At 43.2% G+C, this 144,179-nt stretch overlaps 1 protein-coding gene across 1 annotated transcript; it reads right to left on the bottom strand.

The window, feature by feature from the left end:
• Positions 1-75,221: 75,221 nt before the first annotated feature.
• On the bottom strand, positions 75,222-143,867 carry PLPP3 (phospholipid phosphatase 3). Its single transcript, XM_035121564.2, has 6 exons — positions 143,153-143,867; positions 107,557-107,714; positions 95,800-96,083; positions 94,688-94,745; positions 84,669-84,845; positions 75,222-77,212 (listed from the first exon to the last, which is right to left on the bottom strand). Exons 1-6 carry the CDS (start codon positions 143,289-143,291, stop codon positions 77,087-77,089), a joined length of 942 nt encoding a protein of 313 aa, XP_034977455.1. The 5' UTR covers positions 143,292-143,867; the 3' UTR covers positions 75,222-77,086.
• Positions 143,868-144,179: the final 312 nt, after the last annotated feature.

Raw genomic sequence — 144,179 nt, 5'->3', positions numbered from 1 at the left:
TTGCCATATTTCAAAAAGTGAAAATCCGGACACAAAAGTTGTTGAGCTTTCTTTGTTTTGGCCAAAGCAGTTTTTGAGCTTTTTGTTGTTGTTGTTAAGAAACTTTGCCAAAAACTCAACGCTTCCAATATGGGCTGCCATACGCCCGGATTTCGCTGGGCATTTTAACCGAGTTCTGAAAATTCTGCTCACACACTATTTTTGGCAGATGAATCCTGGATATGTCTGGGAAATTCCAGAGGCCCAGACACCCATCTCCCCCTCAGCATAGGAAGGTTGGAGGTAGAGAGGGAAGGAGGCAAGTGCACGGCCTGTGAGCCCTCTGTGGGTCTATTAAATGCCTGAATAATAGGAGGTAAGCTGCAGGTTATCACCACACCAAATTCCACATATTAATTATGTGGCGTGTGAAGAAGTTCCTTTCATCAGTCCTGGGTCTTCCAACAAATAGTTTCAATGCATGATCCTGGAAGAGGGACCGAAAGGCTGTTTTGACTTCTCCATTTCTGCAGTAATGAACCAAAGGAGAATGGTGATCTACTTTGTTCAGAGATCATATTTTAGATTCAGCTCCCCAGTCCTGCAACCAAACATTTTTTTCACATTACAAAACAATTAACATGAATTTCTCTTAATTGTTAAAGCAAGTGCTTTAATCTCTTTCCTCTTTCCAAAATGCCCATTAGTGATGAGGAATCGTCAAGTATTTGGCTATCATTCCCATCGTGAATAAGATTCTGTGTCCAAATATAGCCATGAAGTGGACTAGAAAATATGTTGAGTGCTTTTCAGAAAAGCTGGATCAAGATATAACTGCAGAAATGAACATTAGTGGAGAACAAATAGCAAGGGAGGGATTGCAAGGACTCTGCTGAGTTTTATGGCAAAATAAATATTTTGCTGTAAAAGACCTGAAATTCCAAGAATGTTGTGCTGATATAGTTACCAAGCTTATCTAAATCTTTATTATCTTAATTTCAGTTTCTCTTTGTTGTAGGTGCAAAGGCCTGAGCAGTCATTTTAACTGCTTGCTTCTAAGTTATGGGTGGCAGGTTGAATAATGAAAAAAGTGGATAATAAGCAAACCCTGTAATAAAACAGATGGTCTTTCAGAGTAGCCTGTTATTGGGACTTGTAGGTATGTATATTGGGCCTGATCTGAAGCTTCACGTGCACAAGAAAATTTTCTTTTCTTTTCTTAAATTTTTATTCACTTTTCTTTTTCTATCAATACCTACATCACATATCAATAACATTTATATTACATTATCTCTTCCCTCCCCTCCTGGGCTTCCCCCAACTTCCCCTTCTGGTTTGTTTCTCCCTTATTACATACTGCTGTTTCTTAAAAATCCACTATATCATTGCTTTGTCGTTTTAAATGTTCTTTGTTAATAAAGATGTGAGTGTTTATTTAAATCCTGCCATCAGGTCAATAGTCTTCCTTTGTTTCTGCAAGTATATTATAAATCAGGCATCCCCAAACTTCGGCCCTCCAGATGTTTTGGACTACAATTCCCATCTTCCCTGAGCACTGGTCCTGTTAGCTAAGGATCATGGGAGTTGTAGGCCAAAACATCTGGAGGGCCGCAGTTTGGGGATGCCTGTTGTGTGGCGATACCCCGATGCCTCCCCGAGAAATAAAAACACTAGACACATTGCATAAGGTTAATGGGCATAGAAGGCCACAACTTTATTGATTACGGATGTAGAGGGGTATTGGCCTAGGCATTGGATCTAACCGACTATATCTGACTCCAGCCCGCTCTGCTGGCAGTCTGTGAAAGGTTAACCCCCGTTGGATGAGTCCTGCGATGCACATCAACTAGGAGCTCATCCTGGGGCCACCGCTAGGGGCGTGCCCTCTGGCCCTCACCTACCACGGCTTCGGACTTGGCAACGCCCCCGGACTCCTTAAGGGAGTACCTTTCCGCATTTTGGGGGAGGTGATGGCCGCAACCTCCCCCCCACACCTGTACCTTCACGAGATAATCCAATGCCTACCGCCAAAACCCAAGTTGTGACGAGTAGCTACGAGGTAGGCGAAAACCACAAGGCCTGAGCCAATTTGCCAAGTGGGAAAAACTCCTACCAGGCCCCAATAGGCGACCAACCGTAGTCCATAGCACTGTCACGAAGAAACCCTGCCTACGTGGGGGAGGTGGGTGGGAGAAACGCAGTTGTTGAATCCAGAAGAAGCAAGGCAGAGTCTCTGCCGCGCTCTTGTTCAAATAGGCGAGCCGCGCCCCCCAGAGCGACCTAATTGGCTGTGCTAGGGGTGTGCCGCGGCAGGGAGATGACCAATGGGCTGGGGAGGAATGCTAACCATTCCCCCCCCCACGTGAAGGCCTCGTGGCGCCCACAACATCTCCTCCCCCCCGAGGTGGGGAAGAGACTTTATAAATGGTTCCCATGCTTTTTCAAAGTCACCGTTGTCTTTTTCTTGAAGTCTGTCAGTCAAAAAAGGGAAAACTCCTGCCAGAGTGTCCCACAGTTATTAAGGCGACTTCATTGTATTAACATCTGCTGCTCCATTGTAAGGTTTTGCTCTCCCCACTTCACTTTCAGCAGATACATGTTCCTGCTTTGCCTTGTAATGCATTGTAAAGATTGTGCTTCCCTTTGGCAAGTCAATACCCACTTTGGCTGAGGATTCATTGAAATGCGGCTTGTCCTCATTTTGGTCACCTCAAAAGTAAAATAAGGCACAACAAAAGTTCTGTACCCCACCAATGAGAAATTTGCCTACATCGTCTCTCCCCTTTGCTCATTTTTTAATGCAAGGTGGGGAAGGGACAGTGGATATCGGGGAGGAAGGGTTAGCTAGTGAGTTGCAGGGAATGGTGCCTTGGCATTCTTTTTTAACAATCCACAGGAATACACATGTGCTGCAGTAAAACGCTGCACAGAAACGCTGGTGCAATTATATGTACCATTTCCTCAATATTGCTTTTTTGCAGCGTTTATCACTGCAAATGCACACATTAGTAACAAAGAAGAATGGAAAAGAACTAAATTAAAGGAATGGAAAGTGTCAGTGGATTGTTGCGGCTACTCTCTAGTAAAGATGCTCCAGTCTGCACTGTCTTTAAGAGTTTTATTGTGCATACTATTTACATTGCAGAGATAACAGAAAACGTGACCGCCTAGTCCGATTCAGAACCCGGCAATGGCTGCCGCCTGCTCTTCGGCCAGCATAAAAGCCTGGGCACCCCAAAATGCCGCCCCTTTGACCTACGTGTGGGCGTGTGCCTCAATTCGGGCACCGGAAGGAGAGGTCTCCCCTCTTGCTGGCTGGGGCGGCGCCTGGGCTCTGACATCTCGCTGAGTCCCTCATCCGCTGACCCTCGACCAGAGCAGTGCCAGGGCTCTGACACGTCTCTGAGCCCTTCCTGCACACTCTGTTCTTCATAGCGTTGCCAGGGCTCAGACACCTCAATGAAACCTCTCTCCAAACCACTCCATTCCTCATTCCCTCCTCCTGACTCGCTACTTGTGCTGTCGCTGGGCAAAGTGCTGGTCAGGATGACCGGGGGGGGGGGGAGGCTCCCTGTAGGGAGTCCCCCTGACAGAAAGCAACAGCAAAATGCACATTCTTCAATTATGGGATTAATTTTACCAATTTTCCTAGTTAAATCAGAATTTTAGAGCGGTGGGATGCAGTATCATAGAACATTTCAAGAATGAAACAGTGGAAATGTACTCAACATTATCACACTCATCTCCCTACTTCAGACATTAGATGGGAACCACAATTTAGCTGTGCTTCCTGCCTCACTTCATGTAACATCTGCAGCCACTTTGACTGAGCAGTTTGGTTTCCTATTTCATGAATGCTTCTGGGTTTGTTTGTGTTTTTTAAAAATCCAATATCAGCCCCATTTAGTCTCAGTTTGAACTTTATTCCAAGTTATCAAACCCATGCCTGATTCATACATCCCTGGGTGACCACAATCTCCGATAAAACGTAGCACTTTTGTATCTCCTCACCTCACATCCCCTCAAAGAACACTTTTTAATTGAGTGGATATGCAAATGTAAACTGGCATTCTCTCCTGAATCCCTGGCCTACCTGTCAGCAAGTCAGTATGTCAAGTCCCAAGTTCGACAGTCAGGAAACACGGCCTGGTGTTAATCCGCATGCCCAGTGTCTAAAATCTGGGAAACACAGTCCAGAGTCAAACCCGAAGCACAATCCCATAGAGGTTCTGAAGCGTCGAAGTCCCTCAACATGGGCAGTTGAACAAACACAACACAACACAGCACCTCAGCTCCGCTTCCCTCTTTGCATGCTGATTGCAGCATCTGGGCTTAACGAGGCATATGACCCTCACCTGTCCTGAGCCTACTCCAGCTGAGGAATCACATACAGTACCTCTTCCCAGAGCTAGTGAGCCCCATCTGACAAGTTAGGGAGCTGGGCTATGGGCCCTTTGCCTGCCACATTTTTCTAGAGCGGAGTTTTCCAAACTTGGGTTGCCAGCTGTTTTTGGACTGCAGTTCTCATCATCCCTGACTACTGATCAGGCTAGCTATGGATGATGGGAGTTGTAGTCCAAAACATCTGGAGACCCAAGTTTGGGAAACCCTGTCCTAGACAATCTCTCCTGCTGCTCCTTATGCCTCATAGCCCACTGTGTTTGGGAAGACAGGGGCCCTCTGGCTCTGGTGATGGGTCCTGCTGCTCTGGTTCCTGTGCACTGATCCCCATTCCCTGTCACCCTGCGAGTACTTCCTTCCCCATCCCCAGCTTGCGCTGGTGTGTCGCAGTCTTGGCTACAACCCCTTGCCAGGATCCTCTTCCTCTTCTTCTTCCCCTCCTCCTCCTCCCCATCACCCTCCAGTTTAGGGAAGTTTTTAATCTGTGATATTTTAATGGTATTTGTTGGAAGCCGCCTGGAGTGGTGGGGGCATAGCTGCCAAGTTATCCCTTTTTAAAAGGGATTTTCCCTTATGCTGAATAGGCTTCTTCGCGAGAAAAGGGAAAACTTGGCAGCTATGGGCGGGGGAAACCCAGCCAGATGGGTGGGGTATAAATAATAAGTAATAAATAATAATAAATAAATAACGACACATTCAGAGGATGATGCGATGTTTCAGAGCAAGAGCTTGAAAACCTGGACTCCTTTGGGTTGAAAGGGTGGGATATAAACTGAATAAATAAATAAATAAATAATAAAAGAGCAAGTAAGCAATGTGTGATGAAGATTACCCACCTATATCTGATGGGATGGTGAATTTTACCTGTCTGTCACAATATCTACCTAGATGTACTTCTGAGCGATTATACACACTTACCTTTTGCCCAGCTCTTTCCTAGCAGAGGTCTGTACTTAAAAGTTCTGGATCCGAGCATGTTTTTTTTGTCCCACAGCTTTCCCCACAAAAACACGCTCTATAGAGCTCAATTGGAGAGAGAAAAATCAATTCAGGTAGGTGTGTGTTTTGCAGATTACCATTTTCTCCAACTGAGCTTTAAACAGAGGGTTTTCATGAAGGAAGTTCCAGAGTTAAAAAACCTGACACTCAAACATGGAGCTTTAACATGCAGACTGTGCTTGGAAAGAGTGGGGGGAGAGCTAAGTGAAGCTAAGCCCAGACTTTAAAATCTGGAATCATAATACAGCTATGTTTTCAGAAGTTTCAGTACTCAGGTTTCATGTCAAGTAAGCAAGTTTTATATTAAGAGCAGATTTCCCCCGCCCCCAGAGCCACAAAAAAACCTTTGCTTACTCAAATTGTTAAAAATGAAGAGTGACCCAGAATAATTATCCTATCAAGTGGGTTAAAGTTTCACCCAAGGATTTCACAGAATCATAGAATAGTAGAGTTTGAAGGTACCCTGAGGGTCATTAGTTCAATCCCCTTCAATGCTGATATCTCAACTAAAGCATCCATGACAGATGGCCACCCAACCTCTGCTTTAATATATCTAAGGAAGGAGAGAGTCCACCACCTTCTGAGGGAGTCCCTTCCGCTGTCGAAGAAGCTCTTAATGCCAGAATGTTCTTTTGGATGTTTAGTCAGAATCTCCTTTCTTGTAACTTGAATCCATAGGTCCTACCACCTGTAAGTGCTGCCTTCCTGCCTGTTGGCCAGGTGCGTTGGAATGTGTAAGCAAATCCGAGGATGGGCATCCCTCTGACATCTCACATTTTGGACCAATACTGGAGGAAAGCCACACATGGTTTATTTTAACAGGAATACTATACACTGAATGGATGCGCCCGGAGGGGACTGCTAGCCTAATCTTGAAAGCCAACTATTACTCCCCTGATTTTTTTCCTTCATGAAACTACAGCGAATGCAGCATCCTTGGGACAGCATCTGCACAGCTGTCCTTACAAAGATAAGAAACCCTACTACATTTGCTGTTTCTATCATTGTTGACATTATTGTTTGTATTGCAACTATTTTCTGCTGCTACTCTTACTATTATTGTAATAGTAAGCTGTTTTATTACAGAAAAAATTCAGGAACAGACTGGAAAGAGAAGTTGCTGAATTGGAACTCATTACCAAGCTTAAAACCATGGAGCCACCTGGGATGAACAAAGACATTGGATTCTTATCTCATTATGCATGATCAAGCTTTCTTTAGCACCTCAGCCCTTGCTTTCCCCCCGCAGGACCAATTGCAGTCATCAGCAGTCGTTAACAGCCATCTACAGGTTTACCACTCCCATCAGCCCATCACCCATTCCCACCCACCCTCTGTATATACATAAGGGTCTGACTTCTGTTTCAAGTGTATCTGAAGAAGTGTGCATGCACACGAAAGCTCATACCAAAATAAAAACTTAGTTGGTCTTTAAGGTGCTACTGAAGGAATTTTTTTTATTTTGCTTACTCAGACCAACACGGCTACCTACCTGTAACTATTATTGTCCCCGTCTGCTTCCCTTCCCTTCTTTCTTAATGGCTTCATTTCACCCCTTCCCCTCTTTCTAAACCTCCCCTCAACTATGAACTAAATTCCCTGATGGCATCTAAGACCTTGATGGAGGAGCACCATAATTGGACTTTTTGAGCCCTATTGGTGGCCAAAAGACACATGTTGCAACTAGAAGAAGTCCCTGTCCCACTTGCCTCCTCTACTCCTGCAAAATATGAGAAATCTACTTCCAGTAGATGGCTGAACACTCAGATATATTGGAATTCATACCTGAAATTGTTTGCATGAAGTACACGCCCAGCAGGCTCTGCCAGAGCCTATACCCACTTTCCGCCCTCCCTCCGTCCCCCCATCTAACTCCCTTCCCTCTTTCGTTTTTGTTCATAATGTATTTAACTGTATGATACTGCGCGACTATAGCTATGATCTACTGCTGATCTTTCTCTTTAGTTTTATTTTATTTTATTTTTACACTCCTTGATTCCTAAAAGAAAAAAAATGTATCAGTAAGATTCTCGGGAATGACTTTCGATATTCTTAACGCTTCCTGACATCTCCACATTTCAGCACCATCTCAAAAACAAACCAGGCATAAGGACGGTTCATCTGATAGTCAAGCAGTCTCTCTTTCCAGTAGCACAAGAAAATACAAGCACCTCACAGCTGAAAATCCAAGATAATCACTCATTGGCTGAGGATTTGGAAAAGTCAAGAAAGGCAAATAAACTGTGGCTAAAGATTACTGGAAAAGACATAGGTAGAGAAGAGGTTGGATTATATGTTTTTAGGTGTTTGCTAAGCTTCCCTTGTTATTCTGAGTCAGCATGCTGTGACTGCTACTGAGCAAATACCCCCAGACACAGCTGGGTGCCTTATTTTTACATCCTTGCTACATCCAACAATGATACAACAGTTTATTATTTCTGCGGAAGTGGTACTGAAGCAGAGCCATTTTAAACGCCCAATACTTTTACCACCTGGGGTCGCCAACATAATGCACCAGCGCACCCACAGGGACCTACCAGGATGCCATCCATGCTCTCTAATCCCCAACATGTAGGATGATTAACTCATCCAGTGTGAGTTTATCAATAGTTCTCCCCTGCACTGCCCACCTTGCTTGCTTAGGTGCTCACCATTCTGACTGGTCCCGCAGACTTGGAAGAGACAGAACAGTTCTCTCTGCTGCTAGCATCCAAGTCTCTCTCTCTCACACATACACAGGAGAGAGAGAGAGAGAGAGAGAGAGGTTTTATTTGGATGCTGCCAGCAAGATGCAGGGATTCTGATAGCAAGCAGCTATCTAAGGCTCTGCCTTAGTGCAGGAAAAGAAAGGTAGATATGGGGGTGAATTAAAAATGGAGCAGCCAGGACCTTTCAGCCTGGAAGAACAAGGAAAAAAAATAGAGCAGTCCACTCCTGAAGAGCTGGGAGTTTGTGGGGTGGGGATGGAGCTGGAGCTGGGAGAGAAATAAAAAAGAAACTGCCGGGGGGCGGCGCGGGAAAAATAGCAGATGGGGATTATTAGGCAGAGAAAAGTTGGGTATAGATAAAAACACAGCAGGGGAGAGAGAGAAAGATGGGTGTGAGCTGGCTGGTTCAAGAAAGGAAAAGAGTGTGTTATGAAATGGGCACCCGCAAGGGAATTTTTAAGGGTGCCCATGGGGCCAAAAAAGGTTGGGGACACCTATGTATTTAAGATTTTCTAAAGACAAAAGGGGGCTTAGTTTGTGCCAGAGTACACTATGCTTATTCTAAGTCTATTTCCAGCCAATACCCCTAGAATATGTGAAGCGTTTAATAGTGGAAGCATCCCTGAACATATTCAAAGTGCTTTTTGCATCACCACTGAAGGAGAGGAAATTCCCATACATCTGGAACAAGGGAAGGGTTTTTCATATCAGTGTTTTTTGTGTTGCTGTTGTTGCTTCAGGTGGTTTTTGACCAGATATCTCTTTTTCTAATGGGGGAGACAAGCACTGGGCACTTGACATGGCTGAGGGAGAGATCACTCTTATACCAACTCTTGAGTCAGTCAAACAGGAAAGATCCACCCAGCTTTAGCCCCTAATAGGGCTCAAAGAAAAAAAAATCAACAAAAGCAATGTATTTCACAAGGATGGTGATTTAACTGATCAAGCACTAATGATGATTTAGTGCTATGAAACAGAAAAAGCTCCTTTTACAGTGATAACAGAAGCAGGAAATTGACTCCACCTCTTGGAATAGGATGCATACAAAAATCTGTCAAATGAATGACTGAACGAGTGACTGAATGAAACATTCATGTGGTCAGATCCTGCGATTTCACCCCACACTACCCGAGGGAATGAATAAGTGTGGAAGAATTTAGCTAATTCGAAATGGGTCGAAAACCATGACAACGTTAATTGTGAGCAGAGAAATTAATTCAGCTCCAAAAGCAACCATGTATCTTCTAGATTGTCCTGAATATAATAGTGTCTCATTCTAAGCAAGGGAAAAGGGGTGGAAAGACATTGAAGGGAGGAAACGGGATTTTTAAAATTTCAATAATACCTCATTTTTGAATTACTGGTAATGGAGCCTGCTTACCATCACACAAGAATGCAAAGGCTTCTGCTTTCTACAGGATTATTCATCATTGCATAAGTGGGCACTTAAATACTTACCTGACCACCCACCACATAAGACAGAGTACAGAAAGACAGCCTTTGGGATAGTCAACAGCAATTACTTTTCTTAGGTTGATGGAGTGTAATTCATCACTGAGTCAGCATTCTTAAGGTTCTCAAGATGTTGATACACCTTCTTCTCAAAGAATGATGCACTCACAAAACATTCCACCTCAGTTTCTTCCCAGCATCATTGTTGGCTGTAACACATCAGTGTGTGTGTGTGTGTGTGTGTGTGTGTGTGTGGAATTATTAATCACCCTGCTTTTGTACAAAAGAACACTAAATCAATGCGTCGGAAAATAATTTAAAAGTACAAGCTAAAACAAAACAAATTAGCAAAGAAAACTAACGCCTATTAAAAACCAACAACAGCAGTTTCAAGCAGGTCACACAACAGAAGATTGAGAGATGCGAAACTGCACTCTCTTCTCGTTCTCTGGCTCCAATTTCTCCTGCCGTCCTTAATCAGGGGCCCCTCTGAACCAAGATTTGAAACCAGAATTGGAGGCTGCTTCCACAGTTACACGATCAGTTATATCATCCAAGAATGATTGTCATTTGTTTTTATGGGAGGAAGAAAATAAGGTATGTATGGCATTCTTTCCTTCCCCCTGCTCCTCTAAGTAGGGTGCACAAATTACAAAGGGAAATGAAAGTACCTTGACACACCTCTGTCAAACAAAAAAGGTGATCTTTTCCAGAAGCTCCAGATTAAACAGTGAGTCCTGCAGTTCAGCAAAACCATAGCTGCCAAGTTTTCCCTTTTCTCACGAGGAAGCCTATTCAGCATAAGGGAATTTCCCTTTAAAAAAGGGATAACTTGGCAGCTATGGCAAAACTGTAGTTTTACAACTTATTTATTAAATCAGGTATAACTCTTCAGCAGATGCTTCCCAAAATGGTGCATGTAACAATCACATATTGAAATCTCAATAGGAAAGCAAATAACCACTTCATTGAAAAAAAATCTATGTAAAGAAATTCAAATATTGAATATGAAAGTTTCGATCTGAATTCAAAATTTATATTTCAACATTCAAGCACACAAGACATGTGCATATCTGAGGGTTGACATTGGATTATGAAAGGTCACAATCTACTGAGCAACTTCTTTTCTTGCAGATGATGCCGTGTGAGCCCTTCCCCACATGCTCATTAAAAAACTTATTTTTCAACAGTATTTGCACTGACATCTTTCAGGACATTTTGCCAACAAAAGAGTTGAAGTTTCAACTTCCAAAGGTACTTCCAATATGTGCAAGCAGCAAATCTGTTATAATCAGACTTCGGAGGGGGGAATTATTTTTCAAAAGCAACTTACAAATTTAATTGATCAAGCACTAATGTTCATTGATGTAATATAACATTGCAGATTAGGATTGCTTTTTATTGGTGTACTTAAAAAAAAAGATTCGCAGAGCCTTGAATTCTTCTTAGAGTAAAGGAGTGATTTTGCAGATAAATACTTTGACATTTGCAGTTCTGTCATTCTTAAGTATTTGGCCATGTTCCTTATATAAGCGATGTCTTGTTAGTGGCATCTTTTTAGTCTGCTGCAGAAGTCTGGAGAAAGCATGGGTTACCATGCTGCCCATTTCCTCTGGAGGAAAAGTTTAACATATCACCAGTAGCGGTAGTAATAGTTCTTATTTTTACTGTTGTTAATTTCATGGAAGTGAGAGATAATTTTCACGTTATGTTCTGGGCAAATCATAATTGCCTCTTTGCTGCATTTTCCTAATGGTGGCATGGCATTGGTGTAGCCCCTCTCACATCTTTAAGCAGCAGGCTACACATGTACCAATGCCACTTTGTATAATCTGAGTGAAAACAGACAACCATAACCTGGAAATAGGTGTCAGCAGAACTTCCAATCATCACGATCCCTCCTTTCCACATGGTTTTAATTGCCTCTTAAAGAAAGTAGAAACAGTTATGAATAATCTAATAAGGATCAGCAGGCACCTGTAGAACTCTGGCCTACAGCTGTACAGAATCAAATTCAAGAAGCAAAAACAGAGAGAACTAAAGGAAGGCAACACATATGTGCATTATCCACACATCATTTCAAAGCCACAGCAAAGGGAATGCGCTAATGCCATTTTTGGCATAAAAGGTGCATGCCACTCTGGAAAAGGATCTCACATGAGTGTTTGCTTAAGGAACTTTCAGGATTCGCTTTCAAATGAGATGGTGGACCAGGAGGAGCGGCTTGTTAAAGCATAACATTTAAAAAAAAATACACAGGCCGTTCATCTTAAAAATGGCCAACAGAAAGGCAAAATTATGTAGCACTGCATGGCAAACGTATGGTGTTCAGAGTGTGGTGGAGAAATTCCTAATAGTTGATTTCTAAGCCCTGCTGGCTTGTGCCAATCAGGGCAGAAGTGGTAGGGAGAGTGGCTTGTTCTCTCTTTGTTCCCTTCTTTTGCAAACCATTGTGTTCAGCCAGTTTGGGAGTATATTGGAGGAACCCTGTGGATCCAGTCTCCTCTGATCACCTGATACTACTGCCTCTTCTGCTGTCAGAGCAATGGCAGTGGAAAACTATCACAGCAACAGGGATCCCTGATGAAAGACCTCCTCTTCCGACTGTAGACCTTCCTCTCTGACCACAGAGTGAGTTTTTGGCGCATCTTCCAGCCCCTCAGCCACCCTCCCAGGATTTCCCTTCACAAAATATACCTAAATACATTCTGGTGCAATATAAAACTGATCTTTGCTTCCTGAGTGACTTATAGTTTTGGTAAACGTTGCCTTACCCATGCCCCAGCCACTTCCTTGTGATAAATTGCCACCACGATAACATAACCACGTACAAATGTCACGTGTTGTGGCATCATTGGAGTAAGTTTCCCGGCTGACGCCAACAGCCACCATTGACATGGTTTGCGGGGAGGGAAATGCTGTACATTGTGGCACCACCTCTTGAGGACTTGGAGACATTACAGCCCAGAGGTAGAGAAACTCATCATGTGGAAGCAGGTGGGACATCTGGACCAGACACTTATTCTCAGATAATCTAGAAAAAGGAACCTGTAAAATATAAAAGCCATGTTTTTGTTTATTAATATATTTGTATGCCACTCTTCAACCAATTAGTTCGCAGGCAAATCTACAACAATATAAATAACCATGAAACAAAACAAACCCATAATAAAAACAAGCAAGGAAAGAAAACACCCTAAAGTGTTCAAACTCAGAATTTAAAATATATTTTCCTACCTTCTGGATTTTACCCATTTCACATCGGGCAGCAGGGGTGCCTCATTGGATGATCTCAGTTGATGTTGATGTCAAACAGGCATTCATTTATGTCACTAGATCTCAAGCTTTGTAGGGCTAGACCCTAGACCCTGAACTCAGAGATGTGCCTGCAACCAGCAAAGCTCTTTAAGCACTAATGTGATTCTAACACTTGGTCCCAGTTAGTAGTTTGGAAATAGGCTGAACTAACTGTAGTTTCTAAGCAAAGCCAATTCCTTGCCCCTCCCTCATTCACTTATCTCTATTCACTTTTGGTGTCCTCTCCTCCCAATATCAGCATTCCACAAGTGCCCGGGAAAACAGGTCTACCATTATGCGGCACCAAAATGCCAACAGTGTTGGTGCCAGTTGGACTTGGTATACATGGCTCTCCCTTCTAAACCCTTCCCAACCTCATTCTCAGTCCACACCTTCTGTGACAAATCTATCCTATCACTACAGATTGATCAAAATCTATAAGAGCATTTTCCAACTTTCAAACAAAGTTATTTCAGGCAGTAAATCATTGGATTGAATCCAGAGGACAGACTCCTACAAATTACCTGTATATTGAGCATTCATCCTGATTTGCTTTCACAAAATTTACAGAGGTTGCACTACATTGGGCCTTGCATTGAGTATTATTCCTTCTGATTATGGAGGTTATGCAACAATGAGTGTTTACCCTAAATTTGTCCTGATTTACTCGTGCAGTCTTAAGACAGCTTCCTGTTAATAATAATAATAATAATAATAATAATAATAATAATAATAATAATAATAGTTTATATCATTTATTCACCCCATGTTAATTCCTGTTAATCATTTATTCATCCCAAATGCAACAAGTTTGCTCTGGATCCAACATATTGTCCCGTCCCCCCAATATGTTACATATCCAGTAATAAATTCTTAAGAAAAACATTTAAAAAGACTGCTTAAAACTGCAGAGCTATGTATACTTACTTGGGAAATAAGCCCAGTTGAACTCAGCAGAGTTTATTTCCAAGTCAATATGCGTAGGATTGGGCTGCTAGTACTTTAAGCGCAAATTGCTTAAAGAAGGAATTTGCTTTTGTGTGGTGAAAAGGAGGTTATGTTCTGTAGCCACTGGGTGCAGCTACATTTGTGCAGAGGAATTCGTAACAGGAAATATGCAACACCTTTGGATTTCAAAAGAAGAAAAAGAAGCCATCTACGTTTTCAGTGCCCTTTAGACATGTTTTCCTTCTATGCAGCACCTTCAAAAACAGTTTCTTAACAAATTAGGTGACCCGTCCAATGTGCCCCCATCCCAAACAATATTTAATAAGGAGCAGGAGGCTGAGAAGTAAAAGTTAACAGCTGTTAAAGAAACCAATTTGTTTAGATAGTTCTGAATCACTGGTGTACAGGACATATTACAGGGTACGAACGGAGGGGAAACACTCCTGGTTTTGATTTGAAGTAGCCACATCAAACTGACTTCATTAAACTGGGCTGCAGTACAGTATGTAGGCGGTGGAATGGGGGAGAAATACAGGAGTGTTTTAAAGATGTCAGGGAAACATTTCTACAGCCCCCCCCAAACACACACACACACACACACACACACACACACAGGTTTGAGGCAATAGACAACATCTGGGGGAAGGGGACCAGCTATATAGTGTAACCGATCCTTAAAAGCCAAGTTACAGGGAACCAGGCAGAGGGCCTTCTCGGTAGTGGCACCCACCCTGTGGAATGCCCTCCCACTAGAGGTCAAAGAGAACAATTACCAGACCTTTAGAAGGCATCTTAAGGCAGCCCTGTTTAGGGAAGCTTTTAATGTTTGATGGATTTCTGTATTTTAGAATTTCTGTTTTTTTGGAAGCCGCCCAGAGTGGCTGGGGGAACCCGGCCAGATGGGCGGGGTATAAATAATAAATTATTATTATTATTATAAATTATTATTATTATTAAAAGAAATAATAAAAGTGTGACCATCTCCTATATTGTTTCATACTACAGCTTTGTTTCAAATGTAAAGAACATTTTAATTTTTTTTACCCTCCTACAGTAAGGAACACTGTGCGACAGAAATGCCAGGCCTGAGCTTCCACATTCCTACATCATAGGAAACCATAACAAAACAGGCTTCCCTGAAGACACAGAGGATGGTTACCTGTAAGCTTCCACAGAACATTCTTTAGCAGGGCTTGCTGGTAGCACCCAGCACTCTTGGGCACTGTGGGTAATTAAAATGGAACTCTCAGTCACCTGGGACTGCTTGGAGCACTGCTGCTGGACCCACCAGCAGGTGTGAGAGTCTACCAGAGAGGCTTGAGACCTTCTAAAACCTTGTGCCAATCCTGTTATCCAGGTCTGTTTGTTTGTTTTTTTTAAGTTGTATTTTCCTTCAAAGTATCTATTTACCTCCAGCTGTATCTGCTGCCATTGTTTCTCCCATCTTCAGCACCATTTTCACCCCTGACTGGTGCTGCTTTCCGTTTCCAGGATTTGCCACAAGGGTGATCCCAAGCTAGAGGACATGACTGTGGGATGATGTCTAGGGCAGCAAATGGACACGGTTGTGAGGGCAGAACTTTCTTCATTGGGCTGTCCCACCACGTTCACCCGCCCAATCAGTAAAACAAGATGGGCACCACAATGCCTGCTTAAGCAATCTGTCTGGGGATGCGATGTTTGCATTCCACAGGTGTGAACAAAATACTTCTGAGTACTTCGTACCCACAGATACTGCTTCCCACTTCCCTGACTCCACCAAGGGCCCATGAGATGTCAGGGCAGAAGTAGGGATGAGCTCAGCTCTTCAGCGGAGCTTCCTTTCTTGCACCTGAGGAGAGCACCGGGATGATAAATCTTCATGTCCCTGGTGGGGAATTGACACTATTCACCTCAGCTAGTGGAATTTGGCACACACGTGGACACTTTCCTGCTAGGAACACTGGTACTTGCCACCTTTAGTGAAAAAGGATGTTTTATCAGAGTTGAAGGACACATTTCCGCCAGGCAAAGGCACTTGAGGTGGGTACAAAGCAGGATTGGTTAAACATGTGGGAACAGGGGAGAGCCCAAGGGGCCAGATAGAGGGGTCTGGAGGTCAGCATTTGGCAACCAGTTCTGAGGTTCCACATTCCTGCGTAGCATTTCCTTGTCATGGGAAACCATAAGAAAGGGTTCCCTGAACTCACACAGAGCCTAGTTCTTGAAGGGTGGTTGTATTTCAAAGGGAAAATCTTCAAAGTGCAGCCGGCTGCCATTTCTATCTCATCTTTTTGAACTTTGACCATCTTATCATTCTCACCGGGTAGACAAAGTTTCTTGAAGCTGAGACAGAGGAGTTCAGATGATACCAACACACACACACACACACACACACACACACACACACACACACACACACATTTACCTGGAAAGAATGCATAGGAAGGATAATGGGGTTGCGTGGCCTATTCTCGCCCCTTGTAATACCCAGTGACCATATCCCTGATGTTTACACAACTGAAGCATGTCAGAAGGAGAAGGAGCTTCATAGGCAAACTGATGATGGAAATATAGTTCTTCCATATGACACCATTAGGGCTCTTTCAAAGTGTCTGTATCTGTGACTTTATTGTTGGAATGTGCAGGCATTATCATCTATTTCAGCCCATCGGGCTGGAGAACTCAGAATCCCATAGGAGTCTGAGTATCCCTTGGCACCACCTGGAGCATGAATATGAGTGACTTGCTCACGAAAGTGTGGGGCTGCTACATTCAGAAATGAAGCCAGAAAATCTACCCACTTGAACTTTCAGTGGCATGCCTGGTGACAATAAAACATCACATCCCTCATTCGAAGCTGCTTCATATGTGTAATGCACTTGCTTACACATGTTTACTTTGAACTGATAACTTCCAGAGGGGTAGCCATGTTAGTCTGTTTCAGCAGAAAACAGCAAATATTTTAGTCTTTTAAGATGCACCAAGTCTCTTTGTTGCTGCTGCTGCTGATGATAAGGAGCAGTTGACAGATGGGGAGGCAAGCAGCTCTTCAAGGCTTCAGAAATGCAGGCTGCCAGCATCAACACCTTCCCCCTTCCAGTCCCCTCTACCCCAAGAGGAACATGGGGCCCAATCCTACTCATGTTTGCTCCCAAATCATTCATACTGAGTGCAGCAGGGCTTACTCCCAGGTAAGGGGACACAGGAGTACAGCCTTAACAGGCAGCAATAAAAAAATTTTTTTTAAAAAAATGATCCTCTCACTGTTATTTAAAACCAAAGCGCTTGAGCAGCCATAACATTTTCCAGATCACATTCCTACCTCCCCTAGTTTCTAAGCTCACAGGAATGAAGGTGGCTTATATATTTTGTTTAATCTGGTGCTTTCAAAATTGTGCTTCGTTAGTAGCTGGTGACCTGCCACATGCACTAACACCAGAATTGTAGGAAGGCGAAGTGATTCCCTCCCCCCAAAGGGGGGGTGGGGAGTGGGCTCCCTAGGACTTCAAACAGCTGATTATAGTAGCATAAGGAAGCATTTTTATGACAGGTTTAAGAGTTGCTAAGTAACTGCCTGGAGTATTTTGAATATAAAAGTTTGTTGGGGGGGGGATGAGATTAACAGATAAAGCTTCTCAGGAGAAAGAAAAAGGTCACGACTATTTATTTTCAATGGAAAAGTTAATAAAGAAAAAACAGCCCCTGCCTTCATATTTTGCCAGGGGACGGGAGTTTATAAACTTATGAAAGACTTATTAAGGAGGCAGTATACCGCTGAATGCCAGATGCTGGTGAAATCTGCTTGTAGGCTTCCCAGAGGCATCTGACTGCTCACTTGTGAAGTCGCATACTGGACCAGATAGGCTTTTCCTCTGATCTGGAAAGGCTCCACTTATGGTCAGCCAGAATGTAGGGGTACCACAAAAGAGCTTCTCATTTTCATCCTGAGACAAAAGGTATTTTGGAATCAATGCCAATGGAACTCAGCGGAACTTATTTCTGAATAAACATTTATGGGAGTAGGTTACACACCAATCATTTGCATCCAGTTGTAGTATACTTTCTATCGCACAGGCTTGAGGATTGTTCTCAGGCAGGCCTAAAAATGCTCTATCAAATCAATTTATATATTTATTCTTAAGAAGAAGAAGAAGAAACCAATCAAATTTGCTTGTAGAAATAAATAAATCGTGCTCTGCCTTATTAAACGACAGTCCTTAACGTACTGGCAGCGGCGCAAACCCTTTCTTCTGGCATTGCAAATCGACTGAGACAGAAAAGGGACTAGCAGAGAACAATCCTATCATTGATGGCTAAATGTCATATGGAAAGAAAAAGGACACTTGAAGCCTTTCTCTCGGCTGACAGGGAGACAGCCAGCCTTAACCCCAAGTACTCTGAATCACTGAGTAGCAATTAACTTTACAATGGCCATGTTAGCAGTATCAAGCGCTGGTACCCTGTGAGTCAATTGTAATGGAAAGAATGTATTTATATCTCTTTAGCAGAAGCCAAGAATATGCGAATCACATCATTGCGGATTCTGCATCAATTTGTTGGATTAGGCTTTTACTCTTTTGCGCTTAGACCACTGTGGCCCTAAACAGACCTTGCAAAGGCTATGTTTGGATTTTGTGCAATTTTCAAATGACACAGATTTGGGCAGATTCACTTATGTTTCAAGGTTTGGGATCAAGAAGCCCAGTAACTTGAACCTTTTTTTCAAAGGGTTACAAGAATGTTCTTGTCAGACGGCAAGTGATAACTGCAACTTTCATTGTTTCCTGGGAACAGTCTGGTTATTTGCAATGCAGGTGGGAAAAAAAGCAAACCATTTAGAAGATACTGCATTGGAGTGGTTAATTAATAAATGAATTTATTATTGTTATTTTTCTGTGCCAAGGATTTTAGAAAGCTATTGATATGTTTTGCATAACAATCAGAACAGCTGGACAGTCTATATCAGGAGTAGCTAACTTGTAGCCCTCCAGATGTTGGACTCCCAACTCCTATCAGCCAATGATGAGAGATGATCAGACCTGGAGTTCAACAACATTTGGAGGGCCACAGGTTAGGGCCATGGGATCTAAAATAATTGAAATCTACAGGTGAAAGAACTACCCAGTGTGTTCTGTATTGGCAGCCACTTAAGACAGATGAAGAGTGTATCATGGGGGAGTAAGGTTTCAAAGCACTTTCCCGGTTATAAGTCGCTGATACACTATTAGCACAATCTGTGCATCCCTACTTGTAAATAAAGCCTATGCAGATCAATCTGACTTCTGAGTAGACATGTATATGATTATACTGTCGATTATGCCCAAGAGTTATCATAAAACTCCCAGTGAATGAGGTCTTCACAAAAGGGTTTAAAAAATAAATAAATAATAATATCCTAATGGAGAAGGTACTTTGTTAAGACAAGTCACCACTATGCTCTCAGTGGCTCCATTTCTTGCCAGCTATCTCCAAAACAAAAACAAGCAGGAAAACACCATTACAGATACCTACAGAGATAAGCTGAAACAACATATTCTCTGAGCAAAAGTGCAAGATGCAGAATGAGAGTTCATGATCTACATGTGCACTTCGCTGTGTTCTATTTATTTATAGATTGGCTCTGATGTGTTCCATCAAAGGCTAGTTCAATGCAGCAGGCAGCTAAAGGATGGGAATAAACTTTGGTGTCCATCGAGTGTCAAATGTTTTCACAGGGGGACTTCAGATGGCCTTTTGCCAGAAGGTACAGACCTCTTATTCTTTGACTTGCATCCTTCAGGGTAGCTCCAGATCCAAGCTACAGATTGGAATGGGATGAATAGAGCTGAAGATACATTTTCTGTGTGTGTATTCAGAGAACGGGGAACCCCTCGGCTGCTGCTTAAAATCTTAAAATGTGTGGATCCCTTTGCCACGTGCAGAGTGGTTAGTTGCAGTCTCTGATAATGCCTCTAATACCAATATGCCTACTTCCAAAAATGGCCACCTGACAGTGGAAAAGGATAGGGAAGATGATATCAACCACATCAGTGAGAGTTACAGATAGGGCCATTTGAGGCAAAAGAAGTGTCACCCTGCTCTGCCACACTACCTGCCCTGCTGCCGCCACTACTGTGCCACACCAACACTGATTTCAAGAAAGATCTCACAATATCTCACCAAAACCTTGTGAGATCTCTCACTCTCCTTGAGAATTCATGAGATTTCAGTGAGCAGAAATCAACACTGATGCTGACACCACTTCTCCACCAGCAGTGTGGCAAATGGGGCCCCCACAGAGGTGCCATTTTGGGTGCTTCCATGCCCTGAGGTGGCTGCTTCACCCCACCTCATGGGTGGATGCTGTTGACCACCATCTCACCACACAATATCAATGCTGTGCAATATTGCAAGTGTGGCATTCGCGTGTGAAGATCCTTGCACCACTAGAATGAGTTAGTTTATCTTCCCCCTACCGCTGCTAGCAAAAGCAGATGCAGATCAAATTGTGCAATATAGCAAATATAGCAGAGTGTGTTCTCCATAATAAACTTAAACAATCTTGTTTGCTCAATTTCCAGAAATTTCACCAAGTTGCGGGATATGCTTCACTGGTGCAGAATTCAGATTGTCAAGCCGAGGAATCCTTTTTATTTTATTTTAAACAGGTTTGTGGATTTACCCAAGGTTTTTGAACTTCTCCTGCACTGTTGAAGAACTTTAGTCCTCCCCTGGAGAATACAGGAAAACGGCCTCTCTCCAATTCCATTAGTCATGAATGTTGGGTGCAACTGTGGGTCCAGATTTAAATATTGTTTCTTGTTATTTTAATATTGTTGGCCAAATCAACGGGATTGGACCCCATCCTCCTCAGAAAGGCCAAGGTTTCCGTCATCCACCCATGTTGTTGTTGTTTAGTGACCCCATGGACCAGAGCATGCCAGGCACTCCTGTCTTCCACTGCCTCCCACAGTTTGGTCAGATTCATGTTGGTAGCTTCGAGAACACTGTCCAACCATATTGTCCTCTGTCGTCCCTCTCTCCTTGTGCCCTCAATCTTTCCCAACATCAGGGTCTTTTCCAGGGAGTCTTCTCTTCTCATGAGGTGGCCAAAGTATTGGAGCCTCAGCTTCAGGATCTGTCCTTACAGTGAGCACTCAGGGCAGGTTTCCTTCAGAATGGATAGGTTCTATCTTCTTGCAGTCCATGGGACTCTCAAGAGTCTCCTCCAGCACCATAATTCAAAAGCATCCATTCTTCGGCAATCAGCCATATGAACTAACAATAGAGTTCCACTCAACATTAAGTGAGCTGACATTTCTCAGAAGATAAAATTCTGAGAAAATTTTCCTGGATAATTTTCCCTCCCCCTCCCCCTAGCCACCCTCAAGAATATTCAGCAATATGCCCCCACTCAGTTTTACTGCCCATGAATAGTGTGGGAAATGGGGGGGGCATTTTCATTTATCCCTAGTTTTAGAATTGCTTTAAAAACAGTTTGAGTTTATGTTAAAATATAAAACGTTATTCTGGAAATTTTGCAACCTGCTTCTGAGAATGAGGACTTTTGTTTTTTCCGAAGTGAATCTTTATAGACCATTTAATAATCTTAACCAGGGGAGTTTATACAGATGCAGTTCAAAGAAGAATTCCTGGGAAAAACAACGTTCTTAATAAAATATTATTCCTTGAAAATCAACAGCCCTCTTGTTTTACTTTTTGCAGTGCAGGGCATGTTGGGATTTTAACGTATTAAGAGTTTTTCCTTATGATGATACATAGCTGCCAGTCAAGTACATAAGGTTATGTGTTGGAGCAATCAGCTTTGACACTTCCATTTATTAGATGAACATTACAGGCCAATCACTGATACTTTATTCATTCATATTTAAATTTCTACATCACCCTTTCTCCAAACAGAAGGCCATGGTGTCATAAAATAACATGATCACCCCAGCACTATTACAAAATGTTCCATAATAAGTAGATAAATAGGTACTGCTCTGGTGGGAAGGTAAATGGCGTTTCCGTGCGCTGCTCTGGTTTGCTAGACAAACGCCAGCTCCCTTGGCCTATAGAGTGAGATGAGCGCCACAACCCCAGAGTCAACCCCGACTGAACCTAACGGTCAGGGGTACCTTTACCTTTAGTATCTCTCTAGTGTTTGTTACATTGTATGTGCAACATTGTATGTGCAACCATAAGCTCTCTTATGGCTCTGCCTCTAGTCTACTGAATCCATTAGGAGGCAAGAGGGTAGGATGACAGACATGCTGATTTGATGCCATGCCATAGTAAGGCCTAACCCTGCCAACTGTGCCACTTATGGCCACCACGCCTTGCCGCTCGTGGTTCAGCACGTACCTTTAATGATTAGTGGTCGTAATTAGAATAATAGAACAACAGCCCCGATGTGGTGCTCTCCAGATGTTTTGAACTAAGATCGACTAGGGCAGTTGAGCAGAGTTGCAGTCCCAACAATCTGGACCCAATCCACATTGGTTAAGGTTGTACAGAACCATAGATTTGGAAGGGGTCTTGCAGGCTATCCAACCCAACTTCCTGCTTGATCCAGAAAATCCAGAGCTAGAGCATCCACAACAGACCTAGATGCCCAGGCTCTGCTCAAAGACCTCAGGTGAGGGACAGCTGCTTCCTCCCCTGCCTCAGTAATTGGTTCTGCTGCCAGACTGATCTTACCACCAACAGGTTTCTCCTAACATTCGACAGAAATCATCCCTCCTGGAACGTCAGCTCATAAAACATACAGTTAGATGAAGGGGTAAACCTCTGCAAGAAGCGACAATCGTAAATAATACGGGATTAGTAAAATGTTTAGTTTATCCATTAAGAAGCTTTTTCTTCCAGAACAACCATAGCTGCCAAGTTTTCCCTTTTCTCGCGAGGAAGCCTATTCAGCATATGGGAAAATCCCTTTAAAAAAGGGATAACTTGGCAGCTATGAGAACAACATCAGCAGCATTTATTGTTAATAACAATGAAAGATTGTTGTTGTTGATATTGGAAAGAAAGTCTACTACTTTCGCATGGAGAAATGGAACATTTTACCAAGCCAGTGTAATTTATAATGTATAGAAAATATTTATATAATGGCTAGTTAGCCTATTCCACAAATGTGGATGGGATCTATAACTCAGTGGCAGAGGACATGGATCGTGTGGAGAAGTTCAATCCCTGACATCTCCAGGTAAGTATGGCTGAAAGTGACTCTTAGCCTGGAGATCTGCTGCCAGACAGTGTAGGCCAACAGTCTGGCTCATGGAAAGCACCTTCCTATGCAAGCTGTGGGTCTGAGAATGGAGGTGTCTTGGAGCAGCAGCAGGGATCCAAATACTGCTCTGGCAATTTCACAACCCCAGTTTCAGGAACACAGTATGTGAAGCATTTGCCTACATTCCTCCCCATGATGTATTAGCTGGATGAATACTAAAAATCTAGGCATTATTAGGGTTAGCCTTCCTTCATCACTTCCCATCTCTGTACCTCTAAAACAGGCATAGGCAAACTCTGGCCCTCCAGATGTTTGGGACTACAATTCCCATCATCCCTGACCGCTGGTCCTGTTAGCTAGGGATGATGGGGATTGTAGTCACAAACATCTGGAAGGCCAGAGTTTGCCTATGCCTGCTCTAAGATCATTAACTGTTGAAACCAGGGAAGGCAATATGATAATGCTGGATCCCCCCCACCCCTCAAAGCAAGTACTACTTAAAACAATGGAAAAAGATGACTATCAATTACAGCCTGATAATCCAGTCCATAACCAATTAGAAATGTCAGTCATGTTGTTAACACTCAGATTGTCATGAACTTAGCAGCAGCTTTATGTATTTTTCTAAATCCAATTTAGACTCAAAATATGTTTTATTAGCTGCAGACAAGAATATTTAAATTCAAAATATTTTTTTAAAAGAGTTTCATCTTTTGAAATGGCAAATGGCCATATTCAAGCCACATGTTGGCTACTTGTTTTTTTTTCTTCTTCTTCTTCCTGTTCACAAAAAGGAGAAAGTTGACACGTCTCAGTACAAACCTTTCTCTGTTTCTTGAGAAAACAACAATAAAACACCCATTGCCTTTTATCCACATCTGGCTGCAGCAAAAACAGTGACCCGTAGAATTCAAAATTTCATACTTCACTGCTGCAGGCTAGCATCCAGAGGTTATTCTTGCCCATGTTTATGAAAGATCGAGCCCTGTCAGGAGGAGAAGTGCTTATTGAGAAAACACATGGAGTTTCTGCTTTCAAAAAATCATGGAATTAGGCAGTGATAAGAGGGTTCCCTCCCCCTTATTCCCTGTGGGGGCTTGTAAGATTTAATGAGGAATAGCTGTTTGGTTAAATGCAAAAACAAAGTAAACAGACTTAGACTGAAATCCTGTGCAGACCTACCAAAAAACTGTTCGAACTCAATGGGACGTACTTCTGAGTAGATGTGTAGATGATTGCAATGCTAGTTTTGAACACCACTAAGGGACAGCAAATGTTTGGTCCGAGAGATATTGGTGGGTGGTAAACTCTCATTATAATGCGAGATGAGCGCGCAACCCCAGAGTTGGTCACGACTGGACCTAATGGTCAGGGGTCCCTTTACCTTTTAAGGGACCCAGGTGGCTCTGTGGGTTAAACCACTGAGCCTAGGGCTTGCTGATCAGAAGGTCAGCGGTTCAAATCCCTGTGGCGGGGTGAGCTCCCGTTGCTCGGTCCCAGCTCCTGCCAACCTAGCAGTTCGAAAGCACGTCAAAATGCAAGTAGATAAATAGGAACCGCTACAGCGGGAAGGTAAACGGCATTTCCATGTGCTGCTCTGGTTCGCCAGAAGTGGCTTTGTCATGCTGGCCACATGACCTGGAAACTATACGCCGGCTCCCTCGGCCAATAATGCGAGATGAGCGCGCAACCCCAGAGTTGGTCACGACTGGACCTAATGGTCAGGGGTCCCTTTACCTTTACCTTTTAAACTCTCATTAATTTGTTAGAACTCAAAGAAATAGAGGTTGCCAACCCTTTGGGGCTCAATGAACAGGACTAACTTGGGTCCATTAATTTCAATAGGTCTCCTCTGAATGAAAAAGAGATACAACCCACTTTTCTTCTTTCCCTCTCCAGGAACAATTGTCAAATCTTCCAGTTTCAGACACACAGATGAATAGACCTGGGTCCTAGCCAAGAAAGACAGCAGTAGAAGGCATTACCAAGTAGGCTGATGCTAGTTCCAATGTCAGAGAGCTAGTGCCCAGGGTACAATTAGTAGCAGTAAGTAAAGTGAAGTCAGAGTGAGTAAAATGCAGAATCCTACAACTCTGGGTATTTTGCTAAATAAGTTAGTTCTTATTTACAGCATCACATAGTTTTGTTTTTGTCTGAAATAAACTAGTCAACCATTGACTACCATAAAAAAACACCCAGAATGCACTTCCCTTTCAGAATAGGCTCCCCCACCCCAATCTTCCCATGTATATGGATTATATGAATGACAGTCCTGGTCACAAAGGATCTATTCTTCCTTCATAATTTGAATATGTTCCTTGGTGAGCCAAACTGAGTGCACGACACAATGTGAGCAAGTGAGCTTCACTAATACTCCCTAGGAAGCTATTCAGACAACCCTACAATCCATTTAAAGCAGAGAGTGAGGCAAATGAAGAAAGGGGGGGAGACGGCTTCCTTTCAGTTTCTTCCTGCATTCCTGCATCACATTTATAATTGGTTCAGTCCACAAATTGCTGAGAAACTTCCTGTTTATGGTGTACATAACAAAAAAACCAACGACAATATGTCAGATTCATGTAATATCTGACCTCGCTTAAATGACTGGTCACATTCATGACAGTACAAAGGGATTTTCCTATGCATTGCATTGAATTCAAACACTGGACTTGAATGGCTTCAAAATGTTTTGTAAGCAATAGTCACTTTTCAGCTTCAGTTTGAAAACTTGGATAAGTTAAAATTCGTATTTTGGCCTTTTTAATATTAAAATTTGACTTTCCTCTTGTATACCCTTTCCCTCTAAGATACGGTGGCATTATGTGTGAGGCACCTCAGACCCAACGAGCAAAGGCAGCTCTTCACAGGCAACACTTATCATTTGCCCCACTTCACATTTCCGGGGAGGAATACATCCTTGAACTTTGATAACACCTTTTGCTTCTTTGGACAAGGGGTGTATGGGTGTGTGAAAACTAGCCTAGTGCGCATAGATAAAACGGGCATTTGTTTGTCCCTCCCCTTTTGCTTCTGGCTTTGTCTATCATGGGCATGTGGCCTTTGGGAGGTTCCCCAGAAGGGAACGTGGCTGAAAAAGTTTTCTTACTCCTGTGACAATGCATAGGCCCAGATCCTGTCTCTTAGCCTATAGTTATGATGTGAGAGAAGTGGGGAGTGAGTGTAAAATAATGAATTCTTCATTATACTGCTTACCCCTGGGGGTGGGGAGTCTAGCTAGCTCTATTGAAATGTTTGGCTTTCCTTGGAATTTCTCAGATGTTTCTTCAGAGATGGGACTTCCTAAGTTAATTTTGGTGGCAACTCTGAGGAATCGGGGCTGCACTGATAGAGGCCTTCCTTCGACCTCCAAGCATTGAAGACAAACAGCAGAAAAGGGCCTACATGAACTTGCCTTAGATCAGGCATCCCCAAACTTTGGCCCTCCAGATGTTTTGGACTAGAATCATAGAATCATAGAATCATAGAGTTGGAAGAGACCACAAGGGCCATCCAGTCCAACCCCCTGCCAAGCAGGAAACACCATCAAAGCATTCCTGACAGATGGCTGTCAAGCCTCTGCTTAAAGACCTCCAAAGAAGGAGACTCCACCACACTCCTTGGCAGCAAATTCCACTGCCGAACAGCTCTTACTGTCAGGAAGTTCTTCCTAATGTTTAGGTGGAATCTTCTTTCTTGTAGTTTGAATCCGTTGCTCCGTGTCCGCTTCTCTGGAGCAGCAGAAAACAACCTTTCTCCCTCCTCTATATGACATCCTTTTATATATTTGAACATGGTTATCATATCACCCCTTAACCTTCTCTTCTCCAGGCTAAACATACCCAGCTCCCTAAGCCGTTCCTCATAAGGCATCGTTTCCAGGCCTTTGACCATTTTGGTTGCCCTCTTCTGGACACGTTCCAGCTTATCAGTATCCTTCTTGAACTGTGGTGCCCAGAACTGGACACAGTACTCCAGGTGAGGTCTGACCAGAGCAGAATACAGTGGTACTATTACTTCCCTTGATCTAGATGCTATACTCCTATTGATGCAGCCCAGAATTGCATTGGCTTTTTTAGCTGCTGCATCACACTGCTGACTCATGTCAAGTTTGTGGTCTACCAAGACTCCTAGATCCTTTTCACATGTACTGCTCTCAAGCCAGGTGTCTCCCATCCTGTATTTGTGCCTTTCATTTTTTTTGCCCAAGTGTAGTACTTTACATTTCTCCTTGTTAAAATTCATCTTGTTTGCTTTGGCCCAGTTGTCTAATCTGTTAAGGTCATTCTGAAGTGTGATCCTGTCCTCTGGGGTGTTAGCCACCCCTCCCAATTTGGTGTCATCTGCAAACTTGCTCAGGATGCCCTCAAGCCCATCATCCAAGTCATTGATAAAGATGTTGAACAAGACTGGGCCCAAGACAGAACCCTGTGGCACCCCACTAGTCACTACTCTCCAGGATGAGGAGGAGCCATTGATGAGCACCCTTTGGGTTCGGTCAGTAAGCTAGTTACAAATCCACTGAATGGTAGCATTGTCTAGCCCACATTTTACCAGCTTCTTTACAAGAATATCATGGGGCACCTTGTCAAAGGCCTTGCTGAAATCAAGATAGGCTACATCCACAGCGTTCCCTTCATCTACCAGGCTTGTAATTCTGTCAAAAAATGAGATCAGATTAGTCTGACATGACTTATTTTTCAGGAACCCATGCTGACTTTTAGTGATCACAGAGTTTCTTTCTAGGTGCTCACAGACTGTTTGCTTAATGATCTGCTCTAGAATCTTTCCTGGTATTGATGTCAGGCTGACTGGGCGGTAATTGTTTGGGTCCTCTCTTTTCCCCTTTTTGAAAATAGGGACAACATTTGCCCTCCTCCAGTCTGCTGGAACTTCGCCTGTTCTCCAGGAATTTTCAAAGATTATTGCCAGTGGTTCTGAAATCACCTCTGCCAGTTCTTTTAATACTCTTGGATGTAGTTCATCTGGCCCTGGAGACTTGAATACATCTAAACTAGCCAAGTATTCTTGTACTACCTCCTTACTTATTCTGGGCTGTGTTTCCCCTGCTGAATCATCTGCTCCATATTCTTCAGGTCGGGCGTTGTTTTCTTTCTTGGAGAAGACTGAGGCAAAGAAGGCATTGAGGAGTTCTGCCCTTTCTCTGTCCCCTGTTTGCATTTCACCATCTTCTCCTCTGAGTGACCCCACCGTTTCCTTGTTTTTCCTTTTGCTACGGACATACCCATAAAAGCCCTTTTTGTTGCTTTTAACCTCTCTAGCGAGCCTGAGTTCATTCTGTGCTTTAGCTTTTCTGACTTTGTCTCTACACGTGCTGGCTATATGTTTGAATTCCTCTCTGGAGATTTCCCCCCTTTTCCATTTTTTGTACATATCCCTTTTAAATCTTAACTCAGTCAAAAGTTCTTTAGATAGCCAGCCTGGCTTCTTTAGGCACCTTCCATGTTTCCGTCTCATTGGTATTGCCTGAAGTTGTGCTTTTAATATCTCCCTTTTAACAAACTCCCAACCATCATGAACTCCCTTCCCTTTTAGTATTACTGTCCATGGGATTTCACCCAGCGTTTCCCTAAGTTTTCTGAAGTTGGCTTTCTTAAAGTCTAGAATTTGGACCTTAGTATGCTTGGTTGCTCCTTTCCGCTGGATAATAAACTCCAGAAGAGCATGGTCACTCCCACCTAATGATCCTGCCACTTCTACCCCACTAACCAAGTCATCACTATTGGTTAGGACCAGATCTAAAATGGCTGATCCTCTTGTTGCTTCTCCCACTTTCTGGACAATGAAGTTGTCTGCAAGGCCAGTGAGGAATCTGTTCGACCTTATGCTCTTGGCTGAGTTTGACATCCAACAAATATCAGGATAGTTGAAATCCCCCATTACTACTATCTCACTTCCTTTGGAATGCTTGGCCATCTGTTCCAGGAAGGCATCATCTGTGTCCTCACTTTGGCTTGGGGATCTATAGTAAACTCCCACAATGAGATCACTGTTGTTTTTCTCTCCCTTACTTTTGACCCAGATACTCTCAATTTGGCTTTGAAGTTTTAAATCCTGGATCTCTTCACAGGTATACATATCCCTAACATATAAAGCTACTCCTCCTCCTTTCCTGTTTGGTCTATTTCTCTTAAATAGATTGTATCCCTCTATTACTACATTCCAGTCATGAGACTCATCCCACCAGGTTTCAGTGATGCCTATTATGTCATATTTAGTTTGCTGTACCAAGAGCTCAAGTTCATCTTGTTTATTTCCCATGCTCTGTGCTCTGTGCACTACAATTCCCATCTTCCCCGACCACTGGTCCTGTTAGCTAGGGATCATGGGAGTTGTAGGCCAAAATATCTGGAGGGCCGCAGTTTGGGGATGCCTGCCTTAGATGGCTACAAGTTTAGATTTCTGACTATAAGGACTATAAGGATACATAACAAAATAATTATGCTAATGTGTTATTTTAATATTTAATTATTGAATGATTATAATTACTCTTTTTAACAGTCAAAAGACTTTTAGAAGGCATGAAAGCAGGCCGGATATCCCAATGGCCTCTGTGCCTTGCAGGCTAACACATCCACATTTGGTATGCATCAGTTTAGCTGTAAGGCCCACATTCTGCCTTTCCCAAAATTGCCTTCCAAAACGTTAGCATCCCCTTCATGGGAATTTCGATAAAACAAAAATTCAGACATTTATCAAAACAGAGTTCATTTTTTCACATGACTTTATTTCCTGGTAAAATTATTAATGAATCCCCTTTTCACCATCAGTTTTGATGATGTTGATGATGATGATTGTTGTCTTGGGGAGACCTATTTGACCAACAATGTTAACTATTAGTGATCTAAATACTCCACCCTAATTTAAAAGGAAGATTTCTCCCCTGAGACCGGGACCTGGGTATTGTCCTTCCACCACCTCCTCCAAAATAAGATTTAGGAGATGCCTTTATGAAAGCCTAAAGGATTCACACCTTCCTTGTTCTCAGCCAGGCAAGCAAGTATAATCAGGTTTCCCTTTCCTCCTCAACTGCAATTAACCAGGCACTTTGCCAACAACCCTGGAGCTCCTGCCTGGTGTGTTCTTTCTTCTGCTTCTGTGGCCTTTGAAGATGCCCTGAAGTTTAATCTTCTGACTCGGCAATTACCTTTTGCCTTCTAAACCTGATCTAGATCTAGTCTATCCATGATCGTGTATATTGCCTTTGGCCCAGCTGTAGTCCATCTCAGAGCCAGGTCCAGGCCAGAAAACCCATGAAGTGAAGCCATTGGGTATTTTGCAACTCTCCCTTCTATTACGACTGCACATACATTCCTTATTTTTGCAAGGTGGTGGGAAAACACTGTTTATATGATCCCCCACCCCCTTTGGGTTCTCCTTCTTCCCATGGTAGGTGGTAGAGAGAACATGAGACACAGCTAACAGCAGGATTTCTGTGAAAGGTGGAAGGGGAAAAGATGCTGATGAGTGAGCACCAAATATAGACAAAACGTTGGTGGGCATTAATAGGTTTCTTCTGGTGGCAGATTTTCAAAGCAAAATTCTGAGTGGAATCAGTTCACAAGGGCAAGCTCTTTTGGGAATCCTCAGTTTACTGCCTACATTCCTCTGAGCCTTCGTTCCCTCTTGATAATATCCTGAGGCATTTGATAAGGAAATGCCTGTCTATTTCCTCTCATAACACACCCAAATGGTTTATATGAACTAATAAATTATCCAAAATTGCTGTATATTTCCCAGAACCTCCTGTTATCTGTAACTGCCTGCCTGAACTTACAAGCATTGCGCTTCAAATTATATCAGACACCTTGCAAGTGTTAGAAATGGGTAGAGCACCATGTAGGTCAAGGATGGAGAACCTGCAGCTGCCAAGATACTGTTGGTCTTCAGGTCCCATCAGCCACAGCCAGCATGGCTGGTAGTCAGGGATTATGGGAGTTGGAGTCCAATAACAACTGGAGGGTGAAAGGTTCCACACCCTTGATTCCACCATTGATAAAATGACAGATTTACAACTTCCCATAACCACCACATCACTGATGTGTCCTTTAAAAGTTAGAAGAGTGCTGTGGGATGAAAATAGGGCCGTATCTTGCAACTAGGGTAATGTTTACAGTTCTGCAACCGGGGCATATCAGATAGGTCTTTTCCAGAAAAAAACTGGCATCCAATAAAACCCAAATGATTGGCCCCACTTGTGATTGAGGTACACTAGCACTGTGGCAAAGCCATAGGCATCCAATTGGCCACTGTGAAAACATGGGCCTTTGCCCTGATCCAACAGGGATTTTCTTGTGTTCTTATATGTGGTCTGAAAATATTGTTTATTTCAAATACAGTGGTACCTTGGTTTAAGGACACAATTGGTTCCAAAAGTCTGTACTTAAACTGAAGCGTACTTAATCTGAAGCGAACCTTCCCATTGAAAGTAATGGAAAGTGGATCAATCCGTTCCAGACAGGTCCGCGGAGTACTTAAACTGAAAGTACTCAAACCGAAGCGTACTTAAACTGAGGTATGACTGTATTTCAGTCCCATTCTTCAGCCCAAAAGGCTTTTGTAAGAGCAATAACATGTAAGACACTCCCTGGCCACAGACAGGTTACATTTTTTTTACCTGCTTTCAACAATGTCCCAAATTCCAGCTTGTTCTTTTTAAGAAGTGCATTGAAAATACATGTGGCCCACCTAACCTTCCCTGTTTGGCTGTGATGCTATTTTACTACGGTGGTCAAGAGAGAAGAAAGAGGCTCCCTTAGGGTCGAAGGTTGTCAGAGCATATGTATTCCCTAGTCTGGCAAGCTCCGCACACGTCTGTGGTTAGAAGTGTGAATAAAAGGATCCAGCCTTCCAGACTGAAAGATTAGTGGGCCTCTGCTTATTTACACAATATTATACAGTCCTTGTTTCATACTTACATTCATATGAAGGCCAACAAATATTTGAAACGGAGGCCAGCTGTTTCGCATAAGCGTCCAGCGTCCTTCCCACTTGGTGCGGATTGAAAGGGATGGAAATGTCTCGTTCCCCACAGAATTGCAACCCACCCAGAAGTTCCAGATTCCTCAACGTCCCAGGGATTTGTTTTTGTTAGCTTTTCTAACATTCCCTTTTTTCGTGGGCTCTGTGTGCTTAGCAAAGAGACTGAAAAATTTCAGGCAAGAGGTATGCAGTGCTCCTGAAAACCTTCGCCAATTGAACTCCTCCTCAAATGCAGGTTCTTTTGCATCTAAATACAGCAGCTCCCCTGCCATATTGGTCAACAGGGGACCAGGGCCAAAGAGTGGGTCCTCTGACAGATCCTCCCTCACTAAAGATATGAGCTGGGTAACACGACTGATTTCCTGGGTTCTTAAAAATTTTCAACTCTCTCTGTTAACAAACGCTAGAGAGCTCTGCTTTAACTGTATGTGGTAGTGTTTCTTCCTTATACCACAGCCAGGAGTTTTACTTGTGTGAAGGATGCCCTGGGTCCAATTATCATCATCATCATCATCATCATCATCATCATCATTTGTATAACTGCCCTTCAACTGAAGATCTCAGGGTGGCACTTATTTCCCCAAGCAGAGGTTCAAAGTATGAGGAGGCAGTTCTGGAACAAAACTAGTCTTTTTATGTAATTATGTAATTACATGCAATAATGGTTTTATACTTGATGGCTACTCATGAGAGGCACAATTCTTAGTTTTCTGCTTACTATGTAGACATGCAGCTTTCCTATAGAAATCAAGGTATTGCTACTTTATAGGTGCATAAAAAGGATTCTTTATTAGAAAAAGAGAACAAGATACATTGTTTTTTCACTTTTAGAAATCAGGTTGGTAATTTCATAGCTACTGTAATTTGCAGAAAGCTGCCTTCCTTCCTTCGGCTAGGTTGTGACTACATCGATGAATACCCTGCTAAATCAATGCATATTGAAAGCATTTAGATGCTAGATTAGTTGGCCTGGCAATGTGAATTAAACGTGTGGTATCTACAAGAATTATATTGGCTTGGCACGATTTTATGAGATCCTTACATTGTTACTTATGGGTCTTAGCCCAATTTTATAGTATACATCTGTAAGCATTGGTGGTTGGTGTATCTGGCTCTTTTATTTCTGCCAAGTTTCTTACCTCCATGCCAGATAAATGAATAGATGTGTCAAAATTCTAAGTATTTCTGACGTTCTTTTCCAAATCTGGTCTGCAGATCAAATTAACTTGAGTCATATCATGTCATGGATAAATGTTAGGTGCACAGTGACAACAATATTTACCTTGTATCTGTTTTCGGAGTGTTTTGCACATGCCTGATATGTTTTGGATCCACTTTGTTTCAGTTCATATATGATCTATTAAATCTGAACCATTGCAGGCATGGTTAGCCTTTCTGAGGGGATGCAGCTTGCCAAATTTCAGAAAATTAGGTGCAGAGGATCTCCTTTAATAATATATATATATATATATATATATACACACACACACACACACACACACACACACACACACACACACCCCGCCCATCTGGCCGGTTTCCCCCAGCCACTCTGGGCAGCTTCCAACAAAATATTAAAATACAGAAATCCATCAAATATTAAAAGCTTCCCTAAACAGGGCTGCCTTAAGATGCCTTCTAAAGGTCTGGTAATTGTTATTCTCTTTGACATTTGGTGGGAGGGCATTCCACAGGGTGGGTGCCCCTACCGAGAAGGCCCTCTGCCTGGTTCCCTGTAACTTGGCTTCTCGTAGTGAGGGAACCGCCAGAAGACCCTCGGTGCTGGACCTCATTGTCCGGGCAGAATGATGGGGTGGAGACGCTCCTTCAGGTATACTGGACGAGGCCATTTAGGTCAGCACCAACACTTTTAATTGTGCTTGGAAACGTACTGGGAGCCAATGTAGGTCTTTCAGGACCGGTGTTATATGGTCTCGGCAGCTGCTCCCAGTCACCAGTCTAGCTGCCACATTCTGGATTAGTTGTAGTTTCCGGGTCACCTTCAAAGGTAGCCCCACGTAGAGCGCATTGCAGTAGTCCAAGCAGGAGATAACTAGAGCATGCACCACTCTGGCGAGACAGTCCGCGGGCAGGTAGGGTCTCAGCCTGCATACCAGATGGAGCTGATAGACAGCTGCCCTGGACACAGAGTTGACCTGTGCCTCCATGGACAGCTGTGAGTCCAAAATGACTCCCAGGCTGCGCACCTGGTCCTTCAGGGGCACATTTACCCCATTCAGGACCAGGGAGTCCTCCACACCTGCCCGCCTCCTGTCCCCCACAAACAGTACTTCTGTCTTGTCAGGATTCAATCTCAATCTGTTAGCCGCCATCCATCCTCCAACCGCCTCCAGGCATTCACACAGGACCTTCACTGCCTTCACTGGTTCTGATTTGAAAGAGAGGTAGAGCTGGGTATCATCCGCATACTGATGAACACCCAGCCCAAACCCCCTGATGATCTCTCCCAGCGGCTGCATGTAGATGTTGAAAAGCATGGGGGAGAGGAGAGAACCCTGAGGCACCCCACAAGTGAGAGCCCAGGGGTATGAACACTCATCTCCCACCACCACTTTCTGAACACAGCCCAGGAGGAAGGAGCGGAACCACTGCATGACAGTGCCCCCAGCTCCCAAGCCCTCTAGAAGCCCTAAGGACTGACTTTACGATTTAGGCATTGCTATTGGGAAAGTAAGATTTTTCTCTCACTCCACCACCCCTCCTAGATGTTCCCTCTGTGAAAAAGAGAGAGAGAGAGAATATGGGGAAATAATTCAGTGTATTTGAAAGCTTGACCTGTCAAACAAATTGAATGATTTCCCTGCCTGTCCACCACTCCCCTCTTTAGCTTTAGACATTCCTCCAGTCAGTTCAGTTTCATTTATCAAGGGGGGAAACCCAACCATTCCAACTAACACCACTGATTCTGCATCCCAGAACAAAATGCAGAGTGGCACCATTTTGAAGGAAAGAGTTTTTGCTTTCCTAAGTTGATGACCACTTTTTAAAATATATATATAACTCCTGTTCTTTGGTCACAAAACAAAACAAAACAGCTGTGCATTTATCTTTATGGGTAATACAAAGCAACAGAGCTACAGTATTCAGAAGTTTGGGCATTTACATAGGAAGAGCCTGCTGGACCAGGTCTATGGCTCATCCAGTCCTGGTTACAAGCAGATACAAAGAACAGAAAGAAGGATTGGGCCTTACAACTTATTTTGGCTTCCATTCTATGCATGCTTACCTGGGAGTAAGTCTTCTTGAACTCGGGGGACTTAATTCTGAATAGCATTGTGCTGCTAAGTAGATGGATGCTTAGAACAAAAAGCTTCCATTCCTCCCCTCCACCAACACAAAAACAGCAACACTACTGCCTGTACTGCGCTGAAAGAGACAATGGCACTTGATTTCTGGCTCCATTCAAGAGAGGGACAAAGGGAACAGAAAAGGTACGAGTCCCCTTCCAATCATCCCCAGCTCCCAGTCACACACTTCTGAGAACCAACAATGTCTAATCTCACTCGTCATCAGTCATTTCCTTCTTTGCAACTGTTTCACATGGTTCATATTGCACTTTGTTTTTATAGAGACAGGCACTACATAGACAGAGCACTACATAAGAAACGCAGCAGAGGTTGTTGGAGAGTGCTCTGACAGATGTCTGTTGATGATAGCATTGTGTTTGCTTTCATATTTGGAGGATAAGTGCTTGGCATGTGGTCCTTTTTTTGGATAAAGGTATCTGGGTGGCAGCTGCATTTTTGTGTTTGCTTATGAAAAGCCAGTGGGCTTGGAGGTAATATACCACACCACGGGGATTTATTTAACTATCGTGGGAAAATATATATGCCATTGGATGGCCTTAAAAGCCCTTGTTTTCCTCACCCCACCTCCCCAGTCATTCACAAGTTCCCAAGAATATGGTTGCTGCAGCACATCACTTGTCACCTTTGCTGGTTATAAGTGGGGAGATCTATCCATCTGTCAGTGGGGGAAGAAGAGCCTCAGTCGGGGTGCACTGGAAGCAACTGTTATCCCTGCCTTTGCCAAAAATGGCAAGTGCCACAATGGGTGGCCCTTTGCAGCATCAGGGAGGAAAAGGACATGTGAAGGTTAGGAGAAAGCTGCAAGGGATTGCTGTCACCTGCTGCAGTTGTCCAAAAGGGTCCTCACTTGCCACCCTGGACTCCTCAAGATATTTGGACTGCAATGCCCATCAGCCACAGGCAGCATATAGCTAAGGAAAGTTGAGGATACCATGTGGGCAAATAATATTTGAAGGAAAAGGTGTCTATCAGTGACTAAGAACGCTTTCTCAGCTGTGGACCACCCTGTGTTCAATGGGGCTTGCTACTAGGGAAGTCCTTACTAAAGATCTCAATGGAACATGAACTCTTGAACTCAATGAATTTGCTTCTGAATAAAATATGCTCAGAATGACCATGTGAGATTCAGAATGGCCAAGCCTTGTAAAGATAGACCTACAAGGAGATGATTGCACCTTTGTGCTGCCATGTGGAATTTCAGGCATGTTCCTTCCTTTTGTTTAAAGTAATTTTATTGAAATATGGATAAGGATATGGATAAGCTCCTGGAAGTTTTGTCATCCATCTGGAGTACAGTCGGCTATAGTCTTTATTGACTTGGTCTCTCTCCCCCCCCCTTTCCTCTAACCTTATAAAAAAGAAGGTGGAATGGTCAACAGCAATAAGTAGCAGTTCTGTTGCTCACTCAACCAATCACTTTAGAAAATGCCTCTTTATTTTGATATCATAGAAATGACCCCTGTAGGATTTTAAAACTAACTAACCAACTAATCTGCCTGGTTTAATTTATGTCACTTGGTTTTCAGACTTGCTAACTGTGTTGATCCTGATGTTCTTATGATTCAGTATATACTTCATACTAGGCACACCAACTCCTAGGGGCTGAGGCAGTTTTGCCCCCCACCCCAAAGTATTTTTGAGGGGGTCAAGCCCACACAATATTCAGGGGGACATTCAGCACCATGCCCTGGCTCCTTGCAGCATTGCACACATGACATCATGACGTTGCATGGTGTCGCGCACAGGCCCCTTCAGTCCCTCACACAGTGTAAGGGTAGGTAGCATTAGCAATGTTTATCATATTTCAAGATGAATTCCTCAAATGAGTGTGCCCTTGTTTCTTTCGTTCACTTATCTGAGGTACCAGTTTACACTGGAAAGAGTGTGTTGCTTCTGGTGGGAAATACCATGAGCAGTCAAATTTGATTTGTAATGTTTTCTTTCACAGAGGACCATAGGGCCTATTTATAAGGCACCACATGAAAGCCTACCAAGGTACCCAGCAGTTGTCAGGCCCAGGGAAGCCACCAGAAGATTTTTCATGTGGCTTTTAAGCAATTATTACCTCCCACAGCATTTCTATTAATTTGTTCTGGGAAATAGTATTTTTCTTTCTTTCCTCATGGCATGGAGTATCTTCAAAACTCAGCAGATTCCTCTCTCTTTCTCTCTCTCCGTCCCCAACTGTTTGAGCCAAAAGCACTCAAGGAGCTCTCCTTGTTTTGATTTTGGCACCACCAAACAGAACATAGTTCAAAGCCTGGTTCAAGGATGAGGGACTTGGTCCAGGATAAAACACTCATTTTAAGCAGAGTTATGTCCTGTGGTGACAAATTGCAGAAGATTTGTTAAATGACGAATGAAGGACAACAATGTAGATTTTATTTTAAATTTCCCTATGCATGTGCAAATGTTGGGGCTGTGCTATATATAATCTCCAGGAGGCAAAGATGGAATACTGTGAGGAGAAATACATCATTCGCAGTTTGTAAAATATGGATATTGCTAAAAAATACGCTCTTTGTGATGCAAAGCCAGGCATAAATTGAAGTAGACCACCTAGAAGAAGAAGAAAATACCCTCAGCTTGTGTTACATTCATTGGCCAAGTCCGGAGCTGCCGCAGGTCGATTATCATGGGTTTCTGCAGAAATAATTCTGGGGGTGCCAGGTCTGTGACTTGTAACTACAGGTTGTTTACTTATGTCTGAACCCCATGCACTATTATATGGTGCTGAAGAATTAAGAAACAACGGTGATTTACTGTATTGTATGGGATTATACTGTACATTTCAGAACTTCTAACAAATCGCTTTGTTTGTCCATTTAACAGTAACAGAGTATGGCGCTAAAAAGACATACAGCTTCAGTTTGTCCACTGAACAAAAATACCTCAGGATTCTGAATCACAATACAACAGGATTCTGAACCAAATTAAAAACTGCTAAGGCTGGAATCTCATCTTTTATGAAGCACCTGCCTTGGCTATGGTGAACGCCAATCATAAGGTCTGAAATGTGTGAGACCTTTTTGTTAATGCCTGTCCATCCATAATATAAAGGAAAATATAGGACAAAGCGTGTCCTCCCTAAAAGAGGGCACGTGTTGCAGTGAGACCTGGAGACTGACCACCCGGTTGTGGGTGGGTTTATTGATCAGCCACAACACCCGATTGGTAGGTCCCTCGTTGCTGGGTGTAATCTGGCCAATGGGGTGCAGTCTAAACGGGCTGAGGGACTTATATAAACCCATGCATGTGACCCAGAGCTTCCTCTTTCAGCTTGTGCATCGGAACACCCACCCACCTCTCCGTATATTTAGGGCATTTTGTGATTGACCTTGCTATGCCGTCGTGTGTTGCCTGTTGTTGGGACAGGGGCACGGCAAGAATTTTCCCCACTTGGCTGATTGGCTGTTGCCATTTAGGTTTCGCCTGCCACGTAGCAAATTGTCACAACTTGTAAGGCTGTGGATAGGCACTGATTTAGATGACAGGGATGGGAGAACAGTCTAACCAACCCTATGTGAAAGGTCTTCTGTTAAAGGAATCCAGGGACTCAACTTGGTTTGGTCAACCCCCGAGAGGGGGTTGTGCCCAGGGCCGTCTCTAGGCCTGGGCTGGGTTGTGCAATGCGCCAGGGTGCCTGGCCACCAGGGGTGCTGCTGCACCCTCCAGACAGCTGATGTCTGAGCCCTATGGCTCTGCCGCCGCCTCTTCTTTGGCCGCGGGAATCCCCTCAGCTGCTGCCCGCCAAGCCACTGTCGCCTGTGGGAGCAGTGGTGGTTGGAGCGGCTCCCGAGGTGCCTCCTCACATCTGGTGCCCGCCGCCCCACCACCACCACTCCCGGGGCACAGGCGGTGGCGTGGCAACTGCCTCCTGCTCCTTGGGCCGCTGGGAGAACAGCGAGAGAGCGCAGGTGGAGGCAGTGGTGGACCGGTCAGCCGGCCGGGGAACATGCGGCGCACTGCGGGACCCAGAATTCACCGCTCACGCTTGTTTCCTCCAGTGCGGTTGGCGGCCACTGGGCCATGCGGCCTCCGGGCCGGGGAGGTGGCGGGAGGTGGGGAGCTGCGGAGAGGGGTTGGTGGCATGACCTGGCAGCGTGACAAGCCTGGGCTGGTGGCGCTGGGGACCCTGAGCCAGGGCGAGAGAGCGCAGCTTGGGGAAAGGGAGGGGCGCCGAAGGGACCTTTGCGCCACGGCGCTAGATTTGCTTAAGACGGCCTTGGTTGTGCCCGTGCCTGAGTCCAAGGGAACATCTGGGGAGTGAACAGAGTCTGTTCCCAGGCTTTCCACCTACCTCAGGTGTTCACCCTTGGCTGACGTGTGATAGAGCTCTGGGTCAGCGCTACCTACAACGGTGTAGGGAGCTAGTTGAACCAGAGCCTATGCAACCACTCACTTTCTGTAATCAATAAAGTTGCAGCCTAAATTCTGCCAAAACCGAAAACTAAAATTTGAGTCTCTGGGTCTTAACATGCAAATGAGATTATGCTTTAAACAGGAACTGGAATCTTTCAGGGTCTTGGCCAAAATGGTCAATGACTTCTACAAATTTCTCTTTGGGATAGGTCTCCACCTTTTTCTCTATGGACATTCAGCAAACACAAACCAGACTATCAATTGTAGAGTATATAGTTGTCCTCGCCCTGCACAAAGTGCTACAGGATAATTCAGGCGCTTCAGGTTTTGCACCAAGTACCCATTGCTGGATTTTATGCTGTTCTTAAATTGCTTAAGTGGTTTCTGCTGCTGTGTTTTATTCTGATTTTCATTGGCTTCTTGCTGATTTTCTTGTGATTTTATTTTGGTTAGTGCTTTTATAGTGAATTGTAATTTGGATTTTATTGTTTACTAGTGGGGAGTGTCCCACTCTTCCTGAGTATTCTTAAAAGGCAAAGACTTTTTTAAAAAAATGCATAGTGCAATTTGTGAGTTTGGACCTGTCACATCAAAAATCCAAAGTCCCTTTTCAATCTGCCATCTTGATTCAGAATGTCACCTAGTGTCTAAATGGTGATTAAGTCTGCTGCTCCACCTCAGGAGTCCTCATGCCAAGTTTTGTGATGATATCTTGAGAGGCAGCCAAACCTATGCCAAAAAACAGGTGAAGTCACACAAAAGTCATGTTTTGGTCCACCATCTTGATTCAAAATGGCAGCTGGCATCTGAACATTGAGGAAGAGCGCTGCCTCCACCCCAGAAACCCTCATGCCAAGTTTGGTAATGATATCTCATCCAAACATATAGAGGACAAACAAATGGATAGACAGACAGACAGACAAACAAACAAACAAACCACTTTACAAAATATATAGTAGATGCCAATAAATAGTATAATAAATAAACAACACTCCTTTCTAAATGCTTTGTTTAAAATAAAACAAAACAAAAAACAAGGTAAAATAAATAAATAAAATAATAAGGTGTACAAAAGAGTTGGATTAGATTGGACTGAAGATTTAAATTCATTAAACTCAGTGATGCAGTGTGCTTCTGCTAATATAGAAGCAGTCACAGGAAGCATCTATTAAATTTTCATCACAAATAAATCCCAGCATCCAGAAAAGAGTCTGGCTGGAGGGGCTGGAGGAGGAAAAGCTGTCATTGGGTCAAGACAGCACAGGTTTTGAATATACGTAACCAATTATCTCTTCCTGTAGACACTTAGGCAACTGAAGGGGCAAACCCAACACACCCCAAATTCCTTTTATATACAGTATTCCTTATGGCTCCAATTGGAGAGTGCTTCAATATTTCTGATCTGAAGGGGGCAGGGCATTCTGCATCAGTCAGCTTCTTTATGCCTCATGCAGACAGACAATACCAACCCCATTAATTTTACAGAAGCTGAGCAGGGCAAAGAGAAGAAAGGGAGCTCGTTCCATCTGGATACACTGTGATGTTCATCTTTGGCACCATGTACAAAGATACCAAGGAAACATAAAATGGTAACCACAACCATTTAGCATCCTGCACTTGCCAAACCACTTCTATATCCTGGTATGAATATTGTCGCCTCAAAGTTAGCAGGGAGGAGAAATAGATTAGAAGGGTTCTTTGCATCCATTTCCCAAATGCAACTTCATAACGTTTTTATTCATGTGGGACGGCGCTGCCATGTGCACCACATGGTCTCGTTGTTTTAGCCACTATCTAACGTGCGCCAGTAATGACTATTTGTGTCATTTCACACCCTTCTTCCTCTTTTTAATAAAAAAGGATGCCATTTAAAAACAACAACAACCATCCAGGAAATTGTCACAGGATTTAAATATTCTTATCTGGTAGCCTTGAATATTAGACTACGCCTGAGGTTTTTCCACCAACACACTCTGCTTCTAATAAACAAACCAAATTAGCAGGAATTCAAGATTATATCACAGCTTAGGGAAATGCACTTGTGGGCTTTTATATATATATATAGAAAAGTCTCAATGTATTTATAACAGATGAGTCAAACTTTCTACAAAATTTGGCTCCATTTCAGAGCCTGACATGATGGGTCACTGAGTTTGTTTCCTGTCTTAACTTCTACCATTCATGACTTATAAAACTGTGGAGGGTTTTACTAGTATAAAGGCCCCAAGGGGGCAGTTAGGTGCTGATTCATCAATGGAGCATTTTAAGGGACCAATCCTGCAAGGAATTAGATGTTGATGGTCTGTGCAACAGGGGAGAACAAGGAGTAACCAAACATGCACAAGCCAACCAAAGTTAAGACACAACATGATTTGGTATCTCACTTGAAATCAATGCAGCCGTGGTGTCAGCTACATCTTCCTGTTTGCTTCTTAAACTAGGAAACCTGAGCTATGTGTTGAGAAATATATGGAAAAATTGTTTTGGCTCTTTGGGTTTGGCAGTACTAGATGTTCTGCCACTGGTACTACTTACAGTCATCAGTGGGCTCCTGCTGACACATCTGATCTATCAGCAATGGGCAGATGTCCTAATGTTTGGTACATAAATCACTTGCAGCGACACCCTGCTGTTAGTGCATGCATCTATTTTAATTCTAGTGCCTGTGCATCTGTGTGTGTCGAATTCACAGCATGGATCCACATTTGGGTTGCCATATTTCAAAAAGTGAAAATCAGGAGACAAAGGTTTAGGAAAATCACAGTTTTTAAAGAAAATCGGTAAAAACGACACTACCAACATGGATTGCCAAATGTCTGGTTTCCCCTGGACATTTTGCCGATTTTTGCCCGGACACTGCAGTACTGTATTCCGGGTATGTCCAGAAAATTCCGGGTGTATGGCAACCCTAACATTCTAGATCAGAATCTGGTGGCACCTTATGGACAAATAAATATATTGTGGCGTAGATTTTCATGGACATGAGTTTTCATCAGATGCATCAGATTTACTTCACAGAGATAGGGATCATTCCGATCATGTGATAGTAGTTCATCAGGTTCATGGCAGCAGTGCAGGCACCTAACAGGAGGGGGTTCTGGGCAGGGATGGAGGTGTCTGGTTTGGTTTGGGTTTTAATGTGAACCTTCCCAATGGTGGCTGCTGCCCTTTGGAACTGGTAGGGATACCAGTCACAGGTGGAGCCAGAGTCAATGGTAGGTGAAGCCAACTGATTCTGGTTTTGTCCCCATCCTCCTCCCTGTTGAGATTCATCCCACAAAATTGTGGAGATGGGAATTTAAGAATGGGAAAATGAGAAATGGAGAGAAATCAAAATGGGCAGATTCTTCTAATTCTTCCTTTTGAGGGCAGATTCAGAGCTTTGCATCCCAGACCTAAGACAGCTCTCCTTCAAGCTGCTTTGGGTTTCACTCAAAGAAGTCATATGCAACACCGTGAGATCTAGTCTTTTGAGACATCAGAAATGGTTCCATCTGAAAGACTTTTAAGCTTGAGACTTGGCCTGCAACAGAAACTTTATGTGCACCTTTGATAAATTGCAAATGATTTCTGAGCTTTGCAGATGTGTCTTATAATTTTATACTATCCTTCAAACAATTTTATGGGTGAATTTTACATGCCATTATGCCGTATTGCCTTCTTAAAGTTGTGCTGGCTGGGTGAATTCGACTGTTTTTATTTCCATCTGCCCTCAAAAGGTGTAAGTCACATTCTGTAAAAAAAAAAAAAAATACCAGTATTTGCCTCAATCTCTTGAGGTATCACAACATTAAAAAGCCTCCCAAGCTCAGAGCTAATATAATTTGCAAGTCAGGTGTAGATAAATCATCCCAAACATCTTATGCTATAATACTTCCTACCATAGCTGCCAAGTTTTCCCTTTTCTCATGAGGAAGCCTATTCAGCATAAGGGAATTACCCTTAAAAAAGGGATAACTTGGCAGCTATGCTTCCTACTCCTTCCCACAAGCAATGGAAAAGTTCGCGGCAGTCTTTGCAAGGTCAATATCCTCTGCAGAGAGATTGCTGGATAGGATTTTGCGTTAAGTGCAGGGAGCAAATGGGCAATGAAAATGGTCAGTGGTAGGGAAAGCAAGCCGTATGAGGAAAAGTTGAAGTAACTAGGTATGTCTAGCCAGGAGGAGAGGAAACTAAGGCCACATTCACACCTTACATTTAAAGCTCTGTGATACCACTTTGAACAGCCATGGCTTCCCTCCAAAGAATCCTGGGAGGTGTAGCTTGTTAAGGGTGCTGAGAGTTGTTAGGAGACCCCACCCAGAGCTTCAGTTCTCAGAGGTGTTTAACAATCCATTCCTTTTCCCAGGGAACTCTGGGAATTGTAGCTGTGGAAGGGCAATAGGGGTCTTCCAAAAACACTCAGCACCCTTAAACTACAGCTCCCAGGTTTCTTTGAGGGAAACCATGACTGTTTAGAGTGGTATGGTGGCATAAGGCTTTATAACTCTAAACCAGCACTCTGAATTGAGTCCAGAAACTAATTGGCAGTGAATGAAGGCGGATCAGGATTGGTGTTATATGATCAAACATCCTACTCCCCGTCAACAAGTTGGCTGGTGGATTCTGCACTGGCTGCAGTTCTGAACTGTCTTCAAAGGCAGCCCCACGTATAAGGCATTGCAGTAATCTAACCTAGAGCTTACCAGAACACCTTCTAGGTTAGATTACAGTTGACTTGCAACTGCCATTATCTCCAGGGCCGTCTCATCGTAGACGCCCGGTGGCGCAGGGCACCATGACGCCGGCCCGCCAGGAGGGCGCCGTGAGCTGCGCCCGCCCGCTGGCCGGCCGGTCCGCCGCGCAGCTGCGCGCGGCGCCCACCTGCCCACTGCGCTGGGAAACGGGGCGGGAGGGCGCCGGAGAGATCGTGCTGTGTCTGCCCGCCCGCCCACCGCACTGGGAAATGGGGCGGAAGGGCGCCGGAGAGATCCGGCGCACCATGGCGACAGGGGCGCTTAAGACGGCGCTGATTATCTCAGAGTACCGGCCATGTTGTTTGGGATTGCTGGAAGTTGTAGTCCAGAAGACTTGCAGAGCCACAGGATAGGCTCCCCTGCTACAGAACATTCAGCTCAGTCTAATACATTAATATAAGTCTACCATTTTGTGAATTCTCCATGAATTGCTTTGGTTACTATACTATATAGGGACCCAGGTGGCGCTATGGGTTAAACCACAGAGTCTAGGGCTTGCTGATCAGAAGGTCAGCGGTTCGAATCCCTGCAACGGGGTGAGCTCCCATTGTTTGGTCCCAGCTCCTGCCCACCTAGCAGTTCGAAAGCACATCAAAGTGCAAGTAGATAAATAGGGACCGCTTCAGCGGGAAGGTAAATGGCGTTTCCGTGCACTGCTCTGGTTCGCCAGAAGCAGCTTTGTTATGCTGGCCACATGACCCGGAAGCTGTCTGCGGACAAACGCCAGCTCCCTCGGCCTATAGAGCGAGATGAGCGCCGCAACCCCAGAGTCGGACACGACTGGACCTGATGGTCAGGGGCGCCTTTACCTTTTTAATAGAACTTTAAATGAATGCGGCCTGAAGGGGGATCCCAACAGGCCTGCAGGGCTAACACATAGAAGAGAATGATTATTATTCCCTCTGCTGCCCCAAAGGGCTTAAATTCAAGGAGGGTGCATCTTGAGTTGAACATTGGGGGGGGGACTCTTGATGCTAAGAGCACTTTGACAATAGAAACAGCTATGATTGAGTGTATGTTTGGGGGGGGTCTCATTGCTGGGCTTTTTGAACAGGGATGCTCTAGCTCAGGCATCCCCAAACTTCGGCCCTCCAGATGTTTTGGACTACAATTCCCATCTTCCCCAACCAATTGGTCCTGTTAGCTTGGGATCATGGGAGTTGTAGGCCAAAACATCTGGAGGGCCGCAGTTTGGGGATGCCTGCTCTAGCTCCTCACTGACTAGACACCCTCCATGATTTTATATGCTGGCAAGGTGAACACTGACCAGTATCCCACACAAATCTGTGTGTTGGTTCTAAAAGAAAACCAGTGCTCACCCCAGATCTAAGAAAGCACAGAACCCATCAGTCTGTCCTCACACAGCCTCGGCTTCCAGCATTTATGCAGCCTTAGGAGCCAACCACACTTTGTTCTCTCCCTTCTGTTCTGGGTGTGACTTTCAGCGAAGCCCTCTGCCTTCGCACTGCACTCTGCAATTTTTACTGTACTGAGGACTGTTTCCTTCCAAACACCCTGTGCTAGAAAGCAGGTCATTGTGCTTGACCTCTATGTGGGGTTCAGTCTTACCCCAAACAAAGGTGCAGCAGAATTCCCCGAAATAAATCCTCTGCTGTGTCTCTCTGCAAGAGTCACTGCTCTAGACTTGTCTCCTTCCAGTCACGCCCATGGTCCTTACATTTCCAGGCTCTAAAGTTTGCCTCCAGTCTTAGTTGAGAAAAAGATGTGTGCTGAACCTAGAAGTTGCATTTTGTAACACAATCTCCTATATTTTTAAACTGGAGGGCGGTATGGTAATTCATGCCCCAGTGCTAGGAGCTAGCCTAGAATGAATGTTGACTCTCCCATTCTAACTCTACCATTTCAAAATGGAAGTGGACACAGATCCAGGCCATTGACAGTCCACTGCCTTACACCATCCAGTTGTCTTCTCAAATAAAGCATTGCTATCCTACTGAGTCAGGAAGAAGCCTTTGGGAGCTTTTGGGCCATCTTGACTTGTTTGCATGAGTTCACAGGACAGGACTCTCCCCCCCCCCCCGCCACCCCCTTGTAAGTTGGGAGAGTGCCAAGTTTTCATTAAACCTCTTATAAACTCAGAGCTCCTGCGAGGCTCCATATGGCAAAGAAGCCATCTGTGATTCGTATAGTCTTGCTCCAACAAAACGACAACAGTGTGAAAAACTCTTTTCTCTGGTTGGCAGTGAACTGTAAAAGTAATGTTAGTAATAGCTTCTGCAGGCTCGGGGATGACATAATTGACATTGGCTTATGGCACGAGCATTAACTGCGAACTCTTGCCAAAAGTTATGGATTGATTAATATCTTCATTTAAAAGCGTAGATTGTAATGGTCAAGGACCTTCTTAGCGTTAGCTTTCGTTTGGAGCAAGGGAATTTCTAGGTTGCTGTAGATGGACAGTGTCTTTTTTTTTAAAAAAAATCATTATAATTGTTCCCCATTTTGCTGATCTCTTGCACTGCAAGAACCCATTTGCTTTATCCATAAACAGGGCTTGTGTTTCTAATTGTTTTGAAACCTTACTGCCAGGCCCAGCTCTCAGTCATATCTGTAGCACTTGACCCAATGTCTGCTGTTTAATCCAGATCTGCAGCAAAAAGTAATAATACTGGGCCTGGAGCCATGTCCACATATGTTTCTTGGATGCCTGATATTTTCATTTAGCTTCAGATGCCCTGAACTTGGAGGAGTGTCTGTTTACAGCATCTAGGGTTTTTCCAGCGGGCTTTGCTTTCACCCTCATCCCATCTTTTCTCCCCTCCAACCAATTCCGCAAATACAGAGCTCAGAAGCAGAGACCTACATTTAATTTTAACAAATGATTAAGGGAGACTGATCTCTTAAAACTATTCATGCTTGGAGGCAGGAGGGAGGGAGAGAGAGAGATCCTTTCCCAATCCCTTGGAATTTGAAAGTTGGAGGTCTTTGTTTTTTAGAATTTCTCGCTGTGCAATTTAAATATCTCAATGGGACCATAGAGCATGGAAAGGCTGCCTGCTTACTGAAGAAAATGTTTAGAAAAACAACACCTAAGAACAGCAAGGCTTCCTTTCCCACCTCTCCTAGTCTACTGTTTTTATAGATAGGCTGAGCTGAACTGCAGAAGCATTTCATAGTTTGTTTAGATAAGTAAGTGGCAAAACAAATTGGACCAGCTCCTAGAGGCTTTACACATGTTTTGGCTTTTTTCTCTCCCCCCTTCCTTTTCTTTTCTTTAAACCCAGATGTCACCTGGAATTTTCCCAAAGAAATGGAAAGAGTAAAAGCAAGTGTGACATTGGAATAAAGGCTGACAGGTTTCCATTTAGGGGCAGTTTGCATGTTGCTCTGGAAAGTGACTCCTCTACTTGGGCTTCTTTCTACAGCACAGTGGATTTGTTTTCCTGACCAGTAGGTATGTCTTGATTCACCGGATCTGATTGACTGCTTGTTTATACTCATTTACAAAATTGTAGTGACTTTAGTTGCCACAACATCACATAGGAACTCAGGAGATTGTAAGTCAGGCATGGCCAAACTTGGCCCTCCATCTCTTTTGGGACTACAACTCCCATCATCCCTAGCTAACAGGACCAGTGGTCAGGGATGATGGGAATTGTAGTCCCAAAACATCTGGAGGGCCAAGTTTGGCCATGCCTGTGGTAAGTCATTCATGAGCGCTGAGAATTCAGTTAACTACCCTTAACTAGAATTCCCAGGATACCCTTGAGAGGAGTTGTGATTTTTTGAAACTGGTTTACGTATATGGCTTTGACCAGGCATCCCTAAACTTCGGCCCTCCAGATGTTTTGGACTACAATTCCCATCTTCCCTGACCACTGGTCCTGTTAGCTAGGGATCATTGTGGAGTTGTAGGCCAAAACATCTGGAGGGCCGCAGTTTGGAGATGCCTGGCTTTGACCCTGATCTCAGTTTATGGTGCACCGTAATGAGTGTGATATGAACTAAAATGTATGGGTTGCTGGGAGACTTTCCTTCCCTTGCTACATGAGGTATGGCTCATTCCCATGAGTCATCCAGAGTGTTCTGCTCATGGATTCTGCGATTTCAGCACACTAAGGATGAATCTGTTGTTGTCAATAGCATGCATAATAATAATAATAATAATAATAATAATAATAAGTTTATTATTTATACCCCGCCCATCTGGCCGGGTTCCCCCAGCCACTCTGGGCAGCTTCCAACAAAACACTAAAATACAGAAATCCATAAAACATTAAAAGCTTCCCTAAACAGGGCTGCCTTGAGATGCCTTCTAAAGGTCTGGTAATTGTTGTTATCTTTGACCTCTAGTGGGAGGGCATTCCACAGGGTGGGTGCCACTACCGAGAAGGCCCTCTGCCTGGCTCCCTGTAACTTGGCTTCTCGTAGCGAGGGAACCGCCATAAGGCCCTCGGAGCTGGACCTCAGTCTTCTGTGCAAACATACTCTTTACATTCATTTGTTCTTCGGTAATTTTCTTCAATGACCCAGTTGAGTTTGGAGAACCAGGCTGTAACTTGAGTTTTCTTTTCTTATGTTTGGGGTATCAGGACTTCCAGGTTAGATAAGTATGGTCATTGGTGGACTTCTTGTAAAGATCAGCAACTATTTATTGTTCTCCACGAATATAAGAACATCAAGCAAAGAGATGTGTGGATTTTCAATGGTGCTACTGAATGTAAACTTGATTGGGGAATGAATAGCATTGATGAAATATTTAAATTTATCGAAGCTGCCTTTCTCATCTGGAGATTCCTTAGGGAAATTCTCTCTTCTTTTTCTTTGCATAGTTGTCATAAACAGCCATTGAGATGTAGTTGTTAAGTATTCCAATAACAAGAAAAAAATGTCCGTTGATATAAGGTTTCCACGTTTTTGGTGGCTGTAGAAGATTTCTGTTGCAGAAGTCTGTATTATCCTTGGAGTCATCATGAAAAAACCCTGTATCTCCTTTCAAGTGTATCAATGCCATTTTTCATTTGTGCTATATTGTATTTTCTTGGTGCTGGGTAGAAGGTGAATCTTTGAATGGTAGCATAATTTTACTATGTGGTATTTTGCCCACAGTAAGTAAAATCTATGACTGTTTTGGAGTTACGCCTGTTATATCAGATGTTCTTCTTAAGAACATCGATTATTTCATGGTAAATCTTTTGAAACTTCTATTTTCAGTTATGTGTATTGCTATCCCTACTTCTTAATATAGAGTTAATAATTGGGGGGAAACGGAAATTTGCCTTCTCTACATGTCTTGAAATCAGCGTCCATTTTCCTGATGATAAGCATGACAGAGAATAACGAGCAGTTCCCTTGGAAAATGAGCTATTTCATTTTAGGGCATTGAAACATTTTGTTATTGGGTACTGGAATAAACAGGAAGTTCACATTGAGTCTCAAATGACTTGTGTGTGGGTTTCTAATAGCACAACCTTTTGGTCAGCTTTTCATGGGCAGTGGCTCCCAGTGATGACACAGATTACATTTCAGCTTGTCCATGTCTTTACTTTTCTCTCTGTCTCTGCAGGATATAACTACAGTTTTGCAGAAGAACAAGAAATGAAGGGAGAAAATTGCCAGGCCAGACACTTATCTGCTTACATTTTCTGCTTTAGCTGCTGTTGGGATCAGAATACAAAGTAACCTAACTCTTATGTCATTACTGTTGTCACATCTTATTACGGCGCTAAAGACGGTGGTAGCTTTTTGGCTTTCTGCTAGGGAAGTTGATGCTTGAGAGCTCCTGACAAAGCCCCAGATTTTAACATACAAAGCACATTGGTCAGTAGACTGACTTCACTAGTGAAAAACACTTAGAATGTTTTGGGTTCCACAGAGATCTTGCTGTTTCAAATTGCAAGGGTATGGCCACTAATGCCAAGATAAATGTGAGCAGTCAAGTTGACTTTCTGTTAGCATGGTAGTCCTGGTCCATAGAATTACAGAATTGTAAAGTTGGAAGGGACCTTGAGGATAATCTAGTTCAACCCACCTAGTTCAATGCAGGAATATGCAGGGATCAAATCTGCAAACCTGGCATTATCAGCACCATGCTCTAATCAACTGATGTATCCAGGCTATGTGAGCATGGTATGAGTGTTTTGAAACATGGTAGGTGTGTCCTATTTCACTGCAATCTGGTTCAGCCCGGAGAGTTTCTAGTGTAAGCTAATGCATGTGCTAGGAGCTCTGGGATGTCTGCTTCACAACATCACAACAAAAGGAACAAAGCGGAGTTGCTTGGCAAGGCCAGGAGTTGGCTGATTACATCCAGGATGGGGTCAGCTAGAATTTTTTTTACGCATTCAGCATTCACAAGAGCAGCTCTTCTCCTCCAGCTGAGCCTGTGAACTTGCCCTGACTCTGACTCCAGTCAGTTCTTAGAACACACAACAATAATTATACACAGTAGGTGAAATTTCAGTCTGTCTCTGGGTTTCTGTAAAAGCAGCAGTGGTAACTTTATGTGCTTACACATTGGTCTTCCTGGAAACTAGGATAGCTAGTTAAAAAAAAAAATGAGGAAAACAGAGATGACTCTTAAGAATGAACACTGAATCCTCTCCAGGTTTTGATTCTGGATTCATGCTTACTAGCTTTGATCCATTGTCTGCATGGAAACATCCAGTCGTGTAGCACAATTCTGATTCTGCGGCAAGCCTTGTCTGCACCAAGCTGCTGTCGCAGGGGTCTGAGCACCATAGCAAATGTACAGATAGCAAATACTGGAGAAAGAACAAATACCAGAGAGAGAAATAAAAGTGGCAGTAGAAGGGAAAACAGAGAAATGGAGAGAGAAAGAAGAAAGCTCGGTGGGAGAGCCTGTCAAAATAGAAGGCTTTCAAAAAAAATTTATTCTTTTCCATTTATGCTTCTAGATGTTCACACATTATATTTTGCCAGATTTTTCTTGGCCTCTCTCAGCTCAGGTGCAACTTTATGTTGGTGGCCATCTCAACCCTTTGATGCTGCTCCACCATAAACAGCCAAGCGCTGCCAGAAGTGGCCAGACACCCCCGTGCCCTTTTCCCCAGGGTGTTACCTAGAGGTGTGGGAGAAGTGAGATTTCTCTAGCCATGGCAAGGGCTCAGGAATGGTGCCACAACTTGAGAGGGGGGTTATTCTCATTCCTTTGCAGATCATTCCAGAGGGGAAGGGAGGGAAGGAAGATGGTGCAGAAAGTGTAGCCACTACTTTTCTATGGAGCAGTTGTTTTGAAATTCCTGGAAGGTTATGTAAATAATTCTTTTTTAAAATAATAATAATAATATGCGTGCTGTAATCCTTGGGAAGGGAATCAACACCAAGATTTGTGCGGTGGGTGTTCCTATTTTGCTCCTAAATTGATACGTTCTCGCTGGAGACATCAAGCGAAAACACCTCTGTCATTTCAAGATTCTTCTTCAGTTTATTGGCATACATCCAACTCATCACTCCCTCTAAGCACTGGTTTAATGCCTCAAATGCCTCCTCTGGTTCAGTTGGAACAGAGAAATAGAGTTGGGTGTCATCTGCACATTTATTAATTTATTTCGTAACATTTAACCACCACATGAGTGTAAAAACAAATCCCTCAAAGCAGTTCACCCCCACACACAATTTCAGTAAAGAAGAACATAACTTCTAAACTTACCTGAAACAGAAAAATAGTACTCAACACCTTTTGACAAATATTGATGACACTTCACTTCAAATCTCCTGATGACAGCTCCCAGAGGTTCATGTAGATGTTAAATACCATTTTTTTTGGGGGGGGTGCAAGATGGAACCCTGCAGGACACTGAAGGACAACTCCCCTGGTGCTGAACACTACCCACCCATGACTCCTTTCTGGAAATGGCCCTGGAGGTAGAAGCAGAAGCCCTAAAGCAAGGTCCCCCCCCAACCTCCACCTCGCTAAGATGCTCCAGAAGGATACTGTGGTCAGCAGTATCAAAAGCTGCCGAGAGACTGAGGAGATTCACTCCTCCCATATCTCTCCTGATAAATGTCATTAGCAAGGAAGTTTCAGTGCAATGAGCAGGCCAGAAGTTAGGCAGGAATGGATTTGTGTAACTCCATCCTCCTCCCTTCCACTGCAATTTATTTGGTTTGTTTGTTCCATGGCATTTGCAAACCACTTGATTCTAATAAAATGGCAAAAGAATTAATGGCATTACCGTTAAAAGCAAGTATTTAAAACACTAAAAAAATTAAAACAAACAATTAGCTGTGTCACTACCTCTGCCACGTACACATCATGTGCCTCCCTATATACACCCTTGTCAGCTCCTGGGTCAAGTTATCAGGAGCAACCCTGCCCACTTTCTTTCCATGAGTATTAGCAACCAAAGAAAAGGACCATCCAGTTATGGACCCCTCCAGGCACCTCTGGGTTTTTTGCTCTCATTTGAAAAATCACCCAACCCGCCAACCATTGCTAGTTTTATAGTGGAGTAGTGAAACGGCATTAGTTTCTGTTTAAGCCTCTAAGGGGTTTGCCTTTTTTATTATTTCACTGAACAAGGCACATTACTCTCGAACCAACTTAATGGTGGAGAATTAATTAACGCGAGGCACGGCTTGATAGCTGTGGTCTCTCCACAGCCGTGATGAGACAGGGGCCAAGTCAACTCCAGCACCACTTTGAGCTATTTCCTTCTGGGAATGTTTCAACGGAGCCAAACGTTTAGGCCTAGAAGCCATTCCCAGTCTACCTCCTATGGCTTGCCTGAGCACAGTGCCAGCCAATTAGTGAAACTAGAGAATTAAATAAACCATCCACCTGCTACAAGGTCATTCTCTTGGCCTTCTTCTTTCCAGAGTCCTGTTCGTTTTAGTACTACCCTGCAGAATCCCCAACAAGCTTCCAAGTCTAGCTCTGGCAGGTGTTTAAACCTGAAAATTCAACATGTCGGCTAGACATGTTCACCAATAAAAGGAGTGGGGGACCATTATGTCTGCTTCTCAGGTACCCAGGAAAATAACTGACTGCGACAAATGCTGCTGGTGGCAAACAGCATGTAGAGACATTTGGAAGGATGAAATCATTCTAAGAAATTAAAGAGCTCTTCATCAACCTGCTTCCAAAAGAGGAATCCTATCTTTCCTATCTACCTTAATTAAAACTACGTTATGTGCATTATAAAATCTTTAGCTTAGAATTCTAGAATTGCAGGGTGCCATGACACTAGCAGGACACCGAGGAAGGGGAAGAGGATCCTGGCCAGGGGTGTAGCCACCACATACCAGGGCAAGCTGAACATGGGGAAGGGGAGGTTGGGGACTTAGGAGGTACTCAGAGGATGGTGAAGGGGCAGCTGACAGTTTATAGGAGCCTGGAGGGAGGGATACATCACCAGAACCAGAAGTGTCCCTTTGTCTGCAGACATAGGAGAGCATCAGGAACAGCAGGAAGTGCTCTCTAAGAGACTGAGGCAAGTAAGTGAACACAGCCCAGCTCACTAGTTGTCTAGGAGGAGATCATGAGGCTCATTAGGTCTGGGAGGAGTTTTGTGGTCATGCAGCTGGATTGGGCCCTCAAGTGGAGAGACACAGCTGCTCAGCTGGAGGAAACCCAGATGTGTCAATCAAGTTTGAAAGGGATAAGAGGGACAAAAGGCAGAGGCTCTGTGTCTGCTCAGCTTTCTCTGTTGATGCATCATGGCTTGGCTGCTTTGGGGACTCAGTTAGGTTGTGGCTTTATGGCTGACCTCAGGTGTTCTTATCTTGGATCTATTGCAAAGGTGAGAACCTGTTTGACTTCAGACTTTGCTTGTTATATTGAACCTGGGTCAGTATTTGACCTTTTAGACTGACTACTCTCTGGTGTTGCCCTTGGGACTGTGTGCACCAGCAGCGGGACTTGCCTCCAGGTACACTGGGGTTCAGGACATAGAGGTGAAATTTGAATACCTGACCCTGCTTAGTTTTGCATGTGCATTAGCAGGTGTCAGAGGTGTCTGCAGCTACTCTTGAGTAAAGACGCTCCACTCCGTCTTGTCTTTCAGAGTTTTATTGTGCATATTATTTACAGTGCAAAAATATCAGCAAACATGACTGCCTAGTCCGAGTCAGAATCCCGCAATGGCTTCTTCCGGGATCTCGCCCAGCATAATAATAATAATAATAATAATAATAATAATAATAATAATAATAATTTATTTATACCCCGTCCATCTGGCTGGGTTTCCCCAGCCACTCTGGGCGGCTTCCAACCAAATATTAAAAACAGTACAGCATCAAACATTAAAAACTTCCCTAAACAGGGTCGCCTTCAGCTGTCTTCTGAAAGTAGAATAGTTACTTATTGCCTTAACATCTGCTGGGAGGGCGTTCCACAGGGCGGGTGCCACTACCGGGAAGGCCCTCTGTCTGGTTCCCTGTAACCTCACTTCTCGCAATGAGGGAACCGCCAGAAGGCCCTCGATGCTGGATCTCAGTGTCCGGGCTGAATGGTGGGGGTGGAGACGCTCCTTCAGGTATACAGGACTGAGGCCGTTTAGGGCTTTAAAGGTCAGCACCAACACTTTGAATTGTGCTCGGAAACATACTGGGAGCCAGTGTAGATCTCTCAGGACCGGTGTTGTGTGGTCCCGGCGGCCACTCCCAGTCACTAGTCTAGCTGCCGCATTCTGGATTAATTACAGTTTCCGGGTCACCTTCAAAGCACCGCCCCCTGGCCCTACGGGTGGGAGCACGCCTCAATTCGGGCATCAGAGAGAACAGTCTCCTTTCTGGCAGCCCTGTGTCCAACACCTCTCCAGACTCCTCCTCCCCTGGCCCTCTCTCATAGCGGTGCTGAGGCTCCGATACCTGACAGAGCCCTCTCTCCTCCCCGCTCACTTCCTCATTCCTTTTTCCTGGCTCGCTGTTCGTGCTGACGCTGGGTGAGGAGCTTGTCGGAATGACAGGGGGGGCTCTCTGTATGGCATCCCCCTGACAGCAGGGTTGTTTGTTTTGTTTGTTTTGATTTATTTATTTGCTTGCTGCACCACTTGGGGATTGCGAGACAGTACAAGTGTTGATGTACACACTATAGTTTTAAAGTACATTTCTCCTCCTCAAAGAATTCTGAGCACCCGTAGGATGCTGGGAACTGTAACTTTGTGAGGGGTAGACCACAGTGGCCAGAATTCTTATAATCTTATAAGATATAATATGTTTGCCATGTCAGATCCCTTAGGCTCTGCCCCTGTTATTAGTATCCCTGGAAAAGACAAGTATGGATCCTTGCTCATGCAGACGTTACATTAGTATGCATAGTGTGGGAGGGGAATTTGTGGCCCTCCAGACACTGCTGCACTCCGTCTCCCATCAGCTCCAACCAGTCAGTTCAACGACATCTGGAGGACCACAAATTCCCCTCCCACCCCTTTCCTTGTACAGTTTGTATGCATGTTGTGGGTGCCAAAAGACCTAGCTAATGCATAGCCTCCCAGATCTAGCTACAGTAGTGCCTCACTAGACGAATTTAATTTGTTCCACGGGTCTTTTCTTATAACAAAAAATTTGTCTAGTGAATCCCATAGGAATGCATTGAATTTTGTTTGAATTTTTTTGCCCATAGGAACGCATTAATTGAATTTCAATGCATTCCTATGGGAAACTGCGATTCGCTAGACGGTTTTTTTTTCGTAAAATGAATTCTTCTAGCGAGGCAACCTCAGCTCGAAAAATCCTTTTGTTAAGCGGAAATTTCGTTAAGCAGGGCATTTGTTAAGCGAGGCACCACTGTATATTTTTTATTATACTTATTATCCATTACATTTTTGTACCCAAATGCCTCAAAGCAACTTACACAGAAAATAAATAAATAATGGGAATATTAAAATAATAATAATAATAATAATAATAATAATAATAATAATAATAAACAAAAACTAAAATACCCATCTGACAACATATTTAAAAGGAACATAGTGGCACTAAACCATAATCCTTCTGCACTGGTGAAAAATTGGGAGAGAACAAACCATCCAGCCATGTAGAAAAATACTATTGGGCAATGGATCCCTTCCCCTAAATCTGGTCAGAAATAGTCATCTGCTTCAGAACGTGAAGTGTTCAGAATATGAATAATGTTCCCAGTGAAGTCTTGGATGGTGCCATCTGAGTTTTGAACAGCTATTTTGTTTTGGGATGTGTGGTTTTTTTCAGAAAGGACAAGGGTTTTTCTTGTATTCAGAGCCAGAAGCTTCAACTTCATGTGCAGAAAACGCACCTGCTTACCATTTTAATGAATTCGAAAATCTTCAGATTCCCATAGAGTTAATTGTTTCAACCAAAGAAAGGCTGTTTTGTCTTCCCGTGGTCAAGAAAATGAAATGCAGGATTTAGGTCAATTTGCTAAATGAAACTATGTGAAAAGCATACCCGAAGCAGAGGTATTTAATTAGAGTTTCATTAATATGCATGGAATTCTCTGGAGGTCTCTTGGAGCTGAATCTACTCTCAGGCAGAGAGACTTTGGTAACAGAGTGGATCATCCCAGTGAGCTGGACAGCTCCGTTGGTGAGGAAGGCCTTGCTTGCAATGCATCCTTTTCAGACATTAACTTCTTTTTATTTATTTATGCACACTTGAAACCATATCTTTTTACAGCAGTTTATTTTCAGCTAAGTCAGAGAAGTAATGCTGCATGTCTGGCAGCTGTTATGGTTATGTTTTAAACAAACAAACAAAGTGATTGGGAAATGAATTTAAGGTTTGGAAAATTGGAAGCGGAAATTGACAGGTTTGTTAATATGCCGCCCATCTGACTGGGTTGCCCTAGCCACTCTGGGAGACACAGCATACGGTCTGTCACATAGTTGGGACCCCCCCCCCCCTTTTCATCACAACTTATAGCCCAAAACGTAGCAATTGCCAAATCAGGTATTTGCTAATTAATGTGTGGAGCACGCAGCAAATCAGCCCTGAGATGCAGCACACCAAAATAAAAGCATGAACATTAACCACAGACCTCTAATAATGTAGGCCACTGCGGTTCAGCTTAAGAGTTGAACAAGCTGCCTTCCCTTGTACTTCGAAATTCTGGAGAGAACCTGAATAACCTTGCTCCGACTCTGAGAATGTAATGTTTTTCTGTGTATAACAAACATGGTGTTGAGCTAAACTGTTTTGTGTTGCACTTTGGGAAAGCTCTGGCCTGCACTGCATCCTCCCTTTTAACAGCTTGTTTCCCCATTAGACCTATTTTCAGGCATTGGCAAAAGACACGGTACTGTAAACGGCAATGCGTATCTGCCTTCTGTTGCAAGGCTGCCAATGTCCTCAGTGCTGTAATTTTTGCGATTACAGCTGACGGAAGGCTAGTGCTGATTGACATATCACTTTTAGAATCATGGGACTGTAGAATTTGAAGGGACCACTGAGGTCATCTACTCCAACCCCCTGTAATGCATCGGTTTTCCCCCCCAATGTGGGGCTCAAACCCACGACCCTGAGATTAAAAGTGCCATTCCCTTCCGACTCTTGAATGGCAGATCTGAACACTTTGAGTGTTTGCAGAAAACCCAAAGCTGATTCATGGGGCACTTCCAGGTGACCTGTTTATTGAGCATCCATCCTAATTTGTTTACAGAGATCTTGGACAACACCGACCCTTTAATAAGCATGCAATTCTGATTTGATAGATGACGTTGCATCAAAACAAGCATTATCCCACACTTTCCACTGCATTTTCTCGTCACTTTCCTTATTGCAAAAGTCTGATCTTTTGGGAAGCGGGTTTGTTGTGCAAGAACTTCAAGTAGGTTGTAATTCTGCAGCCTGAATTTGCCAGTATGCGATTGAATCACACCTGAAAACAGTCTGCAAGTACCTCAGAAGGTTGATGCTGAACAGGCTAACCACATGCCAAGAACAAGACTCTAGTACCTTTCAGTAGTTCTTTAAAGAATGTGGCAATTTTTTTTCTCATTCCTGCCTGATAAGCTGCACCACCTGTGCAAATCCCCTCCTGGGAAAGGGACAAAAACCCTGTATTCTGCTGCCACTGGTATTATGGTCTGGGTGTGAGACACTCCCTCATCCCATACTTGCCTTATATTATTTATAACTTTTATGGCAAACTCCATTTTCCTGAGAAGCACTTCAGCAGAGCTTGTAATGTACAATCCTCCCTTTCTTTGTGTTGGCTGTGGGAGTTCACATCCTCTGCCTCTTCCTCCTCACACGTCTGTTCCCTGAGAAGGCAAGGCATACGAAAATAACATTAAAATGAGAGAACAAAGAATTCTTCAAGTCTTGTTTAAAAAAGAAAAATCAGCATTCGGGGGGAGGGGGGAAGAGCTACAATGCCAAGCCAGTAAATGGAGGAAAGTAAATTTTGCCAAACTTCAGGAAAGAAGAAAGTAAAGGTCTGATCATATACTCACATTCTTGAGAATTTTGCATCTACCAGATCTAGCACAGCCTTTGCTAATCTGGGGGTCTCCAATTGTCTTGGGTTACAATTCCCAATGCATGAGTCACCATAGACTGAGGCTGATGGGAGTTGTAGTCCCAAAGATCTAGAGGGCATCAGGTTGAGGATGGCTGACCTAGCAGTTCAGTGTCTATCATTTCTGTTACTGCTACTAAACTAGTCTACTTCCAGCTTCATCTTGGCTGGCACACACAAGGCAACCTGAAGCCAAACACAGATAAAAACTAAATAAAAAAATTCCTTCCAGCAGCACCTTAAAGACCAACCGAGTTTTTATTTTGGTATGAGCTTTCGTGTGCAAGCACACTTCTTCAGATACACTGAACTAGAAGTCCGCAGGCGCTTATGTAGAGAAAGGGTGGGGAGGGGGTATCACTCAGGAGGGTGGTGGAAATGGGTGATTGACAGACTGATAGCTGTTGACGACTGTAAACGACTGCAAATGGTCTTACATGAAAAAGCAAGGGTTTTGCATGAAAAAGTCGTTTACAGTCGTCAACTGCTATCAGTCTGTCAATCACCCATTTCCACCACCCTCCTGAGTGATACCCCCTCCCCACCCTTTCTCTACATAAGCGTCTGCTGACTTCTATTTCAGTGTATCTAAAGAAGTGTGCATGCACACGAAAGCTCATACCAAAATAAAAACTCAGTTGGTCTTTAAGGTGCTGCTGGAAGGAAAAAAATTTAATTTTGTTTCGACTACGTCAGACCAACATGGCTACCTACCTGTAAACAGATAAAAACTAGCATATTCCCTTCAAAATCTGCTGCTATTTGACATGTTGGTACTGTTTCTCTTTCCTCTTAATCCACTGCCTCTATTCTCAGCTGTCCAGTGGTGAGCTGGTTCATCCCTCTGTTTTGAAATCTTAATCATAAACAGTCAAAGCTGAGACTTTTGGGAGGGATTCACACATGCCATCTTGCCCCCATGATTGGGGGGGGGCAGGGTGGCCCAACATCAGCATGCCCCTTGGTGTGCCACATGACATCAGCATGCCCCGTGACATTCACGTGTGGCCACTGTGGAACTTTGGGGGACAGCCCTTTCATTGGAAATATTGGGGGCCCTGCCCCCTACTTGACACCCTTGGAGGGAACACCAGCTACCATCTAGGTCAGCCTTCCTCAATCTCGACCCTCCAGATGTTTTGGACTACAATTCCCAACTTCCCCAACCACTGGCCCTGTTAGCTAGGGAGCATGGGAGTTGTAGGCCAAAACATCTGGAGGGCCACAGTTTGGGGATGCCTGGTATACATGTGCAAAAGTATAAGCTGCTCTGTCTGAGCCTGCTAATTCCTCTAGCTTTCTTGCATGCTTCACTATGAAATTTCCAGTGCCTGATCTTTCCTTTTTCAAATTACAGAGGTACGTTGTGCTGTCCTAGACAGGAGCTTCCAGTCTTTTTCGATTCAGGGAAGCACACCAAGCTCTAGGTGAATTCACCTGGTTTGAATAATATGGGTTCTGTGCAGAAAACTCCAAGCATGAAGGCTGCTGGAGAGCTGCCCAGTATCTAGCTCCTGATGTTCATGGTGAAGTAGCCTTTCCTTCCTTCAGCTGTTGTCAAAGAGCAGCTCAAGGACCAGAGAGCAGGAGACATCTAGGCAGGATGCATACCACCCCCTGAAAGAATAATGGGAACTGAAGTTTACCCCTCACAAAGCTACAATTCTCAGCACCCTCAACAAACCACAGTTCGCAGAATTTTTTGGGTGGGTGTGATTTAAATTCATGGTGTGTACACCTCCCCCTTTGCTTCTGCTGTCTTATATTGTTACAGATTTGGGGTACCAGAGTTTGTGGGTGAAAAAGCACCCATAATTGGAGTATGTCAATGGAATTACAAAATGCTTGGAGTCTTCACTTGGGAGAGAGATGGCTTTGTAGTGTTAAAAATGCAGGTTAAGCTTGTCTCCCGGACCAGGGCATCACCTGGGGGGAAGTTGCTAAGTGTGACAAAGGTGTTGATGACCCATCAAAGGAAGATGTCTAAGTCTGTGAATCAGCAAAAATGTTGTCCTGTTAAGAAACAATGATCTGGAGCTGGGAGGGCATGTGATCAGATAGAAAGGGGGGGTTGTGTTTGGCAAGGCATTCTGGGAACAAGGAGGAGGAACGTGGCACTGGTGGGAGGAGGCTGCACCAACAGACCAGGGGCCATGACTGGCTGCTGCTCTGGACCCCAGCTTGCTGAAACTATGAGAGGAGCAACGAGGGACACTTTTGGTGTGTAATGTTCTGTGCCCCCTCTACTGAAGGCAAACTGGACTTTTTGTTAAAATGCACTGGCATGTTTCACACAAGACCGGAAAAGCTTCCTAGAAAAAAATCAGAATGGACACTCCCTAGCCAGCTGGTGTCATTCAATCCACAAATTTTGTACAAACAAGTGTTCCATAAATAGGTCTTCTGGGAGTGGACTATTGCAGTTTCATTTGCCCTCCCCAGCCCTCTTCCTACTTTGCTTGGCCCACAGTGACCACAGAGGAATAGCTACCCACCCACCCCCCACTGATATCACTGGCTTCTAGTTCACAGAATTCCCAGTTGCCTCCAACTTCTCCCTTGTAGCTTCCCAAGAGACTCCCACCCAAAGGTCAGGTTGATTCAGAGGTAGAGCAATTGCAAGTTGATTCAGGGGTAGAGAAATAACAGTTCAGCAGCTTGAACTGTGTGTGTCTTTAAGAAAGCCATACACCGTCTGCGAGTTCTCTTGAGTTTTATCAGAAACAAGCTCTCTTTCCTGGCCATAATCAGACCCATCAGGCAAGGGTGGAGCTTTCAGTTCAGAGCCAGCCATGGTATATAAATCACCTTGTGCTAAAACTTAGAAACTCTTGCTAGGCTCCAGGAGTTCTTTTGCTGTTTTTTTTTTTTTGCCAGAGCTTCTTGTCAGAGCAACCTGCTGCCCTTGATCCAATGCTGCTCCTGCCTGTCCAGATGAAAACCACGACACACGCTTTCAGCTTGTGGCAAACTGTACTCGTGCATTATATATAGACTGTGTTTGCTAGGGCAAGCAACCTAGGGAAGCTCATTATTCCAGGTCCCTTTCATCCCTCTATTTTGTCATTAATTCTGGTACAATTATATGCTCACTGCAAATACTAAACCACTTAACGGAAACAAACTGTGCACTGTTCTTCTGTTCTTTGAGAAACAGCAACTAGGAAGAGAATTAAAATTTGCTACATTACCAAACGTCAGAAATATGAGCGCATTCAACTAGAAACTGCTGAAAAACATGGATCCTGTCAACCTAACCGTCCACTGTTTTCCAGGGGAGTTGGAATTCCATGAGGAGTTCAAAAGAGGCCTAGGAATGGTGTAATTATGGAAAGAATTCTACTTCATGCTTTTACCCATATGTGTGTGAGCCAAGTTTTCTATTGTTTTCTACTTCGTTTTGAGAACTGCGCTCCTCCCAAGGCAATTAAAAGTGCAAATCTGTTATTCGTTAATGCGTCCTAAGGGCTGAGAGTTTAAACATGCAGCAAATTGAAAACTTAAAAAGCTGTGGTTCTCATTAACTTTGCCACGTTATACATTCTATATTAAGGCCTTCAAAATTAACACCACCTACAGGCCCCCAAACACAAAAACCCCAAACGCTATCTGGGTACACACAGAGCGTCAGCGATTGTTGTGGAAATAACAGGGCTACGTAACTTTTCCAGAATGTTGGTGTTGAGATATACAGGCTAAGCAATAGTCAAGTAGGCAAGCAGCTGGGCCTGTGATTACTTTTCTGACAGAGTGACACATAGTCTGGGCAGACATCATAACCATTGGATATTAAGTTGCTGGTGGTGCTGGTGGGCAGTCCAAGGGACTTACTGAGAGATAGGAAAAAGAATTAATTGTCCATAGCTACTCAGCCCTTATGTGATGGAGTTATCAGAGTAGCCCTGTATCCTGTCTAGATGCAGCACTTTATGGGACGTAGACCCACCCCTAAAACTAGCTTTTCCCCTCTCCTGAACCACCAGGCACCATGTAGCCTGAACATTACAATTAGAATTTGCTGAGTGAAGATAATTTACTGAACCAGGCTGCTTTCAGATAGTCACTTTTTTGTGGGAAGGATTCAAACGCATACTGGAAATTTAGGTTTGTCCAACTGAAGTGGATTTATGTGTTCTGCAACAAAGCCATTACAAAAATAAATAAAATGAAAACCCTTGACTTTTTGCTGTTAAGAAAGTGATGGGGAAATGTGCTGAGAAGTATGAGGTGAATGAATGGTTAACAGAAAGATGTGTAAACACCCCACAAGCAAAATCCGGATGAATGCTCATTGTTGTATAACTGCCCTGTAAACAAATCGGAATGAATGCTTACTACAACGCACAGAGTAACCACAACGTAAGCTTTGAAGTAAGATGAATGAATCACAGAATTGTAGAGTTGGAAGGGGTTTCCCAAGGGTCATCTATTCCAACTCCCTGAAATGCAGGAATCCTGCCCACAGCCATCCCTGTGTGGGCTTGAACCACCAACCTTCTGGCTAACAGCCAGACCTCACCTGGAATACCGTGTCCAGTTCTGGTTACCAGTAGGTTACTTTGCACTATCCTTGATCTAGTGCCGGCATCAAGCACCTGAGTCCTTGAGACTTCCCCCCTACATTCCAGAGAGTCTGATAATGTCTCCCGGAAGATGTTAAATGCTGCTGGCACCTACTTTGATAAATTCCCATGCGCTATTCCCCTGAAGCTTGTAAACAGCCCTTCTTCCACCACCCTTCTTTCTATCTTATACCTCTCCCAGCATTGCAAAAGGTGTTTGTTTTGACTTGGGGGTGCTAAATCCCCAGGAATACACCTAATGCAGGCCAACAGTTCTTTATTTAATTTCTCCTTCCACTGCGAAAGCCCTGAGAATAACTACCATTTCCTGCTGAAGAAGGAAGCAGTGTTTTCCTCGACTGTTATAAATATTACTTCCTTGCTTATATGTTTCCCAGTAATGGAAACAGGAGAAGAAATCTTCCCAGCCATAAAGTTTGTTGGCTTAAAAAAAAAAGTTAAACCAAACTACGCCCAGCTTCCTTTCGACAAATCTGGAATGTTTATGGGAAATGGGAGACCGAGGTGTAACCACCTCAGTCCATATTGCCACATGTGTGGTCAAGCAATATAAATAGGAGGAGCATAATGTGGCAAGACTTAGTTGCCACAAACATCCACTGAAATCCATGGGATAAAAATTAGTCGCAATTTTGCCTCTTGCCATTGCTGGCACTGGGTTGTGTTATGCTGGATTTGAGTCTGAAGGGTCCATCGCAGCAAATTCATCAGGTCACAGAGAAAATGATGATGCTGTGATGCGTTCATTTGGCTGTCAATTTTTGTTTCTCCCCAATTTTTTGTTTCTCTTTTCCCCCACTCTTAAGTTCATTTCCACGTCAGTTCACTTTTTTAAAAAAAAAAGTCTTCACAAACATTTATCTTCATAGGCACATTTTTCTATGCAATGTGATCTAAAACACACATTCCTGCAAAATATTTCTATCCCATGTAATGTGTGTTATGTGATTTCCGCAAATATATGCATTTTTAATGCACATTGCCTGGCTGGAGAACTACGTGGCAAAATTCAAAGAAGTGCAAATTTCAAAGGATGGCTATGTCCCAATTCATCCTGGGGGGGATGACAAGTGGGGTGCCACAGGGTTCTAGCCTGGGCCTGTTGTTATTCAACATTTTTATAAAAGATTTGGGTGAAGGAATTGAGGAGATGCTCATCAAATTTACAGATAATTTGTATTTTAATATTTTGTTGGAAGCCACCCAGAGTGGCTGGGGAAACCCAGCCAGATGGGCGGGGTATAAATAATAATAATATAATATAATAATAATTAATAATAATTTATTATCAATAATTATAATAACACCAAACTGAGAGGGGCAGCTAATGAATCATAGAATCATAGAGTTGGAAGAGACCACAAGGACCATCCAGCCCAACCCCCTGCCAAGCAGGAAACACCATCAAAGCTTTCCTGACAGATGGCTGTCAAACCTCTGCTTAAATACCTCCAAAGAAGGAGACTCCACCACACTCCTTGGCAGCAAATTCCACTGTTGAACAACTCTTACTGTCAGGAAGTTCTTCCTAATGTTTAGGTGGAATCTTCTTTCTTGTAGTTTGAATCCATTGCTCCGTGTCCGATTCTCTGGAGCAGCAGAAAACAACCTTTCTCCCTCCTCTATATGGCATCCATTAATATATTTGAACATGGCTATCATATCACCCCTTAACCTTCTCTTCTCCAGGCTAAACATACCCAGCTCCCTAAGCCATTCCTCATAAGGCATCATTTCCAGGCCTTTGACTATTTTGGTTGCCCTCTCTGGACACGTTCCAGCTTGTCAGTATCCTTGTTGAACTGTGGTGCCCAGAACTGGACAAAGTACTCCAGGTGAGGTCTGACCAGAGCAGAATACAGTGGTACTATTACATCCCTAGATGCTATACTCCTATTGATGCAGCCCAGAATTGCATTGGCTTTTTTAGCTGCTGCATCACACTGTCGACTCATGTCAAGTTTGCCTTGTTTCAGAAAGTGCAAATTATGTTGGTTTGCCTTTAAATTGGGGACTGGATCAAATTTCTCCTGCATTCCTAGCCATGTGTTTTGCATTACCCACCCACCCACCCCACACAAATATTGTGGCATGCAGGTAACAGTGCATTTTGCAAAGCCTTGTTCTATAGGAAAAGGAGACCATTCCAGGGAGGTATCTCTCCTGAGTTGGTGAGAACCACCCTGTCTTATTAGAATGTATCTTAACTTGTTAAGGGCGCTGGAAACTTGCAGAGACAGCTTTCAAAAGATTCCAGGACAAAAGCCAAAACGTGGTGCTTTCTCCCAAAATGGTTTCTCTTCCAAGCAGGGCAGGCTAAGGTACATAACGTTCAGTGCATTTAAGAATCAAATATATGTTACATCATTTTGGATTACTCCAAGAAAAGTCTCTGTTTACTACATTACCTCATTTGACAGAAGAACCTTTCCCAGCCCTCTGAAATGCAGTTTCCTCATGACATTTGGAAACTGTCCATCTTTGGTATGGTGCTATTTGGTTTTCACTAAAAAAAGAAAAGAAAAGTCTGTCTATTTCCCTTGTAGTATTTTTCTTTCACCCTCCTCCTCCCTCTTTAACACAAGGAATTCTGTGACATTTATCAAGTTCCATGGCACATTTGCATTAAAATCAAAATCAGGCTTGTCTTGAATGAGTATCTTCTGTGATCTTCAAATGCTGAAAAGAAGAGGAGGAGGAGGAGGAGGAGGAGGAGGAGGAGGAGGAGGAGGAGGAGGAGGAGGAGGAGAAGAAGAAGAAGAAGAAGAAGAAGAAGAAGAAGAAGAAGAAGAAGAAGAAGAAGAAGAAGAAAAAGAAGAAGAAGAAGAAGAAGAAGAAGAGATCCCAGATTTGACTCCTAACCCCATGGCTCAGGGCCTGTTCTATGTGCTTCAGTGATCCAGGGAAAGCAACATGTAGTTTCTTCCTGAAATCCAATTACAGCACACCCAGTTAGATCCGGCAGTACTGATGGAAAGCAAAGAGGAGGGGAGGCTGCTTCCTGCTAGGATAGAGATGCAACTCAAACCAATTTATAAGTGGAATCCTAAACCTAGTTGCAAGGAAGTAAGACCCAAATGAACTCAATAAATGAATGAACTTAATAAAAAAAACCATCAGCAGAAGCACTGCTCAGGGACTTCCACTTGCAAAACAGGGCTTTATCCACTCTCCATGTCCCATGTGCACCCCCCAACAATTGGATCTGGGGGCTCAGGAGAACCCCCAGTGCAATGCATGGGGTAGGAGAGGGGGAATTGTCCCACACGGCCGTCATCACACAACATTGAATCCGTTAGTTCTGAGTAAACATGCTTTGGATCGAACTGGAAGTATAGCTCCATTCACTCATTCAGGAACTGGGAGAATCAACTCATGGGGGAACATGTGCTAGCTCCCCCACCCCATAGGCTTTGTAAGCTGAAGGGTGGCTGCGCAGAGCAAGCAATGTAGAACCCTGTGAAATTAGTCTGGTAGTTTGCTGAAGTGGATATTGTGGTCCTATTGATCCTATTTATAATGGCACCATCTTTTATTGTAGCATTGCCTTGAGAAAGTATTTGATTTTGAAAGGCAACAGAGAGATTGATTAAATAATCTCCCTCTCTCCCTCTCTCTCTCTCTGTGTGTGTGTGTCTGTATGTGTGTGTGTGTGTGTGTGTGTGTGTGAGAGAGAGAGAGAGAGAGAGAGAGAGAGAGAGAGAGAGAGAGAGAGAGAGAGAGAGAGAGAGAGAACACACTGTTCCTTAATTTCTATAGGATGACATAAAATTAAGCAACACTGACAAAAACAAAAATGGTTTTGGAGTAAAATGCACACTGGTGGGTGCTATTATTAAAAGCAACCACTGTGCTCCATTAGCTTTCAGTGTTAGCAGCCTGAGTCTTGGAGCTGATGAAGAAAGATCTAGAAACACAATGTTCAGTTTCATAACACCCTTAATTAAACTTATTCTTGCTTTCTCTTCTGGGTACATATGTTTTTGCTTACTAATTATAATGATATACTGTCAAAATAACATAAATATTTAGACTGCCTTGGTGCACTAGAAACCTATATGCTGCTTCATGGTAATATGAGCTCAACCAGTCTGAGGCTTTCCAGGTTGTTCATTGCATCAATTTAATGCTTTCTTAACTTCCAGACGCACAACATTTTTATCAGGTCTTCCATTACAACCACTGTGTGGTCACTGTGAGATTGACAACATGAGACAAATGTGGATTTGACTGCAAAATCCACCCAACAGCAGTTGGGATTAGCAGTTGAGATCCCAATATTGAAAATCACTCCCCACCTTTTTACAAGTCCTGAATCTTCTTTATGCTTCTGTTAATTTTTGCTTAATCTGATACCTCTATACAGGAAGAAACACAGGACACAACAAAACACAAACTACAAATCTCATGTTATAAACTTATCTCCAACGCCGATCTGAGAACTATCCACAAAATGTTTTTAACTGTGCTGTGTGACTACTCTTGTTCACCCATACTTCTATTGTTTCTTGTTAAAAGAATAAATTGAATTGATCTTGATCTCTGATAAAATATGAAGCGGTTTGAAGCGAAAATGTACAGCTTATTGATATGTTTGTGTGTCACTGAAAAGACGCCTTCAGCATATATTTCTATAGATTTCTTTTTTCAAGAACTGAAGTTCTTTACTATTGTTCCAAAGGTCCTAGCATCAGGAACAACCAATTTCACCATGCCTCCTTTCATTTTCAGCAAGTGGACACAGGAAAGAACCCCAGAGATATTGAAAAACGTGCTTCCGGGCACATCAGTCCATTTGACCTCGCATGGCTTGCTATGACTGGAAGTAGCTTTCTGGGGCCATGGGCAGAGGTGCTTCCCAGAACCTGCTCACCTGATCCTTAATACTGATAAACTAGTGATTGAACTTCTGACCTTCTGCAGGCATAACGTGTGCTCTGTCACCGAGCTGTTTCTGCTCTTTAGTGAAACTTGTGATTATGCGGTTGCGCAAGCATAGGGTCAGGAACTGCCTGGGCAACATTGCCGTGCATGAGGCAGAGGCTGCCCTTCCCTGTTGACCTATGCACCCTGTACTTCACTGCCATGGCAGATCTGCATCCACCCTTCATATGGCAGTATCTTCTCCAGGGCTGCACATATAGACTGCTAGCTTGCAGAAGGGCCATAGCCCAGTGGCAGAGTGCATGTTTTAAATGCAAAGGATCCAAGTTCCAGGAGTGACTCGCAGGGCTGTGCAGGTGGACCTGCATTGCGCTCCTGACTTTCCACTGTTGTACCTCACTGTTGCTGAGACGGGGAGGGGGAGACAGCAGGGAGCTCAGCATGGTGTGGGTGCAATGCTGGGAGTGTCAGATTGTTTGCACCTCAAGACCCCACATCAAGCTGAGCACCCCACTGAATTGCCTCTCTCGGTAACCAGCAGCAACACATAGCATTGGAAAGTCAAGAGAACAACACAGCCCCACCCACACAGCTCTGTCAGATGCCACTGTCAAGTTCAATCCCTACACAGTAATACTTGGTTTAAGTACGCCTCGGTTTGAGTATTTTCAGTTTAAGTACTCCGCGAACCCATCTGGAACAGATTAATCCACTTTCCATTACTTTCAATGGGAAAGTTCACTTCAGGTTAAGTACACTTCAGTTTAAGTACTCCATGGACCATCTGGAACGGATTAATCCACTTTCCATTACTTTCAGTGGGAAAGTTAGCTTCAGGTTAAGTACGCTTCAGGTTAAGTACAGACTTCTGGAACCAATTGTGTTTGTAAACTGAGGTACCACTGTATCTCCACATATGGCTGGGAAAGACTTTTGTCTACGGCGCTTCAAATGACTTCAACTTTCATCCAACCCTGCCAGCTTGGCCAATGGTCAGGGATGGTGGAAGGTTGTCCCGCAACTAATTGTAGTTTCCTATACCTGCCTGTCCTACCTGCACACAGGTAGGCAAATCCATCCTGCTAATTAGGAATAATGGCAAAATAGTCACTTTGAGGCAGCTGCATGGTCCTATTGGCACTAGGCCCCGAAAGCAGAAACAAGGATCATAGAGGTGAATCTTGGGGAAATAAGATTTTTAACATCTCTTTTTGTCCTGGTTGAAATGCCAGGTGTTTTAAGACCTTGAAATAAAAAGACCCTGTTTGCAAGAGGAAGGGAACCTTTGAATCTAACTATATATATTTTAAGTTTCATTGTTGTGTAACAACAAATCTACATTCATAAGCTTAAGATGGAGATAGCTGGCAACAGAAGGATTGTAAATCTTCTCTGATTGTTCTGTATTTCTATGGCAGGGAAGACCAGTTGAGGATGAATTAACAGAAGCATTTCCCATGATCTGAAAATTAACAAGGCTGGTTTAGCTAGGCTCAAACATTCTTTTCTGTTACTATTTTTTCTTCCAGATGCTACAGTCCAAGGAAATTATTTATGAGAGGGAAAGGATTTGGGGAACAGCTAAGAAAGTGAGTTGTAATTGAGAAGCTTGAAGAAATGGAATGCGCTTCATTAACAAATTAAAAATGACAGCTACCTGTAGTTAGCCATTGTTTTTCTGTTGGCTCCCATTGTGTGTTTGATTAGAGGCTGTTTGTTTTGTCTCAGTTATAGTTTTACCAAAACGATGGTGCAAATAATAACTAAGGGGATGTTCCAAACCAAAGATCTGCCAGGATGAGCATGTTAGGATGTGATGAATCTCTGGCACCACCCCTCTCCCTCATCCCCGCTCAGCTGGATCCTAGCTCCATTCTTCTCCATCACACAACCTGGAAACCCAGCAGAACTTAATGCTGGCCAAAAAGGGTGGTGTAAGTTAAACTCTGTTTTAAAGGTTTGTTCCCCCTCTGACAAGCTCGGGCTGGCTTAGCTGGCAGTAGTCTCACTCCTAAATGGGGTTAGGATCTGGCATATTTAATACTACCTTAACTTAAAGCGCTGGCTTCCCATGGTTAGGATTGCCCCATTGTGATAATGGGGTATTTGGATTAAGCGTCCTCCTATTCCTAAAAGGCCATGAGATTCAATCCATCTTCAGCACTCCCACCTTCAAGAGGTCTATGATTACCTGTTAAAAGTGTATAATTACAAAAGAATCTCTTTACCTTGCTTTGTTCCTAAACCTGTTACTGAGAATTAATAGCAGTGCTCTTATTAACCTTTAACGTATTTCCTTTGTGCTTAGCAATCTACCAAAATAGTATCCTTCTTTTGTTTCTGTTTACTTCCTTTAGAATTCTGGTATGGAACTCCTAGGCAATTTTAGGTCCGTTGCCTACGTTGAACAGTCAAAAGATATTAAAAGTCTTCTAGCATTTCCTCTTCCCCCATGGAGTTATATCTACTATCTAGGACGTGACGGGCTCACTCAGCAGTAAACAATTTGTTAAGCTTCTTCACAGTAACGACATTGTCTGTCATTAGTCTCCATCTCTGTTTCCAAGTAGACCTGCTGACTCCTTGTCAGTTCCTTCATAGGTATTTAAAGACCATCTTAATGTTCATCTTGATTTCCTTTGCTATTTGTGGTCTGTAACTATGGTCGTCATTCTCACTGCCAACTGCCTTCTACTTTATTTAACTGCACAGTTCATTTTCAAGGTTGCAGCTGAAGAGGGTAATCAGGAAGGACCCATTCTGTGGGAAGAGTATAGACAGACGTATCTTCAAAGGCAATCATTCTGAAGATGGTGACAAACTAAAATCTGTCCCCTGGTTTCAATAACTTTGCTTCACCTTGGGCCCAACCTCAAAATATTGCAAAATCTTATGGAACGGATATGTTTTTATACCGTAAGCCCCTATCTATTGCATAGCCATCACCATTTTTGTACTGTGTAAATAACTTTCTGCTTTTGTGTGTTCTAAACCTGTTGCCAATCAGGTTCGATTTTAGAAGAGGCAACATCATTTTCACATTTCTTACACTATCCATCATATTATTAGCTTCTGTATGCGCCTCTCTCCTTTGTAATTCTTTCCTCAAGTAGTCCTACCTCTTAAATATATCCTCCTCACAGGAAAGATGTTCGAGTGCTTTACATCTTAGCCTCCCTTTTATATATCTGCAGCTCAGCAATGTCTTTTCAGCAAGGTGGGGATAAGAGCCACATTTGGTATTCCACAAGTGATATACAGTGGTACCTCAGGTTACAGACACTTCAGGTTACAGACTCCGCTAACCCAGATATAGTACCTTGGATTAAGAATTTTGCTTCAGGATGAGAACAGAAATCGTGCTCCGGTGGCGCGGTGGCAGCAGGAGGCCCCATTAGCTAAAGTGGTACCTCAGGTTAAGAACAGTTTCAGGTTAAGAACAGACCTCTGGAACGAATTAAGTTCTTAACCAGAGGTACTACTGTACCAATAGTTAATAGAATGGTGTTTTGATACCTGCTGCTTTACTTTCAGTTCCTTTCTTTACCTTCATGTTTTCTAAATTGAATTTTCCCCTTTTCCCAACACTAAACAAGTTTTCAGTGAGTGTTCATTGTGAACCCTAGATCTGTTGCAGCCAGTTTAGTGTCTCTGTGGGAGAGATAATTCATTTGTGATTCCACCTCTTGCTATGCTTGTTTTTTATTGAATGGAACATTAAAGCTAGCACCTCCCTTCTGCAATTTGAAGCAATACAGGCCCTAGTGACAGTCCAAAAGTAATTGGAAGAAAATATCTAGCTCAATCCTGTAGCTTTTCTTATGATAGCATTGCAATCTCTGAGCAATGGCACATTTTGAAACATATTTAAAAAATGTATTTTGGGGGTACATTGGTACCCATAACTATTTCCCCCGAGTATTTCTTATTGTGTGTGATTTCCCACACTCATCCAGTTTGTATACACGGGGAAGTGTTGGGGGAGAAAATGGGTGTTCTTTAATTTCCAGGGTAACACTACTGCATGTCAACCTCACATTTTGACTGTTTTCATTAATGACTATAAGAAATCAAAACGATTAAATGTTTTAGCCTTAATAGAACTGTTTGTTTTTGCAATCTTACTTGTTTCAGATCTCAATCAGACCAAATAGTCATTTCACTTTACTGTTATAATATTGCTTCGGCACAAATCTGGTGCAAGTATTAATACAAAATCAAGTTTCCTGTAGGGCAGTTGTTGGAAACGATCTTGAAACCAAAACCAAAATAATGTCAGTTTTCACTTCTTTAGGTTCAATGTAACATATACATATCTGGCAGGCTGATGGGAGAGACCACCCCTTGCGCGTATCTGTGTGCCAGGAAACCGGAAACCATGAGTTTGAATCTTGATTTTTATATAGAAGTTTTCTTGGATGCTTCCTAGCTTTTGACTCTTGCATTCTTAATGCCTGTTTGTGGTTGAGAAACTGGATTTGCAGATATTTGCAACAGTACCCAGATGAGTAACAGAACAACAAACAAGGCGCCAACTTCTAGTGTTATTTGGAGAACCTGTAATGGATGGGGCAGCGGGGGGGGGGGGGGGGGTCAGCCTTCCTTTCTTCTTTTGCTTAAGCATTCCAGGGTTGATTAGTGCCCTTTCCTTTAATGAAATCACCTACCCTTATTCTCTGGTTTGGAGCTAACAACAGCAATTACATTAGTGCCTTATAGCCTCAGTGTTGAACAATGATCATGAAATGTATACAATGACATATTATTCTGCTCCAGCGTGCACAGACTACAATGATCCACCTCCTCGCTGAGGATTTCCTAATGATTTCTACTCCATATGCAACAGGAACATAGCATGTTAATTTTCTTTTGCTAGTTTAAAATATTGTATTGCTAAACATTGGACTAAAAACAGGAGGACTAACCAGCTAACCAAGTTTTAATCAGTATCAACCAATGTATATAATGATGGACCTAGAAGGTGCTGGAGAGGCAAGGGACACTCCAATTGCAGGCATGCTTGGGGGAAGCTGACTATCTGGCCCCATTTCAATCCAGCTTTGGGCTCAAGTTCAGCATCAAAACTACCTCACTCACCCTGGTTGACCTTTGTTAGGAGAGCAACAGAGGAAGGGCAGCCTTATTGTTTCTCCTTAACCTCTCAACGTTGGATGCCTTTGACCACTGTGTCCTCCCAGAGTGTCTTTGAGGGTTGTGAATTGGGTTTTACCATGGTTCCACTCCCACCTCCAAGGCCAATTTCAAGAGTAGCAATGGGACACTACTGTTCAGCATCATGTGAGCTTACTTGTGGGGTGCCCCGGGGCAATCTTGTCCTCTGTGGTTTTTAATGTTTAAATGAAACATGTCACCATGGATTTGGTGTGCAGTGTTATCAGTATAGTGATGACACCCAACCCTCTCTCTCCATTCCATCTCAAGTCTGGGAAGCAGGAAGAAGTCCAGTTCAGGATGACATTGCACACCTTTGGAAGAAACAGGTGTGTAGCTTAGGGGGTACTCCTTGATCCATCTATATTGGAATCAATCCATCAATTGAGCCCCAGGTGGCCTCTGTGACCAGCTTTGGTTAGTTCATCAATTATGCCCTTTGCTAAGGTAAAGGTAAAGGGACCTCTGACCATTAGGCCCAGTCGTGACTGACTCTGGGGTTGCGGCACTCATCTCGCGTTATTGGCCGAGGGAGCCGGGGACAGCTTCCAGGTCATGTGGCCAGCATGACAAAGCCACTTCTGGCGAACCAGATCAGCACACGGAAACGCCGTTTACCTTCTCGCTTGGAGCGGTACCTATTTATCTACTTTCACTTTGACGTGCTAGCAATCCATGTTCTGATAATGTTCAGATTGGACTACATGAGAGCTACCTTTGAAGACAATCTGGAAGCTGCAATTAGTGCAGAATGAAGCCATGAGGCTGCTTGTGGGTACCTCTGCCAGACACATACTATGCGCTCTTGAAAGTTCTCGAATTTGCTACTGAACCCAATTTAAGATGTTAACACTGGCATACGAAGAAGAGGAGTTTGGATTTGATATCCCGCTTTATCACTACCCTAAGGAGTCTCAAAGCAGCTAACATTCTCCTTTCCCTTCCTCACCCACAACAGACACCCTGTGAGGCGAGTGGGGCTGAGAGACTTCAGAGAAGTGTGACTAGCCCAAGGTCACCCAGCAGCTGCATGTGGAGGAGCGGAGACGCGAACCCGGTTCCCCAGATTACCAGTCTACCGCTCTTAACCACTACACCACACTGGCTCAGTGACTTGGGCCTCCAGTGTTTGAAGAAGCAGCCCCTTCCACATTGACCTGTCTGGGAGCTGATCATTAGGGGAGCTCCTATTGTGCTAGACACACACACCTCATTCCGTGGTTTGAGGACAGTGGTGCATGCGGCCTTCTCTGTGGTTGGGGAGGTGCATCTAGCACAATTGACGTATGCTTTTCAATGATTGCTCAAGACGCGCCTCCTTGAGTGCATGTTCCTGTTATTCTGCTATTTTGTCATTGTGACTTTGATTTTAATGTCATTTGAATTGTGATAGTTTTGTAACCCACCCTGCAACCATGGGGACAGTATAAAAGTTGAGCTCTTCTCTTATGGAGTCTCCTGCACAAACCTTGCATGGTGCTGTCTAGTATACCACTAAAGAATTGGCTCACCTTCCTCCATGCTGTTGAGGCCAATGCTCAAAACAGGGCATCGTTTGGGCTATACGTTAACAGCTCTGCAAAATATTCAACAGGTACTACTGAACTGTATTCTCCATAACCTTTCATCGCCATTGGTATGTAGATATGCACAGAACACTAAACCCTTTTTGTGTAAAAATTTCCAAGGAAATATCAGTCTTGCTATAATCTTCCATTTCATTTAGGCTCCAAGGAATAGTCAAAATGGAGAATATGGGTGCACAGCATTATTAACTTGTGCCTGAAACATTTATTTATAAAGCACATTTATACAGCATTTTTTTGTGTTTTTTTTCTTTTGCAAATACAAACTTTAATTTTGTACTCTACAAAAAGTCTCGCATATTCCTCTTTTTACAAAAAAAAGAAACATTACAAAAATACAGACAATTTAATATGGTTTTTATACAATTGTCTTTAGTTGTTACTTTCATTAAAATATTACTACCACAGACCTACAATATTTTAGTCGACTATAAAAAATTAAGTCAATGCTTTTTTTGTTTTAAGCAGCAACATGTAAATAACACAGGTCAAAACACAGTTTATGATCATAGTGGATATATCTAAAATTGTTTCAGAAATAATATTTTACATAGTTAATTTTTAATGTTTTATACATTATTTATATAATATTTATATATATATTTATATATATTTATATTCATAAAAAAAATCATAGCTTGCTAGAATTGAAATGATAGGACGGCGTTTGCATGACAAAGATGTGCAAAGGTCAGTCTGCCCTGGTTAGAATCAGCAGTTCAGTCCTTTTAAGGTATTTAAGAACTGTCTTTTGGAATTGCACCTGAGAGCCTAGAAGCAGGTCTCTTCTGGTTTGCTTTCTTCGCGTGCCCTTGGTGTTGCTGAGAGCAGCATTTAGCCTAGTCTGTAATGAATAGTTGAAAATGATCCCTTTTCAAGCCACGGGAATTACAAAAGGGATTTGACCGAACATCAGGCTAAGGCGGTCCCGCCCAGCAGTCCGCCCATTAGCTGGAGGAGTTATGTTCTGAGTCTCAACCCCAGAGCCAATAGTGCTAATGTAGATGAACAAGGCTGACCACAAACAAGGTATCCATATGTGAATCCAAAATGAAGTGACCATTCAGAAAATACTTTTGTTATTTGAGTCAATGGTAAAAGGGGATTTATTTTTTTTAATTAAAAAAAACTAGGCCACCAAGCATAATACTATGCAGGCTGGACAATTCATACAGTACTGTTGACATTAGATACTAGAGGCATGGGCCCCATGTTTCTTGTGTTGTCCCTTATTTGGCACATCCAACCTGCTTTCCAAAGTATTAGTGATGATAATAATTGTGACCATGGAGAATGTCATATAGAAAGTGAGGGATAGGTGAAAACAAATATGGAATGACTCTTTACAACCAGGGATACTGGTGAAGCAGGCTGGGTTGCATTTAGAAAGTGGATTCTACACCTAACTGGATATAGAAAAGTACTGTCTTGCAGCATTTGTGTAGTGGAAATAGGCACTTTTCGAACATTTTACTGGGTATACATCTCCGAAACCAAAAGTAAGTTCCGAATTGGAATGGAGATAAAGAAAACCAATAAAATAAGAGGTTACACTTAGAAAGTGATCACAAATCATGAATCAGTGCTTATTTTTCATAGATAGTGCTATAATCTAGTTGGCAAGGATTTTTCTCTCCCGTCTCTCACTTAATAGGAATTGAAAACTGTCATAGCAAATAAAAGAAGCAGAAGCAGAGATGGCCAGTTTCCTAGAAATCATTTAGTGTTCATTAAGCTATGAACAATTCAGCATTCACTACAACATGAACACTCAGCCAATTGCACATTTAGAATTCCTGCATCGTGTTTTGACTTATTTCGTAATTGTTGCCTTTGACTTACTTGAACAACACCCATTTTATGCAAATGTTGTGAGTGTAAAAAAGGCCACAGAGTCAGACCTTATTGGTCAGGCAAGAGTCTCTCCCTACATTCTACTGTCTGATGAGATTGAGAGCAGCAGGTAGTTGCTGTCAGCAGTCATTTTGCAAAAACAAAACAAAAACAATATATATATATATTTGTCAAATGTCTACACCATGTTGTGATGATTGTTCCGATCAAGGATATCCACAGGTGAAAGTAACTCCTTCCGGATTGGAGGTGGGGGCAGAGAAATCTTTGTTTTCTCCTTGAAGAGGTCTGAGACATAGAACACCTGTAAATAAAACGAATATAAGCATTCAATATAAATATTCAGATTTTTATACCTGCTCCGGTTTATGTAGAGGAAATCTGAATCCTCCATTAATAAACATAACAGTTCTGAAGTTACACTATCCTGCTACAATGAGAACCAGACTGAAGATCTTCTAGACTGGTCCATCAAAAAGCAAACAGTTACTTCACAGGAGCCAAGCACTGCTAGTTACCTAGCAGGGACAAAGGCCCAAAGCACAACTTTGCATAAATGTCTAGTGCCCCTGGTGAGGATCTCACTGGTATCAAATTCGCAGCATGCCCTGGCATTGCAAAGAAAAAATAAATTATGCTTTCAAAAAGGGGGAAAGGGACAAGAGATCTATCTGGAATCTGGAAGAAAATACCTAGAACTTGGGACGCCTGGGATGCCTCTCTTAAGAGTGCCCCAACAGGAAAGCGAATCCCAATTAAATGTAATTGGACAGCGTGATTGAGCATCACTTTCTCACCTACTTTTTACTTATATGGAAAATGCCTTTCCCTGCCTCTCCTTTTCCACTGGATCTCACCCAACACCCATTGGTTTCTTTCACTATTTTAATTCAAATACATTCACTGTTTGGAAGGGAGATGTACTGAGGGGATGGGAATCTTCTTAATACAGAAGTCTTAAAAAACATTATTTACAGTTAAACAACAACAACAACAACAACCCGGCACACAATCAATAAGCTGTCAACATGCATACCAAGAGTTCACACAGCTTCACTTCCTCTGGTGATTTAAATGGACTAAAATTAAACTTCCCTTTGGAGTCAATTCTCCGTAATTCTTAGTCAGTCAGGGTAGCTTGATATTTCCTTGCCTTCCCACCCACCCGCATCCCCTTCCCTACGCCCTTTCCTCACAGCTAGAAAATTAAAGCTTAGTCAGGATGACTGTTCTGTCATTTTAAAGAAATAGTGTCAAGGAAGAGATATTCCCAACTACCTTTCCCTGAAATAATCAATGACGTATCCGCTCTTACGGATGTGAAAAGTCTCCCACTTGACAATTCAGAGAGGCAGCCACACAATAGGAAAGCCCTGGGAGGAAACTTTGACATCCTCCCTCAGCCAAAGTCGTATCAAGTCCAGCATGACTGATGTACTTTCTCCCTTGCAAAATTTAACTCTGAAGCCAGAAAGGAAAAGGGCCAGACAGAACACAGGCTCTGCCGACAGGAGAGTAAGGCTCATTTCTGCTATTCAGTGCTAGAGCCTTGGTACAAAGAAATCCCAGCTATTAAACACTTATAATATTTGTATACAACAGCAAACACACAAGCTGCTACAAACTTGTTCACTGGCTGGATTACAATTGGTTTACTACCAAATTTCTAATTTATTGCGCATTGTGGTCAGGGCCAGCTCTAGGTAGATCCCCGGTGGCGCGGTGCGCCAGGGCGCCAGGCCAGTAGGCAGGTCGCCGCGCGGCGAAGCCGCACGGAAACCATGCTGCGCCGTGCGAGGGCGGGGCGCCGGAGCGATCTCCGCCCCTCAGCACCAGGGCGCGCGACCTGCTCAAGACTGCCCTGATTGTGGTGACTGGGCCCAGTGTCAAGAAGTGACAGCAATGGGCTGGGTCAGGATACAGTGAGTCGTGGGCTCGCTCATCCCCACCCCCAAAATATCCTGTTTTCTGCAGGCTACTGCCAGTGTAAATCCATTGGTAATACTTTGAGTGTGTGGAACATACTGGACGAATGATGCCAGTGTCATTTGGTAGGCAGACTGGAGATTCGGATTGCCGTCTAAATACTGTATATGTTGACTGGAGTCAATGGAAAGCCCAAGGCAATTCATTACCAACTAACAACTACCTCTCCCTTTTGCCCACCAGGAATCTCAACTCCTCTTCTGTCTCCAACTGGAGTTTTGAGGACAAAGTTCCCCACAGCAGTAAATGAGGGTGGTGGCTCACCAAAAAAGGGGGAAAGATCCCATGCTTCATAGCAGGACTCCTGTACCTCCTCCATTTCCATCTAGCAGTATTCACATGGTCCTTTGTGGTTGCCAATGTGATGCCCTCTAGATGTTGCCCAGCAACTCCCATCAGCCCAGCCAGTTTGGTCAATGGGTAGCGATGATGAGAGTTGCAGTTCATCTTGGAGGTACCACATTGACTATCCATGTACTAGATAAGACTGTTAAATTGGTACTTTCTTTTGATATGAGTAGCTAAGGAACCCCCAAATTCTGCCATCCGCCCCAAAAGAAAACAATTTTCTGGGCTGTCAGTCAATAACTACTATTTTGTGATTTCCCCTCTTAATTTTAATACAGAAATATCTGTGATAACATGTTTAGGATATCTGAAAATAGCCTTTTTGGTCTTGGTTAAATAGTAGACTAGTAGACACCAGGGTTAAATAGTAGACACCAGGGTTAAATAGTAGACTAATTTTTTTTTAAAAAAAATTGACTTTATATAGTGGTTTCACATATAGTTTCATGTAATGTCATCTCTCCTGCAATTTATGAGACTCCTGTCATTAAGGGTTCTAGGAAAATCAAAGTGTTTGGCAGGTCCAAGTTGTTTCAGGTTGCAAACAGAGCCACAGGGTTGGAACTAAGCTCAGTGGCCCTCAGTGGCACTTGCTTCTTAATAAACCTGCATACAATGGTGCTGTCGCTGCAGCAGTGCCTCAATGACCCTGCCTGTTCAACTCCCATAGGCAACCCAAATCAATCAAATGGTTATTAGATCTGCAGTTACATGTTAATACCATTATACTATCTTCCTTGGAACAAGAACTTTGTCCAAATGAGGAGGTAAAATACTAACTATTTGTTGAGGTTTGACAACACAGGAACTTCTATCTCAGGGAGTGTTTTCTTCAAATTGTACTAGTTTGTGGGAACTTGCAAAAACAAGGTACAGAAAGGATAATGAGTTAAATAAAACAGCTGATCCATGAAATATGCCCATCTATTGACAAATGTAATTCCGCGAAAATCCATCACTCTGCTCTGCAGTTGAAGTAACCAATGTGTGAGAGGCTCTTATTCTACTGGCGAATGTGTCCAGCAAGAGCATTATTGTTTATATGTTATGACCAAAAGCACTGCTTTTATACTGCTTTGAAGCTCTAGCAGGGTTAGAGAAGTTGTGCTCCCAATTCAACTTCCCGAGACTTCCATTAGTTAGGCTGCTAGGCTTCTCAGAGTGAGAAATCACAAAGTATTTGATTGTTTAAAGAGACTGCTTGTTTTACTGGATGCAAATGTTTGCATTCAGGCTTCCAATTGTCTTGCTATGTTCCCAGATCGGTTAGTTTGACATCTAAATATTAGCATTGAAGCAAACAGTTATTTCTTTGAGGAAACAGAACTCCACTCAGGGGGAAAAAAATAGATGGTTGGCTGCAACCAAAGAAAAATAAATAGTGTACCAACCTCTTTCCCTAGCTTATTTAAATTTCATGTTCTCTTTGAAGGCAACACTAGGGTTCCTGAACCAAAACTACAGTTCCTTTTCCTAATTGTCAGCATATTAAGTCTCCTGTTTCAAATGAAGCTATATTAGAGATGGATAGGCATTCTAGACTTTCTTTTGGTTCTGGAGAAAAAGGTGCATTTCTTACCCATTATAACACTAGCCCTTCATAACGAGAGGAAAAGGAGCTGTGAACTCCTGGCAGCAAATGTTACGTCTGACTGTCCTACTGAAATCAATGAGATTTAAATTAGTCAAAACCACTTCCAACTACTTGCTTTTGTTGGACGGTGTGCAGTACTTGTGGTTCATGCTCATATTCTATCACTACTTGTGATGGAGAATTGTATTTTTGGGGGGGGAATAGGCATACTTGGTGTTCTCTGTGGGGCTTCTAGATTTTGGAAATATTTAAATCTTCATTTAATTTTAGCACAACTGCTAAATGTCTGTACCCATTCATCTATAGTATGGCAGAAGCAAGGTTTGGAAGGCAATTTTGATGCCATGCCTCTCATGTACCCACTTCCTAAGACTGGATTCAATCACGATGATATCCACATTCTATACCGAGAGCTCCATGACAAATCAATTTGTGGCAGGAGTGAGTAGCGGTTGCACGGTGGAAGTGGCAGATGGGGGATTAGGTTCAATCTGGCCTGTATTTTCTAACTGGATAAATTATGGATGGAGCGTCATCTTGGCTTTCTTAGCCTTTGCTCCGTAGTTCATGGCGTGTGTGGCTTTAAATCAGATATTTGGGTAGTAGCCTTAATTCCCATTTAAACTGTATTTCACTTTTAGCAAGGTTTGAGGTTATAAAAACACTTTGAAAAATCATGAAACATGATCTCCTAAGGTTAGAACAGTGTGTTAAACCTTCCTAATGCTTCAGCTGCTTAACACAAAAAAAGAGGTAAATGCACAGAGTGTTTTTGCTTGGATTTATGCCACTTCCTGTGGAAGGTGCTCTCCGCCCATAAAGAAAACTCAACAGCAGACAACAGGGAATGTGCTATATGATGTTGTAAGCTGGTAGCTTAGCATTTCAGCTGATCGATGCCCTTCTTAAATTCATTATCTTAGAAGAGACTTTACTTGGATCCAGAACATTTTAGCAAACAACTTAACATGAGATTAGGTGAATAGGAGAAGGAAATGGCCCCTAAGATTTGCATCTTCCCACAATTTGCCATAACACAATTATAGCCACCACAAAAGTGGTTCATAAAAGACATTTTGATTTCAGCCATTCTGATTGCATCTAAACTCCAAACAAAACAAGATCTTGTATGGTCTTGGATGAAGCAAATACTGCAAACCCCTTAGAGGCTAGCCTCAGCTACCGGCACCTATTGCCAATAATCAGAAGAACTTAACCGCAAGAACGTGTCCGGGTCAAAGGACGGGACATAAATTTTAAATAAATTCATAAAAGGATATAAAGTACAGTGAAAAAGGTGACGCTAGGGCCTTTCTAAATCTAAGACTCATAAGCAACACTCAGGTTGCTTATGAACATTTAGGGCATCCCTTAGGAGCAGGAAATTATGGGAAGACGTAGGGAAGCAGTAGCCACCCCTCTCTTAGTTTCCTTTTCTATTGCCATGTCTGTTCCCCACCCCCATGGCTGGACAAGGGCCGGACTAAAAGTGACCAATACCCTCTGCACATCCTGATGGACTGAAGCATACAAAAGGGCAGCAGCCACCGGAGGGAGAGGGATAAAAAGGAAGGGGCGTACATGTGTGTGGTGTTTCTCAGGCAGCTGCTTCCTCCGTGGCCTTTATCTCGTCACAGGAAAGTCAGCCTATAGCAGCCGAACTCTCACCCCTCCTCTGGCCTAGTAAAACATGCCATCTGTTTACAGGTCAGGAAAACAGGGCGAGATTTGTAACTTGTCATTGGACAGGAAATGGTGAAAAGTGTCCTGTTCACGCATCGAGACCCTTATTGTCTGTCAGAACCGTTTTTGCGGCGATGCATTGAATTCATCTGCATCCTACTGCACCCCAGCATTGCATTGCATTGCATTCTTCTTCTTCTTCTTCTTCTTCTTCTTCTTCTTCTTCTTCTTCTTCTTCTTCTTCTTCTTCTTCTTCTTCTTCTTCTTCTTCTTCTTCTTCTTCTTCTTCTTCTCTTTCCTCTTCCACCCTTTAGCAAAGTTTTTAGAGCAACTAACAGGAGAGCTTAGTCAAAGCCTTCCATATAGCTACCTCTAACACCGGGCGATAATGTCTAGAGCAAAGCCACATGACCCAAATTGAAGCCTGAGCTGAAAAGAAACTGTTTCCTTGTGCGAAAAAGTTGCCCAAAGTATTTTCTGAATATATCCAATACCTCCTTCCAGGGTGATCTTTTGTTTGTTTAACCGCCGACAGAAATAAATAAGAACAAAAATGCCATGGAAGCTTTGAAGAATGTCGTTGCTCTGTCTCTTCAACTTAGTGGCGACTATCACTTCTGCTACTAAGTAAAATGTAAGCAGGAGATGTTCACCCACTGAAATTGCAATTGAGGTTCAATGTGTATGTGGGAGATGCAGGACTGGGGATGGAGCGCTTGCTGGAAAACAAATTGATGGCCTGGGGGCATGAAGGCCGCTTATGCATTCTCTCTCTCCCCCCCCCCCCAATTCTCTGGCAGTTTTATTATTATTTTTCTTTCCAGCTAGGTTGTGAAATTGGAAGAGAGGAGGGCAGGGCATTTGTAGGGGAGAACTGGTGGTTTTGGGAAGAAGTAAGCACCTGCCCTCCCATATAAAGGGTAAAGGGACCCCTGACCATTAGGTCCAGTCGTGACCGACTCTGGGGTTGCGCGCTCATCTCGCATTATTGGCCGAGGGAGCCGGCGTATAGCTTCCAGGTCATGTGGCCAGCATGACAAAGCCGCTTCTGGCAAACCAGAGCAGCACATGGAAACGCCGTTTACCTTCCCGCTGTAGCGGTTCCTATTTATCTACTTGCATTTTGACGTGCTTTCGAACTGCTAGGTTGGCAGGAGCTGGGACCAAGCAACGGGAGCTCACCCCGTCGCAGGGATTCGAACCGCTGACCTTCTGATCAGCAAGCCTTAGGCTCAGTGGTTTAACCACAGCGCCACCTGGGTCCCTAGAAGTAAGCACCTGCCCTCCCATATATGTGCTCCCAATTCATGTTATTGCATAGTCAAACTGCATCTTATGTGGGAACTCAGTGCTTGGAAATCTCCAGGTTTATTTACTTCACAAAATGCAGCTGGCCCTGATTCAGAGCACTGCATGGTGCTGATTGTGGAGTTGTGACCCTTTATCCCTATGCTGTGAAGCTCTGGTACCGTTCTCCTGAAAGTTGCAATGTCTCAAAAAGAGACGTTAATCTGGGCATGTTTTCTAGAGCTAAAAACATTTCTGCTTAGCTTTTCAATCTGTACTTGGGTACTGAGAGACTACATTGTTCACAGAATGCAAACAGTGGTTTGGAATCAGTGGAGAAGAAAGAAAATACGTATCTATTCAGCTGCCTTTTCAGATGTTTCGAAACTCGGGATGGGTGGGGGCTGCTGTAATGGTTTATACATTCACCTGTGTGAACCACCCTGCTAATGTGTCCAGTCTAGTATGCATTAAAGGAGAACTCTTTTCGTGCACTAAACATCACCAATCTAATACTTAGAGGGAAATTGTTTCACATGAACTCCACATGTTACATGTGAAAGATACTGTTTGCTGTGCATTTATATTTTAGGTTTCTAACACTGCATTCCACATTTATTTTCCTTATTTAAGTCTCCATCCCTTTCTCCCTTCTTTAAGTCTATCCTTCCTTGGTTTTAGTGCCAGCAACACTCTCCCCAGTGAGGTCCACCTAGCACTGATACTACCTTTCTGCTGCCAGGGTAAAGCTTTTCTCTGCTCTTAGGATGGGCTTTAACACTCAAATAGTGCATCACTGCCTTAGGATAAGATACATGTGGTTGTTTAGTGAAACAATTCTATGGTATGGCATGTCACTTACTATGCAGTAAGCCACCAGGGCCCCTTGTGCGAAACCAGCCAAGACGTCTGTTGGATGATGTTTGTGGTCAGAAACACGAGAAAGCCCTGTGTAAAAGGCCATCATAATCAGTGTGAACTGCAACAGGGGACGCAGCAGGCGGGCTCCTCTCCAAGTGAACCTGGCTTGCAGGTACAGCTACAAAGGGGGAAAAAAGGAAGGAGAAAGACATTAGGATGCTGTCCTCGCAGCAGACTGCAGTGGAATAGAATTGGTGCCAGGTTTACAATACGGCAAACAGAAAACAAACCTATCTTCAGGGCAGAGCAAAATAGCAGCCAAAAAAAGAAGTGTTGTGTAGCAGGGAGGACCTCTGCTGTCACTACCAACACTCCGAAACAGGTGTCAGCAGTAGGCAAAAGGTGGTAGATGAATTTCAACAGCCACCTTGTCAACCAAATTTGGGCCCCAAGTTCCAACCTTCATCTCAGTCTTCGTAACTTCTTTTGTCTGTCATGGCATCCAACTTTATTGAGTGACCCACAGTCCTATGATTACAATTACTGGAGAATGGTGTGCTTTCTTTTTCAACTTTTAACACACTATTTATAATTGTATAAACCTTTCTTATGATGTCTTTCCTTGATCATTTTTCCCACCTCCAGATTTTCCCAGAAGAAAAGTCTCCCCCCCCCCACTTTATAATTTTGGCTTCCCCACTTCTGAACATTTCCCAGATCTTGCAACCCCCTTTTTATGATGAGGTAACTGGAACACTGCTGAATATTATTGCAAGTGCAGCTGCAGCATGGTTCATAGCATTAAGATTCAGACCATCTTATGGTCTTTTCCCTAATTTGCTTTTGAATCCTAGCAGTGTTTGTGACCACTTTGTGACTTGAACTTTAAAATGCCTTGGACCTAAAATTCAGAGTTCGAAATGATACTTTTGCTTCAGCAAGGGAAAATGAACAAACAAATCAACAGCCAACCAAGGACTTGACCTGAAATAAAGTAGATGAAATGATGTCAAACGGGTATTGTCTCCTGCCTCACCCCTCCCCACTTATCCTGGTCTGGTTTCCTCTTGAAAGTTGTGGGCACAACCTATTCCTCGAGTTCCTGTGGGAAACTTGGGAAGCCAGAGAGAGAGAGAGGAAGAGGCAGCAGGAAAGGCAGAACCGTCTGCCCACAAATCAAAGGAGCTGGAGGCTAACCCAATCGGAAATGCAGGGTGAGGGTGAGGGGAGTCTGAACACGGCCAAGTCCTCCCACTATGGCTGCCTTCCCATAACACAAGGCAGGGAAATGAACGTGACAAGGTCACAGCAATGTCTGTTTGTATAATTGATGCAGTAAAAGTTTACAGTTGGAGGAAAAGCGAGGCACTGTAGTCTGATCACTGCTTACAAATCAAGACATGAATTAGGATAGACTCATTCTTAAGCCAATAAACCATGGTTTCTCAGTCCAAACTGGGACATTTTTATATAGTTGCTTTGTTGAACCTGCCATTGGCATAGTGTTCAACTGTCACTAGACAAGACACTGCGGAATAGAAGTTAAGGGAGGAAGACAACTACCCCCACATTATGGACTCTGAATTAACTCAACTGTGATAACACCAACCTTTGTTTCTGCATTTGTGGATGTAATTCTTAAAAATTAAAATTTACCCATCTATGCTTTCATGAATGCCTGGTAGCTTGTTTCTATGGGTACCCACATTGGACTATTACTAGCACAAGCACTGGTACAAGCCACTCTGTATATTTTCAGAAGAAAACAGTGCGTGCCAGTAGTCTGAGAGAAGAAAGGTCGGGTCTAAACTTAAGAGAGCTCCTGAAAGCAAGAACTGCAAGCAAGGCAGAGCTTCAATAGATACAGCTGTTTCCAACATGGCATTTCAGTTCTGAAAGAGGCTGTAGCTATTGGAATCATAGATATGTTTTATCTAAGCCTGAATGTCTAAGAGCCCATTCAGTCATTAAACAGTGTAGAATTATCCTTCAACATAATGTCAATTATTTCCCTTTTGACGAAACTTTAAATCACCATATTTGCTGAACAAAATTTAGTTGAAGCATGTGGAAGGTGAACTAGCCCGGTTTTGTGTTCCTTTTTCATAAAACCCACCCAGTGCTGTCATCTTCTGCCCTCTTTACATCCGAAAGGTTTTCATTATAAAGTGAAACCAAGCTAAAGAAAACAAACACTTAATGTAAAAAAGCAAAAAACAAAAACCAACAACCCAACTGAACTGAAGTTGTTTTTACAGCGGACAGAAAGAGAATTACAAGTGGTTTTTACTAAAGTCTCTATATGCTGCTAACTCAGTCATGGGAGGTTTACGGAGGCGCCAGTGTGGTGTTTATCTAGTAACATGAAATGAACAACTGCCACTTGCAGACCAATAAGCTGCAGTAGGAAAAGTAGCGGCCAATAGCGCTGAGGAGATAAGTGTGACAAAACCAAAGAGGGAGGGAAGAAGGCAAATGACCTCGTGGCCATATGTAGCCGGGGTTGCTGGAAAACTTCTCACATATAAGAAATCTGGCAGCGGCAACATCACCACAGAGTAGACCGCACTCAGGGCAATGTGCAGCAGTTCTGCGGCCAGGGGACTTCCAGTGATGTTAGTGGGAATGTCTGTGGTTAGTCAGGGATCCCAAGCAAATAAAAATGAGGGGCTTGTGTTCCCTCAACAAGTGAGGAGGAGAAAAAGATTAATAGTCGCTTACATTTTTTACTTTTCAGAAGGTTTGAACAAATAATAATAATAATAATAATAATAATAATAATATCACATACAACATATGTTTGTTGTAAGAAATTTCATTCCATTTTCAGACAGTGGCTCAAAACAGTTAAATCCACCATTTTCAACATTTATAATATCATGTGTGAATGAATTCATGTCTCATCAGTGCTGTTTTTCTAGAAAGAGGTGCTGGAAGTCACCATGAACGACTCCCTTGTTCTCTTATAATGGCAATGGCACCCACCCGAGAGGTGCCGGAACTGAGTTCCGGCAAGTTCCAGCTGGGGAAAAAAAGCTCTGCGTGTCATGAAGTTTACCTGAGTAAACTCATGCTACCAGTACCAGCTGTGTGAAGGCATCTTTGTTACTTCATAGTTCTGCTCCGGGGTGATTTTGCGTAGTTTGACAACACTTTGGGAAGTTGGAGAGGCTACTGGACAATCTGTTTGGGGTGGGAGAAGATGTGGTCAACCACACACACTCCCCTCATAAGCCCTTGACAGGTAAGCTCTGTTTGACACAACTGTAACCGTGACCCTTCTTCAGACTCTAAAGTGTTAGCTCTAAAGCTGTCAGGGTTGCCTAACCTACATCAAAAATTGCTGTGGGGATGAGTAAGAACACACTGTAGAGTACATTGCTGATTGAGAAATGCTTACATAAATGATTAACAGTTTCTGAAGTACAGTAGGAAATTTTCAAATGAAGGAGTACCTGCTTCTGGCCTCATTTGAGCAGATGGGTTAGAGACACACAAAAGAGAGTAAAGGGGGAAAATGTTTCCCTTTTGTTGAGTCTGGGGCTTTGAAATCAGTCACTGATATTTATCTAATGACTAACAGATTGGCCATGATCCCACTGAAATAGAGTCAGAAGTTTGCTATTTGGTGCTCTTGCAGACCATCTGGCTGTTCATCTGGCTGTTAGAGTAAGTAAAGCACAACCCCGGGAACTAAAACAAGTAGCATTTAAGGTGGCCACCTCAGGAGTTTATTTCCTAACCCCGCATGGCCCAACGACATAAATGTCAGTGAAGTTATATAAGACATTAATCCAGCAGCTGTTTTCAAATTTGGCTGGCACAATGCAACACCCTGTGGGCAACATTACCTGGCTTATTCTAACAACCCCTGGAGTCGGGACACATTTATTTAGAAAGCTAAATACTACCTAGATCAGGCTTCCTCAACCTCAGTGCTCCAGATGTTTTTGGCCTACAACTCCCATGATCCCTAGCTAGCAGGACCAGAGGTCAGGGATGATGGAAACTGTAGTCTCAAAACATCTGGAGGGTCGAGGTTGAGGAAGGCTGACCTAGATGGTGGCTGATGTTCTTCCACATAAAGAGGAGAAAGTAAATGTGTGGGTATTGGGGGACTGGCCTTAGTAGTGTCTGGACTGGGCAGAGAGAGCAGCAGCAGGAAACTAATGCAATTGCTTAATGGAATATCATTAAGTCAACAATGAGCTTTGGCCCAGCACGTCTGAACACTGCTGTGAAGAAGCTTCACTACGCCATTGTGGGTTTTCCTTTCTCAGAATTCCCTAATTCAAAGACTCTGTCATCATTACAGTGAAGTAAGCAAGGCACCTATGCTCTGAATTCACAGGATGCCAGAAAGAAAGTGACAGTTCATTTTGTCATCTCTGCTCTCTTCCTTGTCAAGCCGTAAGCAGTCTCTTAGGCTCTTCAGATTACATATGATTCTCCACAAACTCTCCTTAAAAAAAACCTGATTGCTGCAACCCACCTATCTGCCCACCTGGGAACGCAGCATACAGATGGGGGGGGGGGAGACACTTTCTATGTTGCTGTTCCCAATTATCTTCACCTGAAGACCCATGTGGTTTTCATATAAAGTGTCCTAGCTTCATAGCAATACAGTTTAGGTCAGCCAGAAATCTTGTCTTGTGCTTTACTTCATTAATATCTTACTGTTTTTCTTTCTCTGAATCTTTCCACCCCCATTTTCTTAATAAAAACATTACTAAACTGCGATCCTGGAGTTTGCCATCTCCCTTAAGGGCAGCTCTATGAAAGCTTTGGACTACAGCAAAGTGAAAAATTACTTCAGTTCTCCTCTCTCAAAGCATGGTGATTGGAGATAAAACGTTCCTTCTGATCAGAAGCTCTTTAGTGATAGTCATAAAAGAGATCCCCCTCTCACCTCTCAATCTATCATTTTCCAAATATGAGACACTTGGGGGGGGGGAAATATTGCATTTTTAATGCCCAGGTTTCCAAAACATTCCAAAAATCCTTGGAGGTCCCCACTTTGGTTTGGGGAACTTTGGTGGGATGGCTACTTGAAGGCAATTGATATTAAAGCCCTGAAGCAGGTTGATGTTTGGCAATGGACCTGGCAAGGCTGCAGCTGGTGGATGGTTGACTTTCAAAGCAGCCCACTTTAAGTTTGGAATTCAGGATTCATCTGAATCCAATGCACACCCCTAGTACACAATGCAGATTCCTGTTGTAAATCAACTAAAACCATAACACACAACTTTTCTTACCTCCTGTGAACTAACCATGCATTAAGGAACAGAGACCAACCCACGGCTCTCCAAATAATATACGAGACTTAAAGTAGATGCGCAATGCATATGCTTCAAATGTTACAATTTTAACTGGAACAAAACAGGAGTCTATAATAGAGTCATTCAACAAACAAACCAACCAACCCCCAAATGTATCAAGCAGTATGAAGAGCACAATGCTGAACTTTTAGAATCCAAAAAAAATGCAACCCTGGCAAATTTAATGAAGATCCACTCCCTACAGGACTGGAGTGCAAGAGGGAGAACCCTACAGGCAAAACTGGATCAACCGTGACAGCTTCTTCTACCTGAAGTCAAATGAGAGTAGAGGAAAATTAGCACCTTGTGGGAGAGTTTGACATTAGTCAGCACTTCAAGGTGGTTTTTTATTGTGTTTTTTTGTACGAAAGCAGCAGAGCAGGTTTTTATGATATGGTGTGCCAGGCCCACAAAGCCTGTAAAATTGCTTCTCTGCAGGTTCAGAATCAGCAATTGCCTGGGTGGGGGCAGTAGCGTACAGCGGTAGGGGCAGAGAAAGAGTCCCATTTTCAGTAAGTTGAAACTCACACAGACAGCCTCCAGTTTTGCAGAAATTACATGCTTGTCTGCACATGCCATTTTCTTTAATGAATCCAAAACTTATAGTGACTCATTTAAGTCAAAGGTGACTTCTCTGAATGTTTGGGGAGCTCCCTGCCACATTCTAGTCACCTACTTTCTGCAGAAACCATTTCCAAGGATCAAATTGGAACATTTCTGAGCCAAACTAGCTGGGCACATTTCACGAACAACTTTCCCCCTATTGCCTGCGCCCCTCCTTTTGTTTGACCATTATTTGGTAGAAAGAGAGTGAAAGGTGTTTAAATGATTGCAGATACCAATCCCAAATGTACTCAGGACTGCGATGCTCTCCCTTGACAAGTGCCCCTTCCCAGTACAGCCAAAAATAAAAAGAGCCTCTTCCAAGTACATTTTTGGGCAGATATGCCCATCCTATTTCCTCAGGTCAAAATACACTCAGAAAAAAGGGGGGGAGAACTCTTCACAATCCCAATGGCAACTTACTCTCATATCAGCCATCCTCTACTAGAGCAGTGAAGCTGTCATTTAGCCAGTGAGAATTGGCTATATGATGATATTACCAATGTAAAATGAAGCAAATTCAGAGTGAGGACATTAAAAAAAAAACTGTGTTAGATTTTGTTTGTCCTGAATGACATCACCAACAAGCTAATTCTCATTGAATACATCGGGGGGGGGGGGAATGGTGCCAAATAAGCAATTGAGTAGCACTGTGAATATAAGCAAAGGAGCATAGCACAAAAGATGCTATGTCCCCTCACCTCAACACCCTCAGGGGCTAAATGCTTATAATGACAGCACCAAGTGTAATATTTCTGAGGAGAGCATTCCACAATTGGGGAGCGACCAGAGAAAAGACATGTTCTTGTCTAGCCACTCTTTGCAGCTCCCTTGGAGTAGGGACTCAAAGAAGGGACTCAATATGATGGCGGGGTCCAGATAGGTTCATGTGGGGAGACGTGGTTCATAAGGTATTCGGGTCGTGAGCTGCATAAGGCTTTATAGCTCGAAACCGGCACTCTGAATTGAGTCCAGAAACTAATTGGCAGTGAATGAAGGCGGATCAGGATTGGTGTTATATGATCAAACATCCTGCTCCCCGTCAACAAGTTGGCTGGTGGATTCTGCACTGGCTGCAGTTCTGAACTGTCTTCAAAGGCAGCCCCACGTATAAGGCATTGCGGTAATCTAACCCAGAGCTTACCAGAACACCTTCTAGGTTAGATTACAGTTGACTTGCAACTGCCCTTAGCTCAGACTACCGGCCATGTTGTTTGGGATTGCTGGATGTTGCAGTCCAACAAGACTTGCAGAGCCACAGGATAGGCTCCCCTGCTACAGAACATTCAGCTCAGTCCAATACATTAATAGAAGTCTACCATTTTGTGAATTCTCCATGAATTGCTTTGGTTACTATACTATATAGGGACCCAGGTGTGGCTGTGGGTTAAACCACAGAGTCTAGGGCTTGCTGATCAGAAGGTCAGCGGTACGAATCCCTGCAATGGGGTGAGCTCCCGTTGCTCGGTCCCAGCTCCTGCCCACCTAGCAGTTCGAAAGCACATCAAAGTGCAAGTAGATAAATAGGGACGGGAAGGTAAACAGTAGGATGGGAAAGTAAACGGCGGGAAGGTAAATGGCGTTTCCGTGCGCTGCTCTGGTTCGCCAGAAGCAGCTTTGTCATGCTGGCCACATGACCAGGAAGCTGTCTGGGGACAAACACCGCCTCCCTCGGCCTATAGAGTGAGATGAGTGCCGCAACCCCAGAGTCAGACACGACTGGACCTGATGGTCAGGGGCCCCTTTACCTTTTTACTATACTATATAGTGCCATATAATCACTATTTTGTTTTCACCTCAGTCCAAACAGTACATGTGGTTTTCATACTGTTCCTCTAATTTTAAAATCAGTGAACATAAATGGTCTCTAAAGAGGTCCTGGAGAGTTTAGCGGGGTGTAGACATACAGGGTGGGAAAAGGTGGAACCATTTCATGGAAAATGGAAGTGGTGATAGGTAAAACAAACCATTTATTCTGAAGTCCTCGAGACCAGCTCCATTGCTATAACCAAAGGACACACACACACTCTACTGCTATGATCATTCTTATTTTTTTTAAGGAGGAGGGGGGGGGCAAAAATGAGCTTTAGCCTTTTTCATGTTGCAAATCCACCCACCTCCAGTTCACTGGCAATGTTATTTTACCATCACTGAGAGGAAATAGTGTAAATGTTTACGGAATAACTTTGAAACATTTAAAGAAAAGTGAGAGAAAAATATGGGGAAATAAATTCATGCAGACTCCCAAACAGTCTGAAAGGCATGGTAATTAAATTGTGGAGGCTGCTCCCATCATAAAGAGTAAACGGGAAAGGGGAGGGGAAACAGCAGGGAACTGTGTGTAAATTTATGTTTTGGGGCAGCAAAGAGAAGCAATTGTGTTGCAGAAAGCCTACACATATATCTACTTATGTTTAATGTTTTTATAAGTTCAGGCCTGGGTTCTCCTCCCCCACCTGCCCCCCAATTTCATATCTAAAGTTACAGGAGATTCAGGGCCCACAGATCTTTTGAAATAGTCTCAGAAGAAGAAAAAGCTTTCCCCTAATTACATTTACCACAAATCACTCCCTAAATCTCTCTCCCTTTTCCTTCCAGAGAGCTTAGGGTAGTTCCACCCATAATTGACCTGTGCCGTGCTCTTTTCACAAGCTCTATCAAGCATGCTTCCAGCAGCTACAGTCAGGAAATACTCTGGCATAACAAGCTGAGGAAAGGAAGGGCAGAGCCATTTTTCATTGACAAAGAAAAACAAGACCAGCCCCATAGTTTTGGATGAAACTATGTGGGCTAGTAAGTCCACCTGCCCTGCTTCCTGAAGTGCTGCTCAGAAAGCAGATAATTTTTTATTTTTATTTTAAAAAAACACACTAATGAAGCAGATAATTATGATTTTCAATCAATGTAGGTAAATGACAAATAAAGCAGCCTAACATTATCTCAATTATGTTGCTTGGCCAAATGAAATACACGCAGGCTTACATTCCTTGAGCTTTGCTTGCGCTTGCTTTTTCCAGTGAAACTGAGATCGAAACAAGTAATGCAGATGTGGTTCTTTTTTTGGCAGGATAAACATTGCAAAGGAACAAGAAGCTGCTGGTCTACGTAGCTCATTATTGCTTACACTGCCTAGGAGCCTTTTCCAACTATACCTAGAGAGGCTGGGGGATTCAATCTGGTCCCCTCTGCTTGCAAGGCAGATGCTCTGCCTACCTCTCAGCTATGGCTGTTCACACCAACTTCTTGAAACCACAGCATCCGCAGCACACCTGTTTTATAGGTCATAATCCCATTTCATAGGTCATAATTCCCAACTCGAAGATGAGGAACAAATCAGGCTGATGTCTGATGTTACTCTCTGGTGCACATTCAATACGCATTGCTACCCTTGTAAACAGGGCCGTCTTACCCATAGGTGCTAGGGGTGCGGGGCACCCAGGCACCGGGCTGTCAGGGGCACCAGGCCGAGAGTCCGGGGCCTGAGAGTTGAGTCCGGGGAAGAGCCCGCCCGTCAGTCGGAGCGCCACAGCAGGCTCTTCCGCTACGGGAGGCTCTGCGCCGTGAATTAGGGGATGATCGAGCCAGCCAAATGCTGAGGCAGCCGGTCAGCTCTGCCCTCTTGCGCACCTGGGACTGGGCAACCTGAGGGGGAGGGCGCGCCAGGTGGATCTTTGCATCCCAGGGCCGCATATGCTTAAGACAGCGCTGTTCATAAACCATGGCTTATGGTAATGTTGGGCAGTAGCATTCGGCCCAGCGATTTTCACATTTTGGGGAAAGGGGTTTAAAGAGAAAAAAGAAAAGAAAAAGAAAAATTTAAAACCTCCCAGTCACCTTTCATTAAGGTAAGCCAAATGGCCAGATGTACAAAAAAGCTCTTAGAATTGCACCCTCAAAAAAATCATTATTTTTAATTAAACGATTCAAATTTGATTTCTTTGGTCCGCAGGTGGGGGGGGGGCTGTCACCTGAACACTACCACCCAATGTAATGTCAAAAAACAACTTTGGCCCAGCATAAGCATTTACTCATTTCTCACACTGCCCTAACATGCATTGATAAAACATGATTTCTTAAAGATATATGACCTCCTACTTACCACCAAATAAAGCATGGTATAGAGGGAGAAGGAAGCATGTCCAGAAAAGAATGATTTCCTGCAAAACAAAAGAAGCAAAGTAGCACACCTGTTTTTGTAATTGGAGCAAATGGCAAAATGCTTTGGTTTTCTGAATAACACCTTTGCACAGTCATCAATAAAATCAAGTATAACTCTCAACCCCTAAAATACCAAAACAGGAACAGCAGCTTAAAATTACTTAAGGATATGAAATTAAACAGTCCACACGGCCTGTCTATATTTACTTATTTTTATGTCTCTGAGATGTCTCCTCTTCCCTACTCATACACACTCATAGAGATGGCAATCTTAAATAAAATTATGGCATGCAGCCATACGGCCCAGAGCACTTACGTAGCAGGTTTTACCATCTCCTAGTGCATAATCAGTTGGTCTTGTATATCTTCTTGAGGCAGTTTAGAACAGCATTTTTTAAAAAAGTTATAATTTAATCTGCCTTTCTTGATATGAAAAGCTTTCTGAAATTCCTTTGCTTTTTTGTTTTGTTATTAGTGACAAAACAATAGGTGCTTATCTTTATAAGTGGACTCAGATTTTTGCAAGTCTGTGTAGCCAAATCTATTTGCTACAAGGCTACATAGCTTATCTGAGTTAAGTTACACCTTTCTCAAAAAAAATGCTTCTTTTGTAAGGAGCAGTGATTTTTTTATTATGTTAAGTGTATCAAATTCTTTTAGTTGTCCCCACCACCACCACCACCCAGCAGGTTTTTATAATCTTTCTCACCTTTCCATTCTTAAGTTCTTACCTTGGACAATTATGCATTGTTTGTTTAAGGAAAAATACTTGCAATTCTCTCATTGAAACAGGACTTACAGTGATATTATTACACCCAGTGCAAGGGAATAAAAATCGGACAAATGACTTGCAAACTCGCATGGAGGTATCGAGGCTAAAGGAGAGCTTTGATGTCTTTAAATTTACTGCTGAGAAAGTCAACCCGCTTGCTCATTCATTCAGGTTCCTCTGCCCTTTTTTCAATGTGTTCATGTGTAGGCAAACAAGAGTATCATTTTTATTCAAGTCACAACACACCATTTCCTTTGGAAAGAAAGAAAGAAAGTTCTCACCTGGCTTCCTGAACTTTGCTTTCATCATCATTAAAGCACTGGTACTCTTGGATATAACCCTGAGAGCAGTTGATGAGTGTAAAATTCGGCCGGCAAACCGCAATAAAATTGGGCCTCAAACGTCCAACAGACACTTTGGCGATGTCTGTGAAAGACTGGCTGATGGCACATCCAAAGGCAAAGCAACCCACTTGCTTGTAGAGAGCTGCCACATACGGATTCTGGATGAAGGATCGGGATGTTTCTTTTAAACAATGGATCCGATAAAACTCTCCTATTATGATCTGTAAGGGAAAGAGATGTATATTTTTAAGTAAGAAATTATGCATACTTCATGAGCAGGCAACATGTCAATGCGATTTTATTGGACCAGAGAGTACAGGTGTAGCTTTTTTAGATATCCCATCAGAAACAATCCCACTTCGCTGTTTGATTAATCTGGGGGGGGGGCAGCATCATTGTGCCTCTCCGTCTTCACCCACTGTTGAAATGGGCACATCATATACACTTGCGTTCCATTGCATCTGCTTGCTGAGTTCGTGGACTTGCATTGTTATGCTGGGCCAGGTTTCTGTGATTCCCTCCTCTTCCCCCTGGTAATTATCTAGGGTCTTTATTTGAGAAAATTATTCAAATGGCACCTAGTAACTCCCATAAGAATGCAGCCAAAATGACAAGGAAGGTACTTATTAGTATAGAGACAGACAACATTCCCCAAACAATTTACACGTCCCAAATTTGTTCCTAGAGACTATCTTATAAGTACACCTTGGAATGCAATAATAAATCAGAAGGCTTTGGGGGAATCTCTTACAATTGCAAAGGCTGCAAAACGAGAGCAATCATAGTAACTGTTATTCCATGCCTTAGCTTACAGGCAATGATGACAAGCCCCGTGATATCATTAGAAAGAACTTGTCTAGCTGCTTTCATTGGACGATCCTATCTACTTCTAAACACCAAAGGAACAGAGTCAAATCTAAGTAATGTGGGTGCTTTTGGCATCTTTATATGTGTGTGTGTGTGTGTGTGTGTGTGTGTGTGTGTGTGTGTGTATGAGTCATTGGGCAATTGCACCTCAGACAAAGCTGGAAATAAGCTGCAGGTGTAGCCAAAAATAGCAGGTAATTCCACAAGCACAACAGTTCCTAAACTGAGCTTTTCCAAGTCTGTCACCTGAACGGAGAGCTCTAAAAACTCTGCTCTAGTAATTGCAGCAAAACCTTAGTGATGCAAGACACCTGGGCCAATTCACATGTTTTTTGAAAATGAAGTCACTACAAGGGCACTTTCCCCTCTCTCTATTTAAACAGAGCTAGTTCGCATGTCACATTAAACCATAGTTAAAATAAACTATGGCTTAATGCAAATGAGCACACAGTGCTAAGGTGTGCTGCTGAAATCACAGATGCTTTGCTCCTTCCCCAATCCTCCTGGGAAGCAAGCTATTGTCTAGCTTGTGTTATCTGATCCCAGGCTCGTAATTTCCCTCCAGACAAACCACAAGCAGAAGCCAAGGTTTTCCTCTTTGACTGACATTAATGGCTTCTTTGGGATAAACACATCATGAGGGGTTGGGAGAGCCAGTTCTGGTGCCATCACAAGACAGCAACAGGCCCAACCCAGTCCTCTTTGTTGTATTAGCCTGAGAGCTGACACAGCAAGACAACGTTTTTCTGAGGTTGGGGTGGTGGTTCTTTGCTCCTGGTCAGCACAAGTGGTGCGGTGATGTGACCATGATGATCCATCAAACCCTGTCACTGGTGACCATGGGTTTAGATTGCCCTCTTAGGCCTGTATGATCTTCGAAACATTAGACTCAGCTATACTGGCAAAGAAAAAGCGCTTTATATGTGTTGTATGGATAGGTTAGATCAAACCTATCCATTCTGAAGGAAATCAGCCCTGAGTGCTCCCTGGAAGGACAGATCGTGAAGCTGAGGCTCCAATACTTTGGCCACCTCAAGAGAAGAGAAGAATCCTTGGAAAAGACCCTGATGTTGGGAAAGATTGAGGGCACTAGGAGAAGGGGACGACAGAGGACAAGATGGTTGGACAGTGTTCTCGAAGCTACGAACATGAGTTTGACCAAACTGCGGGAGGCAGTGCAAGACAGGAGTGCCTGGCGTGCTATGGTCCATGGGGTCACGAAGAGTCGGACACGACTAAACGACTAAACAACAACAAATGTGTTGTATATCCATTATGACACGGTGACACCAGATAGCGCTGTGGAGTTCTGTTTTCGCCAACCTGATTTCTCATACAAAGTTTACAACGCTTTTAACTGAAACACTTCTTTGATGTGTCTAGATCTGGCCACTGTCCAATAATATTTTGTTAATTTATATCACACTTTTCTAATCTCTGGACGGATGGAAGATTAGGCTCCTTCTCAACTCTTAGGTGAGGTAGGTTGGAACTGCATATACATTCCTGGGGGAGCATAGGTTGTTCTCCAATACATCAGCATTCCTCAACTTGTTAAGCATGGGAACCTGGTAGATGGAGCAAACAGTTTTGTGGATCTCACAGATAGCAAGCTTATTTCGCTTGTGACTCCACTGGGATCATTCAAAGGGGGGAAAGGAGGGTCACAAGTTGCTGACTGCTACAAGAACAGTTACCCTGGGTTGTGTGCAGGGCACAAGGCAGCGAGCAAGGAAGAAACTGGGTTGCTTTACCTTTTTCTAGGTTACTGAGGGTGGGAATATGCAGACATTTTCTGCTTCAGCTATTACATTTTAGATCTCATCCTAAATTGTCTAAATGTGCACCTTTTGCATGTGATCAGCATAGTTACAATTGGCCAGATTCCAGGATTAGCTGTAGTTCCTTGCTTGACTGCATAAAGAGCAAAATGGTTCTCGTTATAATTTCCTAAAACTGTGGGAAACGCAGTTCATACCTGCACACACTTTTCTGTTGCTCTTCCTACAATGCAGCATGTTTCTGGGAGCACGACCCAAGAACCCTTGAACCACACACTGTAAGTATTTCCTGTGCCACATCTAGAGGGAATGTTCTAGACCTGACACTAATGCTATCAATCATCATTATGAACTTGGTTTCCTGGCTTCTTATAATCTCAAGCTTTTAAAGGCAGTTTAATGAAAATCAGGCTGTGAAATCAATTCCAAATGTCACACCTCTAGGAAAGAGGCAAAAAGCTTAAATTGTTCTTTGTCACATTACCCAAGTAGGTTTTTTGAGCTCTGGTTTTACATTTTTAGGATTTTATTAATTACTTCACTGTTTTTATACCTCTGTAATAAAATAGGTTCCTTTCCTCCCACTCCCCCTCCTTCTACATGTTTTTCATTCTGGCTAATAGAAGAATATATACATTCAATGGCCAGAAAAATGCCCTCATGCAAATCAATCTCTGAAACAGCCAGTAGTATTACTCTCAGCATGGAAACATTGCCAAATACAGACACACACACACACATTCTTTCTACTTTACTTTTCTCCCCTTCACCACAAAATCTTTGTGTACCAACTAGTATCACTAAAATGAACCTATAAAGTTATTTAGCTTAATATACTAATTAAGCAAAACAAGGAAATAACTATGAAGAGCAACTAAGCCTGCTTCACTAGATATGGAAACACAATTTTTTTAATATTGTAATGCTTCTGGGGGATGGAGTATTGTTGTTTTTTCAAGATTGTTGCCCAGCTACAAACGGCATGCAGGCAACATGCTAAAATAAGGATGCTAAGAAGGTCCAGAAAGGATTGCTTTTCACATGTCACACCACCCAACAGCTTCCTTGCAGGTTTATCCACAAAAGAAAAGAAGGAAATGGATAGCTCTCTTATAGATATTTTATAGAAGGGGGGTGTCTGTTTTGTTGATTATAAGATTTACAAGAATAAGAGTTATTAATAGATTTACAAGAATAATAGTTATTAATAATGTGTCACAAGCAAAAACTTAGTGTAGTATTCTGAGTATTTTGCTTAGAACCGCATGGGGGTGAGGCAAAGGAAGACCCCTAGAGGGTAGCAAGCAATCCAGTTTACAGGACCAAAAAAATGCAAAGTTTAAAGGCTGCAGACATAAGAGGTACTGAGGAGACTAACTACAGGAAACTGGGTTGCCTGGTTTGGGAAGGTTTGTATTGTAAGGTGCAAAACCTGAAACTGAATGAATATTCAGAAATGGAGGTAGAATGTGACAGTTGGGTGGGGATGGGAAAGAGGAGAAAGGGACAGGGATTCACTTAAATTATAAGCATTCATGGCTACTTCATGGAAGAGTGTCTAGAAGAAGTGTGGGCTTGCTAGTTGAGTTTCTTTTGTTTAGTCGGCAGAAAAATGGCACATACTGAAGAGTTGTGTCGTCACATTTCCCCCCCAAACGGAAATTAATATTGCGGTCCCTGGGGCTTCACCCAGGCTGTCTAGGTTTAGGAGCTAACCTGCTCCAGAATCACATGCAGGCCCTGGAGAACACAAGTGCTGCATAGCTGATGGCTTATCTCAACTTTTGGACCATCTTCAAATGCAGGCGATTGGCCAGGGCCTATGTTTGCATGTGGGGAGAATAAAAGCATCTGAATCTCGGCATCTCCTCCTTTGGCAGAATGCAATTAATTTGCCAGATGGCCTCTAATAGTTATTTACAGCCAGGGCCTCTCACCGACAACCGTAGCATCAGTTTCTTTTCCCTATTGCTCATTGACTGGAGGATGAGTCTCTTACAAATCCCCTGTGGCTTTTGTGGACACTTGGGAATGCATTTCCACCACATATGCACAAGCAAAAGTGGCCTGTAGGAGCATAGCATTCAAAAAGTACAAATATGTATATGTATAATATGAGATGCACATGTGTTCAGCCGCTTCTGAGGAGATTATATGCTTCCCAGCTGTCCTGGGATGTGGATGCAAATGATCAATGTAAAAAACAAAACAAAAAACAACTGGAAATCTGCATTTTACAGTGGTTGAGCCTTTCGCTCCATACAAACGTGGGTCACCATAACAAACTGAATTAGGGAAAGAGCGTAACAATAAGTGCTCCACCATTTTATCCCTAACACATGGAGCCTCTTAAACCATAGATGCCTGTCCTGAGATAGACATGGGAATATTTTGACCAGGGCCAACAAAGTCTAGGGATTAATATTTTCTCTCACTGCTGGTGGTCCTGGTAATTGCACAGATGTAGCAGACTGTAAATTGGAGACTTCAGCCCCCCACCAGCACAACAGTGTGTAGTCATGACCCGTCCTGCTTTAGCTGAAATCAGGGCCGGACCTTTAATGAGAAGCCGAAGTAGGATAAACTTGTTCTTTTGGCAACGCTGTCCTTGATTAAAAAGAAAAGGGGGGGGAGAAAGCTCAAGCAACTAATTCAGCACAGATGTGCAAAAGCTGAAACTTCATCCTGAATAAACAAGTCTTAAAGATATTAAGCTCCTCTTCTGACTTGTGTCTCCAGCAAGTAGTATGCATGTGGTGTGAACTGCTGGAAGCGCTTAAAGGGGAGCAAAGCTGGTAAGGGACAAAGTGCAAAATGGCCCAGTATTTGGAAAGCATGGCTGCAAATCTGTTTTCATCAAATCCTTGAAGGGTCTCTGTGCAATTAGTTTCTATTATTCAGTCACCCTTGCAATCTCTCCTGACCACCGCCAATCATGCTTCATTTTCAAGTTACTGTGAAATCCCCCCCCCCCAAGCATCTACTAGGATGGGGAGATTTAAATAAATTAAACACACTTCTCCCTGTTTTGTTTGCAATGATTTTGACTCTACTAAGTGCAACTGTTTCTATTTTTGCTTCAAACAAAACTTTTAAGAGGCTAAAAGTCAGAGAGACATGAGGAAGTAGGCTAACTTTCACTTTCACTAGGTCACTGGTTCAAATTTACGGTGCACTGGTAGTGCCTTTACTCTGCTAAGGTGAAATTCACCTCTTTAGAGAACAGAAAAGGCTCTGTATAATTGAGGAGATACATGTTTACGTAGAAACAAGTCCTACTATGTATAACAGGATACATTCCCATGTAAGCATGCATAGGATTTGTGTACTTAAGGAGCAAAAGGTCACATGTCTCCTTTGTACAAGATGAACTTTTCTTACAGGAGACGAAGTCGGGTATAGATGCCAATAGGGGACCAGGCATTGCTTATTTACTGAAATGTGAAGAGAGAAGGGCCATCAGTCACAAATGTGAGACTTTACTAGTTGGCCAGTAAGTAGAAGTTTGCATAGAAGTTTGCAGCCATGACTTGTGGATAACATGAGGTCCTGAAAGGTCAAACCAAGCCACATTTTCTAAAGTAAAAGAAATACAATGTGGGATAAGATTTGGGAATATTTAGGGGAGGTCTGGAAAGCACAATCCCCTAAGGCAATTAGTATCTCAAGGGTCTTGTGCATTCATATCCTCCCATGTACTGATGGAGACAAAGGTCACAGCCTCTGGTATTTACTTAACAAGAACTTTGTGGGCCTTGCAAGCCCCATAAAACATGACCTAGACCTTTTGCTCTAGACGAGGGAGTCTATTGATGACACTATATAAAATAAAGGGTTAGCAGTGTGAAAATGATTGTCTTGCTTATTGTCCCCCAATGCCCTTATGGAGTGTTTGAAAAGCAAATACATCAAATTTCAAGGGAATAATTAGTACTCAGTGAATTTAGGGTGAATTCCAGTTGTGCTACAATAATCCTGGTGTCTAAGTAATGCCTTCTGGGTGGTGGTGGGAAATATATGTATGTGCAGAATGAGAGTTAAAAGCTCACCTTGGTGAAAAACTGTTTTCCTAGATGGTATGGTATATATGAATTTAAACAGCTTTATAAATTGAAAATTGTTGGTGCTATGGAATAGAACAGGAATGAGGATGTTGTGTCCCTCCAGATGTTGCTGGACTACAACTCCCATCATTCCTGACCAATCCTGATTAGTTGCTGATGGAAGGAGTCCAAGAACATGTTGGGGGGACAGAAGTTCCCCACTTCTGATAGAGAGAAAGTGAACGTTTACTTCATGCATGGCGTTTTCTTGTTGTTTCTAGGTCTGCCTGTATGCCTGCATAATGTAGCTTCTGGTGTGTGGCAATTTTACATGTATATTTATTGATATGATACTAAAAATACGACAAATTTTCCCTATCTTCTCCCATCATAAATAAAAAATAAAAATTCTAAATCCATTTCTTTGCATGCTTGATAAGATTGGCAATTCTCCACAATAAAAGTGCTGTATTGTTTTGTATTTTCCATACCTGGTTGCTTTTGTTGGGAAAGCAGCAAAAATAGTAGAGTTGGCTATTTTACGTCAGAGTTGCCAGGGTTTTCTTTCTTTCCCCACCCCCACCCCCGCCCCCAGTTTTTAATTAGCCTGCCATTTTTTGTTAGAAAGTTGACGGATTATATAGTCAGCTGATTATGTTTCCAGCCACATTTTCAACACTAATAATACACACCACTGGCTTGCTCCTGATCAGAAGCAGATTCTGCAAGGAGCCCAAATGACGGTATGTTAGGCAATAACATGGAAATGAAAAGCTTTTTCACTTTCATTTATGGCCTTTCTATAATGGGAAAGTTCCCCTGCAGGATAAAATTCCTTCTTGTTTATAGGTTTATTCATTTTCTCTTTGAATGCAAAAATAACTGGTTATTGGGGCTATTTAGTTGATAGAGCACTTAGTAGGAACAGACTTTGTTGACAAATAATGGCAGGAGGAAGTTTTAATAGCCGTGAAGCAAAGAAACCTAGAATGGAAGTGGGGGTTGGGGAGTCACATAAAGGTTGGGCAGACCTAACACAATGGTTGGCCAACCCAAGCACACAAAACTCTGGGACGCCACAAACAAGGGTTTTGCTATAGATTGCTCTCTGCCGTTGTGTTGTATTTTGTTTTTATTTTATTTTACATCACTTGAAGCATCAGGAACTTGGCTTGTAGACAGAGGGAGAAATGAGTGGGACTAGGCTAAAAGTCACAATCAATAGTATATGCGATCTGCGTGTTAAAATTATGTGACTGGTGAAATTACCTTTCTTAACGCGTCGGGCCTTACGCATGGTCTTAGCCTGCTATACAACTTAGAATTTTGAAGAATGTCCTCAAAGTCCTGAAGGACAGAACCTACAACTGTCAGGAGTAGGCCATGTTCAAACAAGAGAAGTTGTCAAAGGAAATACTTGCTGGCATATATTATTATTTCCACTCTTCATTTGGGAAGCTCGAGAATGGTCTCCTCTCTAGATGCTAACAAATCTGAGACCCGTTTAAAACAATTATTCTGCAAATAACAATAATTCTATAAGAATGTTATAATGATTTCTGGTATAAAAAGGAAATTCCAATCATGAGAGAGAGTGCAGGAAGAACATGTGCCAGGCTTCCCCTCCCCAACATCCTTGCATGTGCCAGTCCCCTGCTCCCATTCTACCCTTGAGCTTCCCTGCTTTCAGCAATAAGGTCTGAGGTGAGTCCAGCTCATCATGAAGGGCTCCCAATCGCATTCAGCTGAACAAATTTTCAATCCCATTTCTTACCTCACCCCTCAAACACAGAAATGTCACCAATGCAGATGTTGTGGGGCAGGAACACTCTTACATTCCCTGAGCCAACTGTAATTTAGACCTTCATGGAAACTATGTGTAAACTCTTGGTTTACTTAGAAGTACAACTCTTCTTTCCTATGCCTTATTTCACATGTAGTACCAAACCATGGTTTAGTGCTAGGAAAATAAACCTCAGGTTCAACTGCTCCCTCTCCTCCTCTTCCCTCATTACTTCCTGTTTTCAACAAACCACAGCTTGCCGATACAACCACACCGTAGCTTCGACTTGCCATGCAAACCAGGGTTTATTCCTAGTTTGTAGAGAAAATGCAAACCAGAGTTTGCCAGGTTGGAGGTAACAACAAACTACAGTTTTCAGCCCAACACACAAACACAAGGTTCCTCTAGATTTGTTTTCTTAGCACCAGATCATAGTTTGGCATCATATTTGAACTGAACTTCTCAGTTCGTAAAGTGGTCATCAATGCAACCATATGAGCAACCTCCATTCATAAGCCTGGGCTGAGAATATGCCTCCATTTACTGAAAAAGAAATATCCAGTTGCCCCCTCTCCATGAAGCAGAATCTTTTTCAATAATGAGAACATGTTAGCAGAGATCCAAAAGAAAAGAACATGCAAACAGAATTATCTATCTTAATGCAAAGAATGCTGGGAACACAGACGTTGTTGCCCCTTCCCTTCGGCCTCCCAAGTTTCAAATTTCCTTTCAAAATCTGCCTCCTTAGTAGATATCAAAACCTAATACTGTCTGCAAAACTGTTCCAGGCAGTCAGTGGCTGGCTGCAAAGCAGAACATTCTTCACAACCCAACATGAAATACGGGATATGTAAATACCACAAAGCGTACCAGAATGCAGACAATGTACACCAAATCCTTCAAGACACTAATTTTTTGCCAAACAAGCACGTAGTTGCTGAGCTGGAAAATGTCTCCTACTTTGGTTGTTCAATGAAATTTATGGGATTTGGCTTACTTGTATGGTTTTGGAAGGAACGTTTTGTCCCCAACACGGACTTTGTTTCCAGCGTACTTCTGGATTGGATAACTAATCATGCTCTTCATACAGTAGAGGCCGCCTAGCAACTGTTGTGTTCTCCAGATGTTGCATGCCACAACTCCGGCCGTCCCTGACCATTGGTTTTGCTGGCTGGCGCTGAAGGGAGCTGTAGTTCACAGCATCTGTGCTGAAGAGCCCTCTTCAGATATTATGGCTCACAGAGTTAATTTTAGGGACTGGGAGAGCAGGGTTGCGCCCCAGTGGCCTCATCCCTGGCTGGTGCAGCCTTGTTGCCATTCACACTGTCTGAACTAGGGCACCTGCAGTATATGAATAGACTCTTCACACAATTTACCACCCTGATCATTCAGGCGTTCTAGACCAGGCATCCCCAAACTGCGGCCCTCCAGATGTTTTGGCCTACAACTCCCATGATCCCTAGCTAACAGGACCAGTAGTCAGGGATGGTGGGGACTGTAGTCCAAAACATCTGGAGGACTGAAGTCTGGGGATGCCTTTTCTAGACTATACACATGGCCTACACATGTAAGCAGGCTGCCTGCTTCAAACTTTCAGAGCAATGCATGGACAGCAGCAAGGCCAGACCACCAAGGTCATGGCTAAGGCGGCAGTGGGAGCAAGCACAGCCTCCCCACTCACACAATGATAAGCATGTGGTGGGTGCAGTGTTAGAAACTCAGCTATATAAGCTAATCGCCAAATGGCACCTTAGGTCTGGGTTATGGTATGTCTAGGCACCATTCTCCCCCCAGCAGTGGTGTTTGTTACTATTATTGTGGTTCTTATTATTATTATCTCATTTCTACACCACTTTACATTTTAAAGGGGGGGGGGAATCTCCAAGCGGTTTACAACACATTGAAACATCAAATAAAACAATCCAGTATAAAAAAAATTCAAGCTTCCAGAAAAATATTTCATATCCTTCTCTAAGCGACATTTTGCTTTTCCTGTATTTATTTACATAATTTATAGAGCTGCTCCATAGCAGAAGAACTCTAGGAAGCCAATGTGGTGGGATGGTTAGAGTGGTGGACTAGGACTTGGGAGATCATGGTTCAAATCCCCCACTCAGTCATGAAGCTCACCTTGGAGTCAGTCACAGCCTATTAACCTACCTCGCAGGGTTGTTGTAGAGATTAACTGAGGAGGAGTTGTACCATGTAGGATGGGATATAAATACAATAAATGAGCTCTTCTGCTTACCTGCTTAAGAAAGCCAAATGAAGATGTCAGTCGTCAACCTGGCATCCAAAGATCTCCATGTGCTTGCAATTGGACTCGTGCCAGACACAAAATGCACCTGGCACCTGGCTAATTTCTATCACTGGATAATATCATAGCTTCTTGAATCAACTAATATACAGATTAATTTGGTCTGCAGTGTGATTTGAGTGTGGTGGCTATACTGAAAGCTATTTTCTCAAAGCCAGTGAGCCCACCATACCTGCCAAGTCCGGGACGTAAAGATCCGGGATCGGCAGCGCGTGCATGACCGGAAGTTGCGTGACGCAACTTCCGGTGGCGCTTCGCCCTTCTATGGGCACCAGAAAATGGCGGCGCCAGCGCCGGAAGTCACTTCCGTGCATGACCGGAAACACGTAAAAGCGACTTCCGGCGCCGGCGCCGCCATTTTCTGGTGCCCATAGAAGGGCAAAGCGGCACCAGAAAAATGGCCGCCGGGCAGAAGCCGATTTAAGGGACAATACCGGGATTTTTCACTAAACGGGAGACCGCTGGGAAACGGTAAGAAAAAAGGGGTTTTCCCAGCGGAAATGGGATACTTGGCAGCTATGGAGGCCACAAGTCACTTCCTTCAAAAGTTTATCATTTTCAATGCTGCATTATCAGCAGTGCACATGACCCTGACGGGGTAACAACCAAAAGGCAGGTCCCCACTTTGGTGTGTTCAGAGGACTATTCCATAATAAATTGTTTGAAGATTTCAGTTTAAGGTACGATCTGGTTTGGGTTAATTCTACAAAGACATCAACCTTTTTCAGTAACAAAGTATTTAGAACCACTAACATTTGATTAGTCAACATCCTAACTTTTATTTATGAAAAATCAATATAAGAAAAACAGAACAGAAAAAATAGGCATGTTGTTTGGTACTGGGTGTTTATTTTTATAGTACAGGGAGCTGAAATGAAACCACAGTGGTTTTGTCCTACTTACAGCAAGTATGGCTATAAGAATGCCTGCAGCACAAAGGACAGCATCGTTGATGGTCTCTCCACTTTTCAGAGGGTAGCGAATGCTTTCATCGTTACAGTAAAATCCCCGCTTATAGGGTGGGATTGTGCTTGTTTCGATTATCAGAAATGGCAGGCCAGCTAGAGGGAGAAAAAGAAGGGGAACAAAAGAAAAAAAAGTGTGGTCAGAAACACAAGTAAGAATTAAACAAGGACCTTAGTAGTCATGATTATGGCACATTGGGAAATGTTACCGGTATTTATTGGGACTTGCACTGGGAAATCCCATACAGATACTAGGGGTGGGGGGTTTGCATAAACTTATTCAACACAGAACTATACTTCCCCTCCCCCCAAAGAAAAAGACTTATGCATTTAAAATCAGTCAAATTCACAAGATTCTCTTAAACAAGATTCAACTTGTTTAAAATGTCACCAGCCCTAAATCTCCCAAAGCAGATAGAGGTCAGAGGCAAAGCACAATAATAGGAGCCCAGGGTGAAACCAACTGTGCTCTTTGGTTCAATTGCTTGAAAGAAATTTCAAAGCCACATCATTATTATTTTTAAAAAGCTAAATTTCAATCACTGAAAAGATTTTTAACTTGGAAGAAAACGGAAGGTCATTAAGGATTTAATATTATTTCTAGTTGCTTTTGATACTAGCTTAATACTACCGTACAGTATATAGGTTTCCATATAGCTATTAATTGTGGTCTTGGTGCTTGTCATGCATGTAGGTTTTGCACAGTGTCCTCTTAACATTGTCCTCATCAGAATGCTGCCCCATATTTTTTCCCATTTACTCTTAATGTAGAAAAGTCTTTTTAAAACAAAAAACTGTTGAAACACTAAATGCAAATTAAATGGGGGGGGCATTTTGATTTCCTAAAGGTGTCATGTGAACACTACACAAAGCAGCACTGTGTGGAACGACCCTATGCAAAAAGTCAAATTTTAAAATATAACTTTACATTTTCCTTTTTTGCTGAACTGCAGCATACATAGTTAGTGAGATCATCTTCTACTACTGGCACCTTCATAAAGTGAAGTGATGCACTGCTACCTTCACAAGCCTAGTCAAAAGCTTGACTCATTGTACACAGAAGTGTGTGTTTTGCAACACACTCATAAAATAGTGAATAAACGTGTCAAGAGGCATCAACAAACCTCTGATTTTGCAACTCAAAATTTAGCGTATTTGTACAGATCCAGGCCATCCTCATTCCACTACCTAAAACCTGTTGGAACAGAGTCAACCTGGATACAGAATCTGTTTTCTGAGCCAACAATATATGATATGAATAGCCTTTTTAGGAAAAAAAAACAAAAAAACTTTTGCATCCCAATAAAAAATTGCTGCCAAAAAGCTAACACTGCATGATGAGATCTGGTTTCACATCCACTAGAAGCAGCAGTTTAATAGTCAAACTTTGGGGATTAACCATACCATGGTTACGTGACTTATTGTTATTGCTCCAGTTCCTCTTTTTAATCGTTTTCATATGACAAGTCTGTAAAACACATGTTCCCTCAAACAATAAAACATATCTGAGAGCTAAATCGGGCTTTTTAAAAAAGAAAAAGAAAGAAATAGGGGGCACGGGTTAAGGGGTAGGAAAGACAATAGCGTTCCTATAAATTATGTGAACTCTAGAATAATAAAGATTTGTTTTCCCCTTCATTCACCGAACAGCATGGGAGTAGTATTTCCACATTTCAATTATTTTCAGGACTGCCACCACCATAATACGAGCAAGACTTGACCTAGATTGTATATATTTTCTTTAAAAGCATACAGACATGGTTTTGAAAATGTGAGGGTTTTGGTTTTTTCCTCCTGCAAACTTGTGGTTTAGTGGGATATTGCCAATTGAGTCTTGACATTTTTCCAGCACAACAGTAACCTCAGATTCCCTATTTTCATATGAGAAACATAAACATACCCTCAGGAGCCGAACGGATATTGCTCACAAAACCCGCGGCATGCCTAGACTCTGAGGACTGGGCTGGAGGCCATGCTTCACCAAGGTCACCGTCCAGGCCAGGGCACACATTGCCGTCAAAATGAGCACCGTGGTGTCAGAGCCCTTGCTAAGGTAGTCTTGTTTCCAAGGAAGATCTCTTGGAGCACAGACTGTTTTGAGGAATTGTGTCACCACCCGCAACTTCTGGCACAAACCCCATCTTCTGGAAATGGTTGGCGCTGAGGTTCCAGCATGGGCTGGTGCCAATGGCCACCCTGAAAAGGGGTTTACAAAAGATACTACTAGGAATCTTAAAAGTGTGTGTGGGGGGAGTAATGCCACAGATGAAAATCAAGGATGAAGGGGAGGGGAGGGAAGGAATAACAAAATGGAAATAGCTCTAGCTGCGCGATTGTTTACAGGAAAGGCTCCAGGCCTTAATTTCATTTACACCAAAATGGTAAATATGAAGTATAAGATCAGTCTGCGGCAGTTCAACATCTCATACTATAACCCACCTCAATCAGTTTCCCAGGCCAGCAACAACCTACTATGGTCGTACCAGCGAGACATCAGGTTCTAGTCAGGCAAAAACCATTCACTCAGACTCACTGCCAACACTGCTGAAATCAAACTTCAACAAGACTTGACAGTGTTTCAGTATAAATGACGGTGTCAGTTTTTGATAGAAAACAAAAACGAAGTTCCAACAAAATTGGAAAAGGTGGATTCTAGTTCCCAGCTGGATTTGGTGGTTGAAATATCAGTCTCTGGGCTAAAGTTTAGTAATCTGAGTTCAAGAGAAAGGTGACCATGGATTTTTCTGCTGTAGCCATTTTAGAAGCTTATCTCTGACACTTAATCTCTTTAGGCCGGTTCTCAGCATTATTCTCCACATATCTGTAATTGTTTGGAGTTTCACATGTTGGGGTGCATAACCAGTGTGGGGTGTCTGCCTGCTTTATACCTGAAAGACCCCCTTGTGATTTACAGCCCTGCAGGATCCTCTACAGACAAGCTTAGCTAACATGTGGGTGGTGGGCATGGGACGAGCAGGCATGCCACACGTCTCTTCTAACAACTGTGGAGACCTGGATAGCTTTTTGTTGTTTAGTCGTTTAGTCGTGTCCGACTCTTCGTGACCCCATGGACCAGAGCACGCCAGGCACTCCTGTCTTCCACTGCCTCCCGCAGTTTGGTCAGACTCATGTTCGTAGCTTGGAGAACACTGTCCAACCATCTCATCCTCTGTTGCCCCCTTCTCCTTGTGCCCTCCATCTTTCCCAACATTAGGGTCTTTTCCAGGGAGTCTTCTCTTCTCATGAGGTGGCCAAAGTATTGGAGCCTCAGCTTCACAATCTGTCCTTCCAGTGAGCACTCACTGGATAGCTTTTAGGATCCTATAATTCCCATCCTTTCTCCTCCATGAAAGATACAGCTAAGAAGAGGTGCTTGCTTAGTTTCCCAATGTATCCCTTTGCCTCTGTAATGGCACAAGGAACCTGGGATGACTCTGGACTTTACATGCAAAGGCCAAAACAGCAGCCCTATGGACCAGACCAGAGTCCAATATCCTGCTTGCCACAGTGGCCAACCAGACAAAGTTCAGGACATCCTCTGGGTAATCAGTGGATAAATGCCTTGGAACAAAAAGCTCCCATATAGCCACAATTGATAAAGCCATTATTTCATCCACTCCAGTAATTTCCAATTCCTGTTTGGCCTCTTTCTGTGTTTCTAAGGGGTCTGCTCAAGTCCTTACTAAAGCATGCTGTTGGAAAGCCAGATTCAGCAGCATCTTGAATAAGGGTGGTAGGAAGGCTTTCCTGTTATTGTAAGGCAGTGTTAAAGTAACTGGTACCTGCTCCATTTGGCTGTTTTAAACTCTATGACTCTTCTTTAGTACAGTACTTGAATGGCGTATCCAGATTTGCTTTAATCTGTAACTTTAGAATTACACTTGCAATGAAGAGCAGGTACGAAATGCTTTAAATAAGTAAACGATAGAAATTGCTTTTCGCTTCAGTGCCAGGTCAAAACTTATTTGCCCAGATGTTTTAAACTCCAAAGGCTGAAAACTGAGGAGCATCCTGCCTGTTCCTCCTGCTTTTTAAAAACTCACTCATTTTTTTATTTAAAAAAATTATGACAAAGATGCTGTTTTATCCTTAACTGTATTATATTGGAGTTGAGTGTTTTATTTCTCTTTATCTGGATGAAGGGCAGTCTGAAGCAGTCTTCACCAACCTGATGTCCTCCAGATGTGCTCCACACACTCCTGCCAGCTCTAGCAAGCACAGATATGCTCTCCAAAATAGCTGCAGTCCAAAATATCTGGAGATCGCCAGGTTGGTGAACACTGATTTAGAAGCATTTCTAATGAATCAATTAATACGTAGCTGGACTATCACAGGTTGAGGGCACTAAGGAGTTCAGCTAGGCCCTGTAGGAGCTGCTTTTTCTGCAGCATACACTGGAGGAGGAAGGGAAGGAAAAGGAAAACGATGCCGCTTTTCTTTGGAGGAAGTCAAAATGACTTTCTGACTCCTCGCGGCTGGTGTCCTATGCGAAGCTGCTTCAGTGGAGAGCTGACATTGCATTCTGCTTTACATTTTAATAAGGGCTACTGCAGCTGGGCTGGATCTTGGCAGGCTTTGAACGTTAAATGTAAAAGAAGCAACATTGTTTTATTAACATCTTCCTCAACAATCAATTAATTTTTCTTTACCTCCTAGGAAACCTAACAACCTCAGAGACACAGGAGGTGATTTAAAAAGGGGGGGGGCATTGACTGAGCAGCTTGCAATTGATAGAAAACCAAAGGCCTCTTGTGCTGAATTCAATGCTTTGAAACATTGAACCTTTGAAAACCTAAGAGTTGGGCAGATCTGGGGAGCGTGGAGGATATAAGACAGGATAAGCTTTCATTGGCCACCCATTGATAAAGTCGTGTGGGATATGTTACTGTGGTGACCCAACCAGGCGGCTCTGATCTTCCCAGCTGAAGTTTCACCTTTGCACTAAATTAAACACAGTTCCCTCTCCCACATTCAAGTTTCTTCTTTTTGTTTTGGAATGAAGCATTGAAGAACCAGCCTCTTCAGCCCCTTGTAGACATATTAAGACAGAAAGAAATACAGTCCAGCAAAAACACCTCAGCTAATTTTCAGTAACTGCTACCACTCTGTTGTGTGGTCTCTAAGCCTTGTTAACTAAGGGAACAATCTTAATGCCATTTCTGGTGAAAGCAGGGCTTGGATCCTAAACTGGCCCATTTGGTGAAGAGGGGTCCTATATTTAGATGCCCTCTGAGTGACCCGCAGGGCAGAGTTGGAGTAGATGTGGCCAGCATATAATTCATACATTACTTTGTTTTTACAAATTGAAGACAATGAGTTAAACAGAAGAAAGAGTATTCCACTGGGGGGGGGGGACTTTTGCATTACAGCCATACCTCGGTTTAAGTACGCTTCGGTTTGAGTATTTTCAGTTTAAGTACTCCGCGGACCCGTCTGGAACGGATTAATCCACTTTCCATTACTTTCAATGGGAAAGTTCGCTTCAGGTTAACCGCTTCAGGTTAAGTACAGACTTCCAGAATCAATTGTGTACTTAAACCGAGGTACCACTGTATCTCTGTTTTTACTGTGAGGCAACTGACTGTACAGTAGTGTAGATGTGAGTACAATTCATCATTTAGAACAAGCATAGAGTGCTCTGCAACCAGTATGCAACATTGGTGGTTAAAATCACATAGATCTTGCTTGTGCCAACATACCCAAGGTAATGCTGCCAATTTGGGTTGAGAAGCCAAGGGAACAATCCCCTGAAACCATTCTGCACTGTGCTCAACTCTGCATATAGACAAGATTAGAATCAAGCAGAAATTCTTGGGGGGGGGAGGGTTGTGTGTACATGTTTAGTAAAACAAGGAACAATTTTGTCACACTTTGGTATAAAATCACAGAAGAGATGGAAGGGACCAACATACTGTAAATTGTGAGGTCAAAAGGAAAGGAAATTCAGAGAAGTACAAATGGAAATAAGTACCCTTTTAACAGTGGCCACTAATAAAAGAACAGACAACTTGGCACTGGGAACTCAGTGACTGACCTTATGGTGTCTATCTTTGAACAAAGGAACTTCAAAGGGAAGCTGGCAATGTAAAACCATTGAATTACAATGCATCAAGAGATTCAGTGCGTGGTGGACTAAATTGACACAATGGATTTTTATCACACTACATTTGGCTACTGGCTTACCAAAGCCAGTATGTCTTTGTGTTGTCAACTATTGTATTTTGTGAACCATCACTGTTAATAAAGGTGATGATCACCATGCAATTTTTCTGCAACTCAGCAGCACTTCATGCTAGATTCTAACCAGTGTTCAGTATGTACTGACCATTCAACCTAGAGTGTTCTTCACAACCAGGGCTTTTTTTCAGCTAGAACTCAATGGAACTCAGTTCTGGCACCTCTCAGGTGGAACCTGTCATTCTAAGAGAACGAGGGAAGCATTCATAGTGAGTTTTGGTACCTCTTTTTCTAGAAAAATAGCACTGTCCATAACCTTCGATGAAACGAACAAGTTCTGTGGAAAACTACACTGGCCTTTATGAATTCACATATATCAGCAACTGGTGTGTGTAATGAAAAAATAGCTACCAAACGTATTGCATTAAGTACAGCTAAGGTTGAAAAAGTCTTACCGTGTTTCCCACATTTTAAGACACCGTCTTATATTTATTTTACCCAAGAAAATAAGCCTATGGCTTATTTTCGGGGGGGTGTCTTTTTAATTTTTTTTTAACTGTAATTACGGCAGCCAGCGTTGCTGCTGCTGGGTTCCGGAGGCAGCCTGCAGGGTCGGTGCCCAGCTGCGCCGGTGCTGGACACTGGAGAGAGCAGGAGACTGAGCAGCCACTGCGGCATCGCGCTGCCAGAGACTCGCAGCCACTGAGGAGCTTGCGGCGCCGGGGCTTGCGGGCGGCTCTCGCCTTTCCGCCCTTTCTCCTGCTCCCGGGGGAGACGTGGCTTCTATTCCCCATTGCCAAGGAAACAGCCCGGGGGAGAGACGCCAGAGCTGAGGCGCCCCCCGCCCGCGGATCCCACGTGCCGCCGAAAACGGCAATGCTTAGGGCCCCCCACTCCTCGCCCGAAGTGGAGTAAGGCCCCCCGAGCAGTCCAGGGCTTGCTTCCGAATGCGCAGGGACAGGACTGCGCTGTTAAACTCTTTGCAAACTCCTTGCCCAAAAGAAAGCTGTCCTGCAGAGTGCCGGATCGAGGAGCCGGTCTGCAGAGTCAGCGCCCAGCAGCGCGGCGCTGGATTGAGGAGGCGGTGCTTCGTGCGGAGCTGCTGGGCGCCGACCCGGCAGGCCGCTTCCTCGATCTGGCGGCCTCCCGGGTTGGCGCCCAGCAGCGCCGCGCGGAGCACCGCCGGTCTGTAGAGTCAGCGCCCAGCAGCGCGGCGCTGGATTGAGGAGGCGGTGCTTCGTGCGGAGCTGCTGGGCGCCGACCCGGCAGGCCGCTTCCTCGATCCGGTGCTCCGCGCGGCGCTGCTGGGCGCCCACCCGGGAGGCCGCCGGATCGAGGAAGCGGCCTGCCGGGTCGGCGCCCAGCAGCTCCGCACGAAGCACCGCCTCCTCAATCCAGCGCCGCGCTGCTGGGCGCTGACTCTGCAGACCGGCTCCTCGATCCGGCACTCTGCAGGACAGCTTTCTTTTGGGCAAGGAGTTTGCAAAGAGTTTAACAGCGCAGTCCTGTCCCTGCGCATTCGGAAGCAAGCCCTGGACCGCTCGGGGGGCCTTACTCCACTTCGGGCGAGGAGTGGGGGGCCCTAAGCATTGCCGTTTTCGGCGGCACGTGGGATCCGCGGGCGGGGGGCGCCTCAGCTCTGGCGTCTCTCCCCCGGGCTGTTTCCTTGGCAATGGGGAATAGAAGCCACGTCTCCCCCGGGAGCAGGAGAAAGGGCGGCAAGGCGAGAGCCGCCTGCAAGCCCCGGCGCCGCAAGCTCCTCAGTGGCTGCGAGTCTCTGGCAGCGCAATGCCACAGTGGCTGCTCAGTCTCCTCTCTCCCATGCCCAGCGCTGCTGGGAGCCGACCCTGCAGGCATGGCTTATTTTCGGGGTATGTCTTATATTTTACAAAGGCTTTAAAATCCTGCCATGGCTTATATTATGACTCCGTCTTAAAAAGGGGGAAACACGGTAGCTGGTTGACTGTCCGGGCTCCTAAAACCATCACAATAAACTTACCATTGGTACCTTCACGGTTTAATATTTTTGCAGGTTTGGCTCTTAAAATATGATGCTGCAGCCTAGGAATTTAAAATGAGTGTCTCAGCTCTGATCAGGAGTATCTAGCAGAAATCTGAACCAATGGTCTTTTGTTACAAAAATATTATTTTGGTTGGCTTAAGCAACATACCAGATTTTTTCACTCCAAGTACTCACTGCAGATGTTTGAGTGACGTGTAATTTGCAACAAGAATAGAGACCTTGGGAGTACCTGAGCCTTATTTGCTCTACAGTATTAACAAAATCAGCTTCTTCTTATGGTTTTCCTTCCTACCATTTTTTTTTGGGGGGGGGAGGCTGTTCTGTTTGGGCAAGCAAAGTGAACTATTAAGTAAGTGAAATTTTCTCAAGATAGGACATTAAGTCCCTATTTATGCACTCTTTCTTAACATGCACGCTACAGTTTCAATTCTTGACATTCCAAGAAAATTGTGGTGCTTATATATTGAGAGAGAGTGTGTCTTCATACACTAGAACAGATGGGGTATGAGAAAATGTGATGGGTCCAAGACAGCAATATGGCTGGGCATGTTAAATCCAGGCTCCTTAAAAAGAAGAAGAAGAAGAAGCATGAAGGATCGTACATTTATTTCCATTCTAAGGCGAGTGGATTTCTTTCTTGATTTTGTAATTATCCTACCAGCAAAGCCACAGTTTTTCACTGTTTTCTATGTTAGCTTTGAATAGTTCAAAACTTGTTCAGGTAAATTGGGGGAGCCAATGTGGTGCCTCTCAGAAGTTGTTGGACCGCAACTCCCATCAACCCAGCCAGCATGGCCAACCAGGAGAGATGATGGAAGTTGCAGTCCAACAAGATCTAAAGGGCAACATGCTGGCCATCCCCAATTAAATGTTGTTTCCCCCACACCTACACAGCTTCCACTACTACCCAGGAGTCACTTGCTTTTTCATTAGCTTCTTACAAAGCCTTAACCCTGAGAATCCACGTAGAAAGCCCAATCCAGCTCTCATGAAGAACAACTAGCAGCTGTGGTTAGTTGTGTGCACTGTACAGATACATCCCCATAGCAACAAAAGATGCATCTTGCCAACTCAAGGGGCTCAGATGAACATCCAAATGACACCTGAATCCATACCTAAAATGCACACAAGTTTTTCCTTCTACACATGCATCTGCTTGTTGGGTCAAGACAAAAGATGCTTAAAAGATAATTTCCTCTTAGCCTGTCTATTTCATTTTGAGACTTTTGAGAAAATGCTAACTCTAATCCTTTTCCCAACTCACAACAGTAACTTTTTATGCCCTGCAAACTCCTAGAGCAGGCATCCCCAAACTTCGGCCCTCCAGATGTTCTGGACTACAATTCCCATCTTCCCCAACCACTGGTCCTGTTAGCTAGGAATCATGGGAATTGTAGGTCAAAACATCTGGAGGGCTGCAGTTTGGGGATGCCTGTCCTAGAGGTTCCAAATACCTACCCTAAGCTGCACTCCCCACAAAGATACCAGAATACTGAAGAATGTTCCCTCATGGTTCACATCTTGAGAAGAGTGGAAGTAGCCTGAAAACAATTAGGTGGAAAGCTAGTCTCTTGTCTGCTGGGTTTCCATGTCTGAGTCTCTACAGTAATGCCTCTTAAGGCAGGCTCATCGCATCCTGTTGTCGTACTTGTAACCCAGGGCAGGGAAACATTTACAAGCCTCGAATTGTCACCAAATAAAGGTTTCATGGAGTCTCCGGTAACTTTTCCTTCCTATTCCTTGTATGCGCTTTTCAGAGATGCAGTCCCAATCTGGACTCTATTAATAAATCCTCAATGGAGCAGGCAGTAGCAGAGCTACAGTTCATTTGTTCTCTTGGGGCACAATGTGTATAGTGTTCGTTCACAAATAAAAATGGAGAAGTCCCAGCTTCCCTTTTCAGAGCTCTTGTAACAATGCAGTGCCCTGCTGTCAGGCAATGTGTGAATAAATTGGAGAAAAAAAGGTTAAAGAAACCTAAGGGAATAGCAGCCTCTTTTTCTCACTTTCATTCCTCCCCCCCCCCCCGCTACTACTTTTGCACTTTATTGCGGTAGGTTTTCGACAAAGGCACCCCTGTTCTCTGCACTTTTTTCCTCCTTCAGGGCTTGGTGCCAAATAACGCTATTCCCCTTCACCATGGTACTGCCATGAGAGTAGGCTGGTATGTTTGCCTGAAACTCACCAGGTTTTTCATGGAAATGGTTTTCGCTCAACAACTCCCTTTGTCAAAATAGACATGAAAAGGGAGAAGCGCTCAGATGAAATCTAATCATCAGAACTGGGAACATAGCACTGGGCAAACGCCACCAAGGAGAGCCCAAGCAGCGGCTTAAGTGGGTAGTGCACGATATAGCTCTCAGGGTTCATTAAAGTACGTGTGTGATCCCTTTCGCAGGCAGTAACATTTTGAAATTTCTCACGGTCTACCTTCTAACACTGCCAACATTATAAACCTATCCAACATAGAGCAAGAACTGTAAATAACTTTACAAGAGCCCCAAGAGCTAAATCAAAGAACGTTTCCACATCACTGAATAAATTGGTTCAACTGATACTGATCTGAAAGCTTCAGCAGTCCTCTCTTCCAAGACTCTGAGCATCCTAAGATATACATGTGCATGTGTGAGAGAGAAAGAGACTGACTGACTGACAGACAGACCGACCGATGGATGGAAGGATGTCAGGTCACTGTCGTTCGTTTCTACCTCCCCACTCCCTAGCTAAGCTTAAAAGCTGTTTTGCAGAGGCGGATTTAGGGGAACGCAACTGGTTCCGTCACAGTGGGCGGTGAGTTTCAGGCACACCGCAGGGGAGCCACAACTAAGTTACTGAATGGAAGGTGAGATGCCGGGGGGGACGGACGCTCAATTTTAGTGTCGCACAGGGTGTTGGTGATATTTGAGACACCAAAGTCCGCCACTGTTGCTTTACTTCAGAATATACATATGCATATTTAGTTCTCAGAGTGCAACCTGGGAAGGCTAGTCCCTTTTTAAATCCTGCCAAAATGAACTTTTTGTCACTCTTCAATATGCTTCCCATTTTGTTTTATTTTTTTAAAGCCTGTCAAACTTCACAAACGGAGCAGGGGTCTCTCTGGCAGAAGTTCATTAGCTGCCTATGTCTTTCCATTGGTGGATCATAATTAAGTGTAGAATCTGCTGCCAGATTCTAATCTTCAAAGGGAACGCCAATTAAACCAGCTGCTTGTAGATTCACAGGTAGATAAGTTGTGACATTTATGGAAGCAGCCTGCCCAACACCATATATATATATATATATATATATATATATATATATATATATATATATATATATGAATTCTTAGTGCTCCACAGGGATATATACAACACCATCTGAGATTGTGAGGCACATGAGTAAGCAAAAAAAAATTGCTTCAGTGTGAGGTATCTTTAGATATGATCAATCTATGGTAAATCCCAATGAAATGACTAATCGGAAGGATGACAATGGCTACATTTGTTCTCTATGGACTAAGAACATGAAAAAAGCCCTACTAGATCCAGCTAAAGGTCTAACCAAGCACCCTGATTTCCAAATGGGTCTGGAAAAGCCACCAAACCAGACATGATGGCAAAGAAATGAGAAGAGTCTTAGCTCAGGGGTAGACCATCTCCTTAGCCTACAGAAGGTCCCAGAAGGTTCAATCACTGGCATCTCCAGTTAGGACTGGGAGAATACCCCTGTCTGAAACTGTGGAAATCTGCTGCCAGTGTACACAAGACTGAGCTGGGTGCACCAGTGGTCTGACTTGGTAAAATGCAGTTTCTTATGTTGGTGTACAATAGCCCTCCCTGGCTTTTGTTCTCCACCAGCTGTATTCAATGGCACACTCCCTGTGAACATGATCAACAGCCATTGATAGGCCTATCTTCTCTAGATTTCAGTAATCCATTTTTAAAGTTATCTAAGTTAGTGACCACTTCAATGAAATACCATATTGAAACCCTATGCTTCCAGGCTCAACCACATTGACTTCAAGAACACAGGAAGTTGTATTATTCTCTACTCGGCTTTGTTTTCTCACAAGTTCAAACAATTCCCCCCCCCCTTCCCAAACCAAACTTGCGTGTTTGTTAATCCAATTGTTTCTTTAATTCATCCTCCATTTCCCAGTGTTAATTGCCACCTCCCCCACTGAGAAGGCAGATGGTCTCCCCCATCACTAGCAGGTTTTCAGTTTGAGGCTTCGGACAAATTGTGACAATGTGGGATACTGTGGGAACTAATTCATTATGGAGCTATGAATTTCCGACACTGGGAAAAATATGCATCGCAATGCCAAAGCAGGACATACAAGCCTCAGAGGTGGAACAGTGACATTGGAGGGTACTGCAGCTGCAAGCTGTTCTGAAGCACCAGGAATCAGCCAATAGTAGGTGGATCGCAGAAAGAGGGCTGATAAAGCCCTGTGGATGGTGAGACTCTAACTGGGAAGGGGACAGAGACACTAGTGAGAGGCTGGTTGGCAGAATGGGCAAGAGCTGAAACACAGGAACCTCTGAAGAATATACCTGACAAATCCCTCTGAAATCCCAGATTTAAGAACAGTTAAATGCTGATATACTGAACATGTTCTTCCGCATTATAGAAAGTGGAGGGAGTGCTATATTTAGAGCTAGGTTCAAATCTCCGATCACAAGCACAAGACTCCTTTGCACATAATAGCAAGCATAGATTTCTACTGAGAGAAAGGGCACATGATGTAGCCACCTTGCTAAAGCTAAGAAGATATAGGTCTCATCCAATGCCTGGATGGTAGACCACCTAAGAACCCAAAGTACATTCAGAGTGTACATATGGGGAAGCATTGGCTAATTATGGGTCCCCAAAAGATGCACTTGTTTTACTTATTTATTTGTACTTTTAGCCTGCCTTTCACAGAGTGGCTCCACAGCAGATTATAAACATCACAGCTTAATAATGATGATGATGATAATAATAATAATAATTTTATATGTCGCCCATCTGACTGGGCTGCCCCAGCCGCTTTGGGCGGCTCCCAACAGAATTTTAAAAACACGATAAAACATCAAACATTAAAAACTTCCCTAAACATGGCTGCCTTCAGATGTCTTCTAAAAGTCAAATTGTTGTTTATTTTCTTCACATCTGACAAGAGGGTGTTCCACAGGGTGGGCATCACTACCGAGAAGGCCCTCTGCCTGGTTCCCTGTTACCTCACTTCTTGCTCTGAGGGAACCACCCTCGGAGCTGGACCTCAGTGTCTGGGCTGAATGATGGGGGTGGAAATGCAAAATATTATTTAAATCATAAAGCAACCCCCCCATGCATGCTACATATATTTGTAAATGCCTTTCTGATGCACACAAGTTTTACATTTTTAGGTGTACACATTGAACTTCTCTCTGTACATCCAAAAAGAAGTAAAGGGGGATTGTGGCTTGGGAAAGTCCCTAAAAGTGAGTTTCAACATCCCATTGGCAAAACAGGAATATAAATGCCTTTCTTTAGAGGGATGCAATGAGGCTGAGTGACCCCAGACTTGTACAGCATTTTATTAATAATGGAGCATATCTACTATATATACACTGTGTTGATGGTGCCTAGAAAAATATGTACAACAGTAAATGTTATCAATGGCAGAAATCTTAAACAAAGGATTCTGCCCTGACCTTTCCATCTTCATAATACACAATATATGAATCCTTGAAATATTTGAGTGGGACTTCCAAAGTATGAAGTTCAAAGCCAAAGCCGCCCCTGCACAAATCTGTCCATTAGTTTTTATGCTGTCTGAATTATGCATTTTCTAGGAGAGTTTCCACCTAGGGGGAAGTCAAAGGATCTTCTTCCTTATCAGAGCTGATGCTCTCTGAGCAAGTGTATAGTATTTCTGCAGCTGACCTACATCAAATGCATTCTTCTGATAACTCGTATCAATCCATATGCTGCATTTACCAACCACTTCAACAGGGATCATCAACCCAATGATGAAAGAGAAATACAGCAAGGAAATCTGTTATCTGGCTTGCGGGCTGTAAGTCATGAGAACTGCGTGCTGACAGGTCACACTGCCATTGTCCTTCCGCAGTACTCCAATCAGTCTGCTTTGTGAATAGTTCCAACTGCTATCATGGAATTGGCCCAGCCTCAGAGCTAAGAGAGGCAGACTACTCTTGAAGCCTGTAAACAAAAATACCATGGGAGATAGGGAGCAAGAGAATGGACGCGTGATAACGTCTATCTCCCTACAGATTAGTGTTGCTATAGACCGGACCTTGGACTCCCAGCGGAGTTGGAGGGGGTGCCATTCGATGGATCAATGGAAGCTCAGCACGAGTTGGAATGTTTGTTAGCCCTAACATTAAGCAAACAATTCAAACAATCTTGCAGATGTTCTGCAGTCAAGGAAGGGAAGAAAGAGTGCATATGTATATAGCAGGGCAAACCACTTGCGTGGGGGGTCACTACTCTTTCTTTTTTAAGACAGATAATTGTTAAAATAGTCGAGGAACTTCTCATCTTTATTCTATTTGTTATTTGTTATAGTCTTCCTGTCGTATGAACAGAAAATAGAGGGTAAGAATGACGATCCTGACCAAAGACACTCAGTAAACCATTAAAAACTTAATAGTCTTTCATGTCTGACACTCTGGTTTGGACAGAGCGCTAAACCATAGTCCAATATTATGGGGATCTAAATTATCTTTAGAACAGGGTGAAGAACCTCAGGCCAGGTGGCTGAATGTGGCCTTTTAAGCCTCTCTAATCAGACTAAGCCATGCTGTGTGCCCAGGCCGTACTGTTCGCCTGTCTTGCTCTGTTCCATCCTTGAGCACTTTTGCCTACCTGGAATGGGTACTTGAACTGTGATGATGCTTCTTGCTTGGGTAGACGGAGAGGTATGTAGTGGCATGTTCTGAAACCTCTGACGTGCGTGGCTGAACAGCAGCCTATTGTACAAAGATGTTGCTCCACCCAATTTTGCTGCCTCTGGACCCACACACCGCAGGTACGTGGCCCCTGGAAAGCTCCACACTTGGGAAATGCAGCCCTGAGGCTGAAAAAGGTTGCTTTCCCTGTCTTTAGCATCAATAGAAGCTGAAAATAAGGGGTGAGGGGAGCTAGGCCACCTCCTAATACAAAAAAGGTTTTAAACTGTGCACAGGGCATCAGCTTCCTGCATTGCTGGGGGTTGGACTAGATGACCCTCAGGGCCCGACTCTGCGATTCTAGGATTCATTTCTAACTGCTTTTCCAACATTGACAGGATAGAAATTCATTGCGAGTTCATTTTTCCTTTATCCAGTGGACTCAAAATCCACATGATAAGTGAAATTGCGCAACCCATCAGCATCTATCCAGCAGCAAAAAGAAAAAGAAAAAGAAGGCAGTTGCCCAACAGGGGACTTCCAAACAATGTAACATCACTTAACAGCTTTTATCCTAGTGTAGGGGTCAGCAGTCTTTTAGAGCCCATGTGCAAACTGGAGACGCTGTCATGGGCACTACATGCACACGCACACATCAGTCAAGCACACACTGCTATCTATTCTATTGGTTACAGTACAATGCTTCTTCTTAACCTAATTCAGCACAGCGTGGGGACTGTGTCCTGGAAGGCTTCTGTGGGTGCCCTGCACCCATGGGTGCCACAGGGGTGACTCCTGTCCTAGTTGCAGCTATAGCTAGAGTCCCAGAGAGTGGTGATGGTGATATGATGAGGTCCCAGAGAGTGAACAGCAGTGCAGTCCTGGGTTTCTAGTAAACGTGTTAATTCAGGGTCCTGTTCAGGTGAAACACCTGTGAAAATGTGGGCAGAATTTTTGCACTCCAGGTGTGTGTGTGGACTAGGAGGACCCCTTCCAACTGTACAATTCCAAGAGTCCTGGCAAGATTGTTGGGGTCGCATATGCCTGGCCCCTGTCTAACTCAGAACACTACACAGAATTGTGAATAAATAAAGATACCTTCAGACGAGTTCAGATTGAACAAAGAACAAATCTTTACAGACCTTCAAAATTTCTGCCAAAGATAACACTTAATATCTGTATGTTTGTTCATTTTACTCCTTAGATGCTCCAGGAGGAGGGCAGTTAAAGCTGCACATTCTAAAATAAATTAAGATCACAGAAACAGCTTGCACTGCATGGTTTGTTGACCTCATAGCACCTTCAGAGCAATACACCCTTCCGTCTTTTCTCTTTTGATTTAAATTAACATTTCCGCATGCTTCAAAAGAAGCAAGTCTTAACCAGTCATAAAAGGGTTTTGTTCACCATTAAGATTTGCTAAAATAAACTAGGAAGAAATGGGGAAATATGAGGCTGGCATTTTATTGCTGGCTCCCCCCCTTTTTTTTTTGATAGCTTGCAGTTTTCTCTAAATTGTAGTCTACAAGCGAAATTGTTAAGCTCATGTAGTACCAAGTGCCATATTATGAATTTCTGGCAGCTTTTGCTAACCTGGTGTCCTTCAAATGTTTTGCACTGTAAGTACCAGCAGCCTCAGCCAGTCCCAAACATCAGGAGGGTACCAGATACAGTATATCAGATATATGTTGTCTGCTCTACAAGCCATTTTGCCATGAGTACAGAACTTTAGAATAATATAACTATACCCAAATCAGGGATGATGAATTTATGTTGCTGGACACAACTGCTATTACCCCAACCACTGACCAGGTTAGCTGGGGATGAGAGTCCAATAACATCTGGAGGGCAATAATCATTTATTGCAATTTAGTTACTTGTTCCTCCCCAACACAATTAAACTTCTCCCTCCCTGCTTACATCCACCGTGCTTCAAGTTCTGCTACCTGGATTCAGGCATAGCTGCCAAGTCTCCCACTGAAAAATGCAGGATCACTAGTGGTGCAGCACTGGAAGTCGCTTCTACGCATGTCCGGACAGGGCCGTCTTAAGCATATCTGGCGCCATGATGTGAAGATCCCTCTGGTGCCCCCCCCCGCCCCGTTTCCCAGCGCGGTTGTCTGGCGGGTGCAGCGCGGCTACCGCGGGCACAGCAGCATGGCGCCCCCTGGCGGCCCAGTGCCCTGGCGCCCTGCACCACCCAGCCTTGCCGTAGGGCCAGCCCTGTGTCCGGACATGCGTAGAAGCGACTTCCAGTGCCGCGCTACCCATGTCTGGGCACCAAAAATCGGGCGGTGCCAGGACCCCAAAATGGAGCCTCCCTGGCAGGTAAGAAATCCAGGGAATTTATGGGATTTTTTCCCAATCCAGGCTGCCAGCAGGAAACGGTTTAAAATACGGGGATTTCCCACAAAAACGGGAGATTTAGGTTGAAAAGAAAGGCAAATGCATTTGCCATGATGCAGCAGACCTTAGCCCGTCCCTCTGCAATCAACAGAATGGGACTTAGTCAAGAGTAACCTAAAGCCAAGTGTAAGTTAATCATGTCTAATGTTTGCTGAAATGTGCCCAGAATGCAATGAGTCAATAATTTTTTTATAGAAAACTAGCATGTGTTTGGAGGAAGGAAGGATCTGCACCAAAAAGCAGAGAAGAGAGAAGCTAAACTGTAAAAAGAATAGAGAGAAAACCCCCTAAAGCTGAGTCTGTAAGCTTTCAAACAAAACCATGCTGTTCTGAGTACTACTTCATTGCATCTATCCAATACATTTCTGCTCCTCTCCCAGAGCTCCGGATGCCTCTTCGACCCAAAACTGCTCTTGAGCAAAGCCAAACCTCAACTTTGCCACTGAAAAGCTTCTTTGTTTGCCATCTCTTTCCAATTCAGCATATCCTGTGACTGAACCCTGCAGTACAGTATAATACTCACAGGCCTTGGCAGCTGGAGGGTCTGCTAGCAGGTCTATGGTTCCCATAATAGCTTTCCAAACTTCAATGCCGGAGTATATTTACTATTAAGGAACTCTTTCCGGTGAGAGGCGGGGGACAGGGTGTGCAGGCAGGGAGAACAGAAACATTAACAGAGTAGGAAGAAAGAGACAATATTACAGAACGACTTCAAAAACTTTTATCCTTAATTACTACCAGAGATCTAAAGGCATTTTCACCCCAGGTTAAATGATAAGAGGTAATCAGCCTCTGGCAGCATCTGTTGAAGATGCAACAGAAAGATGGAAATAGTTTGCTTTGTTTCTTTAAAGATGCCACTTTGGGTAGCAACCACATGTTTGGCCCAAGGTCTGTGCTGAAGTCCTTTGCTTTGCTTTTTTTCTGAAGTAACTTTAAAGTCCTTATCATTTCTTGCAAACCTGATAAATACATGCTTTAGGGTTTGAAAGCCAAACAACACACAGTTCAAATTTCCCATGAGTTACTAAAGTTGCCATTTCTAAATGGTATTTTGCATTACTGGGTTTGACTATCACAGAGTGAGTGCAGGCCAAGAAATGTCATCTTCTTTTATAGGAAACTAAATATGAGCATTAATTAAGGTCAGCTAGCTCAACATATGCTTTCAGCTTGGAACTCTGCTGAATTACTGTTCCAAGTGTGCAGCCAGCACTCATGTATGTTCATATACTGAGAGAGCTTTAGGATCTTTTGCTGGAGTAATGACATGTGCTTGTTATGCCCACAGGAAGCTCTCACACAGAGGAATAAGGAAAGCTTGGCTTATTGTATGAAATAGGAGTGACAGAATATATAAAAATGCTGCTTCAGACAGCAAAGTTGCAATCTAAGCAGGCAGCAAATTCTACAATACACAACAGCGTGTATATGAACATACACGAGTGCCGGATGCTCACCTGTGAGTCCAGGTATAACACTACATGCATAAACTCTGCCTGCTTCCATTCCAGATACCTGCTACTACTTGGTGGGGCTGCACATGGAAGGGCAACTGTCACTCTCCTGCATATGAAAAGTCCTTAAAACAAGTTGAACCATTGATCCATCTATCTAGGACTCATTTAACAAAACTACAACAACTTTGGTTCCAAGTGGAAGACCAAAATCAGAAAGAAGCATTCACAGGTGAGAGCGGGGATCTGCTAGGATGGTTTTGTAAACAAAAGCAGCACTAACATCATTTTTACTACCGGTAATGGTTAAATGTAAACAATTGTCCAAGCTAAGCTAGGGCACATTAAAGTGGGCTTATAAACAGATCCTTCTAAATACAGGCAGGCGGGCGTTGCCATGCTAATCTCCTAATCCTTCCACTATGCTATCAAAACTATTGGAGGAGCATGTGAGCTATGCACCCCAGTGGGTGTGCTGAATCAGTTCACTGGAACCACTCTCTCCAAGCATTTCCTACTCCCACTGCAACTAATTTATCAGCTGATGCAAAGCCTATTGAAATTGATGTCACATACCAGTTCTCACTACAGAGAATTCATAGCTGCCAAGTTTTCCCTTTTCTCACGAGGAAGCCTATTCAGCATAAGGGAATTTCCCTTTAAAAAAGGGAGAACTTGGCAGCTATGAGAATTGTGCTTTTGAATCTCCCCGCTCTAATAACTACAGAGAATCAGGAACAATCCCAGCCAAGGGGAAAAATCCAAGTCACATCCAACAGTTTTGATCGCTCTTGGTATCCACACCATACTGCCAATTTTGCAGTGGTGAAGACTCACTGGGTTGCGACCAACTGAAGAGGCCCTTATCCAGGATCCAAATAAACAGGAATTATGTGGTTCATTTAAACAAGAGGTAAGATTCAAAATAGCATCATGTGGCAGGCAGTGATAATTATCAGGATTGCAGGGGGGGGTGCGATTTAAGTCTTGGCACCAAGGGGACAGTGTCTCCCAATGCAAATAGTACCTCCAGATGAAAGATTTTCTATGGGGAAGCAGCATGAAATGAGAGTGTTAAAAATCCCTTTCCCCACTGGCTGCTATCCTGATAATTATTAGCTCTCCCCCCCCCCCCGGCTATTATCTTCATTAAACAACAACAACAACCATGTGGGTTAAATGCAAAGCCTCGTTTAATGCCTAATTTGGCCCTCAGTCTGATCACCTTTAAAGGCTAATCATGCACATGCCAGGGAATTAGTTGAAGACGATGCTTGCTGGTGTGCAGTCTGCTCTGTGATGCCAGAAAAAGAAAAGGCTGGGTTTTGGAACACATTCCCTAGGACAGACATAGCCAAATCTTCAGAAAGCTTCTTTGTAACCTTAAAACGTGTGAGGATATTTCTCTCTCCCCTTAAATGGGCTCCCTCCAAAACTCTATTTGACTTTTCCATGGGTTTGTGTTTGTGAAAGATTCATGCCAAATGAGTAAAAAAAAACCAAAAGGGACGTCACAAAACTTATCCTTTTAAGGGAAAGGAGGGTGAGAGCAAGTATTCTTTCTCAGAAGCTGGCTCACACGCTACTCTAACCCTTAATGGCATTTCAACAAAGGCCTTGAAATACACAGAACCAAGCGCTCCTTCACACACAAGACTTTTGTCCTCAATAGGTATCAGCTCTGTGTAGGAAGGAAGAACTGCACACAAGGTTTTACACAGTAATGTGTACCTGTGACAAAATAGACATATAGCAATGTGCATTCTTCACAGATGGTGTACAAGTTTTTGTTCCGTATTGTGACAATTGTAAGTGCAGGAGGAAAACAGCGTTTTCTCTTATTGATGTCTAATTTGTCCCTTAGTCCTTGGTTCTTGTTTTTCATGAGACAGTCATTAATGTGAATATTTACCTGGTCTCTGGGGGCCCTTCCTCTACTTGACTGAAGAAGCATAAACATCATAATGAGACAAAGTTGGACTTGTAAACTTCACAAGATTTATTTAATTGAGCACTGACTTTTCCAACTTCTGAAAAGTGTTGTCTCATAGATGGTAGAGCAAAACTTTCAATATGATCAATGCAAACAAGAGTGTCTTTATGGATCCTAGAGTGAAACTATGGCTTCCATGTCTTTCAGATTAGTTATTGTGCCCTTCAGACTTTGTTGGACAATAACTCCCATCAGCCCCAGCCAGCATAGCCAGTGGTCAGGAATTATGGGGGCTGTCATCCAAAACATCCGGGGGGGGGCATCATGTTGCTTATGCCCACTTTAATGAACTACAGGTAAAGCATTAGTTGCTCTATCTTAATCAAACAGCAGGTGGTACAAAGTGTGCCAGGAACAGAAGAGTCAGTTACAGTGGTACCTCAAGTTAAGTACTTAATTGGTTCTGGAAGTCCGTACTTAACCGGAAGTGTACTTAACCTGAAGCGAACTTTCCCATTGAAAGTAATGGAAAGTGGATTAATTCATTCCAGACGGATCCGCGGAGTACTTAACTTGAAAGTACTCAACCTGAAGCATACTTAACCCGAGGTATGATTGTATTAGGATACACCCAAATCATTCTGTCAGGAAATTCATGTCAAAAGACAAAATAAGGGAACAAAGTAGTGTCACCATCCAATCTTACTAAGGGGCAGGTGGATCCTACATAGAACCATGAGCAAGATTCAAAGAACAAGGTCCACCAGCAGGACCAAGCTAAACCTCTGTCCTACCTTACCATTCTTCTCAGACCACCACAGACTATTGCTTCAGTAAAAAAGGAACAGAAAAACAAACCCACAACAAAGAAGAAAGTTCAGGCACTAAAAAGATTCAGCTCACCAAGTTGCCAGAGTGGTTTGTACATCAGTTACCCTTTGGTGATTTGTGGCTTGTGGTTTGTCTGTCTTGTTAAAATAGGAGGTACTTGAGGGAGCAGACTCTGCCACCTCGGGACTTGCCAATCTCCTTCTCTCTTCCTTGTTTTTTGATAAGCAGCTTCCCAAGTTGTGATGAGTCTGTCTTCTTTCCCCTGCTGCTCAATGTGCATGCATTGATCAAATGAGTGCTAATCAGAAGGTAAGAAGAGGGAAAAGCAATTTCCCTCTTTCTTTGAACCAGGGCAAAAAAATGAGCGTGGTTGCAGTCTTGGTGTATTTTCCTGAGTTCAGCAGAGTATTAACCCAAATCTTCAGTGGGCCAAATTGGACATGACCACCATTCATGTGTCCACCCTATTCACATGGAAAGCTGGGGATGGAGCTGGCAGTTACTCAAGCAGTAAAGGGGCCATTAACGTTTTGCCTCCCATGCCTTACCTCCTGATAGCTGATTGCTCCAGCCGGGTGTCCACCATTCCTGGCCCCAATACCAGAAGTGAGCTACGAATGGGCAGAAATGGCTGAAGTAGTGAACTGGAGGGATATAAGGCATGGCAGGGTTAGAACTTTTCTAGATGCTTAATGCCCCCCCCCAAAAGCCCCACTACCTGCCATCTTCTGCTAGAGTCTTCATATGTCCTTCCAATAATTGGGGGTGTGACATGTGGGAGAAGGATTTCCACACAGGCCTCAGTGGACCTCAAGTAAAACTGGCAAATACTTGGGCTTGGATCCATAAATCCCCCCCCCCCCCACGGAACAAAGTCCACTTATGATAGATGTGAGACTACTCCCAAGTGATTTAGTGAGTTGCATCAATTATCTGTAATCAATTAAAATTCTTTCTCCCCCCCCCCTTTTATGAGGGGGGAGACTTTCTGGGAACGAAGCATTTATCCTCTGGGGATCTGTGAGGGCTGCCTGAGTGAGAAATACAGTTAACTGCATTCAAATGACCAGTTTACCAAAACCTTCTGGGATTATGGTATTCTTTTCTCAATGCTTTCCTCAAAACCATGGCGACAGACTCTCTTTTGCTAAGGAGATCTTAGCTTGAAGTTCTTGGCCAGTTGCCATGGATACCAGGCTTATACAATGCCTGCACTGAAAAGCAACAGTGGGAAAGACAGCGAGCTCAGGCTTCTGTGCAAATTATGGACAGCAGGGACTGACCTCTGCTAACAACTTTTGTGGCTGGGGTGGGTGGGTTGGGGAATGCATCCCCTCCCCAGGACTGAAACAACTTTCAAAGAGCTGGAGCACACACATACTTCACGTTCTGTCCGTTGTTGTTGTTTTTGAATTAAATGCTTAACCAAATTCATTAAAAGGAGGGGGAATCTGCCTCCATTAGGTCTGGAAACAGAATTAATTTGCATGCTTTGGACGCTATTATAGCACAGGCAGAATCAGACCCTTGGGCAACTCAATGATTTTCTCTTTTTTAAAAAGGTTTTCAACATGATTGCACTAAGGACCAGTTTAGAAGAACAGCATTTTGGGATTCAAACATGAGATGCAGTTTTGCCACTCACTTGCTGTCAAGTGCAGTGGGTAGCTAAAGGGTGTGTGCCGCAGCAGCAGCAATCTGTCAAAATACTAGTATATTACAAGGCAAACAGTTATTAAAGCCGCTGTTTTCACTTGAAGTTCCAACTGACAGGTGTTTGCATTATTTGTTTATTTTAGTGGGAAACTTGAAAAGGAATGGAAGGCGATCTCTCTGAACCACCACTAATACAGGATCATCTCTAGACAAGTTTCTCAGACTCTGTGACCTTGCCTGCCTTCTACTTTCTGCCCCCCCCTTACACAACCCAGGGCCACCCTGTTCCACAGCAGAGCATGCAGAGATCCTTGAAGGCAGACAAAACAACTGAGCCCATTCTCCATGCTATCAGAGGAAGGTTAGAGATGCACCAATAAGCTCAGTTGTTGGTTTTTTGGGTGGTTTTTTATTTATTTATTCTGGTACTCCCTGCAATATAGGGACATCATAACACTGTACACCCTTCCATTGCTGGTGTCAGACTGTAATACAAGAGAACATAGATAAGCATAAATGTGCTTGAAACGTTGAAACATATTACCAGAGGCTGGAACTACACTCCCTTTTGTCTAAAGCAGGCATCCCCAAACTTCGGCCCTCCAGATGTTTTGGACTACAATTCCCATCATCCCTGACCACTGGTCCTGTTAGCTAGGGATCATGGGAGTTGTAGGCCAAAACATCTGGAGGGCCGCAGGTTTGGGGATGCCTGGTCTAAAGAGAGAGGCATGGGAGGGGATAGGACACCCTGTTTTGTCTAGCACTAGGTCAATTGTTTTGTCTCATAATTAGGGCAAGGACCACAAGTTGCCCAGGTGTGAACTAGATGCTAAGCAATGCAGCGGTGGTTATATGAGCTGCATCAGTGACACAAGATTGCTGTGACAATGATTTTATTTCACCTGCAGGGCCCTTTCCAGCAATTCCAATGCAGCTGGGGATAGGTTAGAGTGTGCATATGTGGGGGGCGAGTTGTGTGAGAGTCGGGTTACGTGTATCTTAAGTGTGTGACAGAGGCAGGGAGGGTGTGTATCTGTGTATGAGGCATACAAAAACATGTGTGTTTGAGGGGGGGGGAGGGAGGATATGGTGGTGACGGTTACTGTTAGGCTGTGCCCACTGGCATGTAGTCGGACTGGCTACCCACTGCTGCAAGTGTCCCTCAGAATCAAAACGATTGCCCACTTCTACTCAGCATTTTAGCCTACCTATCCCTTTTAGGCACCTGCTAACTTAGCATGGCAGGCCAGTTCATTAAAAACAGCAAGCATCGGGTCAAATGCACCAGGGTGACAGTAGATTTCATTTGTGAAGTCCCTGAATTCATCTTCCAGGGTCTCTGTCATTTCTCTGCTTATCTGTGTCTTCCTCAACATTCCACCACCCATTTAGTCTCCCAGGATTCATCAGAACTGCAGCTGACAAAGCCTTCAAAATATAGGACCTTCCATACAACATTGTAAAGTGTGAGTTACCCTACTCCTTTCCTTCCTTCCTCATCAAAATTGTTATTCCTTGAAGACTGTGCCATAAACCTTCTTAAAGCTCTGCCAAAAGGTACGTAAAAGACTCATCTGATCTTTGGAGTCTGGAAGGAATGTAATGAAAAGAAAGGGAGAGGTTTGCATCATCCACTAATGTCAGCCACAGGTTTCTGACGTTTCACCAATAGGTTCTGATTCCATCATTTTAGAATCACTCAATTACTTCACCAACACTCCTTTTAACACAATGCAACTTTTAATGCAATGATAACGCAATCATGCACTGATTAACTTGTCAGATGTTGCTAAACCTTGTCAAGCAGCACTTTGCCTGTAGGCACTGATAATGCAGAGGAGAGCTAATTCGAATTGTCCCAAGACAATATATTGAGGAAGTCCTCTTGCTAAGCAAAGACTCTGTGATGAAATCATATACAATATATACACACAGCTCATTATTTTGCAGGTTGACTCAATCAACTTCCCCAGCAAAATCAAGAACAAGTAAGAATTTTCAGGCTGAGTCATATCAATGGTCCATAAAACTTATTGACAAGAGATCAGACAAGATGCCTAAGGCAGGTTCACAATCAGAACATAATAATAGTGATATACATTCCTAATAGTTACACTCCAACCCAAGGTATGATCAACCTGCCAACCTGGTGCAGTCCATTCATTTTGGACTACAATTTCCATCAGCTCAAGCTCTAACAAAAATCTCAAAATGGAGATTGAGTTTGGCTTTTGGGGTTAGCTTCCACTGACAGGCCTAATACCCAGTCAATCAAATATCTTTTAAAAAGCTTATTGGATAACATAAGAAGTAGAGTTTTATGGGTCTCAAGACTGAGAAAGTGACTGATTCATTTGATCTACTCCAGTTTGATTTTCTTTTTAATTACAAGTTGTCACTAGAGGGTCTTTCCCCCTCAACCATGAGCATAAAAACTGTCGGCCAAATCCATCTAAAGGTGGCTTAACCCTCTGTTTTATCACTTGTCTACTTTTTCAAAGCAATCGCAACTTCTGGCAATTTCACATGCTTCTCCTCCCGATTAGAGTCCTTAGACTTGTAACTAGTTGAATCATCCACCAATCAAGTGAAAGCTATACCCTTCTGAATTTCTTTTGACAGCTGTCAAAACAAAAGCCTCATGCACAGAAGCCTGATTAAGGGGCTTAGTTTCCCACCAGCAAAAGAGCCTACACATTGTGGGAATGTATAAACTCTGGTATGCTGAAAGTTGCAAGGTATGCCAAGGATTAAAAAAACAGAATGAAATGAAAGCAATGTTTGAAATATGGCACAATGCGGAACCTCTGCAATGTAGGTCTTCAGGTGCTGATCCCATTTCACCAGGTCAATTTCAACAACAGTGAAATTGCAGTACCTTTCCTTAAAAAAAAAAATTCCTTCCAGTAGCACCTTAGAGACCAACTAAGTTTGTCTTAGTCTCTAAGGTGCTACTGGAAGGAACTTTTTTATTTTGTTTCGACTATGGCAGACCAACACAGCTACCTACCGGTAACTTTCCTCAAAAGTTCGTGTAAGTACATAAGATGTTATCACCTTCAAATATGCAAACAGAGCTGCTAGCTGCTGAACTAGAAACAATTCACTTTAATGACCCTGCATAAACTACCCTGGGTGTTAATGCATTCTCCCCAGTGTTTCAGTGGTCCATTCTCCTTCCAGCAAAAAGGGGAAATCTGGATGACGGGGAAGTTGTCATCATTCCCATATAAGGTCTTACTGCATCAGAGCTACTAAAACAACAAGGACTTCATTTTCTCCTAGTGGCAACCATATTGGTACACCATTCAGGCAATGCAATATGTGTAGAGAAGTAAGCTGGTTGACAGAGGTACAAAGTCTGTTTCATGAGCACTCAAACACACCTGTCTTTTAACACTGTAAACACCTGTCTTTCCAACCTGTAAAAATGGAGATGTTGATAATGGATTGCCCACTGGGATGTTATCAGAACTTATTATAAGGTGTGGTTTCAAATCAGGCATGCAAATATCATGTCACCTTGGAAACACAGTGCCATAGGAACCTGCCTTAAAACAATTCAGACCATTGATCCAAAGGGGAAATTAGTATTGTTTGCAAGGATTGGCAATGCTCACCAGGGTTTCAGAATTGGTTTCCCAGGCTCACCTAGAGGATAAGCCCCTTTCCCTTACATCTTGAGTGAATATTGGGAGCATGGGCTATTTATATCCTGTGGTTCCAGTATATCTGGTACACAGAAGGGTGAAAACACACTGGAAAAAATGGCAATGGCAGGAAAAAAGGGAAACTGGGCAACATTTTGTTATGATACAGAACAAGCATTTGCTGATGTAAATGGAACCAGCAATCCATGCTGAATCAAACATACCAAATCTGTCATAATCTTAGACTGCGGCTGCCAATGTTTCTCCAGGTTGATCACAGCTTGAATAACTGACAGTAGGGAAGTACAGCTGCAGGCAACACTAATCCAAAAGCCAAAAACACTATAAGAACATCAGTAGCAAGTGGGGAGACCATTCTGTTCCATAGAGCATAGAGAGGGGGCCCTGCGAGCTGAGGCTGATGGGAATTAGAGTCCAACTTCTGGAGGGTCATAGGCTCCCCAGCCTTAGAGTAATCAAAGGGCTGTCTCAATAGAAGATTTCTTATGCCTTAGGGTGAGATGCAGTTAATGATGAAACATAGAAAGGGGCTAAGCAGAACCAATATTTCATATGCTCCAGGACCAACTATGAGCAATGGATATATTATGTGATAGAAAGCAAGCTAGATTAGTGAATTACTGATTTCATAAGACTTAATTATGAGATCTTATATACTTCGGTTTGCAGACCAGTTTCCTTTCTATTCTTTCTTTTTTGGCTGTTAAAACAATTCAGGAATCCAAGATTCTTAAAGGAGACCCGTTATTTCACAACATCCCCCATATAGCATTTGTCCTCTGTTCCAGGCACCAACACTTTAGGATGACATTTACTTTGGAAGTTATTCTTACAAACCACTAAGTCCAGCAGAGTTCACACAAGCAGAAGAGATAGCAAGCACATTATCAGCTCATTATCCCCTGCTTGCTCTTGTTGGCTGGTATAATAAAATAAAGCTCAGTAGCTGAATCTGGGATAGCAACTGTGACATAGATATACAGAGTTGCCAGTACAAATACTGCCCTTCTAAGAGGAGCAAACATTGAAAGTGTTTCAGGAAGCCTAAGACAAAATCAAGCAAGATGCTTTATATTACAAGGAGTTGTAAAAAGCCTGGAGAATATCTATCGCTACCATTAATACCTCAAGTTATTCAAGATATAAATGAAAGCAAAACCATGGGAGGCGGGAGTCTAATCTAATCAATCATCTCTCACACAACTTCTCACACAAGGTTGTAAACAGTCCTAAACTAAATGGGCAAATATTTCTATGACAAGGTCTATTTGGAGAATAATCCTGGTAGGAAACAAGGGCTTCAGAAACAAAAGATATTCAACCAATTCATCAATAGAAAGTGAATAAATTCCTTGTCTGAAAATTCATTAAGGACTTTAATTATTTTTAATCAAAATCCAACTTTTCCACCCTTCAGATAAACTGTTTTCTTAATGATTAGGTAGAACATGAGAAGAAACATTAATTCACACTAGTAATAGTTTGCAAGTACCAGTTGTAGCCATTTCTTTCTGACATCCAATCATAAGAAATTTAAGACACAGTTTTTCCTGCTATTAGTTGGCTCCACATAGTCTATACAAAACAATAGTCCAACACAGGATTTATTTTTATAACCATTATTTTTCTTTTTTTCTTCTGCATCTGTGAATAAAATGGAACATTCAGGTGCTTTCATGAGACACAGAAAAGGAATTATTGCTAAGATGGCAAGGAGAAGAAGACGGATACAAACCTGATCCATCATTTCAAATTTATCAGTATAATTATGCAAGTCATACATGTCTGCTCAGGATTTACAGTGGTACCTCTACTTACGAATAACTCTACTTACGAATGGAGCTCCGTCCGCCATCTTGGATGCGATTTAGATAGGATTTTTTTCTACTTACGAATTTTTAGATAGGGTTGCTTCAACTTACGAATTTTTTCTCCCAATGCATTCCTATGGGATTCTACTTACATTTTTTTTTTCGACTTACGAATGTGCGTTCGGAATGCATTAAATTCGTAAGTAGAGGTACCACTGTACTCCCAGGTAAAATATCTGTAGGATTCTAAGTACATGTGTATAAGATTTCACTGCAAATTCCTGGTATTCAACCAGCCTAGCGTCTCTATACCTGGGTTCTATAATACTGAAAGCTAAATATGTTCTGGCTTAGTAATAAAGGAGAACTAATTTGAATATGCAAATTCATTTACCATCTTTACTTCATTTTCGCTCACCACATTATTGTTCCTGTTTTAGAAATTGGAGGCTGAGGAATAGCAACTTGCCTAAGGCCACTCAGTGTTATGACTCAGGTGGAACTTTCAATAACCCATTAACTCTGATCAAAAGTTATTTAACATAACACTAGATCTTCTCCAACAGGCTCTCGTTTTCCTTAAGTAGAAAGCACTTGTTGTTTCAAACAGACATGTGAAAAGCAAAGTGTCAAGTTAGGATTAGATCAGAACCAAGTGCTTTTGCAATCCTGCAGGAATATCTCCAATATGTAACCTGCGCTGAGGAAGAAATGCACTTCTAACAATACATCATCTGCAAAGCTCCCCAAGAACCTTTGTTCTTGACATGCAGCTGATAGCACAATCCTATCCATGTTTATCTAGAAATAAATCCAAAAATCTTCAATGGGACTTACTCCAAGTAAGTGTCCATGGGATTAAAGTCTGAAGCACAGAATAATTTTGCCACACCGCAGGTATTTAAGAAGCTCATTCATTCCCATCACTGATGGTACACTATGTAACTGTAGTACACTTCCTACACATATATGGATGACTGAATGAGTTGAGTCTTCTTCAAGTGTTCAAAAATAATGGAGAGCTCAAACTAGGAAGAGGAATGGGAGTGTGCATGCTGGCCCAACCCCCAATGTCTTCAGGTGCGCTAGGGGCACCTAGTCCATCCATCTTCCTGCGCTGAGTGCAGATGTCTGAAGGGAGCTTTTACATGCTTGGCTAAATGCTCTTAGAAACATTCCTAAAAGCAAAGTGGCATACATTCTGCACATCCTGGGATTGTCAATGTGTGAAAGAATGCTGGCAGTCTCCCAATGCAAGAACAGCACGTGCATCTCTCGGAAGATATGCAGTTGCCTGTGTTAGGTATTAATGGCATGGTTAAATGTAGGGCAGGTAGTAAATTCCCTTGTTCTTCTCAATCTGGCACATGTATTACTACCACTCTGAATATGTTGTTTGATATGTCCAGGCCTACAGTCACTGTTATAGCAGAGTGAACAAGTGAAGTGGCCAGGGAGGGGGGGCACCACCACAAGCACTGGCTACAGAGCTGTGAATATCTGCTAGCAGGTTCTCACACCTGGTCCCCACACCATCTTGATAGCAGCTGGGATAACTCATTTGGCAGAGCAGTGTTTCCCAAACTTGGGTCTCTAGCTGTTTTTGGACTACAGTTCCCATCATGTCTGACCCTGCTAGCTAGGGATGATGTAGTCCAGGCATCCCCAAACTGTGGCCCTCCAGATGTTTTGGCCTACAACTCCCATGATCCCTAGCTAACAGGACCAGTAGTTGGGAAGATGGGAATTGTAGTCCAAAACATCTGGAGGGCTGAAGTTTGGGGGTGCCTGATGTAGTCCAACAATAGCTGGAGACCCAAGTTTGGAAACACTGCAGCAGAGCAACAAATTCTTCATCTCAAGCTTGTGGGCCCCATATATTGGGCAAAAGATTGCTGCATTGCAGGAGGTTGGAACAGAAGACCCTTGTGGTCCCTTCCAACTCTACAATTCTATGATTTGTGCACTCCTGGAAAGCTGACAATGCTATCCCTAGGCAGGGATAAATAGAGTTAGGCCATGCAATCTGATCTCTTGCATGCTCTATTTGCACCTCAAAAAATGAGCTGAAAAAGATGCAGAAAGGGGTAACCAAGGGGGCTGAAGGCTACAACTTTTGGGGCTTTTATCTTGGAGAAAAGATGGGGCAGGGAGATAATGGGGTACATACTTCTTCACGTAGCACCTTAATTGAACTAAGGAATTCACTACCACAGCATGTAGCAACGGCCACCAATTTGGAAAGATCTAAAAGCAAATTAGACAATTTCATGCAGGATAAGGCTTTTAATTCCAGAATCAGAGGCCATATGATACCAAATACCAGTTCCTCAAGGGTTTCCCACAGACATCTGGTTGGCCACTGTGGGAACAGAATTCTGGGATAGATATGCCATTGGTCTGCTTTTGTAGGACTCCTTTTATGTTCTTAGGATAAAGGATCCTATGTTTCTACTAATCACTTTTATGCTGTGCATATCAAATAGTTCATTTCCTCCAGACACTAGAGGATGAAACTTTTTCCACAGGTCCATATTCATGTGGGATTATAAAGCAAAATGCTATTATTCTCCCTCTCTGCCTAATATATTTGTGCCTGATAATAGAGAACAGATGAAACGATAAACTGCAAAAATTAAACCAAACTGACAGTATGAAGAAAAATGTGCTCTAAGCAGAAACAATCAGTGTTAAAGGGCTGTGGTATCTGGATAATTAAAGTCACATGCTGTTGTGTTCTTCTTTTCTTTCTTGGAAATCCATTGATTTTGTAACATTAGTATAACTGAAAGATTCTTCAGCGTGTAAGCCATTCATAGAAAAGTTGTTTGCAGTCCTGTAGCTTTCTTCCAATACCGGACCCTGCTAGATGTTCATACAATGTTACAACTAAATATTCACAGCTGGGAAGCTACTTGGGAGTACAGGGGCAGAATGACAAGATATGGTGCGTTGGCTTCACAACTGAGGCAAGTGCTTCATTGAAACTCTCTTTAATTTTCAGTGTGTTAAAACTCACAGCCTGATCCTATTTGGGTTCAGTCATAAGTAAAGCTCCTAGAATTCATTACTTCCAAGCAAGCGTGGATAAAATTTCACTTTGTGAAATTTGTAATAAGCTTAATGTGTTTCCAGAGGGGTAACTGCTTTCAAAAACCATAGTCTTGTGGTATCTTGTTTTTATCTTTTTCTTGTTTTCCAGAAGATTCCAACTCTTTTTAAGAAACTGATTATGGCATAAGGCAAGCTTTCATGGCAATATATGATTACTGAAGCACTAAAAATATTCAATAGTAGATACATGGAGAGCTCTAGTAGTCAAGAGATGTGTTATTATCGTTAGCTCTCACCTTGTTAAATTGATCCTTGTGAGTTTTACCTACCTAGCATTTTCTTAGTGAACTTCAGACATCCAAGTAAGTATTGCCTATAAATGCTTTTATCATATAAACTAATTAGCCACTAAGGTGCCACTCCATAGTCATCTCATTATGACATATCTGTACAAAGATGCACCATTGATGTCCATATTTCTCATAGAGTAGAGTGGACTGTAAATGATGAAATCCAGCTATCAAAACTCAGCTCACTGTTTCTTATGCACATTTTCCTATAATTGTGACCACCCCCCCCCCCCGCTGTAACCACAATACTGCTTCCTCTTTTTTAATGCTCCAAAAATTAATGAGCATAGTTTACAATGCATAGCTGGCATAGCACACAAATGTTAGGTTACTCTCCCAATAACTTATGCTCAGGATTGGAACTCAAGTCCTTGACTCAATGTGCCATCATGAATTGTCTTTGGTGAATTACACACCATCCACTACACCACAGTGCCCCCTAGACTCTGTTTACAGATATATCCCTTTTCTTTTTTGCACTTTGCCCTATAAACAGGTTGTTATGATGACAGAGGAGAAAAATAATGATGCTTTCTTGTGTGTTAGAAAATTTTCATTGAGCACAATCCCTCTTCATGTTGCCTCTTTTAGAGTGAATGACAAAACACCAACTAATTTGAACTGAAATAGTATGCCTGTGAGCTACATCAAGAAGATTTCTACATTCAAAAACTCTTAGAATTTCTTAAGTGATACAGAATGGTTACTGATCGGTTCACCAAACACCAATGGATTTCTCCTCAAGAGAAATGAGCAGCAGACACAAAGATATTTTAAAGATGCTGGTTCACTAAATGTTCATCATATGATACATAAGAGAACAATGAGAGAAGATTCTCTTTTCTCAAAACAAAGCCTTACACATATGCAGCATCTCAAGTGCCGCGGAACACGCCAATATTCCACTTACACTGACGTTCTTCTATAGTAGAGCTATTCAGCTCTTGGGATCTAATTGCTCTTAACACGCACTGTTATTATATCCACATCAAATTGTGCAGATTGGACAGCAGTCAGCATTATTACAGATCCCAACAAAGCCACATGCTACTAGCGTAAACTACAGTGTCTCATTCCATTCTGTACCAGCTGGGATTCCCTTCCACAGTCTCTTAATGCCAATGGCTATGTTGCTTCTCACGTTGCATTTTTAAGGGTACCTAAACATTTGAAGCAGGAGTAAGACTTCGAAAAGACGTACAGTCACTCATCATAAAACCTTCGTCTTGAATGTGAAATGGCCCTGATCTGGATTCAGTCAGGTGATCAGACATCCTTATTTTGTTCTTTCTCTAAACATCACAACCCCTCAAGCATAATAAATTACTGGAGCCAGGACACTCGGAGAACTTCAAAAGGGAGTAATCCTTTCAGTGTCTCCAAGCTTACTTAGAGTAAGAAGCTTGAGACACGCATTTTTACTTTTTCCCTATGGCAAGCTATTTAAAGGGGCAAATCAGCACTGTATCTTCACTATCAAGAGAAAACGGGAGCGTATGTCAACAGCACTGTTTGTTTTGTAAAGTTCTTTGGAGCACTGACAGTCTGAAGAAAGGAACAATCTTTTCAGATAGAGGGCATCTTTCTGTCCTGGATGGTTTGCAGTGTTCCTAAATCAGACAGATATTTGTCAGGAGCAGATAGGATACCCAGACAGCCCTTAACACACCCTTTGCACTATAATTCCCATCAGCCCCAGCCAGCACAGCCTGTGGGAATGCTGTCCCAAACATCTGAAGGGCACAAGGTTGGCTGATATCCACCGGAAGGTTTCAGCCCAAGCTTCTGCACACTCGCCACCTTTTTGGAATACTCTATGCCTCCGATCAAGAATGGTGGCATGAAAGCCACCATAAGCTAACTAAGACACCATAGTTACATGCTAGGATTGTCACCTTTTAACATTTCCTCAGACAGGGTTTCTGTGCCATTAACAGCTGAATGGTAGACAGAAATGTCAAAGGTGAAGCCTTTCCAGGCATGGAGAGCTAGCGCTGCTGGCTTTCCTGTTCGGTTAAAGAAACAAGAGCCCTAACAGAGAGGAAAAGTTTGTTCTTTCTTTGTTTCCTATACCCTTTCAGACAACTACAGGAAAACCCTCATTTTAAGGAACACCCCCATTTTAACCAAGACACTTCCCTGGAACTCCACAAGGTAGAATTCAAAGCAGGTCAAGTACCGCAGCACATGCTTTCCACTCTTAACACTGACAGGTCACAGATGTGTGTTCCTCTGTGTGTGTGTACCAAACAGCACAACCAAACTTCACCTCTCCTCTCTTTCCTGCAAGCCACATTTTTACCCCTTCCCTTGGAAAACTGGGGACTTTTCAGCCACAAACTGGTTTGAGAGTAAAATTAGCTTCAGGACAACTGCTGCTAGCTGGATCTTTTCTTGAGGTCGTTGTAATTCCTTTCTCCTTTTTTCTTTTAAAAGGCACACAAAACACTCCCTCGCTCCCTTTCCCACTACAGAAAATCCTTTGGAGGGCACCTTTGAAGCCTATTCTTTAACCAGGAGCAGCCAAGTGAAAAGCATGCCTTGTTTCCCTGGCTGCTCCTCAGGGGCCAGCTGGGATGGGAGATGCTTTGTTTACATATGAGGCTCAACTCATTTGCTGGGACATCCATTTTATTTGGACGGGCACCAGGGCTGGTTTGGGTTTCCATAATTTTCTGTGGTTTCGCTGGGTGCTTTCCTAGAGTAAAATGAAGCCCTTAAAAAAAAAAAAACCTTCTTGGCATCAACAACGCCCGGCTGCCCTAGCTCGTGCATTTTGTACACACAGTACGGCATAGATTGCTACTTAAGAGCTCTTTTGCAACGCAGTGGAGCGCTTTGCTTTGTTTCTGCTTGCTTTTTCCTCCCACATTTTTATCCTTTGGCATCATAACCCATCATGAAACCAGAAAAGGTCGGGGGAAAGAAAGAGAAAAAAAAAGCTTGCAGGATGCAAGATGGGGAGAGGAGAGGAATCTATTCCGAAGAACTGTCTTCTTGCAAAGCAGAGAGCGGCTCCAGAAGATTTGTTATGTCCCAGTCACAAAGTTTTGTGGTGTTTTGTTGTTGTTTTTTAACGGAAAAAGCAAGAAAGGAGAGTGCAAAAGTGAGCAACCAAGAGAGTAAAGACGAAGAGTGGAAAGAAGAACGGGACACTGGTTAGTTTTAGCAGAGAGACTGCTGGAAGGAGGAAAAAAATAGTTGTGCAACCCTCTCTGGAACTGCTTCTTATAAAATCTGAAGAAAGTGAATTAAGATGGGGGAGAGGGGGGGGAGAGAGTCGCTCGAGTTTTAAATCTCACCCATGAAGAGGCAGAAGAGGTCGAGGCAAATGAGCAAAGCTTTCTTGCTGGGGCTTTTACTGGGGTTGTTATTCAAGGCAGGGCTGCCGCCGTTCTTGCTCTCGGGAGCCATCGCCTTGTCGTACTTGTAGTTCTGCATGGCAGGCAGGGGAATCGCCTTTCCCAGCTGCGTCTCCTTCTCGCCGCTCGGGGGTCGCGCTGGGGAATCCGGGCGCCGAGACCGGGGCTGCTCGCTGCCTGCTCACGTCGGAAGAGCGAGCAGGAGGAAGGGGATTTGCAGGCGGCTGCAGACTTGTCCTTGTGGCTGCCTCGGCCAGGGCCCTTCGGCGTCCGCGGGGAAGTTTTCCTCCTCCTCCTCTTCCCAGGCAGCAGAAAGCGCGCGAGTAGCAGCTCCCTCGTCGGCTGCGAAGACCATGCAAAAAGAGCACAACAAGGAGGGAAGCGAAAGTTTTTAAAAAGTTGGGAAAGTTTGGCGCAGCGTGATCGGGAATCCAACCAATCCCGGCTGGCGGCAGGAGCGGAGCTTGCAACTCGGCCGGTCCCTTGCCAATGAATGGCGAGAGAGAGAGAGAGACAAGCAACTTGCACACCCGGCCGCGTCGAAAGTCAGGCTTCGGCTGAGCTTGTGTGATCTGACGGGGTTACTTCTGCACTTTTAATTCCTCTGATCCTTTTCCACTCCTCTCTCTTTCCCCTCCTTTTTTTTTAAAGGTTCCTACGGGCTATCCAAGTACAACCCCCTTCCTGAAACTGACATATACATATGATAATTAACCCCACATCCCCCCCCCCCCCAACCAGGATGAAAAGAGGCAAGAAAATCCTCCATATGCCCCTAGCGCCCCTTGCGTTCAAAACAAGCCTGCTGAGCTCAGTGAGGCAGGACGCAAATCTTGCTAAGGTGGAGTTTCTCTCTGACGATGCCCTCTCTTCCTCCCCCCCCCGCCGCCCTCCCCAGTCCCCGTTTTGCTTGGAAGCAAAGCTGGAAAAGTTTGCTTTGAAAACTTCCGCTGCCTTTTGGTATATC

Source organism: Zootoca vivipara, chromosome 7 (genome assembly GCF_963506605.1).
Source record: "Zootoca vivipara chromosome 7, rZooViv1.1, whole genome shotgun sequence".
In the NCBI taxonomy this organism is placed as follows: domain Eukaryota; kingdom Metazoa; phylum Chordata; class Lepidosauria; order Squamata; family Lacertidae; genus Zootoca; species Zootoca vivipara.
Note: the sequence above shows the minus strand (reverse complement) of the source record. Positions and strands in the feature narration are given on the sequence as shown.

Excerpts from the sequence above, each read along its gene's own strand:
- PLPP3 (XM_035121564.2), bottom strand. The coding sequence starts at position 143,291 with ATGCAGAACTACAAGTACGACAAGGCGATGGCTCCCGAGAGCAAGAAC. Across the intron at positions 96,084-107,556 it reads TTCTTATAGCCATACTTGCT|ATCATAATAGGAGAGTTTTA; the intron begins GTAAGTAGGACA and ends TTTCCCTTACAG. Across the intron at positions 94,746-95,799 it reads AGCAAAGTTCAGGAAGCCAG|GAAATCATTCTTTTCTGGAC; the intron begins GTGAGAACTTTC and ends TTTGTTTTGCAG.